The sequence below is a fragment of the Diceros bicornis genome, chromosome 29 (assembly GCF_020826845.1).
Source record: "Diceros bicornis minor isolate mBicDic1 chromosome 29, mDicBic1.mat.cur, whole genome shotgun sequence".
In the NCBI taxonomy this organism is placed as follows: Eukaryota; Metazoa; Chordata; class Mammalia; order Perissodactyla; family Rhinocerotidae; genus Diceros; species Diceros bicornis.
This window is the reverse complement of record NC_080768.1, coordinates 18,614,733-18,758,911: the sequence shown is the minus strand read 5'-3', so window position 1 is coordinate 18,758,911 and position 144,179 is coordinate 18,614,733. Positions and strand designations below refer to the sequence as shown.

Genomic DNA, 144,179 nt, shown 5'->3' with positions numbered 1-144,179 from the left:
TCAGTAATGACTTCTCTTTGCTCAATGAATCAATGCTACCCTTTTTCTGTCTCTGATAGCAATGCATAGGTGACGTGACCAGTCAGACAAGGGTTAGTGAGAATTAGCTTGCAATTTATCATTAATTAATTCACAATTAAAGATCCAGCAAAAGTATATTGGGAGAATTTTTTTTTTTTTTTTTGGTCCAGCTTAGGATCCAGGATCCAGGATCTACGAGTCAGCTATGTCAAGATCTAGTATTAGCAAAATGTATACAGAGTGAGTCTGATACATGGCACAAAAATTAAAGGATGTATTATACTTCCTGGGTCTCAGGAACTTGTGTCCAGGTACAGGTTGCTCTGGATCTAAATATACATGCTATATGCGCTGGTGGTAGAGAGACTTCAAGGTGAATCGGCATTCTGAATATTTGCATAAGAATAAGAATTGCAGGAAGAAAGTACAAAAAAATCTATGGTCAACCTTATTTTTATCAGTCACCAACATATATTTTCTTGTAAGTGGGATGGGTTCTTTCCTTAGTCCCCATAATAGTAAGCTTACCTTCTAGACTATATCTCTTTGAATGCTATAATTCTTCCTTCATATATCATCCACTTAGCCAAAGCTTTTTACCCTACTTTGTATTTTATTTCTAATGCTGCTGAGATGGAAGTGAGTTCCAATTCCATTTCATTCAAGAAGCCATCTCCAACGTCTTCATGTCATACTGACCTATCTCTTCTCAAAACTTCTTCACTAACAGTGAACAAAGTCCATATCACATAAGCTTAGTTTCTTAAGTGGAGAGTAGGGAACACGTCTTTAACATGTTTTCTGTCTTATATTCAGTCTAGTGTAGGGGAGGAAGACGAATCCTCTACCCTCTAGATCCTTCTGGCTGGGCTGCCTATTAAATTGACATGAGACAGAATAACAGGGGAAAATCAAACAAAGCCTTATAACATGTACACATGGGAGAAACCCAGGAAAACTAGGTGACTACCAGAATGGCCAAGGTTATCATCTTAGTTACCATCTTCAGCTAAAACAAAGGATGATGTTGGGGGTGGAGTGAGTCAATTATGGGAGATTACCAGAAAAGCACAGTAAACAAAAGTAAGGTTATTATGCAGATTTTAAGTCCTTGCCGTCTGCATTGATAAGAATTTCTAGAGATAAGGTCATGTGCCTCTTCCTGGCACAGAGAGGGAGGCTTCTTTACGAATGAAGATTTCCTTTACAAATGTAAATATCTCTTACAAAGGGTAATTTCTACTTGGTTTTCAGAGCTTCTCCGCTGCCTGTAGTTTCTTAAAAGTAACCAGCCCAAAATAATTCTCATGCCAAAGAGACACCTTTTGGGGTGGCAAATTCTGATCTGCTACACCAGCATAGTGCTAAGAGCAATAAATGACCTTTGGATGATTGTCTTACTCAAAGCTCAATTTTTCCAAAAAATTATTAAGATTTAGGGCTTATAAATCTTTTTTTAAAAAAGGAAAGAGATAAATAATACAATCATGAAACCACAGAATTTAAGACTTGAGAATGACGTTGGATATCATCTCATTTGACCTCCACAGTTAACGGAAGAGGAAATGATATGCAGAATAATTAAGTAATTTGCACAAATCTAAGCAGTAAACTAGTGACAGATTCAAGGCTAGAACTCAGTTCTCCAGCCTGTTCTACTGCCTTTGCTAACCTGGACTATAGTATATAGTACCTTCATGAAATGCAAGATTGAATGAAAATATTTTAACTATGCTTGTCTTTTGAGATTACATTCAGGCTTGCCTTCTTATAAGTTGCAAAATAAATTATTTGAATATGACTCTGGCTGACACTATTGATTGGCCATCCAACATCCATTCTCCTTTCTTCCTTTAGTACTTTAATATGTCTACACACATACAGAGGGATGGCTATGTGCCCAGCTAAAATTTAAAGTCTCTCAGTCTTCTTTGTGTTGAATGGCTATTTGGTATGCTTCTTCTCACTAATGAGATATAATTGAAAGTCAACTGGGAAGTGATTACTTTTCCAAATAAAAAAAAATCATTATGTGGAGAAGGTTTTTGGATTTTTATCACTGTGCCTTTTTTGTGTTTGGAATGCAGATGTGATTCTGGAAGTATAGTAGCCATGTTGTGATCATGAGGATAAAAGCTACAACCAAGAATTAGGAACAGTGTGATGGAATAAATCTGGGTCCTTTGATAACGTTCATGAACAGCTGCTCTGTTATAAGTCAACTCCAGACTTCTAAGTAAGAGCTATACATCTCTTACTTATCTAATCCATTAATTATTGTTTTCTATTATTTTTGTCTAAATAATACCCTCCCCCCACCAAAGATGGCATCACAAAATGTGTTAAAATGCAGTGGACCTAGTGACCATTCATTTATGTTATTTGACTAGCCACTTCTGCAGTGACTTTGCTGCAGTGTAATTTCTCAATACATAAAAGCATAACTCTTTTTTTTAAAGTGGCCTAAATATGCTAAACATTATTCTAAGTCCTTTAAATGTATTATCTTATTTAATCATCACAATAATTGTATGAGGGATGCATTGATATCTTCATTTGTACAGATAAAGAAGAAAGTTTAGAGAGGTTAATTATCTTGCTTATGGTCACATGGTAAGAAGCAGATGTCCCTGTGGTGTCAATGATCACATTCTATTCATCTGTCACACCATGTAATAAACCATGTGAAGTATAGCTCTGTGAGTCAAGGTATTGTTTTCAAATTTAAAATAGTTGAACAACAAGCTTGTTTTCTTCACCAGAAATGAAACACTAAAGCTATAATAAACGCACATAACCTTGATAATCTACGGGTAATTCAGACAGAGAATAAAGTTGTTCAATTCTGAAACTGTTAACTTAATAATTTCATGAAGAATCCATCATAGAACTGACTGTATTTTTTGCTCTGGCCCTTGAATTTGGCTTTACATTGTGCTGGTAATCATTCCAGGTAGATTGGCCTCAAACAAAGGAATAAAAATGCTACATTCCACAGCTTTTCAACATTTTAACACTAGCTCCACTTAAGGGGAATAACTTCTAGACTTCTTTCTTCCTACAAAAACGTCATTTAAGTTCAAGTTCCAGATGACATAAATCGCTAAATCTTTTGGGTAATCCATAATTTCTGATCCTATATTCTCTAGGGATTATTTTCTTCTTTGTTCCCTCAGAAAACAAAGGCAAGCATGAAAAATGAAATGGGATGTTCCTGGATAAAAGGATTACAGATATATTACGATAATAAAACAAGATAATTGAATACTCACATAGTTTTAAATTGCCACTAATTAGAACAATTTTTAAAAATGTAATTATAAATCTAGTTGTATCTACTTAACTGAGAAAAGCAATATTTTAAAGTCAACTGTAAGTATACTTCAAGATAAAAAATATCTCTCACTCTCATTAACACTAGATAATTGAGACAAAATATTTTTCTTGTTTGAACTTTTTGTGTATTTTCCACAATAAAATGGAGAAACTTTACCATGGCTATATAGATAATAGATTTAGATTCTTTACCCAATGCTCAGTGTTTTGGAAAGAGTCATAATAAAAATCTCCCAAATTTGTAGTTTTACAAGAGTACTTCTGGAAAACTTAAAGGCTATGAACCAAATCTAATACCAATTGTACTAACTAATGATAAGCTTCTTTTTAATGTGCTATAAGAATGGAGATTGAGATTCCTTCTGAAGGTACTTCACCACCTCACTTTCACTGAATTTTCATGTTCCCCATAATACAATTCCATTTGGCTGAACACACACTATATTTTGTGGAGGCTCCATGACCTCCAATGGGATTGTTTTAGAGATAATTCTTACAAAGAAGAAAATCCTGAGTCACTAAGAACCCTCGTCATTACAGCAATCCATTCTTCTCTGTTAGGGAGATGCAAGTTGTAAGACCTCAATGAGTTAACAGCTCAGTGGAGAGACAATATTTGCAAACAAGAAAAAAATAAGAGGAAAATGGGTAACAGGCTATATCCACAAGTTAAACTGAGTGACAAAATTGAGAAGTATGGTCAGACATTAATGAGAGAAAAAAGTCATTGCAATCATAAATCCTGCGGACTGTACATGCTGCCTTCTGAGTTTATTCACTCGTTCATTCAGTCCTTACTGGGTGACTACTGTTTGCTAGGTAAAGTGTTAGACTGTGACTTCAAGGAGTTTGCAATCTAGTGGAGATCAGAGGAGAAACAACGTACACGAGTAGTTATGATGCGCTACGATAAAGGCTGTACTAGAGAAACGTACAGCTTCCGTATGTTAAGGAGGAGGGAGTCTCTAATGCACTGACAATATGGTGAAGCAAGTGCTGAGATTAAAAGATAAGTAATTCATTTAATTAAAGAAATATTTCCTGATGATTAATGATGCTGAATACCTTTTCATGTACCTGTAGGCCATTTCTCTGTCTTCTTTGGAAAAATGTCTATTCAAGTATTCTGCCCATTTTTTAACCAGATTATTTGTTCTTTTGCTATTGAGTACTGTAAGAAAATGAAAACGGGATCTCAAAGAGGTATCTGCACTTCCATTCCAGCATTGTTCACAACAGCCAAGATGTGGAAACCACCTAAGTGTTTATCAGTGGATGAGTGAATAAAGAAGATGTGGTGTATATACACAAGGGAATATTATTTGGCCACGAGAAAGAAGGAAATCCTGCCATTTTCAACAACATGGATAGAACTTGATGGCATTGTGTAAATGAAATGTGAGACAGAGAAAGACTAATACCATAAGATATCACTTATATGTGGAATCTAAAAAAGCTAAACTCGTAGAAACAGAGAGCAGAATGGTGGTTACCAGGGGCTGGGGGGTGGGGGAAATGGGGGGATGTTGGTCAAAACGTACAAACTTCCAGTTATCAGATGAATAAGTTCTGGGGATCTAATGTCCAGCATGCTGATTATAGTTAATAATACTGTATTAGATACAAAGTTGCTAAAAGAGTAGATCTTAAATGTTCTCACTACAAAAAAGAAATGGTAATTATGCGATGGGATGGAAGTGTTAGCTAATGCTATGGTGGTAATGATTTTGCAATATAGAAGTGTTTCAAATCAACACATTGTACACCTTAAACTTACACAGTATTATATGTCAATTATATCTCAATAAAGCTGAAAAAAAATAAAGAAATAGTTATTGAGCATCTACTCTGTGTGAATTCTTGTATAATTTCAATGAAATATGCTAAATGCTAGAATAAAGTGCTTTGGGAGTTAAAAAAAAAATAAAGAAAGAAAAATTTACTCTGCTTTTAGGATAGAGGATTTCAAGTGAAGTCTCCATAAGGGAAAGAACTACTGAGCTGAGTGCATTGTTTGATAGAGAAATTAAAGATCATTAGAATTACAAGCCCAGCAATGTGAAAGAGCAGCGGTGTAGGGCACAGAGGGATTCCACTGTGCCAAGACCAAAGGATGCGGGAGTGAAGAGGGAAGGAAGGAGAGGAAGCAGATCAGGCTGGAACGTTAAACTGGGGTCGGATAGTTTAGGCTTTGTAGGCCAGCTAATGACAGAGCAAAAAGTCAGCCACCAAGAGGTTGATATGAAACCCATGAAAATGAATGATATCTTCAAAGAAGAAAGTATATATTAGCTAAAAGTAGAAAAAGACTAATCCACTTCCTTTCATAAATTTATTTAGGAAGGCCAGGAAGAATTGCCTATGTTAAGTGCTAATTTTACTAGTCTTCACCTATGACACAAAGATCATTGATGTACCATTAGAAGGTCCTAGCTTTAGTGGTTTTCCCAGCAGTGGGGATGAATTTGCACTAAATGTCAAGGCTGCCTTGTTATCACCTTTTCAAGAAGACTGGGAGTTATTACGAGTTGTAGGCTGGGGCTTAGACACAGACAAAATTCAGAAGTAGGCAAAATTGTTTTTTAGTTCCCACCAACTTTGCTAATTGGGAAAGAGAGAAAGAGAGAGAGGGAAAGGGAGAGAGAGATGTTGAGAAGAGAAAGGGCACAAAACAACTTTATTTTGGATTACAAATCTGTATATATTTCAAGGAAAATATACCTTATTTCTAATTAAAATAATTATAGCTCAGCAAAATTTGATTTTTCAAGAAATATTAGAACACTAATTCCTTACAACTTCTTTTCTAAACCCCCCTTAAACATCTTTCATTTGCAGTAAGAATTCATGGCTTGCCAGCTCTGAATCTTGAGAGACTTGAGTTTTGTTCCCGGCGTTGGAATGGCAAACTACATTCCACTACTCCTAGTTGTAAGAGAGAGAGAGTCTTGTCAGATCATTCTGAATATAAGGCAATTATGCATGAATGGTAATTTCTGAGAACACGAGTGCATGACCGTGAACCAATTTCATTCTTCTGAGATGTGTGTGTTTCAGAGGGAAACATAGAACATGGAGAGAGTTTGCTAAAATAATAATGAGCAAAGCCATGGAAAACAGCTGCTTTGATTCTTTCAGGATGGATGCATAGACAGTTTCAGAAGCAAAGAAAAAGAGATTTCAGCCAAAAGGTGGTGAAGGGGATGGGAAGAAAGAGAGGAAGTAGTTACGCATTTCCCAGGCAAAGTTGTGAACACTCTTCAGTGAACAAGAACTAGTTGCATATATTTATGTTTATTTAAATATGCAGGAGTGGAACAACTGCTAATAATAATATATGTATTTCAATTTAATTTTTATTTTCCATTGAGGATTTTAGCAATATAATGTTAATTTCACTCTTAGTAATACATTTGACATCTATCAGTTCTACCAATGAGAATAAAAATATTTTGACCCATATTCATCCCTAAATGAATTTATTTAAAAAGCTCTTGATATTTCTTGGATATACATTTCGGGGACAACTGATTTTAATTTGTCTTTTTCAAGTCTTCTCAGAACATTCATTAAGAAAGGCAGAAGCTGCAAGAATTTGTACATCAAGGATTTTATTCATGACAAGTTTCTTGAAAAGGACTCAAGTACTGCATGATTCTTGAAAACATTACAATTTGCTTACATTTGAAAAAAAATTCATGTACATTTGATTCAAATTTAAAATAATGTTGAAACCTTCAACTTACCAACCCATAAAGTCAGAAAGGTAATCTGTAAAAGAAAAAAAAAATCACTTTACAATGCAATGTTTATCACTTCAGGAAAAAAGCATATTCAATTTAATATAAATAAAAATATCTGTGCTGTGTAGATAGTGCTGATTATTTCCATTATCTCGTCAGTAGTAGAAAAAGAATTGGGCAAGTTGTAGTTTTCGGCAAATTTATAGTTCTATTGCATCTTAGCAGATGAAATTTAAATGAGAAGTTGTGTTGCTTACTTTGAAGTTTTTAAAAATAGATTCATTACAAATAATGCGATGGCTTGTCGGCTCCACATTGCATCCAACGCCTCTTCCCATTTCACTGCCAGGACCTTAATTTGGGCTCTTGTTCTTTCCTAAGGTGCACTGCAGATTCCCCTGTTCTACCAAGCCATGTCTTCCCAAAGCATTGCTCAACGCTGGATCCGCATTTCCTCACTTTCCCACTTCCAGTGTGTTATGAATTGAATTGTATCCCCCCAAACGGTGCTGAAGTTCTAATCCCCAGTACCTGTGAATGTGACCTTATTTGGAAATAGGATGTTTGCAGATGATCAAGTCAAGTTGAGGTCATCAGGGTGAACCCTAATCCAATACGATTGTGTTGATATAAAAAGGGGAAATTTGGACACAGAAACAGAGACAGGCACACAGAAAGAATGGCATATGAAGATTGGAGTTACACTGCCACGAGCCAAGGAACTATGAAAAGCTGGGAGAAAGGCCTGGAACAGCCCCCTAGTGCCTTCAGAGGAAGCATGGCTCTGCCGACACCTTGAGTTTGGACTTCCAGCCTCCAGAACTATGGCAGTAAATTCTGTTGTTTAAGCCACTTAGTTTATGGTATTTTGTTACAGCAGCCCTAGCAAACTAATATATAGTACCCATTCATTCTATTCCGTGGCATTCATTTCTAATATGTTGTCTGACGTCGTCACTTCCCCAGTGATGATGGGGCTACGTTGCCTTCCGTGCCTAGAGAGTGTCAGGCAAAGAATAGGTGCTCAGAATTATTTGTTGAAAAAAATGATAAATTACCAAATCAATTACCTATCATGTTAAAAAAAATTACCTTAGTCAAAACAACCTGCTTTTCCAGACTTATTTATTCCCATTCTCTTACATGTATCATACGTTACAATCAACTTGGCTGTTAGCTGTATTTTCAAAACACCGAGTTTATGCATTTAACCAAAATATTGTCATGTACTATGTGCCAGGTTCTGTGGTGTTCATTTTGCACTGTTCTCTTATCCTCTGCTAGCTTCTCCCTCAAATTTCAGCTGATCACAAATCTACAAATTATCTGAGGCCTGTTACTTCATGAACCACTTTATGATTCTGGGGATTGGGATTCAATGTTTTATCTTCTCTCTCTGAATCTCCAAGCACTTCTGTGACTTATATTAGGCCACTTATATTATATTCTTCCTTGAAATGTGGATATCTGGGAACTAATTTTATACCTACAATTAAATGATAAATTACTCGAGGGCTGGGATTGTGTTTTATTCAGATGAATGCCTCACATAGTGCGAGTGAAAGTAATATACAGAGTAGATGCTCAATACATATTTTGAATTAAATAAGATTATTATAAAATTAATGAGACGTATTTAAATGTGATTCTAGGACAATCTGCCGATTTTGCAGGGAAAAGGAGATGTGACAACAGAAGCAGAAGTTGGAGTGATGAGAGCCAAAGAATGAGGCCTTGAGAAACCAGAAAAGGGAAGGAAAGAATCTCCCCTGGAGCCTCCAGAAGGATCGCCGCCCTGCCACCACCTTGCGTTTAGTCCTGCAGAACTCATTTCAGAATTATGGCCTCCGGAACTATCACAAAATTAATTTGTGTTGTTTTAAGCCACTAGTTTTGCGATAATTTGTTAGAGCAGTAATGGGAAATTAATACAGAACTAAAAGTATGATGATTGGATCCACCAGTATTTCCCTGTGAAATGCTATGGGGAAAGAGCATTGTAGTCGAATACATTGGCAAATGTCTAATATCCCTCTTGTGGATTCAGACATGCCCCTCTACGAGATTCAAAAATCAAATCAGCATATTGGGCTCTGAGGAGATTTAAAGTAAAAAATCTGTTTAACTCAGTACTTAGCAAAAATATTTGGCCATATAATCACCCCCCACACAAACACACATATACACCACACATCACCTATTAACACTCCACAAGAAGGAATTGGGGAAATTCTGATGCAGGCTAATTAGATCATTAGGCAAGTGTTGCTCACTGCTGCAGTATCACAGAGGAATTTAATTAGGTTCCTTAGGATACACTCAAATACTACAATCTCAAATAGAAATTTCTAGTTCTCAAATTTGAGCTTCTCTGGATTCACTCATTGTGAACTTCCTACCAAAGAGTAATAAAGAGCATGTGATGTTCTAAATAATAAAAGTATTTTGGCATTCAAAACCTTAGTGCTTTAGACACTTAGGAATTTTAAGTAGTCAGATTTTAAATCTCCCCATTCTAGTGACAGCATCAAGAATTCCTTCTTTGATTTAAGGAGCTTCATAGATAATCATAAAGTGATTTCCTACACATGTCCTCCTTGTGACCTTTTGGTACATAGCGGGCACAGCCTAGTGGAGATTAGCTGAGAGAAAACGTGTGCCCCAAGCAAGGGAAGTTAAATACTCTAGACTTTATATTTAGCCTCACGACGTCCTTTTAGCCACTTGTGATGGATTCTCCCACTTTTTCCAAAGCTGAATTGTCTGATTCTAAATCATCACGAACCACATCATGAAGACAGAATTCTTTGGATTATCCAGTGAGGCTATTATCCTATTTTCCTTAAGACCTATTAGCAGGAAATGTATCATCTGAAATTCATGGTTCCTATATTGTGTGATTGTTGATTAATTAATTCATTTTATTCAACTGATATTTATTGATTGCTTATTATCTGCAAATTGCTGGGGCTGCAGTGGTGAGGAAAAAAACCCAAAATCCCCATCAAACCACTATGCCTGCCTTCATAAATCTTACAGTCTAGTGGGGTGGAGCGGCAGACATTAATCTCAAAATTAAATGAATAATCTATTGGGCAAGCCATAGAATAAACTGTTCCTGGTAATTTAATTACAGCAGCTTTCATTCAAGTATAGGCTTGTCTCTAGAAGTCAGATTATAATCAGGATCAAAAATGAGCAGCTTTCTGTTAGTGCAAGTTTATTTATAGACATAACCGTGCTAATTTCAAAACAGGGAACTCCTCGGATTTTATCCGAGAAAATATATTGAGTCTGCTCCCAGTTTTTCAGAACTTACATTTTAAAGCAATCATTCACAATGAATTCATGAAAGAAGCAAACATAAGAAAGCACGAGGTACATTCTGAGTAATCACCAAAAAGCAAAGCACAGAATGTTGATTATAATTAGCTGGGCTGAGATTAGGGTGACGAGAGTGAGCTTGGGTACAAAATTTAAGGAGTCACCAAAAAAATTCAGTAGTCAAGATAAATAAGTTTGTAACGCTATATTTTAAAAATAAAAATTAATGCAAAAATACATGATGAACAAAATATAAGAATTTTAAATAAAGACAGAATCATTATCACAGATGCTGTATGTCCTTCCTCAGACCTCATGGCTCAGCACGGCATTGGTCATTACCCTTCAGCAGGCCTGGTGTGCAGGATTATCTGTCTGTCCATCCAGATTCAGTCTCCACACTTCTCCAATTTGCTTTGTACCTCGGGAAGCTGATCTTTAGGGACTTGCAAAAACCGTCTCTCTTGCTCGCTGCCTTCTGATTGGGCTCAGCCAATGGAAAATTTGGGCAGGTTATCAGAGGACACAAGAATAATGAGACTGGGATATTTATTCCCTGGTTCCTTTCCTACTGAGTCGTGCAAATGGCTATGCTCCTTTGCCAAAACCCACAGGTCCTCTTCAGCATCTCTCCCTAGGGCTACAATTCCTCAGCTTTGCTCCTTTGAGCCCAGGAGTGATGATGGCTTTCTGTGGTTGCTAAGATGCTTCCACATCCTCGTTGGTTTATAGCGCTGCCCACATCTCTGTAAATAGATTCTTTATTAAACTCTCCTCCAATACCCTGTTTGTATAGGCTAAATGTTCCGTGCTGGGATTCAACAGCCTTGAACTAAGCCAGGTCTTATGCAATGCCAAAATACAAACCATGACTAAGCAGTTCTTAATCTGCACTCTGTGATTAAGAATTTAGTATGATTAGACTTTGTCCCCAAAGCAATTCCTCCCTATGATCCCTCCGTATTGGCCTGGCCACTTTGCCCTCACAGGACATGCCCCAGTACAAATCCAGCAACTTATTTATTTCATGTGTGGTGAGCAACTTTAATGATTGTTAAGACTACACAAAATATTTGCGTAATTAATGAAATTGAGAAAGTTTGGCTAATATATACTGAATTTAGATGATATGGAGCACTTATTTCATAATTCAGGTGCCCAATCAATATTTCTCTTAACTACTGGGTTGACTTGAACAAAAAATGTTTTTTTTAAACCTGACTGAGACAATTAGATCTATGATGTGATTCTAGAATGTGCCCTGGGCTGAGCTGAACTCAAAGGAATGTTTCATACGACTGCATGAGTTCTCGTCTTGCAAACCATGTATTTGTCACATTGATACCAACAAAAACAATATTCAAAACAGCTTATGTGGACTAACATTAAATACTTGTCTAATAGCATAATTCTTTCTCATGAGGATCATAAAATTTGATTAACTTAATTTCTTCATATGTCAGTTATGTAGTAATAATTCAGACATTATTACACTAATTTTTCTTGTTTCCTAAATTTTAGTGAATTTTTTTTAAATTTTTTTCAAGCTTCGGGTTTTTTTTTAAATTTTATTTATTTATTTTTTCCCCCAAAGCCCCAGTAGATAGTTGTATGTCATAGCTGCACATCCTTCTAGTTGCTGTATGTGGGACGCGGCCTCAGCATGGCTGGAGAAGCGGTGCGTCAGTGTGCACCTGGGATCCGAACCCGGGCCACCAGCAGTGGAGTGCACACACTTAACCGCTAAGCCACGGGACCGGCCCTTAGTGAATGTTTCAATTTTTAATTTTTAAGTATGTATTTATAATTGTAATCCTTTATCATAAGGAAATAGACTATTTTATTTTATAATAGACTGGTAATATGAAAGGGAGTAATAGAAGGCAGATATTTAGACATATTTATAAAAAGTATTAATTCTCATCAAAATATAAGATAAAATTGATAAGAATAATAACCTACACTTATTCTTTATGATAAAAGTTAATTAATATATACCTGCTTGTTTCAAGGCAGGACATACTATAACAACAATGTAATGTCTACTTTTAAAAGGCTGATTTGGCTTATGAATTAATATAAAGTTCTTTGAGATCTTCAGAAGAATAGTGCTATATAAATGGAAGTTAGTAGAAAATCTATGACAACCTAATTGTAAAATATGTTATACCCTACTTATTCATATCCAACCACACTTTCTTTCCCTTCCCTCCCTTCTCATCTAACACAGGTCACAGTATATTTGTGTTTATATTGGGGAGAAGGGAGATACATAACTTACTTATTGAAATCTTTTCTATAGTCTCCATTTCTTTTAACTATTGGAAACTTCAGAGCTTTGTGAAAGACCTCCATGTTGACCTTAATTTCTGTGTATTGTGCAAACATTCTTTATAAAATCAATTACTCGGGGTCTTCTAATTCGGTCAAAATTTTGTGTACTGACATTTATATTATTGCTCAAGTTTTGAAAAGTCGTAATATAAATTCACACTAAATTTGAGCACTGGGCCTTCAAAAGTGTTCAAATAATTCAAATTCCAAATTCTTCTCAAATAAAACCAGTGCGAGGGCACAGGCAAAAACGGAGCAAATTAGATTTTTCCTGTTGAGATGGATCAGTCAGGATGAGATGAAATCAATCCAGTTCTGGAGGCCACAGCAGCATTGCACGAAATGCAAACACTTTTTTTGCATGTTCCTGACCTTTCATCTGCAAAAGCAAAGGAGTTTAATTAAATCCGGATTGAGACTCCCATCCACTGAATCAAACCCGTGCGATGATAGACGTAAGTAGCTTTCTAGCTCTAAGACTACACACTTAATCCGTCCATATTTTTCAGCTGCCAGAAATTAAATAAATAAATAAATCCCTGCACTCAACATTTACTTGATGCCTTGCTTTTTAAAGATTGAAATGACAAGTCGGATGAAGGAAAACATAGCTAGATCTGTCACGGCTGGGAGGCCTCCAACTCTTCTGGGCCCCCTTGCTCACCCTTCCCTGAGAGATTAGCAAATACAGTGTACACATGTTCATACTCACCAGTATCAGGGTAATCGAGAGTCTCTCAGGGCTATTATTTCACTGCCCATATATTTTAAATGTAAATTAGAATACCTACCGAAATGGATTGAAAAGAATATTCATAAGATCAATTTCACAGGCCAAAGGAGAGTAAACTAATAATATGGATAGTCAAACAGTAGAGCACATAAAATAGCAAGGATGGTGGGCAATTTGCCCCCGAATTACATATTCTGGGTGACCTGAAATCCATTTGCATATGCCACTGTGCTGCCGTGTTATGGAGTGCTTTGTTTTTTCCTTCAGTGGTTTTAGGGCTCCGCTAAAATTTGTATCTGTGCAGTTTTTGGAAAGGCTTCTGTTTTCTGCCTTCATATAAAAATTGTGTTAGTATAATAACAAGTATAACAAGTCATCACCCGGATGTCATGCACTCATGGCAATTGTCGTCGAACTCTGTGGCTTCAAAGTCCCCATGCTCTACTACAGAGGGAGTTCCTGATTGTGTCTCTAGAGGAAACAGCAACATGCCTAATGAGAATGGTCAGGGCATTCTCAAAATATATCATCTTGTTTTGTTTTTATTTTTTATCCCCTCTGATCACATTCTCAGTAACACCCCCCCTTTTATTTTTGGTGAGGAAGATTGGCCCTGGGCTAACATCTGTGCCAATCTTCCTCTATTTTTGTATGTGGGTTGCTGCCACAGCATGGCTTGAAAAGTGGTATATGTCCGTGCCCGGGATTTGAACCTGTGAACCCCAGGCTGATGAAGTGGAGAACATGAATTCAACCGCTATGCCACTGGGCCAGACCCCAAATCCATTTTTTAGTGGTTCTTTGCATACAGTTTGGAGTTATATGCATCTGGGTTTGAATCTTGATTGTACCATTTGCCCATCTCATGTTTGGGCAAGTGAATTAATACCACTAAGCCCTTCTCATCTGTCAGTGGAGGTTCAAGACCATGGGAAGGGATTGGCTATACAAAAAAAGTTTACAAAACTTAAATTATTTTTATGTTATTGTATAAAAACAAAACAAAATGTATACACACAGAAAAGGAGAGCTTTCTTTCACCTCTCTTCTCCAGAAGAAGATTAAGATAGAAAGGGAGAATCAAAGCTTGTGACTGTGTATATTCCAATAGTTGTCCTCATTTTTAGGAGAATGAGACTACAAAAAGAGTGCTGCTGTTTCAGCCAGGCCACTGCATATTGTAAAATGAATGTTTTTAGAAGAGTCCTTTTTGTATGTACTTAGAATTAAAACTTATTTCCATCCTCAGGTGCTTTTGGAAACTTGTAGCTATAATCCGAGAGCTGCGGATGCCCGTGTCTGCCAGGAGCTCCCGGAACAAAGCCACAGAAGCTGGTGCCCCCTGCTTGTTTGTGTTCACGCTCTGCTCAGGCTGCTATTGTTTTTGGAAGGGATGACAATGCAATGAAATATTAATGCAATGAAATAAATCCATTTTGTGTGACACTAAAGGTTTTCATTTGCTGTGTAATCATATGTATAATCCCTATTCTGGATGAATCCTGAAGCAGGCTCATAAGGATGTCCACATTTATTGTACAGCAGGAAGACACAGCAATGTCGGTCCTCTAAAAGGCAAGTAAAAAAAAGCAGGTTTATGGATATTAATTAACACTTCACAGTGATCTGTAATTTCCTTAGTTTATTTTTCATATAGCTCATTTTCATTTTGGTGAATAATTTACCCATAATACATATGGCTAATACCTGTATCCAAAAATAAAATACTTGTAATCCATAATACTTACATCCAAAAATATAAAAGACATCGTTACTGCTGTTTCAACTTAATGTTTCATGACTTGTTGACTCTCAATATTAGATATTAGTCTACAATCCCATTACTAATATCTCTCTCACTTGTCTGAATTGGCTGGGTATCAGCTGATAGGAACTGAACTTGCCTGGGTGTGGCTCCAGGCTGTAGGTGAGGTCACTGTTGCTCCGCTGTCTCATCATCCTTGTGCCAATAGGATAATTGAGGCATGTTCCCAGGGACACTCAACGTTTCTTAAAGCCCAGGACTGGAATTTGCACACTGCAGTTCTCACCACCTTCCATTGACAGAAGCAAGTCACCTGGGCAAAGCTCAAAATCAAGGGGCCATCACTAGGTGGCCGAGAGTAAGGCTATATGGGTCTGGAGTTCATGGGAGCAGACGGGGCTGGAAATAGAAACTGAGGTACCATCAGTGTACAAATGATATTTAATGCTAAGAGATTAGACGAAATTCTCAAATGACAGTGTGTAGAGAAGAGGTTCAAGGTCTGAATATCTTGGAACTCAAAATGTATAAAGTCAGGATGATGAGGAAGAACTCAAAAGTGAGACTGAAAAGTTGCTGCAAAAGATGTCAGATGAAACCCTGGAAAGTGTTATGTCCTGAAAGCCAAGTGAAGAAAACATATGAAGGAGGAGAAAGTGATTGACTGTGGCAAATATTGCAAATTAGACGAGTAAGATAAGGGCTGAGAATGGACCATCGGACTTGGAAATTTGGGAGTCGTTGGTGACATTGATGAGAGTAACAAGACAAAGCCCTGACTGGAGTGAATTTAAGAGTGAATAGGAGAAGAGAGATTTGATACAATGAATACAAACATCTTCAAGGAATTTTATTATAAAGAAGAGCAAGGAAATTGAATGACTAGACAAAGGGTGTAGATATTTTGGGGGAAGAATAAAACAGGTTTGCATAGTGATGGGAATAATCTAATAAAGACGGAAAATTGCTGAAATCAGCGATACAGTAGAGTGAAGAGGGAAGATTTGTGGGAGCAATGACTTTGAGTAAAGGAGAAGGCCTGGAATGTAGTGTTCAACTTCAAGGCTTGACTCTAGGAACACACAGGTTTCATTTATAGCAGTGGTTCTAAACCCAGGGGAATCCCCCCCACCCCCTGCCCTGGAATATTTGGCAATGTCAGGAGACATTTTTTGGTTGTCACAATTGGGAGACACTGCTGAAATCTAGTAGGTAGAGGCCAAAGATGATGCTGAGCCTCCTATAATGCAGAACACAGCTTCCTCACAGTAAGAATTATTTGGTCCAACATGTCACTAGCGCTGATGTTGAGAAGTCCTGATCTTTAGTGACAGATGGAAAGAAAGTAAATGGACACTAATGCTGGTGGGAGGTTAGATGTTGTGGTGGAAGCTTGAGAAATGCTTTTCTCATCCTGTGGTGGTTAATTTTATGTCAACTTGGCTAGGCTATTATGGCCTGTTGTTTGGTCAAACACTAGTGTACATGTTTCTGGGAGATATTTTTTAGACGTAATTAACATTTAAATCAGTAGACTTTGAGTAGATTCTTCTACAAATGTAGGTGAGCTTCATCTAATCAGTTGAAGGCCATAAGAGCAAAGATTGTAGTTTCCTAAAGGAGAAGCAATACTACCTTAACACTGTTGAGGCAACATGGAAACCCTGTCTGAGTTTCCAGCCTGCAGATTTTGAACTCAAGATGCAACATCAACTCTTACCTTAATTTGCAGCCTGCAGATTAAGGACTTCCCGCAATCTCCTACAATTGCATGAACCAATTTCTTAAAATATTCTTCCTGGGGCTGGCCCCGTGCTTAGCGGTTAAGTACGTGTGCTCCGCTGTTGGCGGCCAGGGTTCGGATCCTGGGCACGCACTGATGCACTGCTTCTCTGGCCATGCTGAGGCCATGTCCCACATACAGCAACTAGAAAGATGTGCAGCTATGACGTACAACTATCTACTGGGGCTTTGGGGGAAATAAATAAATAAATAAATAAAATTATAAAAAAAAAATAAAATAAAATACTCTTCCTCTCTCTCACTATATATATATATATATATATATGCACACACACTATATGTATATACACATCACATACACATATATAGTATTATATATGTTTATACACTAGATACAAAATATACTATAGTATAATATATACTATTATACTACATATTATGTTATTTTATGTGTGTATGTGTGTGTATATACACACACTATTGATTCTAATTCTCTGGAAAACCCTGAATAATACTCTTTGTTTCTTTTTTTTCTTCAGAGAACTAGGAAGCAAAATCATCAGATGAAAGTGAGCATAATGTGTAAGTATCACAAGTTTGAGGCGAGAAGAATGCATTAAATGCCTAGCTGAATGACATGCCAACTTGAGTTAATGGCCGTATATTTTAAATAATTCCAGTCAACATGAAAGTGTGCTTTAATGTAGTCCTATTTGGCCAAGGGGAAACAGACATAGATAGTTCACTTGCATCTGTGCTGGGTGGGGTGAATGGAAGGATGGATATGATCAATGTTGGTTTTGCTAGGGAAGCAGGATGAGAAAAGGGGGAAAAGAGCTGACAGTGTGGATGAGGGTTTATGAAAGACTGACCATGTAATTTCAGCTGGGTCATAAGGTAAATCAGAACAAGGAGGAGTTAGAGACAGTGAAAAGGTGAATCGTTCAATGAAATACGCATCCTGGTGGGGTGGAAGGATTGTGCTTTAGAGGGAATATTCTAGAGCAATAAGAAGTCGTGGAGGGAGCATGTGATGCTTGAAATAAAGATTATGAAGAGTTTGTACTTATTAGTAATGACAAAGTCTAACATATGACAATGGAAGGGAAGAGCTAAATTAGGGGGGAGGACAAGAGTATGTGAGAGGGGGTCAAAGAACCAAGTAGCTCATTTTAGGAGGATTATGTATGTGGATACTGAAATCACTGGAATAATGAACATACAGTGCTAGAAAGAGGGTCAGTAAGCCAGGAAGTAAAGTCAGGGAGTGAGCTGAAGGTCAGTAGCTGCCTACAACTCAGAGTGGTAGTAGGTGGTCTGATGATGTTAGATTCCAAGCCAGGAGGTTTTATGGAGGAGAGAGGAAAAATAATCTAGAAATGGCAAGGAGGGGCAAGATCTGGTCCCCATCAGTAGGCCTATTAGTACGATATTTGAAGGTGAAAAACAGTCATCACTCAGAAGGGCTGCGGGAGGAGCAGAGACCCAAAATTCAATTGAACCATAGAGCAATTAAACTTTTCTGCCAGCTTCAGTTAGAAAAGTCTCAAAAAAGAATTTTAGGGGCCGGCCCGGTGGCGTAGCAGTTAAGTTCGTGCCCTTTGCTTCAGTGGCCCAGGGTTCGCAGGTTCGGATCCCGGGCGTGGACCTACGCATCGCTTATCAAGCCATGCTGTGGCAGCATCCCACATATAGAGGAAGATGGGCACAGATGTTAGTTCAGGGCTAATCTTCCTCACCAAAAAAAACAATTTTAAATTAGCCTAGCTTAGGTCACATGTCCATCCCTGGCCAATTATCGTGTCCAGGAGGGTAGGGTATTGAAACTGGCAATATTCACCAGCACCGTATTTCTCTTGAAAGAGTTAAACATTAAAACCATTAAAAAGAAAGGAAAGAGAATAAAATTAAAGCAGACCAAAGTCATGAGACACAAAAGAGCTTCTTTTCAAGAAAATATTTAAAATAATATAACGCAGACTATAGTACTATAACATAGGTAAAAATACTGGTTATGTCAAATTGGTAATAATACATCATTATGTTGCTTACGAGTTTGGGGACAAGAAAGAGAGAAAGAAGTGAGCCAACATACCAAGAATATTAAAAGCCCTGAATCTAAAATGCATAAATCCTAAGTGTTCCTTGAATTTCTTTCATTATTCTCTTCTCATTGACACACTGCTATACTCTCTTACTTTTAAATTGGTAGAGTTCATCGTTGTAGACATATTCTGAATGGTGGCTCTTTTTTGATTATAGAAGTTGTAAGTTCAGAGGAAGTATTTTTATAAAGTAGGCAGTTGCGGCTTGTTCCAAATCTATATTACTTAAGTGAAGCAGAGTTGAATAGCATAGCTCAGTGGATATTTTGAAAAAAAAATTGGTGGTCACATTAGGTTATTATCACTCTCCCAAAGGAACTGGAGTTCCAAATCCATTGCATAATTATTCAACTTTCACTTGAATATACACTCAGCTTTTAACGATCAGCTTGTGGACAGGAGAGGGGCAAATTGGAAGGGATAGAAAATCAAAGTGGATGTCTATTAATGCAATTCACAGTTCAAACACCTAGAGTGTAACAGGACAGAGATGGGAAAGAAGAAAAGTTAATAAAAGATGTCAGTCCCTTGACCTGGAACAGACATCTCATTGTTCATCAAAGGCAAGGAATTGTACCACAGGAATCTCTGGACATATTTTTAAATGCCTTTTCAGTAGAAGTCTTAAATTTGAGTCTAGTCTTGATTCTAATTTAACTAACTAGTTAACTTGGAGCAAACCACTTACCGTCTTTGAACCTTGGTGAATAAATTTCAAAAATTGTAAACTGGCGTGAAACATTAATTATTGCCCTTATTATGATGCTTTACTGTATACAGTTATATGCTATATATGTATATTAGATATATACATGTGACATGAGTTGGGGATATTTTGTTTCATTTTGTTTGGGGTTTATGCATTGCTTATTAACTGTATAACCTTAGGCAAAATGCTTGACCTAATTATAGTTTCTGTCACATGTAGGTATTTAAAACTAGAAATTATTGATATAATTTTTCTCATGTAGTTTCATATTTTTTAGCTTTTTAAATATCACACATTTTAAAGATTCTATCTAAACCTTCCATTCTTCATTTTTAGTTCTAAAACCAAAAGAAGAAGGATAACATATACATTTCTACTATCGGGCTCTGTATCATTATCCTTATACCACCAGCACTGGATGCAATAGAGAGTTTGAACTTATTGGGAAAAATTGTGACTCAGATGTAGAAATGAGTCATATCAAGTACTTCTCAGAAAAGTGTGCTATGAGAATGAATGGTCACACTTTCTACAGCAATAGATCACTAGGCATAAGGGAGCATGCTCTTGTAACATCAGTAATTTTTCTAAGTAGATCAGGATCTCCTGTCATCTGTGAAAGAGACCATCTTTAACTCTGTTTGCCATCATTTCTGGTAGAAAAATGTGGAAGGACTCTGATCTCATATTAGGTTCCTTTAAAAATTAAATGCTATTGGCAGAAATACAGAAATTGGATTGGTGAACAACTGCCAAGCTCGTGATTGTATATTTAAATAAATGATAATAGATTTAAAATAAATATTACTATATATAATTAAAGTGTTTTACTCTGATTTAATTTTAATATACCATTATGTGTTCATATTTTAATGTAATTTCCATTGCATTTTTGTGTAACTTTTTTAGCATCTTTTTTGTTATATTGACACACTATAAAATTAACCATTTGAAGTTTACAATTCCATAGTTTTAGTATATTCACAGAGTTGTACAAGCATCACCACAATCTAAGTTTGGAACATTTTTATCAACTGATAAATCAACCATATCCATTAGCATTCACTCCATAATCCTTCTTCCCCCACTCCCTCCAGCCCTAGGCACCAGGCCAATATACTTTCTGCCTGTGATGAACATTTTATATAAACAAAATCACACTATATGTGATCCTTTGTAACTGGCTTCTATCACATAACATAATGTTTTCAAAGTTCATCCATATTGTAGCATGTATTGGTACTTTAACCCTTTTTATTGTAAAATAACATTCTATTATATGGATATATCACATTTTATTTATCCATTCATTTGTTAAAGGGCATCTATGTTTCACTTTTTATTTTGGATAATGCTACTATGAACATTCACGTACAAGTTTTTGTTTGGACATATATGTTCATTTCTTTCGGGTGTATACCTAGTACGGAAGTGCTGGGTCATATGGCAACCAAAATATTTCCCAAGTGGCGGCACTGCTTTGTATTCTCACCAGCAATGAATGAGGATTCAAACTTTTCTATATCCCTGTCAACACATGTTATTGTCTGTTTCTTTGATTATGGTCATCCCAGTGGTTGTGAATTAGTATCTCATTGTAAGTTTGAGTTGCATTTCCCTAATAACTAATGATGTTGAGCCTCTTTTTATGTGCTTGTTGTCCATTTGTGTATTTTCTTTGGAGGAATGCCTGCTCAGGTTCTTTGCCCATTTTTACATCAAGTTGTCTTTTTATTATTGAGTTGTAAGGGCTCTTTATATATTGTAGATGTAAACAAGTCTGTTATCAGATATATGATTTTTTAAAATATTTTCTCCCATTCTCTGGGTTGTCTTTTCTTTTTCTTGTTGGTATCTTTTGCAGCATAAAATTTTTAATATTAATGAAGTCCAATTTATTTTTGTTGTTGTCATTGTTTGTGCTTTCGGTGTTACATCTAAGAAACCATTGCCTAAACCAAGGCACGAAGATTTACATCTATGTTTTCCTCTATGACTTTTATACTCTTGCTCTTACATTTAATGCTAAAATCCATTTTGAATTAATTTTTGTGAATGATGTGTGGTAGAGGGACCAAATTTATTCTTTTGCACGTAGAAATTCAGTTGTCCAAGCACCATTTCTTTAAGACTATTCTTTCCCCATTGATTGGTCTTGACACTCTTGTCAAAAATCAATGGACTATAAACGTATGGGTTATTTGTGAACTCACAGTTCTTTTCAATTGATCTATAAATTTATCTTTATGCCAGGATCACACAGTCTGGATTACCGTAGCTGTGTAGTAAGATTTGAATTCAGGATTTGTGAGTCCTCCTACTTTGTTCTTGATTTTGAAGATTGCTTTGATAATCCTAGGTTCCTAACATTTCCATATAAATTTTAGAATTAGCTTGTCAATTTCTGCAAAAAATCTTGAGGCCCTCTGGTGATTCACTGCAGCCCTTCCTCCCAAAGTGGCCACCTCTTCCTGCCCAAGCTGCCTCCGTGACTTGGGCAACTCTGGGAAAAACATGGTGCGCCCTCAATTTGTGAACAGTGTCAGACAGCTCTCAACTCAAATGACTCAGCTTTGTGAACTGATCAACAAGAGCAAGGAACTCCTTGTGAAGAACTTACCCCATCTGGGCACTGTGCTTGGGGCTCTGAATGTACCAGAACACTTCTTGGGGTCCTTGCTGTTTTGTTTGCAAAGTTTTCTATGCCTAGTATTCCTGACTTGGAAACATTATTCTTACAGCCATAGCTTTTCATCAGTACTTGTAATGGAGAGCATATTCAATATGCAACACGTACTTTTGCTGGGCTTTGCCATCAGTTAACAAATGCACCTGTGGAAAGCTAACAGTCCCTGGGAGGAATTGGCATCCTTAAAGTAGCCATAGACAAGCTGCAGATGAATACAAACCAGCTGATCTCAATACATGCTGATCTCTGCCAGCTTTGTGTGCCGGCAAAATGCTTTACATCTATCCTCCCATATCTTGACACTGATATGATGGATATCTGTAAAGAGAATGGAGCTGTATTAATCGTGTTTTTTATTTTCTGTATTTTGACAATCTTGGGACCTTGTGGACCCCAGGAGAGACTGCCCCTCCCAGGGTTAGCTAATTCCTAGAGATAGCTAACAACTTGCCTGTGAGCATGCCTTTAATATGCAAACCAATCATTCCCTCTGTCTGTACCCCCTTCTGTCTTGTTATCAGACTCCTGCAGTTGGGAACACTATCCTCCTGCCCTAAATCACTCCAGAGCCTGGTACAGGACAACTAGGGACCATCCCTACAGCCTGGAGCCTGCCAAAATCATTCAAACTATCTATTCCTAACCTGCTTAGCTTGCCTACTCCATCTTGCCTGTTTTTCCTTCAAAAACTGCAATAAAGGCTCTGGGCCATGCTTTTCCCATGCTCCTTCTGCCACCTGATTGACCCTAGTGCTTCTCTATGTGGCCCTGCGTCAAGTGGCATGCTTCCTTCTCTTGGGAATTATAAGCCACAGGCCACCTTTTAAATGGCAATCATCTGATCTGTTAGCTTCACCATACATGCATAAGAACAAATTCCCAGCTACATTGAAAAACAAGAGCCTATGATGCAAAGCAGTTGTCATATTATTCTTATTATGGAGGGGTGATCTACACCAAGTTGAAGAGCATTTTACTTTTCTAAACAGGCTAAACATACCCCTGCCATGGTGATCAGTCATAACGCTGTTGGAGTCAGGTAAGAAGTGTGTTCCAGGTTCTCTGATATTGGCAAAGTACAATAGCTACCAAAATATACTTCTCAAATTATGCGTAGATTCATTAAGACCCTTAGGATGTATACTACATATACATAATGTATACTATGAGTTAGTACAAATTTATTCAACCAATAATCTCTCAGAACTCTGAAACCTGACAACAATTATAGTGAAATGTTTACATGATAGCAGCACGGGCCTGGTGAAGCAGAACTTGTCATCTCTTTATAAGAAGAATAGTGAAAAGTTTGCAAAGACTTTTTAAACATTGTCTTTATGAGATATGACAAGTTGTATCCAGTTATCTGGACCTCAAGAGGCAGAAAAATATAAATTAAACGTGATAGAAGATAGTGAAACTTTTGCAAGTGTTAATCAAAAGGATGGTAGGATCAATTTTTATAATGACTCTGAAAAATGTAATAGGTAACCCAAGTAGGCTTCACAACATTCGGATCAGGAAAGGTTGAAATACAGAGAGCTTGATGAGCCACTGAAAACCATGGATCAAGAGATTGCAGTGAATTTCTAAAAAGAGTGTGGGATGACAACAAGCTAAATCAGTAAGCAAACCATGCAGTCACTCTTGCAATTCTTTGCACAAATTAGGGATTCACTGCCAGTGGCAAGTGTTAGTGTGGCAGAGAGGACCGAGACTCTTTCGCCTGGAAATTAGGAGATTACATATTGTTTTGACATCTTCAGTCTTATATACTTTCAGACACCCTTCTCTCCGCAAAGGAAGGAAAAAGATTCTCAAACTTCAAAGTATGTAATGTATTTATTTATGCTTAGATTCATATTATTGCATTGTCTACCTTTTTGTTTTAGATTTTTAGAAAACCTTAGATTTTTATAATAATTGCTTTGAATCTGTAGATGAATTTGAGGAATTTATTACTTTGCTATTGCTGCTGTAATAAATTACCATGAACATAGTGGTTGAATACAGCACAAATTTATTCTCTTACAGTCCTGAGGTCAGAAGTCCAAAATAACTTTCCATTAGCTAAAATCAAAGTGTCAGCAGGGCAGGTTCATTCTGGGAGCATTGGGGGGAAGAGTCTATTTCCTTGCCTTTTCAGCTTCTAGTAGTTGCCTCTATTCCTTGGCTTGTGGCCCATTCTTCAGTCTTCAAAGTTTATCACTCTGTTTCTGCTTTGGTAATCTCATTGGCTTTTGCTCTGACTGACTCCTCCTGTGAGCTTATATGGACCATTGTAATTACATCCAGATAATCCAAGATAACCTTTCCATGTCAAAAGCCTTAATTAGGGGGCTGGCCCCGTGGGATAGTGGTTAAGTGCGCACCCTCTGCTGTTGGCAGCCCAGGTTTGGATCCCGGGCGGGCATCGATGCACTGCTTGTCAGGCCATGCTGTGGCAGTGTCCCATATAAAGTAGAGGAAGATGGGCACGAACGTTAGCCCAGGGCCAGTCTTCCTCAGCAAAAAAAGAGGAGGATTGGCATGGATGTTAGCTCAGGGCTGATCTTCGTCTACCCTCCCCCCCAAAAAAATCCTTAATTAAATCACATCTGAAAAGTCCCTTTTGCCATATAAGGTAACATTCACTGGTTCCAGGGATTAGAATGTGGACATATTTGGGGACTTTATTGCCACACAAAGTATTGTCATCTTAATAATATGAAGTCTTCTGACTCGTGAACATGAGATGTTTTTTCATTTATTTAGATTTTCTTTAATTTTTTCCAACAATGCTTTGTCATTTTCAGTGTACAAATTTTTACTTCTGTCAAATTGATACCTAAGTATTTTATTGTTGGTGATATATTATAAATAGAATTCCTTACTTAACTTCATTTCCAAATGATTAATCTAGTGTCTAGAAATGCAACTGACTTTTGTATATTGATATTTTATCCTGAAATCTTGTTGACACATTTATTAGTTTTAATAGTTTTATAGTGGATTACTTAGGATATTCTATATACAAGACCATGTCATTTGCAAATAGAGATTATCTTAGGTCTGTCTTTCCAGTCTGGATGACTTTTATTTCATTTTCTTGCCTATTTGCACTGAATAAAACTTCCAATACAATGTTGAATAGAAATGGTGAGATCAGACATTGTTGTCTCCATTGCATATTTATTATAAATGAAATACTAAGTTCAGTTTAGAAAAATTAGAATTTACAGATAGATAAAACATCAGAAAATAAAATCATCTGTACTTCTGCATTTGGGCTGAATAGTTTGCAACAAATCAAGCTACTACTGAGAACAACCAAAAAAAACCAAATAAAATGTAAAAAATAATTTTTAATAGCATCAAAGAGCTGTGAAAGCAACATGTACTAGAGGGACTATGGTTTAGTAGAGAAGAGAACCTTGGAAAGATGATCTGATTATCTACAAGTACATTTTTTGGAGGGCATTTGCAATTTTGGATGCAGTCTAAAGTCTGAGAATTTGAGTTGGTCTGTGTTGAAAGCCTTAGAGGCAGGGGGCTACCATAAGAACAAGAATGAACCAGGCATAGACTGAGTCTTAATGAAATTGAAACCCTGGCTTCTCTCAGCTCAGTTTCCAGGGAATCGGCCTCCCCCTGTTTGTCTAGCAGAGGAATGTATAAATGCTCTCAAACACTACATCTTTTAATATACAATATTTTAGTTTTAAAAATATTGCTATGTTTGCCAATATAAAGAACTGAACACCAAGAGAAGGAATCGACAATAGAAACAGAACTATAAATAACTCAAATGTTAGAATCAGCTGACAAAGACAAAATAACTTTGATTAATATATTCAAGAAAAAAAGGAAAGGATGAGAAATAGATTAAAAGATGAAAAAATTACCATATAATTGAGTTCTATAAAATGAATAAATGGAAATACTAAGATGGAAAATTTTACACCAGATATTTAGAATTCTATGAATAAATTTAACCCAAGAATATAGAAATCAAAGGGCAAAATACACAATTAAAATTTTTCCACAGTCTTGGATATTAAATTACGTATTTCTAAAATTTCCATGGGTCAAAAGAAGACATAAAAATAGAAATTAAACAATATTTATACTTAATACCATTGAATACATAACTTATTAAACTTGTGAGATGCAGCCAATGGAGTTTAGAAAGAAATTTACTATTTAAGTACTTGTATTAGAAAATAAATACTGAAAAAAAATCAATGATCTAAACTTGATCTCAATAAGCTAGGAAAATAAATCTAACATATATAATGTAGAATGATGCAGATAAATAAGAGCAAAATTCAATGAAACAGAAAATAAATATACAATAGAGAAAAATTAACAAAGCCACACCTTGGTTCATTGAAAAAATTAACAAAAGTGATAAACTGCTACCAAGACAAATCAATGGAAAAACAAAGAAAATACAAGTTGCCAATATTAAAAGAGAAAAAAAGGACTTTTTTTTTCTTTTTTTTTTTGTTTATTGTGGTAACATCGGTTTATAACATTTGTATAAATTTCAGGTGTACATCATTATACTTCTATTTCTGCATAGATTACATCATGCTCACCACCCAAATACTAATTACGATCCATCACCACACACCCGTGCCTAATCCCTTTTGCCGCCCACCCTCCCCCCTTCCCTTCTGGTAACCACCAATCCAATCTCTGTCTCTATGTGTTTGTTTTTTGTTGTTTTTATCTTCTACTTATGAGTGAGATCATATGGTATTTGACTATCTTCCTCTGGCTTATTTCACTTAGCATAATACCCTCAATGTCCATCCATGTTGTCACAAGTGGCTGGATTTCATGGTTTCTTATGGTTGAGTAGTATTCCATTGTGAATATATACCACATCTTCTTTAGAAAAAGAAGACTTTAACATAGAAATTAGATTCAATAAAAAGAGAATGAAAGCATGTTTTGAAAGAAAATCAATGATCAAATTAGAATGTAAATTGAGTCTTGTCAGTTTTCTTTCCAAAAGTCTGTCACAATCTTCCCATTGTCCTGAGGATGAACAAGGGCAAGTGTGATCTGCTCCTTGTCTGTATATTCAGCTCACCTGCTGATACTGAACCTGCCTCTCCCTCTTTAATACTGGCTACTGGCTTCTTTCAGTTCTTCAGACATACAGAGCTCTAACCAGTATCAGGATTTTCACAAATGCTGTTGCCTCTGCCTTTAACTGGGTTAGACAAAGAACCTTTAATAGATCCTCTTACTTCTGAAAGTCCTTAAGAGCATATTTTGCTATCTTGGTTAACATGATATAATTTCCTGGGCTATGAAATAGTCCAGAGCATAATCTCCAAATAGATTAAGCAATGAACTCTGTAATTTATTTTCCTTGAATTATAAAACTATTATATAGTGATTAAAAGACAGGAAATGCATAAAAGTAGAAAAAAGCAATCTATAATCCAGTCTTCCAAAAGAAAAGTATTACTAAAATTGTTGAGTAGAGTTTTATACTGTATTTTTATATCATGTAATTTTAAGTAATTTTATACATTATATTTTTATGAGTCCATAATATTTTATCATATAGATATATCATGTAATCATTTCCTTTCTGATGGAAAATTGTCTTGATTCTTTTCTCTTGCAAATAATGCTTTGATAAGTATCTTTTTTCATATAGCATTTTATGAATTTAGGATTATTTCCTTAGATGATATTTCCTAATCATGTAACTATTAGGTCAAAATATATGCACAGTTTTGGAGTGACTACTACATTATGCCAAATTACTATTTAAAGGATAATGCTAGTGCCCACTTCATTAGAAGACTAGGACAATGCCGATTCCTTTGAGCACTTCCTAAGACAGATTTTTCTCAGTTTTTAAAATATTTTCTAATTGGGTAATAGAAACCATGTTTCATTTTAAAGAAAAATTTCTCTTTAATTTAATACAAGTGTTTTCTATAAAGGTTCGTGGTTGAGTTGCATTTTCTTTTGTGTACATGTTTTTGCTCATTTTTCTATTGCAAGAAAATTGTCTTTGGTTGATAACTTTTCAGACCACTCGAAATCATCAGTAGTTACATAGCCCATGTGCATTAATAGAAAACAGCGAATAGAGGTCTTTAAGGAAAGAAGAGGATATTAGATTTCTATGAAAAGTGTTTCAGTTGACCTTCAAAACATTCATCAAATAGTTTATGGAAACTAACAATCTCTTAATTTGTTGTTGTTTACTACTCTTTGCAAAGCACTATAGTAGACATAGCTAAAAGCACAAAGTTCCTAAGGCATACCTGCTCTGTATGGGAGAGAGGTTGCTGATAAAATTGTTAATTAGCAGCTTATCAAGATATCCATGTCATTGTGTATTGTAAAATGCCCATGGGCCAGATGTAAATTATTCATAAATTAACATAGGAAAAGTAAACGCTAGATCAGCAAGTTGAAGGTCAAATCTACCTGATAGACCAATGTGCTAATCAACCATAATTACTAAAGATGAATATAAATATAAATAAGCATTTCTGAATGAAAAATACATGTTATAATGTATGTTAATTAGCTTAATAAAACTTCCAAATTAAATTTATGAAATTGTTAGAGGCCGGTCACAATTCCTCTCTGATAAATCTAAATTTTTTTAGTGAAACCTCCACAATGCGGCTTAAATAAAAAGAATTCAGTTAGTTGAGAAAAATGCCATGGGGAAAATCAAGAAAAACAAAGATCATTGTCCTACACTTCTAATTCCTATGAACTCTTTCTAAATTTTGTTCTATTTGTATCATTTCTAAATACAATGACAATACTGAAAAAATTCATGTCAGACACATGGAGCACCATAAATAGCGTCACGGAATCCTCCCAGAATTTATTTTCCATCAGTAACAAACAGAACAAAGACACTGTTCTGATTCGTAAATGCTAACTTATACCTACTTGGCAAACAACTGAATACCTCTGTACAACAATATAGATGATCTGTCACTCTTGGTTAGCTACTTTCAGTTTCTGTTCAGAACTAATTTTATTCTTACAAGGTGAATACAATAATTGAATCTTAGGTTTCCTACTATGGTAAAAACATTATTATCAAGTATGTCAGATCATTTCAAGTTAGTAAATATCCATTGGGCCCTATACTGTTTCCAGCAGTTACTAGCTGCTAGCATTATCACAATGAAGACACCCAGGTCCTGCTCTCAATGCCATCGCAGTAATGGATATGTTGCTGATGGAATTGAGGATAGTAGTTCATCAAACATTCTGTTAATTAACAGCTTACCACCATCAGAACTGTCCACTCAGTTCTGCTCCAAGGAACCGACCAAGGTATCTACGAGAGTACAGAAGACACTCAAATGGGTCCAAACCAAGAAGTAACAAAAAATAGTATATTTTATTTATTGAGCATTTTTCATGTGATCTATCCAGTGGGAAGTCTATATATATTTAGATCCCACAACTAGTGGACAGGCGTTACTGAGCCAGGCTCAGAACCCATTGCCTGTGGTTTTTACCATCATACTATATCTACAGTGTTCAAGAGCATGATCTTCTTAAAGGCTAACGTGTTGATTCCAGGGCCACTTTACTCTTACAATGAAATCCAACATGTTTTGTAAATTGCTCTCTATATAAAGAGAATAAAGAAATAACTCGGGGGCCGGCCCCATGGCTTAGCAGTTAAGTGCGCGAGCTCCGCTGCTGGCGGCCCGGGGTTCGGATCCCGGGCGCGCACCGACGCACCGCTTCTCCGGCCATGCTGAGGCCGCGTCCAACATACAGCAACTAGAAGGATGTGCAACTACGACATACAACTATCTACTGGGGCTTTGGGGAAAAATAAATAAATAAATAAATAAAAAAAGAAAGAAAAAGAAATAACTTGGTCTCCTCCCAGAGCTTCCTGACTCCCATTTCGGATCTACAAAGCAGTAAGAATCTTTCCACTGTTTTACACTCTGATTTATATCTCCTTTCTGTTGCACAATCAACTTTGGTCCAGTGCCCATCAGAGAAAGAGGGAGAGGCTTTGTGTTGAATTTTTTAAATAATAATTTTGATGAATGCAAAGTAAAATGATCGAAACTGTGGAAAAATGAAATCCAAGGTAACGATTTCAGTGTAACACTTCCACACATAGCAGACACTCAGTTTTCAAAGATTTCAATAACCTGTTGATGACATTTTTTTGTATTTCTAAAGGAACAAGTCTGTGTTCTTGAGCATTTTTCTGGGTTTTAACGAGTGTTTACAATGTTAAAGCAATGTGCTTATTCCTCTGTAATTTCTTTGTATTGAATAGAGCTCATTCAGCCACCAGGAAATGTACTCAGCCTTGCGATAGCTAACACATAGAGAAAAGTTTGTGAACAATTTTGAGAAAAGGAAGAACACTGTGGAGAAAAAGCAGAAAGAAATCATGGGCTTTGAGCATATTACCAAGTAAGCAAGTCTGGTAACCAAGAAACACAGACAGAAAGAGGGTGTTGAGAGAAACCAGCCTTTCCAGAGAGACACTTGGCCTGGGACCATCAGGAGGGTCAGATGGGGAGAACACATCACTTCTGAGGCCTGTCGTATTGTCCAAAAGTCCTCTGGTCCAACAGTGCTGACCCATGCATTCACAATTGCTTTAAATAGACCAACTCTAACTGGACTTTTCACAGACAAGTCAACAAAGCCTTATGTTCTATTGTACACCTTCAGGTGTGCGCTGTCAAGAGAGTAACTGCTTCCTGGCAAGACTTGGGCAAGTCCAGAACCCAGTGCCTGCTCCCTCCATATCTCATCAGACCAAAGTGGGTGTCATAAAGGTGAAAAGTGAGAGATTATATTTTTAATGTTTTATAAAAATGTACCAATTATCCTTTGTCAAAGTGTTATAATTCTATCCTTTTTAAAGTTTTATGAATATGTAAACAATTATTCTAAAATGCTGCTCCTAAAGTTCATTGCTGTAAAAGGAAAAATGCGCTATCTCACTCTCAGACCACCAAATGAGCTGCTTTATATATGCAATTGACATGTCTTTGAAAAACCACTCTATCGTTTTTTCGGTAAAAATTTTGGTAATATTTTCAATTAATTTAAAAATGTTTGATCTTTCAGTAAGTTCTATAGTTAATTTTTATCAAAACCCAAAAATAGTTCTGGGATGGAGGTGATGTGTTGATATCTTTGGTGGTGATGGGCCAATGAGAGTTTCAAATGAGATTTTGAAAACTGTAGTGCATTGTGCAAAGTTAAGGTATTATTTTGATTTGGTAAAAATGAAAAGAGTAGCGACAAACAAATGTTTGTATTTTGGTCTTGTCTAAAGAAATACACAGCTGTATTGGGTTGTGTTGAATATGAAGAATAAAAAAATACCCAATCCCTACCTCTCACATGAGGAAAAATATGAAGCCAAGTTTAGTTTTCTTTCAATATCAAGTATATATCATGCTCTCCCTTGCTTGGAGGCTTTGCCACATGTAGTTTCCCCTGCTTGGAACCCCAACCCTCAACCTCTTTACTTGGTTAAGTTCTTCTTTAATCTCCGCTTAGGCATCACTTGGGAATCTGAGTTGATGAGATTCTTGTGGAACTTAACGAGGAAACTGTTTCAGGTCTGGTTTGTCATGTATACAGCATAAAGATAGTCCATGCGGGAAACTCTTAACAGGATAAACTAATTCAAATGAAACACTAGCCCAAGACAGAAGTGACCATGAAAACGCCCTCCTTGTCTCCTTGCTCAAATTCCCCTTCTCATCCTCAAATTTACAAACCTTTTGTGGAGGCCTGTTCATCTCTGGTATTTGGGATGGGGCTTGAGCCAATCTTATGTAGATTCCAGAGGCTGAGAAACTTCAGCTGATATCTGGAATATATGAGCACAAGCAGAAGAGAGGAGCCTGCTGTCAGGAAGTTACTTTGCAGAGAGGTGCGAGGGGGAGAAGAGAAGAGAAGAGAATGATCACTTTCATTTATGATACATTTCAATACAGTATGATACATTTCAGATACAGAGATGCCTGCACGCTGTCCAGGTGGTTCTCTGGTCTGTCCCATCCATCTACCTCTCTGGATCATAGATTCACCATGTTTTATGGTTGTCAGGTCGGCTGGCCTCCTAGCACAAGCCTCCTTGATAGATGAAAGAAAAATTTATAGACAAAAGGACAAATAGCATGCCTGAAGATACCATCTTATAGGGCTAGTAATCTTTCTGGAAAATTCAAATCTGTAAAAACCCTTTCACAATGTACCAACAATACAGAACCAACTATATATTACATCCAAATTGTTACAGGGCTCACATAGTAAAACTGTGGCACATGTAATCCAGGAAAAGTGTTTGGAGCTATCATTGTCCTCATCAGCTTTTGTTTTAGAAGAGATTCAACCAGTGTTTATGGAAATAAACTGTCAACAAATGAGTGCTTTTGGACATTGAGAGTTTTATGCTAAGCGAAATAAGTCAGAGGGAGAAGGTCAAATACCATATGATCTCACTCATAAGTAGAAGATAAAAACAACAAAAAAACAATCATATAGAGACAGAGATTGGATTGGTGGTTACCAGAGGGGAAGGGGGGAGGGAGGAGGGTGAAAAGGATGATTAGGCACACATGCGTGGTGATGGATTGTAATGAGTCTTTGGATGGTGAACATGATGTAATCTATGCAGAAATAGAAGTACAATGATGTACACCTGAAACTTATATAATGTTATAAACCAATGTTACTGCAATAAAAAAAAAAATGAGTGCATTTGGTAGTTTTGCTCTCTCTCTGACGATTTCTAAAGATGGCCTGTGCCTTTCCAAGTGATTTATTGGTCCATAAAAGCCTTTTTCTTCTTTTTGCTGATTTTAACTAATGTAATTTATTTAAACTACAATATTTGTCATAAAAGCTTGAATAAGGAAACTTGATGGAGAATGCAAAATATCACGATGTGTAGAAACTTCGACTGCATAGTTCAGAAAAGTACATTTTGCAAAATCTATTGAACTATCTGGTGGCACGTTCCAGTCGGACATCTCTCCTTCTGCTTAAGGGCAGTTGGAAAGGAGTGTGGGGGAAGGACTGTGACGAAAACCTGATGAGGATAATGCCCGTGGCTATTCAGTTATTAATGAGAGTCTTCAGTTGGCAAAATGGACAAGTACTATTGATTTTTATGAAATTTGAGATAGTTTCTAAAATTTAAGAAATTGCAACATTAAAAGTTGGCTAAGGATGCCCACTGTTGGTAAGTGGGGAGTGATCATGATCTAGACCATGGCGTTTGTTCCTTAAATCCCACAGCTAAGGGAGTTTTGGTAACTTGTGAAATTAACACATGGTATACTTAACGTTAACAGCCTTCAACTAGAGTCCTGAGAAATACCCTTTGTAACAAGCAGCAGTATTGACTTTTGCATATAATCCTCACAATAATCATTTTGTGTATGGGCTCTGAAGTCACAAGAGCAGTTTCAATCCCGGCTCCACTCCTGAGTAATTGAGTGACTCTGGGAGTCAATTAACCTCTCTGTGCCTCTGTTAATTCACCTATAACGTGGGGATAATTACAGCATCTACCTCATCTATATATGCAGGGATAATAATAGTGTCTACCTTATAGAATTGTAGTGAGACTTAAGATAATAAGTGTGAAGCATTTAGAACAGTATGTACTTAGCAAGATCTCCATAATATTCGCTATTAACATCTTTTCAATGTTCTAAGTTTACAAATAAGCAAAACCTGAAGCTCAGAGAGCCTATGTACATGCTACAAATTATGATCCCGGAAAGTGACAGGGCAAGGAATAAAATCCATCTACCCGATTACAAAGCACACATTCTTTTCCACATCATCATATTATAGGTTTGCACAGAGGTAAAAATTAAAGAATAAAAACAAACAGGTCGTTGGTTTGGTTAGGTAAGAGAGAAGGAGACAGGAGGGCTGATTACGGCAGAATGGTGAGTTTATAACTCAACAGTGAGCTTATTTGAGTTGGTGAGCTGGTCTAGGATATGACAGTGGGAATGACTTAAGAAAATGAAATAAAAGTGGTTACATTTTGAAGCTATGTGGAATTTCATCCTCTCTGGGTGTATGCCATATAGGATTGTAAACAAATCTTTGAATATTCTGTGACTTGACTTTGTAATGTGTGAAATAAAGAGAACACACCAAATCATCTGTTAGCCCCCTTTCACATTTAAATCTTTGACTCAGTTGTATACAACAAGGATTAGCTTTTTGTCTGATCGAAACTTCTGTCTTTCATATTTTAATTGAATCCTTGCTACTTTATTTGTGAATAAATACACACATGCAAACTATGACCACTATTATAAGAGTTAAAGAGATAAATTAGCGCTAATCCTACTCTCAAGAATGTCACATTTAGTAGGAAGAGCAGGGCATACAAAACATTCACTATGAGGTAGAAAGCAATTTCTCTTCTGAACATACAAGAAAAATGCTACTGAAATTCAAGCCTTGAAAGATGTGCGGTTCGAGCAGAGTCTAGAGTTTGAATGTGCAGAAATAGAGGAGAATAGAGAGATTTTGATCAAGTTTAGGGAACATGAAATATATGAACCAAAACAGCTTTGCTCGAGGGTAGGGGATGTGCATGGAGAAGTAGAAGATGAGGTGCAACTTCTCAATAGGTTCGTGCTAGATAATAAGAGCTGTGGGGTCAGGGTAAGTACTTGAGAGTAGCCTGGGGTCAATAGGGAGCCATTGAACGTTTAAGGACAGGATGATCAGACTAGAGCTATATTTTTAGAAGACTCTGACAGCAGATGGTTTGGCCAGGGGAAAGAAACTGAAGGAAGTTGGGCCAGTGAGGAATTGCCGTCATTCTTAATCTACATCATTGAATGGACAAATACGTGTCTTTGCTTGCTAGACTTAGCCTCAGCCCTTTGCTATCCCATTAATATGCTTATTGAATGAATAAATAATGGTTTAATATTAGAAAAAAATGAGAAAATGCTCTGCTGACCCATAAAAAAATCCAATAGATCTGAAATGACAAGGATTAAGGTAATGCTGACAGAAATATAATAGCATTACAGAAAGCAGATTAAAGAAAAGGAATGTTTTGGTCCACATGACCAAGAATATAATCTAATACATTCAAGTGTCCATGTTATTTGCAGAATGGCCCTGTTGAATATTTTATTTTCACTCCTTTCCATATATGCAATCAAAACTCCCAAATATTTCACATCTAAGCTTGTGCTGTGAAATACAATAGTCTCTTCAAACAGTATGGTAATTACACAGCCTCAAAAACTTACGCAAATTTTTTCAAAGAAAGTTTCCTCCACAATCTGTTGGAAAATCGGTAGATGAGTCCTTTCACAAAATTTCTCCCCTGCTTCAGTTCAGTTTGGGGTATGTGTGTGGAGGGCCCAAATTAAATAAAACTGGATGAAGTGACTCATTTAATCATTAATTAGCGCAAGTTTTCATTGATAGCTATTGTCGGGGGAAGAGGGAGAATCTCCCTCTGCCCTTTCCCTTAAGGTTCTTCTGGCTGGCCAAATAATCAACAAGACAGGTTAGCAGGAGAAAATAATACCAAGTTTAATAACATGTATACATGGGAGAAACTCAGAAATGAGCAACTCGTCCCTCTGTCTAAGCTGCTTGCTTAAGTATTGCAGCTAAAGGCGAAGGAACGTGTTGGGGGTGGGTAGTGGCCTGGGACTTCAGAGGGCAGAAGGACAATTCTTTTCAGGGTCATCTATTGATCATTTGGTCAGGGAGAGATAGAGTTTTTTGATAAAAGGGGCTTGGTGCCCCTCTCATTGTAACATCTATTTTACATTATCTTTATAGCCATCATGATAGAAGATCTGTTCCAGGAATGAGCTACCATGTCAGATTCTTTAGGCAGTTAGTGGGGGAGGTCAAATGTCCTTATTGTCTTCAGCTCGAAATAATCCGCAAACCAGAGTGGTGCTTCCTGGGGCAGCTTGCCCTGAGCACCATCACTATATAGGAGCCTGGTGAATATAAGGACTATATTTAATAAGCTTCCTCTCCTTAAACAGTTTATCTGATATTATTAACATGAGTAAAACATATTCTTTTCTATTTATCCTGAGAGACTTGGCAAACGATAACTTGCATACTTACACTAGAGCTTACAAAATCATCAGCTGTTATATAGTTAAATGCTATCGTAATTTTATTCTCTGCCTAGATGTCTTAGTAGTTTTCGTATCTTTTGTTATATGAGCAACTTTCCTGGAAAGAAGGGGGAAACACACGTCCCAGCCTCTCCCTTAGAACAAGAGACATTGCCTCTCTTAGAAAAATGCCTCTCTCATCCCATTTTTACCTGCCCTTTTATCCTGAGCCACAGCCCTTAAGCCAAGAAATGGAGAGTTATCTTGAGTGGTTACTACGGGATGTCTGCACAGTGAGGGTCTAGAAGTAAACGCTTCTGGTGTTGAACAGCTTGCCAGTTTCGCTTCTCTGTGGTCATTTAAACGCAGAGAGAGACCTGGAAGGGCCCCAATAAAAGTAAAAGAAGCCTATGTCCTCCTACCTGGTTCAATTAAATCTTCTTGCCAACTGGATATTTGAAAAAGCTAGTAAATGGGAGTCATAAAATACGATACTTACATACCTTAATATTTTATCCATCTATTTAATTGGTAATTTTTGATAGGAGGCCAGACTCATTTTTGAAAATAAGTTCACAGGTTGGGAATCCAATTTTTTTTTTTAATTTATGAAGATATATTTAATCTCTCTTAATTCTTTGAAAACAAAACCCTATTAGCTATATATAGTCCTTTAGAAATCACTGTAAAACACATTGGTTGTTTTAACTCTAGCCTTAACTTTTACAAATATGCTTACTAAATAATTACTTCAGATATCAAATAGGACTGCATTTGAAATTTCATGTAATACTACAAGAAAAAAGAAAAAACCAAGAAAGCAAAGCGCCAGGTACTTCAGGGAAACATTTGTAGAACCAGTTTTTGTGCATGTTTGGGGAGAGGGGCACTGAACACCATTTAAACTGAAATTCATAAACACAATACTTTCAAGAATATGCTATATAAATGTATATCTGTGGCATTTATTTCAAAGAAAGATGCTCTAGCAACAGCCAGTACATCCAAGATGGCTAACCCTGCCCTGTGGCAGATAAACTGGTTTGACTAGAGCAACGTTTGCGCATTACACCTGCGCAGTGTAATGCATCTGACCTCCTCCGACAGTACTATCAAAGGGGTTTTCCACCACCTGAAAAATGGGTCAGAATTTTAGGCAAGCTCATAAAAGAACTTAGAAAATAGAACTGGCATAGTTAAAAAATCAAATCATGGGGCCGGCCTGGTGGTGCAAGCGGTTAAGTGAGCGTGCTCTGCTGCAGCAGCCCAGGGTTTGCCGGTTCGGATCCCGGGTGCACACCAACGCACTTGCTTGGCAAGCCATGCTGTGGCGGCGTCCCATATAAAGTGGAGGAAGATGGGCACGGATGTTAGCCCAGGATCAATCTTCCTCAGCAGAAAAACAGGAGGATTGGCAGATGTCAGCACAGGGCTGAGCTCCTCACAAAAAAAAAAGAAATCAAATCATATTTAACTGGGCCCTATCAAATTTTTTTAATATAAAAATGCTTCTCTTGAAAATTAGGGGAAAACACTTTATATTCCAAAATTTAAAACTAATGAAAAACTCATCTACACAGCTATTTCTTCTTAAATCATCACTTATGACAGCATAAAATTTGGCAACTATTTAAACACCCTGCTTTTGGATAACGCATCAGAAGCTGCCTTCAGTTTGGTTTTGGCAGTAACACACATCTTTTGTTTTTCTTTTTCCCCATAAATCACACACACAATGCATCTTTACAATTTTAGAATTCTGGTTTCTTTAGAAAGAATTCGAACTTAATGACAGCCATGCAGCAACGTGAGTGCAGAATCCTACTGAACTTCCTCTTCCACACCAGTCTGTTTCAGTTGTCCTGCCCACATGCAATCAGTAGCATATCTTAATGGTGTATATTGATAAGCTTTCAAACAAACTTTTATTAGTTTTTCTAGAAATAACAATTCTTCCATTTTGCACTCATATTTCATCACTTTATTTATTAACTAATTAAAACATGTAACTATATAAAACACGTAACTAAATAAGTAGACCTGGCACAAGCAGGGTTAAGAAAAAATACGAGTAACACTTGCTACGCTTAGTACTCAACAAATGGGAGCAGAGTTGCACCTTGATGGTGGAGCGTAGCCCACCAGCCACACGGTTTCAGTGTGCTATGGCAGAATGTTTAACAGAGGAAATGGAGGACAGCAGTTAATCGTTGAGTTAGTTAAGTGGAGATTGATTAAATAAGCTTATTTCTCCCCAGCTTTGTCAGCACTCCTGTTCTTACTGAATCTCGAAGCCAGTTGCTTGTTTCAAGCACATGTAATATAGACGAAGTATCTCGATCCTGTGTAATTCCCCAAAATAAAGTTTCATTTGCCTTTAAATAATTGGTATATTTCATAGCAAACTGAGTTGTCACTGAGAACTACTAGTTATTATCAAGGCCTCAAAACCGAATAGGTACTGTGCTCTGTGTTTTTAATCAGTTACTTTATTTACTCTATGTAAACAACTCTATGAATTGATGCTAGTGTTATCAACATTAGCAGATGAGGAAACTGAGGCTCAAAAATGTAAAGTAACTTATCATGAATTTCACAGGTATTAGGCAAGTGCTGCGGATTAAAATTCATATCCCTCTGACCATAAAGCCTAAGCTTTTAACCATTATGGTATGGTTTACTATTGTCCCATTTGTTTATTCATTCTTTAAAAAAATCTGCACTTTAGGGATCCATTTAATGGGTTACCTAGATTTCTCAACCTTGATTACTTTGCTATTATTCTTTCCCTAAAGAGAGTAATCTTCAACTTCTCTGTCTAGTGTCAGTACTAATTTACGAATCTAAATGATCAAAACGTTCAAAGTTTTTATGACAATATTTTCACATCATACTTATCTTTAAGGATCTGAGGGTTCTTTAATTTTTATTCTTCTTTCCTCCCTCCCTCCCTCCCTTCTATCCTTCCTTCTTTCCTTCCTTCCTAAAAATATGCACATTATGACATTCATTGGTGTCCTAACCGGTCTCTCCTACTTCCACCCTTGTCCACCAACAGTCTATTCACAGCGTAGTAGAGTAATTCTACTAAAACGTAAGTCAGACCATATCACTGCTCTGCTCTGACCTTCCAGTGGCTTCCTGACTTACCAAGGATACAAACCAAAGTCCCTTAGGACAATCAAGGCCTTAAGGGATTTGCTCCTCCATCTCCTCACCTTCCTGACTTCATTTCCTTCTGTCCCTCCCTCCCCCTGTTCTAGCCACCAACCTCCTTGCTCTTTCTGAGCACATCGGGCACGCTCCTGCCCCAGAGTTTCCGCACTTGCTGTTCCCACTCCTGGGACCCACTTGTCTGCTCCCGGATGTCTACTCCCTCACTACATTCATTTTTGTGTGTGTCCGGATGTTACTCTTTCATTGAGACCTTTGGTTGACTATTCTACTTAATACTATAAATTCCAGCATTTTCTGTCTCTCTTTCCCACTTATTATACTTTTCTCTGTAGTACATATCACCTTTTTTTTTTTCACTTATTTTTTTTTTTTTGTAAGGAAGCTCAGCCCTGAGCTAACATCCATGCCAATCCTCGTCTTTTTGCTGAGGAAAACTGGCCCTGAGCTAATACCTGTGCCCTTCTTCCTCCACTTTATATGGGATGCCACACAGCACGGCCTGACAAGCGGTGCGTCGGTACGCGCCTGGGATCTGAACCTGGGCTGCCAGCAGCAGAGCACACGCACTTAACCACTATGCCACGGGGCCAGCCCCTCACCTTCTAATAGTAAATATATTTTACTCATTTATGTTGTGTTATGGTGTTTAGTGTCTGAATAAAATGTCTGCTTTGTTCCACTGCTGAATCCTCAGAGTCTAGACCAGTGTTCAGCACAGAGTAATACCGTTGGATGAATGACTGAAAGAATGATTGAGGATTTCAATAGAAATATTTTATAAAATCATGATGTATGTGGGTAGGAATGTGAACATGTTTTAAAGCATTTGTGAAACTGTAGGCAGTTTGAAGATCAGATATTCAGATTTAATATTTAAGATAAGAAGAGGAATAAATTCATAAAATACAATAGTATTTTACTTTGACAACTCAAAATTGTTACTTAATCATAGGTAAAATTTAAAAATGCTGAAATTTTGTCACCTAGTGTTAGCCTAAAGGAAAATGTGTCTGTATACATATACACATAAATGACATATATATTCATTCTACACACACACAAATGCCTACACACCCGCATCTCTCTATTAGAATCTTAGGAAGTATATTCTCAGATTTTATTCAGCAAAAAACACCACAGTACTCTGGCCTTGTAGTAGTTTTAAATCTGCCAAACCAACTTCATCTAAGTCTGTTACAATTAAGGGACAAAGAACAGCGACAAATGGACTCCATCGAGTAGTTTTTCAACTTAAAAGCTTGACCAGGAGGGAATTACATCAACCTGTTCTTAAGGTCTTGCGACGCTGAAGAGTCCAGGTTGATTAAATTACACAGCTGAAAGAAACATTTTCAAATCACGCTTGCTGTATGAGTTTCCACGAGAAATGCAGAGATAAAAAAATGAATCACCAAAGTCTTAACTTAGTCCAGAACAATATCCCATGCCTGCTAGATTAGTAGACATGGAAAATTATGCCCATTGTGGTTATTTAGAAGGAATATTCTGGTTTTCTGCCATAATAACTCCTATTCATTTGGCAGGACAGATACATCAAGTGTAATTATAAGATCAATGTTAAGGGGATGCATTTTCACTCACAGAACAATCCAGCTGTGTCCACATCTGTCATAATAATCCAAGGGTTGAACTAGAGAATCTGTATGTTTCTTTCTAATTCTATTGTGGGACCATGATAACAAACCTCAGAATTCACTATTTCACTAATATCATAAGTTTTTTCGAGGTCCAAACCATATCCTCTAACTCTAGCCACACTCTAGCCCTGTTCATAATTTTCCATGAACTTTAATTGCTCTGTACCATGACCTTTAGAAAACTACTAAGCTAATAGATAATATCAGCTATATCACATTTCTAGTGTACTAATTATATTCAGTAACTTGGCCAGATGCACTCCTTAAAAACCATTTCTCCAAGCAGACACGTGAACCAAAGAAGCTAGAGGATAAATCTCGAGCAGGTTTATCACAAAACAAAACTGAATTCAGTTAAAAACTTCACTTTTTGCATCTTTGATTCTGAGTTGACTTCTGGATAGGCAGAGAAAATAATCCAATATAGAGAAGAGAGTCTAGCTCACTCACGTTTTAAGTTAGCGGTAATATGGAGTAGGATTATACTGAATTGAGCATATTTCATTAGTTTGTGTCAGCTGCTAAAGCTTTAAGAACAATGATTGGAAAAAAGTCTTGGAAATGGGTCAACAAATTTAGTGTTTTTTTGAAAGATGTGAGAGATTTTTAAAAATGAAGTTTACTACTTCACTGGATCTGTTTCTGTTCCTGGAGTTAGCCCCACGTAGGGCTGCCCTAGGATGCTCTTGGAGTGGAAATCAGATTGCACTCTTTCCTTACCCTCCTCCTTTTGACTAGTTGAGGGTCTTGATTAACCATGCTGAGCTAATTAGTTCCCTGGCTACCATTTCCAATATCCATGTCTAGCTCCTTACTAAGTATATGCAAAAAAAAGACAAAGAATTCCAAGCAACTCAACTCAATTTATCTTTTATACTACACTTGATCTTAGCCAAAAGGCCGAGAAGTGATCAATTTATTTTTTATAAATCTCAATTATACAGAGTTGAGTTGGGGAGGGGGGCAATTAATGTTCCTCTTTTTAAAATCTCTTGCCTACCAGCACCATGTACAACCAAAGAGCTTTCAAGTTTAGATGCTTAAACGTTCCCCTGGACATTTTCTAGTCTTCATACAGACCTCCTCTCTTTTCTTCCTTATCACCACCTTTTTCTCCTCAGCTCTTTCTCCTCTGAAATTCCAATCTTTTTCCATGCACCAGACACATTATTGCATTTCTCAGTGTTCATAGAGTCACTACTCTATCCTTATATTTTGGAGACTGTTGCTGCTTCTATCATTGATTATAAGTCAAAATTATTCTACTTTCTCATTCCACCTGTAAGTGGTTTCATTTCTGAGTACGGAAGGGACAAGAATAAACATTCTAGTACTCTTCCAATCTCAAATTGGAATTTATTCAAATTTACTCTAATTTTCATTCATCACATCCTGCAAAAACAGCTAATGATTTACCTTGTCTAAAAAGCATTCTTTGCTCAGCTCCTTCAAATTACTTTAGATTCCATTAGCACTTCTCTGTAATACTTAAATATTTTTAATATTTTTACATATAAATATTGTGTTTCCCCATCCATAAGGTTAAATCAAGGAAAGAAACTTTGTCTCTCATTTAGAAATTTACATTTAGAATCATAGAGTAGTAGACCCACAATTCACCTTAGAGATCATCCAGTTCAATGGCCTCATTGTAATGATGAGTAAATGGAATCATTTTAAAGCCTCCCATTAACATATCACAAAATGTACAAGTAAATATGCACAAGCACTTGTTGAATAAATAGAGTTCAGCTGCTCATTTAACTGCTCTCATTCCCTTTACACGCTTGGCAGCATTTATTAAGTGCCCACTTCCATGTGAAACAATGGTGGATGCTAAACAAGTGGAATTGAAGTGAAGCAATTACAGTATGAGACAGATAACATTGAAGCAGGCAACTCTATTAAAGCTATAAACATGGCGGAGGGGTTGGAGTTGGTGTGACATGCCTGTAATGAGGTGGTTACTAAAGAGAGAATTTCTAGTGAGGAGTACAAGTTGCAGGGAATTTGCCAGTCCTCTGCAAATTAGTAAAGACTGATTTAATTGAAAGAGTAAGACTTTAGAAGTTGAATGACAGTCCAGAAGCATCTGGGAAGATGGAGTACAAATTCATTTTGTTGTATGCTCTGTTAATAATTGGTTGAGTGTAGGATCAATTCTCTTGAGAGAATGCATTGTAAATTATATTTACATTCCTAATTAGTTCTGTTCTTTCCTATAATATGATTCTTCCAGACAGTTCTTCTAATTGTTGAATATTTAACATGCATTCATGGTTGTTAGAGAAACCATCTTTATTTCAAGTTATGTGTCTCATGTTGGAATCATTTAATTTAAATATCTAAGTTAAAAATGCAGTTAATTGTTATGTGGCTTAACAGGGAGAATGCTTTAAGCTATGCTCAGGAGATGAGAATGATTGCCCAAATTTATTTAATCAGTTTCTTTCCTGGGAGAGGTAAACTTTACAGTTCAAAAAAGAGAAGAAATGCAGAATCAAAGTAGGAAGCTATTTCAGACAAAGAGCAATGAGTACATACAGGTAATATGTCTAAGTTGAAGAATAAATGATTGAATAAATACAAATATCTAAGAAATGAGATAGAATATTTGGGATGCAAAGAAAATGCTATAGAAACACATAAGTTTAAAAAAGTGTAATATACATTCATGAAAACATTCAGACACTATGTAAAGGTGTTTAGAGGAAAATAAAAGTCTCATTTGTCATATTTCATTTGAACTTCCCAGAAATAACATTTGTTATCAGTGTCTACTGATTCCTTCTTAAAAATTCCAAACATACCTTCATCTCTATTTCCCTATCTATCTGTCTATCTACCTACCTACCTACCTTCTTACCTATCGATGCACCTATCTATCTATCTTTTAATTTATCTATAGCTATCAAATCTATTTGTCTTTATGTTTCTCTGTCTATGGGTATATGGAGTTTTAACATAAATAAAATTATTACAGACTTTGTTTTGCAACTTTCCCATTTGTTTTAAAAGTTAACAACATATCTTGACTTTTCAAATCAGCAACCAAATTCTACATCCCTTTTTATCCCATTGCAAAATATTCTATTACATGAGCATATGATTTTTTAAATTTAACCGCTTCCATATTGATAGACATTTAGATTACTTCAAGGTTTGTTGCAATTAACTTCCCAGGGCACATATCTCTGAGATAGATTCAGAGAATTTTAAAGGCTCCTAAGAGGAGATGTGAGTAAAGTTTCCAGAAGGTTATATAGTTAGAGGAGAAATGAGTAAACATAGTTTTAACCAGATGGAATATTGAATGCAATCAGAGTCAGAAACATATCGTGTAGTAATAGACACATATGAAAATCCTCAACATGTTCAAAGTATTTTCAGTTAAAGCTAAGAAAGTTAGGGAAATTTTCCATATTTTAAAATCCACTTAGCACTGATTATATAATTTCAATCATTCTGGATATTGCTAGTTTTTATGTTTAAGTTTGAGTGAAAGGCATTTATATAAAATAGAAGCAGCATTTTCATCTTGGCAATATATTTTTTTTTTTCTTTCATCAGAGTCAGCAGTGAATCTGTCCAGGAACTGAACCTTATACTAAGTCATTCTCTACTTAATTGCTTGTCAGAGCTTCCCAAGCTCCCAATGATTCTTTTCCTTGAGTTTTATAATTCCTGCAGACTTTAGGACAGGAAAATAATTCCAGTTTGGAAAAGCTAATTTATAATACCTTCAAAATCCCTTTATAGTCCACTCCACATCTGTAAACTAGGATAAAGCTAATGATCTCTCTCACAAGGATGACATAAAGACAATGGTTAAATTGTTGTAATATTTTCAGAAACATTTCATATTAAAAATGTTTACTAGTGAATTTCAAGTATTTAGTTCTGTGCAAAATGATGAGGATTAAAATGGGGAGAGAGATAAAATCTATTTTTTTGTTGTTTAGATCTTGAAAGAATTCTTAAAAATTTTCAGTCTTGTGAGTGTGGTACACTTGCGGTAGGCATGTGGTACTGAGGTGAGTGTCTCTCTGTGGTTATGGGGGTATGTAACTGTACCTCTTTGCCTTACCCAGATAAGGGAGGGGTTTGAGCAGGGAAAAGAAACTGAAAAGATGTGAAAGTGGTCATTCAGCCAATAAATCGTTCACACAAGGCCAGACAAGTGCTTTACGACCACTAGAAAGAGAGCTAAGGATTGGGAAGAACACTGCTTTATTATTTAAGATGGTGGATGCATCTAGATCAGTGCTTCTCTATCTTCCATTAGCACTTGAATTACCTATGGATCTTACTAAAACGCAGGTTCTGATTCTGACTTTCTAACAAACTCCCAGGTGATGCCAATGCAACCATACAAGGCAGTCTAGGTGTCAACAGGAAGATTTGTTGTGGAAATAGGTGGCCAAGCTGATTGAAACTGGCAATTGATAGTGGGGGTAAACAATTTCATTTCCTTAGAAGGCGTAATGCTAATTCATGGCTTCAAAGAACTGCAAACATAGTTCTACAAATGCAATGAAATATTTAGCAATTTCTGTTATTGTTGGAAGGTTAATTTCAGTTGCTGAAGAAAATATTTCTGGCAACCAGTGTCAGAAATTGAATTATGGATGGGCATCCAGTTCTCAGAATGTTATTTCAGTCTGCAGATAGGATTTTACTTTACTAGCCTCCAGAGGATGGATGGAAAGTGAATTGGAGGGAATCAAGAGGAAAAGGGGCAAAAGAATGGAGAGAATTAAAAGAAAGTAACTCAAAACGTCTATAATCCACTGATCAATCAACAGAAATGTTAGTAGCTCTCCATGGGTAAAGATTAGTAACTCGTTAGCAAACAGATCTTCGCTGTGTCTGCGTACGCGAATCAATTTCATTGAATTAAAAAGAATTCTTTTGTTTATTCTTCTCAAGTGTAACGCCAAATTACTGATTTAATGCAATCTTTCATTTTTAAAGCAACTTTTCACCTCATTTTGGTAAAGCCATGTACTTTTAGATTGTTTCAAACAAGGAGAATGACAGAAATCATATCACATGGAGGTGTCATTCCTCCATATTTTGTCATGCATATATATATTTTGTCGGCTGTAGCACATCCTACTGGTGCTATAGCTAAATACGTCATGCAAAATGTGTCTGAACCTTCATTAATTTGACCATTTAGATCTGAATTTAAATGATCAATTTATTGCAAATAACTTGTAAACAAGTAGTATAAATAAATACAATCTATATGTTTCAGTCATATTAAAGCAAATTGTAATTAGAAGTATGAAAATCATTAGGAATTATAGAGGATCTTTTAAGTTCTGAAGATAGGGGTAAATCAAACTTGTAAAATATAATATAAACACATTTCCTGAGTATTTGCAGTTTTAAATGTGAATAGAGAAAGAAAATATTAACTTATAGGAAAAAATAGAATACAATATTTAAATACAGGATCAATAGTTACATGAGCTGCCTTCTTTTCCTTTTCTATTTACCAATACCATCATTTTCAAGAAGCATAGCCAAGGCCTGGTATTTTACAATTGTTGAGAAAGCATCTTTTTTAATCACCTGAATAATACTCAAGGAGTTTCAAAAATGATTGCATTTGTTGAAGAGAACACAAAAGTAATGTATTGACTTCAAAAGGTCCTATTTCAAAACTTTCCCATTTTATATTTCTTTTTTATTCATGTATATTTTACAATTAACTTTCATGTTTTGACCAAAAAACGGTCTATCCTTTAATCTAACCTCTACCGTTGTTACACATGATTACACTTGGTGCTTTCCACATGTAATCACATTTTAAAATTAGATTTAATGCCTTAAACTTGGGTCAAAGTGTTGAGAGAGAAACACCAGGCAATTTGACTGTAAAGTAGTGCCATTTTTCTTACTTTTTGCCCTATCCATAAATAAGTTTATTGTTCTCAGACTCTTTTGGTAACATGATTGAAATGGCTTACACCATTTTAAACTACTTTTAGCTCCTTTGAGAAGTTAAAATATTGAAGCTGGGAAATTACCAAAAGCATATTTAATCTTTCCCCCATTTTCGAACTAGATAGGAAACAGTCAGTCAACAACATTTATTGGGTTCTCACTGGGTGCTGTGAGCAGTGGAGTAGGTTATATGCAAAAGTGTTGAAAAACCCTGGGAAATGTATCCGGTCCAGAAAAGATTTGCCTCTCTCTAGCTACTAGTGTTCCTACAAAGGAAAGAATCCTTTTGATGTCAGTAACAATTCAGAGGAGATGATAGAGAGGTGAGAAACTGACTCAGAATCACTGCTAATAACAAAATTTAAATAGATAATACCAAGTACTCAATGATGATAAGGTTGAATAGTAAAACATTAAAAGTAAAAAAAATAAAATAAACTTTGCTCTCTATATCTGGAAATCCGAGTCAAGGAAGAAATAAAGATATAGCAACTATGTGAATTCCTGCAAATTTTCCCTAAGAGTTTTGTCTATCTAGCTATCTGTTTTACTTTGATTCAAAAATCGGAACTTAAAATGTTAACTTCCCCCTAACCTGATAACTCTTTTTTGGTTTATTTCAATATGGTTAACAATATAATCATAAATAAAATATTCTAATCCTCAGTGCCAGAGAAGGAACAGAACAAGACTATAAGGCTGTGTCACCACCACACTCAAATATTGGTATTTATTTGGGTCATGATATTGGCTTGGTAAAAAAAAAGAATGTTTATTTCCCTTTTGTGCATTATTCAAAGGTAAATTTCCACAGTTGTATTTGATTCTGTTTATTTTATTCAGTTAAAAACCAATAAATAAAAATACACTGAACAATGCAATATTTCTTGATTTAAAAACCACATTTAAAAAGTTGTTTATGCTATACGAAACCATACCAGGAAACGCACAAAGAATTAACACTCTATAAATATTCCACAATTCTTTATAATTGGCTTATTACCTTCTTTGACTACATAAATAGCATCATTGCAACATTAGAGAGCAAATATCATAATCCATTATCTTCCATCTTTAAAGTCTATGGCCCTTTCTAAATTTGTCACCACATTAACACTGAAAAACAACAATAACAGCAAATAGAGTTCATGGTAGTAGTGTCAATCACTAAATTGCTCTTCTACATTTTCAGATTCATATATAAAAGGTAACATTACTCATTACCTTTTACAAGAAGAAATTGCATCATCCTGTGCATGATGTCTGCATGATAACCAGAAACACCACTTTCTTTCTCTGAAGTGAGAAATACTCATCATAGGCAACGTTTATTGCAAAACCCCTGGAAAAAAACATCAAGGTAAAAAATACAGATAATTTCAAGCTCTATTCTGTTTGTTCTTTAGGTTTGTCTTTATTTGCTTAAAATATTATATACAAATACTTCAAATCTTTGAGGAATCAGTCTCCAGATTCTGATTTTGTCTACTTCTTATTCTTGAATTTATACCGTGGTATGTGTGAAAGGAACAAAACCTAATTGAAATATATCTTTCTTAATTTAATATCTGACTTGAAGAATTCTACTTCCAGGGTCATGTTACATTATTCATCTCACTTCTCTTTCTCTATCTCTGTTCTCATTTTTCTCCTTTTATGAATACATATTGAAAAGAGACTTCTTTTTCTCTGTTTAGAGATGAGCAAGGATTAAAACAAAAAGTTACAATGCAATTCTGCTTTATTTATTTACCTGCTTTGTCAAGGAAGGAGAGAAGACTCCAAGGTAGATCAACATTTTTTTCCTTTTAAATATGATGAACACAGCCATTTAGATTTATTATTTTCTTTCAAAGGACAGATGACATTTCCTGCAACACTGACTTTAGCTCACAATCCCCTTTTGGCAAGCCAAAAAGAATTACGATTGGAAAGATTTTCACAGTCAGACGATCCACTAGAATGAAATGCTATAGAGCGCTTCACTTCAGCCAAACCAGCAAAATCCTTCCTTTGCCAATTTTTCTGTTATATTTTAAAGTTGGCCTCTTAGCACAGATTTGATTCACACCATTTAAAAATAAATCTGGCGTCTGTAAAGCAGAAAATTCGGGCTGTGTTGTCATAGTATCAGTATTTCCATTTTTATGCCTGGAGACAACCTAGACTTCTAAAGAGAGCTACAATTCCTAATTCTACGGTAAAAGTAAAGACTAATTTTATTATAAGTGTACACATGATTTTTATATTTACTAAAGAATAAAAAAGCACCGTATTTACATTTGGTACATTGAACATTTTTATGAGTGATTTCGTTCTGTGAAAAATACATATCTGTGTTAAGATGTGATATCCTATGGCAACAATTGATTTTGGGATATATACCTTAAATAAAAATTTGAATTCAGTATTAATATACCATTTTGTTCTCACTTTATCTTAATGATTTCATCATTACGTGCTTAAAAATCTACTAAATAATCAATGGTATTTGCCTGGCATATGTATGGTGGCTCACCTCTAAAGATGACTCTGGGCAATTCTGCCCATGCTCCCCGCACACACATGCCGCTCTGCCCATCAAGAGGTGGAATTTTTTCCCCTCCCCTTGAATTCTGTGACTGCTTTGACCAAGAGGATGCAGAGGAAGTGATGCTCTGGGACTTCTGAGCCCAGGCCTCAGAGTGTGATAACTTCCACTTCCTCCACCTTAAAGCCTTGAGCCACTATGGATGAAATCTAAACTACTCTGTGTGTATGTATTTGTGTGTGTGTGTGTGTGTGTGTGTGTGTGTGAAAGAGATAGAGAGAGAGACTACATGGAGAGGGCCTGAAGGACAAGACGTTACACGAAAAGCAAGGCCACAGGTGTGACAACTAAGAGGAGTCCAAGGAGGCATGACAATTAAATGTAATATGATATCCTCGATGACTTCCTGGAACAGAAAAAGGACGTTAGGTGAAAACTAAGGAAATCTGGGAAAAAAAAAAAAAAAAAACCACAAAACTATGGATTTTAGTTAATAATTATGCATCGTTATTGGTTTATTAATTGCAACAAATGTACCATATTAATGTAAGATGTCAGTAATAGGAAAAACTGGATGTGGGCTGTGTGGAAACTCTCTGTACTATCTTCTCAAGTTTTCTGTAAATATAATATTGTTCTAACAAATAAACTCTGTTGGAAAAAAAATGAAGCCACTGAGAGGAACACTAAGGAGCTAGACATGGAGCCCCAGCTACTCCCAGCTGCCATTTGTCTGCAAGGGCACGAGAAATTACAAGTGAGGCAGCAGAAGAAGCACCCAGCTGAGCCCCAGCCAATCCACAGAATTATGAGCTAGGGAGACAGCTGTTTAAGCCTCTATGTTTTGAGGTTGTTTGTTATACTGCAACAGGTACAATAAACAACATGCTACTTTAAATTGGTTATATCAGTGATATATACCTATTTTAATATATTTAAATTTAAAAAAGGCATCATTAAGAATTTCATTCCATTGAAAGGCATAGAGGTTTCTGGAGAAGCAGTTGCTTTCTGGAAAAGATGCTAGTCTAGTTTCAAATGTGAACATACAGGGTCTGGGGTCAGAAACCTGGGTTCGTGTGTTCTGTTGATCTCCAACTAGCAGTACGTACCAGAAGTTGCTTCTCATTAACCAGGAGTTTTTTCTCCTCGACCATATGTGTTGTTATGCTTATGTTATAGAATTAATGTGATGATTAAAAGAGATAACGCATTTAGGCTCTTACAATTCCAAGCACAAAGAACTTATGCATTAAATGTTACTTGTTAGCAGATGCACTAAACAGAAGTTGTGTCTCTTCACCCTCTCCATGTGGCTGCACGAGACGCCCTCTTCTCCACTGCTTAGTTAGTTACAGATCTGGGTCTAGTCCTGTTTAAGCCATGTTGGAGCAAATATTAAATTCTCAGTTATTGAGTAATTAGTCTAAGTCAAGTATTTTATATATATGACCTCATTTAATCTTCATGATGACTATCCAAGATGGGTATTATTACTTTCTTTTATCTGACAAGATAACTCATGCTTTCAACTGCTTCAGTTACCTGCCCAAACTCAAGTGGGTCGTAAGTAGTAGAGCTGGGCTCCACACCCAGGCTGTCTGATTTCAAAGCCTGTGCACTCAAACGTGCTATTCTTTATTTCTTCATTCGGCATCATTTAGTCTTTCTTTGTTCCTGTTAATTAAATACTGCTCTAAAATATTTTACCTTGAGCTTGCAAATGTTAGGTTTATCTTGTGTTATGCTAAAGGAGGTACTTCCTGTCTTCAGGTTACTAAGTTAGCACTTCACAAGCTCTTAAAATTATTTTACTTGTATGATACTAACTAGATATTAACATTCTGATCTAGGTCAGAATTTTTTGTAATTGCTTTACTGTGAAACCCTATCAGAAAGGAAGAGATAGAAATATATATATATAGCTTAAATTGAGAAGGCCTAGAAGTAGAACACTCAACTAGTGGAAGGAAATATTTTTATACTTAAAAGAAAAATTCAGTATAGCTAGATAAAGGTCAAGAAAAAATCGCTCACAATTCTGCTATGATTGAACTGAAGAATAGATTTAGGTTGTGATGAAGGGCAGCAAATGATAATGATAGAGATATGAAAAGGAAAAAAATAAACAAGATAGGAGAAATACAATGTAGTCTGCTAATATTGGTAATGTTCCTGAGAATTCAGCCACAGGCAGGAGAACCAAAGTCACATAACTAACCTCTGATCGTAATCTTATAAGGGTAAATAAAGAAGGAATAGGAGAATTTTTATACACATATTCCACAAAATATCGTTCTTTAAAAAGCCTTAAAGTTGATTATCTGCAAAGTCCATCAGTTTAGAAGCTGTGTTTCTTGAGGATGGGAGATGGTTGTCTCCTGATAGAAATGGCCCTTTCATTTCATCTTTATGGCTCTGTAACTGCTGCAGGAATAAGAACAGAGGAGGCAAAAGGAGACCAGGGTAACAGAAAACAGTCCCTTATAAAGGAGAAAAGCATCCTTTTCAAAAAGCTTTCTATTCCTGAGCAAAGGAATAGTTATATTACTTCCTTTAATTAGATGTTCAATATTGAATATCATATTCGTAGTTTCAGATAGCAAGATGCACGTTCTGCCTTATGTGGCTGTTTATATACTTGTTTTATTTACTTACCTATATATAAAACAGTTTGAGGTTTATGGCAGGTAGAATAATGCCTCTCCCAAAGATGTCCATGCCCCAATCCCTAGAACCTGTGAATATGTTATGTCACAGGGCAAAAGGGACTTTGCAGATGTGGTTAAGGCTATAGTCCTTCAAATGGGGGGATTAGCCTGGATTATCCAGCTGGGTCCAATCTAATCTCATGAGTCCTTAAAAGCTGAGAACCTTTCCTGGTGGGTCAGAGAGACTCAGCCACAGCTGCTGGTTTTGAAGATGGAGGAAGAGGCCATGAGGCAAGGAATGTGGTGGCCTCTCTAGAAGCTGAGAACAGCCCTCAGCTTACAGCCAGCAAGAAAACGAGAACCTGAGTCCTACAAGCACTGAGCTCTGCCAACAATCTGAATGAGCAAGGAAACAGACTCCAGAAAGGAACTCAAGCATGCAAACCATGATTTTAGCCCCTTGGGATGAGCAGTGGACTTTTGACCTACAAAACTGTAAAATAATAAATTTGCGTTGTGTTAAGATGCTAAATTTGTGATAATTTATTACAACAGCAATAGAAAGCTTATACAAGGTTAATTATTATATTTTGTCCATCTTACATTTTTACAGAGCATAGAATAATGCCTTAATTATATATAATATATAGCTATACTATATATAAATATTATATAATTAATTTTATATACAATATACATAATTGCATATAATTGCTAAAATTTATTGATTTTCTTTCTTGTCAAAAACAAACACAAAGGCACATACCATTATCACTCCCATTTTACAGACAAGGAAACTAGGCTTAGAGAGAACAGAGGGTAATAACTAGGCATCTCATTTCTTTTCTAGATTTTCAAAACTATGGAAATAACTTGTGAATGTGTCCATTACGATGGACTTAATTTAAAGACCTTCCACATAATAGTGCAGCTAACCACCCACATCTATGTTAACTATAAAAACAATTATAAATATCAGTTAAACATTTTTTTCATTAATGTGAAATTTAAACAATAATTGATACAATTTATTTTAAAAGCTAAAAGCATTGATGTAGGTACTCAAGAGATCAAACTTAATGAATCAAACATTATATTGTTCATTCAGAATAGATATTTTGTGTGTGTGTGTGTGAGGAAGATCAGCCCTGTGCTAACATCTCCCAATCCTCCTCTTTTTTTTTTTGCTGAGAAAGACTGGCCCTGGGCTAACATCCATGCCCGTCTTCCTCCCCTGTCTATGGGATGCCACCACAGCATGGTTTTCCAAGCGGTGCGTCAGTGCGCACCTGGGGTTCCGAGCCGGTGAACCCTGGGCCGCCTCAGTGGAGCACCCAAACTTAATCGCTTGCGCCGCTGGGCTGGCCCCAGTATAGATCTTATTTATTAGCAAAAACACTCCCAACCCAATTAACATTTTACTTCAAATGAAAACAATATCCAATCTGAATAAATGGACTTTAATAAGCTCTTACCCTTTACTTCTTGTGCTTCATATCTCCCAGTACACAATGAATGTTATGAATATATTGTTTAAGTAAACAACCAAAGTCATGCAGGTTAATTACTTAGCAAAGAAGCTTCAGGATCCCTTACAGATATTATCTATATGTCAGAATCGGTGTTTACTCAAGGCTAAGAGATACTTAGAATAGGATGGAAACAAATGCAATTTTATCTAGCATGTAACTCTAATTTGCTTGTCTGGAACAAGCAGAGCAACATCAGCATAAGCTTCCTGGGATAACAATAATAATGAGAAGAAGGAGGAAGAATGCAGTAACCTCTAGGGATTGCATCTTACACTCAGGATCTCGTTGAATTCCCCACTAAGAACAGTGGGCATCTTCAGCAGGGTTTTATAAGGGTGGACATCTAGGCTTTGAGAGGTTGAGTATCTTGTACAAGGGCACAGCTAAAGCCCAATCTTTCGATATGAAGGTGTCTAAAATTAGCAAGCGCCTCTGTTGATACATTTCAACTTTTCATGGTTTCTCTCATTTTAAAAGATTCTATCCTGAAATTACTTCATGTCCCCGATCAGGGAGAAAACATTAATTAACCCAGTTAGTAAATATATAAATAATTTTTTGTTGTTGAGAAATAAGTGGCATTGCTATGATACTTAAGTAAATTTTGGCCTTAGAAATGTTTCCATTACTTCTTTGCTTTTAGCTGAGTCCTACACTTGCTGATCATGACTACTTTGGCAAAATAGCTAATGTGTCACAAAATTAAAAACCTGATACTTTACTTCTAATATTTCCAAATTAAGGTAATAATAAATAGGATGAAATAAGCACTATATCACGTGTGTATATATATGTATACATGTACATACACATATATGAAATATGTATCTGAAAAATATCTAAAAAATATATCTGAAATATATATGCATATCTCAGGGCTATATATATTTCAGATATATATATATCAGGGTTATATATATTTCAGATATGTATCAGAGCTATATATATTTCATTTATATATATATATTTATGATTGACGGATTGATGTATGGGATATTTGAGTTTCAAAAGTTAAGTTCTCCATCAATTCACATTTTCAAGGTCCTTTTTATTCCACCTTTCAGAAATAGGCCCTGAAATAATGATGGAGGGTGTAAATATAAATATATATACTTGTTCCCAAAGCTTTTACCCAAGAAATGTATGTTTAATTTTTCACTGTCTTAGAATCCAGGATCTCTACTGATCAATAATTTAATCATTTTGTTTACCCATTTTCCCCATTAATTTGTAGGATTAATTGTCTCAAAGATTTCTTTCTGAAAAACATGTTTTTAGGGATTGTTAGTATGATGTTCCAGCAAGAATAACCTCTTGGGAACCAAAGTGTACTTACAAAAACTACATTCAACTCAACTCTACCTCTCAATGATGTGATTTGATTTGAGAAAATAATCACATCCTCTTTAACATAAGTAAATCTGGATTCTAAGATGTATAAATCTGAATTCCAAGATGCCAGGTATTATTTTATTTCTTAATGATGAAGATTTTGAAACAGTTTCTTTATACTTTTCTGTCTATAAAGAAACAAAATTATTTATAAATAAAATCATAAAGCCATGATATGTAGATGATCCTATATTTTGTATAGGTATGAAAATATTCCAGAATCTTTGATAAAATAAATACAGCCAGAGTGATGTTCAATAACTTAGATATTTAAAGTGGATAAAAATGGTTTTATACAACATTTTAAGATATATAAATTTTTAAAAGGCATAAATTCTGCACATTTATAATATAGTGAAAAAACAGTGCTCATCTTTTATTTTTTCATTCATTAAAAAATCACATATTGACGACTAAAACTTGTTGATAGGGTATACTATACAAAGATAAGAAAATCTCGTCTTCAGGCAGCATTTTGTTGGTGAGATGAATTTTATTAAGAGATCTCCAGTGCTCCTTAGAGTTCTTTTATTCTGGGTCCTGCTCCAGCTTGCAGAATCTCTCCCACTATATTAGTTTCCTAAAACTGTCCTAGCAAGTAGCCACAAACTTGATGGCTTAAAACAACAAAAATTTATCTTTAATAGTTCAGGAGGACAGAAGTCCAAAATCAAAGTGTTAGTAAGGTTGGCTCCATTTGGAGGCTGTTCTATACCTCTCTCGTATCTTCTGGTGGTTGCTAACAATCTTCGGCATTCCTTGGCTTATAGATGCAATACTCCAATCTCAGCCTCCACATTCACATCACGTTTCCTGTGCCTCTGTGTCTTTTCCTCTTCTTATAAACTTATCATTGGATTTAGGGTTCATCCTAAATCCAGAATGATCTCAAGATTCTTAATTTAATTACATCTATAAAGACCTCTTTTCCAAATAATGTCACCTTCAGAGGTTCTGGGGATTAGGACTTGGACATATCTTTTGGGGGCCACTACTCAATCCACCACACTTTCATTTAAAATTGTATGACTCTTTGTTCTATATTGTACATCCAATCATTGGCCATCAATTTTATATTTATCCTGCCTTAAGGACATAACAGAACATCATGGTTCAAAGCATGGACTCCTGACCCAAACTGCCTTTGTTCAAATCCTGGCTCTGCTAGTTCACTAACAGTGTAACATTAAAGAAATTACTCAACGCCCTCTGCCTTGGTTTCTTTAAGTATAAAATGTGCATAATAATAGTACTTAAACCATAGAATTTTTGTGTTAAATAAGTTAATATATATAAGCACTTACACATATGAGTGTTGCCAATTACCATTATGAAACAATTGCTTTCTTTAACAAGAGATATTATTTTGAAATGTGGTCTTACTCACAAGAACAGTCAGTGGGATTGCTAGTTGTGCAGAACTGCATTTGGATGGGAGAGATGAAATATAGGATCTTAGGTCAATATCTTAACAAAATGGCAGGGATGGTTTAAGCATAGAACAGGCTCAGGGAATGAAGGTTTCTTATAGCAGCTCTGCCCCTAGATAGAACCTTCTGGCCTTTTGGGGCTACAGAGCAAGAGGAGTCAAGTCATGGGAGAGGATGGGGAGAAAATAGTTCTTTCTGTTTACGTATGTTGAGTTTGAAATAATCGTAGACATATTAAGCCAGCAATTAAAAGTAGAATGAAAGCTTGGGAGTGGAAATTTGTCAGTTACTCACAGAGGAGTAAATGAAAGGACAAAGAGAGAAAGCTTAGAAAGAGAAAAATAACCCCAGAGAGCAACACAACCTGAGAAAACATCCAACTGAGGAGGACAGAAGAGGAAGACTTCCCACTAAGAAAGATAAGAACAGGTGTTTAAGGATAAAGGTGAAAAGATAGAATATACAATCTCATAAAAACTAAAGGAAGAAATTTCATGAAGGAGATCAAAAACCATTTCAAATACTTTAACAAGGTCAAGGGTACTGAAAAGACAATGGCTTTTTTTCAGTTTGCAATTAGAAAGCCATTATTGAATTTTAGATGAGCAGTATTTGTAGAGATTTGGAAAATCCACTAAGATTGCAAAAGGTTACCCACTGTATGTGTCAAGGAATTGGAGCCAATAATTACTCCAGAAGCTTAGCAATAAAAGAAATGAATTTTAAAAGTTTGGTAGCAGGATTTATTTTAAAAGTAAGATTTTTGAGCACATTTGAAGATAGTGAAGATGAAGCTAACAGAGTGTGATAATTGAAAGGATCATTTTGTGAAGGTTTAGAGGATGTAGGAGGAGAGGGACTGAAGGAGAGGCATGGAGACCTCAGCACTGGAAATGATTTGGTTTAGTCACAGATAACAATTAAGGCCTAGAGAAAGCATATTCCCTCATTACTTCATCAAATATTTATTGAACACCTACTATGAGGTAAGCACTAAACAATAGACAAGGAACAATAAAAAAGACCAAACACTCCTTTATAAAGCCACATTCTAGTTTTTATGTGAGTTTAGATCTAATTTGTAGAATAATCAAATAGCGTATGACGTGTAACAGCACTGCTTACACACGAAGAAAGTTGAAGATCGTGTCACCTGCGGATCAACTGTTGATTACAATAGAAGGTCAAAGATTTTGAGTTGTTAATCTAGAGTTCCGGCTGGAGCAGGGTTCTCAACCTCAGTGCTGTTGACATTGGGGGTGTTTAATTCTTTGTGTGAGGGGCTGTCTTGTGCATTGTAGGATGTTTAGCAGCATCCCTGGTCTCTAGCACTAGATGCAAATAGCACCTCCTACCCCAAGTTGTGACAACCAAAAACGTCTCCAGACATTGTCAAATGTTCCCTGGAGGGCAAAATCACCCCAAGTAAGAAGCACTGAGCTAGAGAAATACCATGGGTACAACTGACAGAGGTCCAGCTGTGGAGGGAAGAAGCTGACTGGAATGATGTGGGAATAGAAAGGAATGGAAGGAGAAGAGGCCATAAGGATGGTGAACTCTAGATTCAGTGTGAGTGACGGGGTAGGAGAGCTGAAATAATAAGGAGATGTGATGGTTAATTTTGTGTGTGAACTTGACTGGGCTAAGGGATGCCCAGATAGTTGGTAAAATATTATTTCCGGGTGAGTTTGTAAGGGTATTTCCAGAAAGAAACTAGCATTTGAATCAGTAGACCGAGTAAAGAAGATCATCCTCACCAATGCAGGTGGGATCATCCCATCCATTGGTATTCTATTCTGAATAGAATACAAGTGTGTAGGAAGTGCGAATCTACTCTCTCTTCCTGAGCTAGGACACCCATCTTCTGTCCCTGGATATTAGCACTCCTGGTTCTTGGGCTTTCGGACTGGGACTGACTTACATCATTGGCTTTCCTGGTTCTCCAGCTTGCAGATGGCAGGACATGGACCAATTCTTATAATAAATCTCCTCTTATATATATCTATATCGATATCTCCTATTGGTTCTATTTCTCTGGAGAACCCTGACTAAGACAGGATATTGTCAATAGCACCAGACAGAACTTGGAAATCAGATGATCTGAGTTTGAATTTTGATACCCTATGCGTGACCTTGAGTAAAACATTCACCTGCTGAGTCTCAACCACTTCCTCTGTAAAATGGGGGTAATATTACAGATCATTTAGTTTTGTTGTAGCATTAAATGAAATGCTGCATATTAAATTATTTTACACAATGAAAAGTGCTCTACAAGAATAACACTTTTGTTAACTTTGAGAATATGAGAAGAAAAAAATAAGTCAAATGTAAAGCAAAGAACTTTAACTACTTCACATGAATGCTTTCGAACATATGCAACACTTCAAAGATGAGTAGTTTATAAAACCTCAACTTTTTTAGTTTGTTTCTGAAAAGTTTCTAATGCTTTCAATGCTCTCTCTGCATAATCATGATGGAAGACAGATTTTGGACAAAATCAGACTAGAGGGTTTGGATAGCAGCCTAAAATTATGTGTTCTTTTTGTGTTCTGTGAATTTAGAAATAGTCAGAACATTTCTGGTTTATTTTAATGTGCTTAAAAGTGTGTAAAGTACGGCTATATTTGGGCCTGAAAATTCTGTGTTCTTACCACCCCTGTAGTCTATATGGACTAAAAATATAACACTTTCCAAAAAGGTTTCAATGCCTCAATACTGCCTGACTTTTATAGTCAACTTAACAAATTCCAGATAATATAGGTTTATGATGGAAATGCTGACAGGCCCTTAGGTCCACCAGTTCGAACTTTCTGGCCCTGACTTGTAGCCCTGCATAATCCCAGTGTTAAAGGTTATTCAGTATGATCTTTCAAAAGAGAGAACTCTGAGAAGGTGAGTTTGGGTGAATTCACACCATCAAAAATAAAATGTTTTAACATTTAAATTAGTTTAATACAGTACTCTCTTGGTCCTAATTCTAGATGGATGTCAGACTTGTTTCTACTTTTAAATAAGTCACCTTCTCCAAATGGGTGTGAAGAAATGCTTAGGAAAATCCTCTTTAAAAATGTGTAGAAGGGGCCAGCCCGGTGGCGTAGTGGTTAAGTTCACTTGCTCTGCTTTGGCAGCCTGGGGTTCTGATGTTCAGATCCCAGGCGTGGACCTATGCACTACTTATCAAGCCATGCTGTGGCAGCGTCCCATATAAAGTAGAGGAAGATGGGCAGGGATTTTAGCCCAGGGCCAATCTTCCTCAGCCAAAAGTGGAGGATTGGCAACAGATGTTAGCTCAGGGCTAATCTTCCTCACCGCCCCCACCCAAAAAAAAGTGTATAAAATATTGCAACTATTCCTTTTGGGTAAACAGCCCTCGAGCACCTACATATTCCCGTTCCTAATGGTTCACTGGAGTCACGGTTGTCTTATTGTTTTCTTGATATATTTGTGTTTGTATTTCATGGGTAGAGAAAAAGCTCCATTTTAGCTTATACTTGGCATTATGGTTCATACTTGTTTATGTGTAATCGCCCTGAGCAGACCTCCATGTTTTAACAAAACCATCAGACTGGCAAGAGCAAGAACAACTAATTTCATAAATGCGTTAGAGAAACAATTTATGTTGCTTTCTTTTCTAGAGCTTTTTTTACATGAAAACTGATTATAAGTACATACTGAGGTTTAACAAATAAATTCAATAAATTCTCAGTTTCACTCCACTTCCACTAATATAAACATTTATTTGCTATTTAAATTTCAGGGCTGGCACTAGAATACAGTGGTTACCAATTTTGAATCTTTTGAGCTTTGTGTGCGTGGCAGAAATGAGCATTAGAAGATAATAAATCAATAAAGAATGCCTTGTGATGTAATTTCACAAACCACTTATTAAGATCTTTTTTATAAAATATAAAAGACATAATTTCTATATACCCATAAATGATGCTATAATCATTTTTCTAGTGTGTCTTTCTTGCCTGTAAAGTTGTAAAGTAATCCACTTGTCTATGAAATGACAGCAAAATATTTATTACTGTAAAATATTTTACTGAAAGATGCACAATAAAATAAACCAGAAACACTGAAACAATTTTTTTAGTTGAATTCATATTTCTGCCTTTTAAAAATGGTCACACGAAAGGAAAAAGATATTGAATATCCTTGGTGTGATATTTTTACTATTCAGAAGACACATCTTCCATGTACTAACTCTTCTCTTATCAAATAAAATTTGCTATAGCCTCAATGCAGAGGTTTCTTTTCAATTATTTTTTGAAGTCCTTATGTTAGGATTTTGGCGTTCTAAACACAAAGCCTTTTTATAGACTCTATTTCTTTTTAAAATCTGCTCTATTATTCTGAACATTGTATGTGTTACCCATTATTCGTTTGCAGACTTCTGGGCATTTTCCCCAGTACCATACAAATTGGATCCCAAGAGACTTTTCTATTGAGTACCTCTTTCATTACTGTTTCTTCTATTTATTTCTAAAAATGTGTTAATATTGGATAGTACCAAATATTGAGTGTATGCCATGATTACACTGCATGAATACATTCTCAAAAAAAAAAAGATTCATTGCACTTTTTAAGCCAACTGTATGCAAGCCAGGATTGGGGATGCAGTGGAAGTATGGAGAAAATGTACCATGACTTTAATTTTCATGGAAATTCTGTAAATTTTTTTTTACGTTATGCTTTGTTTGTTTGAGTGCACAGTCCTGCCATTGCCAGCCTTCCTTGGAAAGGATGAGCTCTATTTTAAGCTGTTGTTTCTGTTGGTGATTTCCAAGACTATTGCATGGGTGTGTGTGTCTGTGTGCATGTGTGTGTGTCTATGTCTATTTATTTATACACATATACACACAAAAAGAGAGAGAGAGAAAGTGAGCTCAGAGAGAGGACCAGAACTCTCCTCTATTTCATACAACCTTTTTCTACAACTTTTCATTGTCACTTTATCCCAAGAATTGTCATCCTTCTCTACAAGGGTCCTATGTTATTTTTATCACCAAAACTTCCAACATTTTAAGATGCTGCTGTTTATAATCTGCAACTTAGTATCTTTAACATAATTTATCTGTATCATGTAAATTCCAACACTACGAATCAGTTTAAGTCCATCACTACAATTAACATTAACAAGTCAAAGCATGGTTAAATATTGCATTGTATATTGCAAGCTTATAGTGCATTACATTGCTTCTAAAAATTTGACAATAATATAGTTTTTCAACAATTCTAACCCAACTCTTTCTTTTTAATGTTGCTTTTGGTTAAAAACTGTATTATTTTCCACTTGTATACTTGTCCCCACTATCCCGTGATTGGATTTATTCTCTCTTTTTACCCATATTTTCTCTCTCTTAATTGATTCTATTTTTTCTAATTTTCAGCATTCATATTTAATCCTCATTTATATTCCACTAGTGTTCAATGAATCATTTAAAGTTATTTTAGTGGGAAGTGACAGAAACTCAACTCGAAATGACTTATACAGAAAAGCAACTTCATTGGATCCTGCAAGTAGCATATCCTGCCATGGAACTGTCTTCAGGGGAGGGTTTATGCAGTGGCTCTAACTAGCAACATATTCATGGGGGATGAGGGCGTGTGGTCAGAGAGTTAGGTCTCTCTCTCAGGGAGGAATAATTGATCACTTACATTGTTTAGAATCATTGGCACATGATGCTAACAAAAAGCACAACTTGGTGTATTTTTTTCCCTTTTAGGGATTCTTTTTTTCTTGATATAATTCTCTTTTATTAATTACTTAAATATTTACATGGATTTAAAGTAAAGTATAAAACAAGATACATTCAGAGAAGGGGTACTTTCGTCACCGTCCTGAATACCCTGTTCCATCTGTCTCCCTTTAAGTAACCATTCTTTCTTTTTAAAAAAACAAGTGGGTGTATATATATATATATATATTAAATATATATATATTTTTAATACACACACAGACATATATCCTTCCATATATATACTCATATATCATGTATATATATATTTTATAGAATTTTTCATCTTTCCTATAACAAAGTGAGTATACTATGAGCACTGTTCTGCATCTTGTTTTTGTCACATTATATTCTGGTGATGTTACCATACCAGTTGGTAGGGAGCGTCTTCATTCCTTTTTCACAATTGCATTACTTTGTACTTTATTATTCAATGGTAACTTATATGGCTAGGCCATTTTCTTTTAACTAAATAAATAGGCACAGTTCCAAGAAAAATAAATTTTAATTACAAAGCAACTCTACTTTAAGTATTATAGTAACGTGTATAAATATATACCTTTAGTCCTACAATAATTTCCTCTATGTGAGTTTATATTTGGAGAATATTTCTACTCAACTGCACTCAGTATTAAGATTTTTTAAAGAAAGTCCCTTTTATGGAATTTCCAATCTAAACCCCAGAATGTAAAACAATTTGGGGAAGTTTTCCCTTTCTCCTATCAGCAAAGATTTTTCCCATTTATTAGTTTCTGTTCAAAAGAAATTATGCCACGTTTTTCTTTTTCAAAATCAAAAACTTTATGAAGGGTATATTTAGTTGTTTGACGACTTCTGATTTTGTTTAAGAATCTGATGAATTAGTGTCCAACTTCGTGGTTTCTTCTTCCCATATAAAACCATCTGTGGTCTCCTGAACCTGTTGTTACCCTCTGCCTAGAATATTCCACCCCACTGATTAATTCACCCTTTAATACCTACCTTAGGGGCTCTTCCTCTGAATAACCTACTCAGAGACAAGATTAGGGGCTTCTCTTTTACATTGTGTGCATATGTCACTCTCAACACTTATCGATCAAGTTATTTATCATCTGCTCCCCTCAATCTGATTGGGGTTCCCCCAAGACAGGACTGTGTCCCTCTTGTCAATATCTTCAACGCTTAACGCAGTACTCGGCAAGGTAGGTGTGTTAGAAAGCTGTATGTGAAGAATGTTAATTGTGTCACATTCTTTTTTACACTGGGATATGCCCAACACATCACCCAAATATAGATGAGTTGTAAGACGTCTTTCTTGAACTGCAAAGTTTATACATTAAAAGAGACATTAACATCTATTTAGGTTCATTTAGCGTTAACACCTCTATTTTTATTTAATGTTATAAAAAGAGACCTTACCAAAATTGTTCAATTATAAAAAATGGATATGGAACAGAGTCTGTGTGTTTGGAAATACAACAATAACAGCATATTACCCAGAGATAATGAGATTTTATCTCTTTTTTCTAGCCTGCAGTTACAGTATTCTTTCTAGGTCACTCCGCTATGCATTCTGAATCTTTCTCATTGAGTTGAGTAGAATGCAGAACTTTCCCTCTGATTATAGGAATAAAAATATTTCTAAAAATAATAGTTAAGAAGTCATAGAAGGGTGACCATGCTTTCAGATATTTAGAAAATAAAAACTGAGAAGATAAATACAAATTATTCTTGGTAGACTGAATAGGTCTGAATTTTGAACATTTTAAATGTGATTTCTTTGATCATTTTAATGAGATTTCCTTTATTCTTATTTTTTTGCCTAAATATTATATTACTCCAAGATACCTTCATGAAGTTTATAAAATTCTTGCATTGATTACTTGCACTTCAGAAAATAACATCTGGTCTGTAAACTATGAATAGTAGAAACACATTGTCAAGACTAAAATGTAGACTTTTTCCATCTTAAAATTGAATTGAATATGAAACGCTATAAAGAAAAAGTCTAATACACCGCATGATAACTTTGTGATTGAAGTGAGCTATATACTTTCTTTTAGAAGGACTGAGGTCAAGTCATTTGCCAGCAGATAACACAGGCAACATTTTTTCCCCAAAGAACCTCTGTCTTATTTTGTCTATACCTATACATTCTTCATAAATTTGCTATTAAAAATGACTAATGAAAGTAATAGTTCTTTGATATTGGGAAAATCAATCTGTTGAGTCTGATGTCTTCTTAGACTTTATAGGTAGTTAAAGAATAATCCTAACTTTTCACCTTGAATTAAGAAGAACTAGCATCAGAAAAACATTTTGTTGTTTGCTTATTTCTGAGACTGTTTCTAAGTTTTAGAGATAACTTATTTTCAGGAAATCCGAAAGAGGTGATATGCCATTATAATTACATTAGCTGCATATTTATAATACTATTGATGTAAAAACAATATTATTCAAATGACTACATATGGTATTTTAATATGCTGGTCTTTTGCTGAGGCTGCTTCAGATTTTCTTATAAACACGCTGGATATCTTCTGTTGCCTCTCCATACCCACCATCCACCCAGCTCTACCTGCTTTCCACCCTTAAGGGTCCAAGCAATACCAACTCAATCAGTAGGCCTGCTTTCTGACTTCTGGTTGAGCTTGGCCCATAGGAGCCAATCAATAGGAAATCATGGCAGAAGGAAAGTGAGGTCACGCTCCTCATTCTTCTGGCTTTCTCACTGCTAGGTACCTGTGGGCTGGCTTTGTATGTCCAGGAAAGACCATATCTCCTCTCAGGCAGCCCTCTCTGTACAAGAATCTCTCCAGATTTTGGTAACAACCTCCCTTCTTTGCCCCTTCAGCCCTAGCTCTGGAGACAACTCCCTGTTACTAGCCCCAGCTATTATAATACACTTTGTTGCTTTTTCTAAACCCTGCCTATGGCTATTTAAATAGTCCCTTATTAAACTCTCCTCAAAATACCCAATTTGAGGGAGCTGTCTATTTCCAGACACGACTCAGACTGATTTATACACTATTTTTGCATATTTTCCATTGATATTCAGTCCTTTAATTTCTATGGAGATTTATTAGTGTCCATATATATGATATCTGAATAGACACTTAATAGCAAATTTGCAGACACCATGACACAAGTAAAAATGAGAAATAGCCATACAAGACGGACTATCTGTTCACAGACTTTGTAGTCTATAAACTTGATTCAGAGTATCTCATTCAGAGTCACATTTCTCATTTTTAGAACACAATTATAATTAGCTTGTCTCTCTGTCTGCCCTAAGACATTTTATAAACTACAAATTGGAATGCAAGAGCTTAAAAGCCCACTAACAGCAAAATTAAGTGACAGATGACAGCCAAACAGCAAGAAAGGTGACAGAAAGTATAAATAGAAAACATAAGCCTTAAAAAACAGCTACCCAGAGCAAAAGGAGAAGTAAACATTTCTAGACACCTTGATAGGCCCTGGGAGCATCATTTCATTCCAACCCAAAGGATAAACTCACGTCCATATTGGGGTTATGTTGTACTGTGCCTAAGAACACAGGCAGGCATAACATAAGAGAGAAAAACCTGTCAACGATGATTGGATTTTATTAAACTTTTTTTTTTTAATTTAAGTGAATTATTTGGTTATCTGGGGAATGAGATTAATCTACTTAGAAATTTTATACAGGTATATGCACACATCACACAAAGACTGAACAGCGTGAATTTAACTATATGCTATTTTCATTTATTCTTCAATCTACTACTTCTAGCTATTTGTTCACTCTCTCTACTTCTATCTTAATTTTTTACCATTTCAGTTTACCTAAATATGATCTTTCCAACTGTTTGATTTCTCAGGTTCTTAACTTCCTCTTCTCTGTAATCTTGTCCTCCACTCTACATCAGCCATGTGCTAGACCTTGCAATTACCAATATGTCAAATATACCATTATTTCTACTTCATGAATTAGTATTCCATGACCATCATCTCCTACTTTTCCACCTCACTCAGTCTATGACAACAATGCTTAGAAGCTAAATTCCATGATCAATCATTATAATCTCTCTCTTGGATAGAGCTCAACTCCCTTTTCCTTTTCTCAGCGTAGTGGGCTGAATAATGGCTCTACAAACTACCCTAATCCCTGGACCTCTGAACGCTACTTCAAATGCCAAAAATAAAGGACATTGGAGATGTGATTAAATTAAGAATCTTGAGAATCTTAAGAGAGTATTCTGGCTTTTCCATATGACATCTGGATGCAATCACATGTATCCTTATAAGAGGGAGGCAAAGGGAGATTTGACACACAAAAGAGGAGAAGCAATGTGACCCCAATGGCAGAGCTTGAAGTGATGCAGCCACAACAAGCCAAAGAATGCGGGAAGCCATCAGAAGCTGGAAGAGGCAAAAAATGGTTTTGCCTCTAAAGGGAGTGCGGCCCTATTGACACACTGATTTCAGCCCAGTGATACTGGTTTGGACTTCTGGCCTCCAGAACTGTGAGAGAATAAATCCCTGTCGTTTTATGTCACCATGTTGGTGATAATTTGCCACAGTAGCTATAGGAAACTAATAATTCAGTTTTTAATACTTACGATGAAACCACAACCTTGGTTAAATCCAACCTCAGTTACTCCACATCTGCATCCTGCAACTAAATGTGACTGGGTAAAATTCACAACCATGTGGTCACACTTTAAATTCACACACATTCAGTTCATGACCACAATTATCGGCAGGTCCTTGATGTTTCTAACAATCATATTATACTTGTTAGCCTATTCAAACATCTAGATGACTACAGCATAGCTTCTCTTCTCTCCTCGGTCTTCAACATTTTGTCTCACATGTGCACCCTCAACTGATGGTTTTGCTTCTTTCTTCATTGAGAAAATTCAAGCAACCAGAAGAAAGTTTCTAGAGAATCCTGTTATGACATCTACTCACCCTCATCTACCCACAACTCTTCTACCTACCTGAAACCATAGAATATTGATGATCCTATCGAAGTAAGACCCCTCCACTTACGCATCAGAGCCCATTCCTGTTTGTCTGTTACAAAAAAGCAATTCTCTCTCTGACCTATATCATCAGCCTACCTTTCTCTACTTTATTACTTCTTTCTTTATTAATACTGTTATTTCACTAATCTTTAAGATTCTTTATACTCACTTATTATCCTTTGTAGTATAACTCGTCCAAAGAGTTGTCTATTTTCATCATCTCAAGTTCCTCTTTTCTTATTATCTCTTAACACATTCGGATCCAGCTCTCAACTCATCATTCCTCTAAAACTACTTTGCCAGAGGTCACCAGTGACCTCTACCTTGCTAAATCCGATAGTCTTCCTATAGTCTCAGTCTTCATATTTCTCGACTTATCAAAAGTATTTGATATAGTTGTCTATTCCTTTCTCCATAAAATTTTTTTCCCTGCTTGGCTTCTAGAATGTTACATTCTCTTCAGTTTTCCTCCAATCTCATTCATTTTTCTTTCTGCTTCTTAATGTTAGAATATTCTAATTTTACTCTTTGGTCCTCTATTCTTTATATACTTTCACTGTCTTGATAATCTTTTCAGGCTCATGCCTTTAAATACCATTTATAGGCCAACAACCCCAAAATTCACTTCCACCGTCAGGCCCACACTCCTGAACTCTGGTCTCACATATCCAGCTTTCTCTTTGATATCTCCATTTGGATTACTAATAGGCCTGCCAAACTCAACACTTCCTAAAACTAAATTTGTGATTCCACCTCCCTCAAACTTGATCAAATTACAGACTTCCTTATCTCAGCTGATGAAAATTCCATCCATCCACTTGTTCAAGTCAAGAACACTGGAATCATTTTCCATTTCTCTCTCTTTCATATCCCACATCTATTACATCAGGAAATCATTTTGGTTTCAGAATATATCCTGAATCTAGACCCTCGCGACCTCCTTGCTACCTTGTTTAAGCCATCATCATATTTCCTTGACTTCAATGGCCTCCTAATGTGTCTCTCTGTTTCTCCTCTTTTCCACATAGCATCTATTCAACACATAAGCCCGTGTTCCTTTTGAATGTAGGTCAGAGCATGCCACTCTGCTCTAAACTCTTAATTTCACTTGGAGTAAAAGCCCAAAACCTTACAGTGGTCTAAAGTTCCCACATGATGAAGTCCCTCTGTTACCTCTTTGAACACATCTCTTGAAACTTCCATTTCACACATTCTTCCAGACACACTGGCCCCTTGCTGTTCTTGTAATATGCCAGACACATTCCTGCCCTGAGGCCTATGCACTGGCCATTCATTCTGCATGTAACTCTCCCTAATTAACTCTCATGGCTAAATTCCTCACATCCTGACTGGTTTCACTTAAAATCCTTCTCAATAAGGCTTACCTTGACCACCTCATAAAAACTGCACCATCATTGAACTCCTAATTCTCCTTGCCCTGTTATACTTTTTCTTTCCCAAAGAATCCACCACCTTCAAACATACTACACAATTTGCTTATTTTTATGTGTATAATTTATTGTCTGTCTCCCTCCTCTGGAATGTAAACTCTTCAAAGGTAATGTCTTTGTTTTGTACAGTGATGTATTATAAGCAGTTAAAAACTGCTTGACGCATAGTAGGTGCTAAAATACTTATTACATTGTAAGAATCAGTTAAGAGTTGCTTAAGAGCTAAAAAATTTTTATCATGAGAGATATAATGAGTGTAAATTAATATTATAATTTTAATAATTCACATCAATCTATGAAGCTGGTATTAAGAATTCTCATCTCTTAAAATATTTTAATTTTGAACAAAAGCACATTATTATCATAGTCTGATATTTTATTATGTTGGTCTGGAAATTCACTAGTTTTATGTTGAAATTTCTGACTTAAAATTACACTGAAAAATGGAGTAAATTCTCCTCTACATCACAAAACATATAATTGCAATATTCAAAGGATTATGTATTACTAGTCAATTTGGTGCTATATATACTTGAATTCTCACAAATAACCTACACAATCTATAGCATTACAATGTTAAAGAAGCGGAATAAAGAATGTATACTGAGTATCCAGCTTCTATATTTAAGATATTGTTCATCTTTAATTCTACTATTAAAATCGATTTGTGTTTCTTAGCACTGTGCTAGTAATTTACATATGTTGTTTCAGTGAATTGTCTCCACAATTCCATCAAGTATAAAATTATATGCATTTTACATATTATGAGAACTGAAGTTATCTGCTTCAAGTGACAAATAGAAAATGTCAAAATACAGAGACTTACGAGTTCATGATCTCAAAGTCTGTGTGATACCACCATACTGTGAGAGGTTATGGTGCTAATTTATGTAGGAAGCTAGATTCAGATACCATTTTTAACCTAGAGGCACTCCTTCCCAAAAATACAAGTTCTCACAATGAATAAAATGCAGTCTCATTGTTATGCGCCTGGAGCGTGTTTTTGATATCCACTCCAGAAACGCATGCACTCTGAGCATAACTTGTTCTCAGCTTTTAAGACACATTGGGCTGCTCTTCATCCAGAACTTTGGCTTAACTTTTACCACATGACATAATAAAGTGCAAGTGTAAAAAGACATGCTCTTTACCAGTGGATGTGAGGGGACCAACCACTGATGCTGACCGTTCCAAGAGGATTCAAACGCACATACACAAAAAGCTTTTCATAAAGGAGAGAAAAATTCATTTATCCACATGAATATAAGGTTGAAATCAAAAGTCATGAAAAACAAAAAGTCCAGCCATATTCACAGAGTTGTTAGCCTACCCCTAGGAATAAAACGTTTAAATGATAGAAATCTATAATTTACCCTCACTATTGTGAAATGTCACTGAAGAGATATCCAAACAAATATGCTTTGTGGTGGGTGAATTGTTATAAAAAATATGAAGGGGGAATTCTTCAATTTTGAGATGCTGAGAACAGCAGAATATGTAACCACCAGATGCAGTTTCAATGCCTTGGAAGACCTACAGGATGACAATCTGGCTCTGCTCAAATATGGTTCCTGGATTTTATCTGCAGTTATTTAAATATGAGTAATTCCCTAATGCATATTTTCTCTCAAGTTAACCATGAAAGATTACATTTCAGAATAAAAAACCATTATTTTTTTCCCTAAAGAATCTGGGACCCTAAAAAATCTATCTAAAACTATGCTTCAGAATAAATTTCAGTGATTTCTCAGCAGTAAGTGAAAAGACAAATTAAAATTGAATAAGAAAGGGAATTAATAAGCTAAATAATAGTAAAAATGAGAAAGAAAAGAAAGTATTTGGGGGTCTATTTATAATATTCAAAACTAGCAAAACAATCCTCAGGCTTTTTGAAATATGTGTGAGTTTTGAGAATTTATATTCCCTAATTATTTTTTTAAAATCTGATGATCCATGAATTTCCAAATTTTTGAGATTTCTGTTGAGAGAATTATTTTCCCCAAGTATTGCTCTGATCTGTTTTTAAAACAGCTTTACTGAGATATTGTTCACATACCATAAAATACACCCATTTCAAGTGTACAGTTAACGGCTTTTAATCTGTTCACAGAGTTGGGCATCCATCACCAAGACCAATTGTAGAGCATTTCCATCACCTCTAAAAGAAACCTCATAGCCTTTAACTACCACACCTCCCCTCAGTCATTGCATCCCCTGCAGCCCTAAGCAGCCACTACTCTACTTTCTGTCCATAGATTTATCGATTCTGGATATTTTATATAGATGGAACCATACATTATATGGTCTTTTATGGCTGGCTTTTCACTTAGCACAATATTTTCAAGGTTCATCTATATTGTAACATATATCAGAATTCATTCTTTTTATTGCCAAATAATATTCCATTGTATGGATTTACTACATTTTGTTTATCCATTGATCAGTTAAAAGACATTTGGGTTATTCCCACTTTTTGCTGTGACAAATTTTGCCTACTATGAACATCGTGTACGCATTCTTGCATGGACACATTTTCATTTCTCTTGGATATAGACCTAAGATTGGGATTGCTGGGTCATACAGTAACTCTATATTTAGTCTTCTAAGGAACTGCTAGACTCTTTTCCTATGTGCCTGCACAATTTTACATTTCACAAGCAGTGTATGTGGGTTCCAATTGCTCCACATCCTTGTCAACACATTATTATCTGTCTTGTTTGTCATAGCCGTTCTAGTGGGTATAAATGGCATTTTATTGTGATTTTTTGACTTGCAATTCCCTGATACCTAATACTGTTGAGCATCTTTTTGTCTGCTTAATGGCCACTTGTGCCTCTTCTTTGGGGAAATTTTTATTCAAATTCCTTACCCATATTTTAATTGCACTAGCGTCCTTTTTGTTATTGAGTTGTTAGAGTTCTTTATATATTCTAGACACAAGTCCCTTAGATATAAAATTTGCAAATATTTTCTCCCATTCTGTTCACTGCCCTTTCACTTTCTTGATGGTGTCCGCTGAAGCACAAAAGTATTTAATTTTGATGAAGCCCAATTCCTTTTTTCTTTTGTCATTTGTGCTTTAAGAAGGCTTTGCCTAACTCAAAGTCATAAAGTTTACTTCTCTGCTCTCTTCTAGAGGTTTTATAGTTTTGGCTCTTATATTTATTTCCATAATCCATTTTGAATTAATTTTTCTTGTTTGAGGAAGCTTGGCCCTGCACTAACATCTGTTGTCAATCTTCTTCTTTTTCTTTTTTCTCCCCAAAGCCCCAGTACATAGTTGTGTATCGTAGTTATAGAGCTGTAGTTCTTCTCTGCAGGACGCCACCTCAGCATGGCTTGATGAGTGGTGAGTGGGTCCACGCCCGGGATCTGAACCGGTGAACCCCAGGCCTCTGAAGCAGAATGCGCAAACTTAACCATTACTCCACGGGGCCGGCCCCCTTGAGTTAATTTTTGTGTATGATGTTAGGGAGAAATCCAACTTCATCATTTTGCATGTGGATATCCAGATGCCCCAGCACTATTTGTTGAAAAGACAATTCTTCTGCCAGTTGTCTTGGTACTCTATGTGAAAATCAATTAATCGTAAATGTGAGAGTTTATTTCTGGATTCTCAGCACTGTTCCATTGATCTATATGTCTATCCTTATGCCAGTACCACAATATCTTGATTACTGTGGTTTTGTAGTAAATTTTGAAATAAGGAATTATAAGTCCTCCAGCTTTTTTCTTTTTGAAAATCGTTTTGGCTATTTTGTGTCCCTGCATTTCCATACGAATTTTAGGATCACTTTGTCAATGATTGCATTGAACATATAAATCAATCTAGGGACTGTGACCACAATAACAATATTAAGACTTCCAGTCCATGAACATGGGTTGTCTTTCCATTTATTTCGGTCTTCATTAATTTCTTTCAACTATGTTTTGTAGCTTCAGAGTATAAGTTTTGCACTTCTATTGTTAAATTTATTTCTAAGTATTTTATTTTTTTGACCCATTGTAAATGGGATTTTCTTAATTTCATTTCAAAATGTTTATTGTTAGTGTATGAAAATGTAATTAATTTTTCTATGTTGATCTTATATATCCAAACTTGCTGATCTTGTTAATTAGTTTTAATATTTTTCAGTGGATTTCTTGGGATTTTTCTATATGCAAGATAATGTCATCAGCAAATAGAAGTAGTTTTACTTCTTCCTTTCAATTTGGATATGTTTTTTGTTTCATTTCCTTGCTTAATTGCCCTGGTGAAAACCTTCAGTGCAATGTTTAACAGAAGGAGCAAGAACAGATTTCCTCATCTTTTTCCTGCTCTTAAAGGGAACACATTCAGTCTTTCACCATTTAGTAAGTTGTCAGCTGTAATATAATTATGATTTTAGTGATTTCAAGTAACTTCAATATATAAATTTATTTGTTCAGAAATTGTTGCTTGTGTTAAGTTATTCAGCCAGTCTTTTGAGAATATTTTATTTATCTCAATATGCATACATACAGATAGAAGTCTGTTAGAATGGGTGGATAAGCAATGAGAGAGAAAATATGTATAGTTTTAAAAACAGCCTAATCCTTTATCTCTCCCTGTGCCCAGGTCCTTTTGTGAGGTAACTTTGGGGTGTCCTCACCTCTGACTCTGGGCTCAGCCTTGTGACTTGCTTTAGCCAATTGAATGTGAGCAAATGTGACAAAAGGCTTGAAAAGTGTTTACTTGATTAGGCTTGCTTGCTTCGCTTTTCTGCAACCATCTCAAGAACAGGCTGTGATGGGCTGATGAAGAACAGAGCACACGGAACAGAATGGCGTTGCCCCAGTCATACCAGCTGAGACCATTCTATATTGGCAACAGTAAACCAGTCCCCAGACATGTGAAACCCAGCCAAAATCAGCCGATCTCTTAGCTAACCCACAGCTGACTGCAGAGTGAGCCACCGAGATCAGCTGAGCCCAGCTAAACCCGCAAACTCATAAGCTAAGTAAATCTGTTTTTTGTATACCACTGAGGTTTTATAGCTGTTTGTTACAGAAAATTGTTGCAATAGTAGTTGTTAGAAGACTCTCCCATACATGCTATTTTCAACTTAAAAAGTCTTAATGTTATTTTAACAGAATGAATACATCACTATATTTAAACAAGTATAAAAATTTTAAATAAAAATTTTCTAATTATAAGCAATATAACTATTGAAGATTCTTGTAAATTTCTGTGTAAACTTGCGAAAAATATTAAGAATAGAGTCATTTAAAATATTTTTGAATTTGATTCACTATGGATTGATAGAGACCTAGTCATAGAAAATAAGGAAGTCACTTTTTTTCAATTGCTCAATTTTGTTATTTATATCATAAATTCACTATATTCTGTTGAAAGTGTTCTTAGTTATCTAGTCCTAATTCTGCTTTTTTAATGGAAGCATTGCTTGCTTACCAGATTTTGTGATGGTATGTTTTTTCTTTAATTCTTTATTTTCATTTATCTTTTGGTCTCTTAAATGCTAAGTTCTTTCCTGTTTGAAAATGTCTGATATTGTCCTTATATCTGAAATACAATTTTAGAGAGCTATAATATTTGTAGTTATATGTCCTTACACTCAGGACGTTAGCTATGGCTCCATTATCTGTTGATTTTGAATATTTTTTCATATAGATCAGTAAAAAAATTTCTACCTATAGGTTGCTTACTTTTTCTACCTGGGTTTCTAAAAAGTTTTTTCTCAATTTCAACAAACTGACCAGAATTTACCTCAGTTTCTGTACTAATTTTTCTTAGAAAACTATGTAATTTTTTGTTCTTCAGATTCAATTGTTTCAAAGAAATGTATTCAGATGTACCTGAATAGTTTTTTTTATGTTTATGTGTTATGCTCTTCGCATTAGGGTTGCCAGTTCAACTTCTGTTTCAACGTCTGTGCCTCTGCTCTAAATATCTATTAAGTTCTCTCCAACTGATTTAATGTCTTTGTGTTTTTCTTTCGTATTCCCTGACAAATCCTTTTATTTGGTAATTTAGACATCTGTTTTGCTTTTCATCCTAATTTATTTCTTAAGGAATGGTTCTTTTCTTCTTTGTTTTATTATGATAGCTTCCCAATATTCCTCTTAATTTCATTGTAATTTTACCTTTGAGATTGTATTTGATTGAACTCATATTGGTATTATTTCCCTGAATCATTATACACTTGCAGAATGTTCTTCTGTTCCCTGGTTATTTACTCTTCCAGACAGGAGTATTCATTGCATTGCATACTCCGTTCTCTCTTCTTTTAAAATTTTTTTCTATAGTATATTTGAAAAATTGTCAATTTGTTATTTTTTTTTTTTCCACCTTGCCAATACTTAAGATTGGCAGCTTGGTCCAGAAATTCTATTTGCACTTATATAGTTTGGGTGGATTCTTATTAATACCCGTATATTCTTTTTAATTTAATCTTGGTTACCCTGGCCAAAGGTTTATGAAGTTTATTGATTGTTTCAAAGAACCAGCTTTTGGGTCATTGATTTTCTGTATTGTTTTCTTGTTTTAGATTTCATGATTTCTACTCTAATTTTTATTGTCTTTTCTTCTGCTTACTTTAGACTTATATTGCTCTGCTTTCTCTAGTTTGCTAATATGGAAGCTCAGATGATTAATGCTAGCTCTTTCTTCTTTCCTAATACATGCATTTAATACTATAAATTTTCCTCAAAGCACTGCTTTTCCTGCATGCCACAAATTTTGACAAGTTGTATTTTCGTTTTCATTTACTTCAAAATATATTAAATTTCTCTTGAAGTTTCTTCTTTGACCCAGTGGTAATTTAGAAATATGTTTTATAATACCCAAATATTTGGGGGGGGATTTCCCCTGCTATTTTCTGTTATTTATTTCTACTTTAACTCTGTTATGGTCTGAGAACATACTTTGCATGATTTCTAATTCTTTTAAACTTGTTAAAGTATGCTTTGTGGTGCAGAATATAGTCTATTACGGTGAACGTTCCATGTGAGCTTGAGAAGAATCTATATCCTGCTGCTGTTGGAGGTGGTACTCTATAATGTCAATTAGAAATGGTTGATTCAAGGTGCTGTTCATTTCAACAATATCTATACTGATTTTGTGCCTGCTGTATTTGTCAATTAATGATAGAGGGAAGTTGAAGTCTCCAATTATAATAGTGGATTTGTCTATATTTTCCTGCAGTTCTATCAGTTCTGGCCTCGTGTATTTTGACACTGTTGTTAGGTGCATACATATTAAAGATTATGTGTTCTTGAAAAACTGATACTCTTATTATTATGTGATGTCCCTCTTTATCTCTTATAATTTTCCTTCCTCTGGGAAGTCTCTTTTTCTGAAATTAATATAGTTACCTCAGCTTTCTTTTGATAAACGTTAGGCAAGTATATCTTTTTCCATCTCTTTTCCTTTAATCTATCTGTCGTTATATTTAAAGTGGGATTCTTCTAGAGACATAGTTGAGTCTTGTTATTTTATTCACTCTGACAGTCTCTGTGTTGTAATTGGTGTATTTAGATCATTCACATTTAAAGTGATTATTGATATAATTGCTTAAATATCTATCCTATATGTAGCTTTTTTCTAATTTCTTGCCCTTGTTCTTTGTTTTTTTCTTCTCATTAATACTCTTTTAATTGAGTATTTTATATAATTTCATTTTCTCTCCTCTCACAGCATACCAATTATACTTCTTTTAAAAATATTTTTTAGTAGTTGCCCTAGAGTTTGCAATATACATTTACAAAGAATCTGAGAATCGAATCTAAGTTCAAATAACACCACATTACTTCATGGTAATGCAGGTGCTTTACTAGATAGTACTTAAAATTCCCCCTTCCCATCACTTATAGCATTGCTGTCACTCATTTCACTTATCCATAAGCTATGATCACTGAATATATTGTTGCCATTATTATTTTGAACAAATTGTTGTCTGCCAAATCAATTAAGAATTAAAAAAACCTAAAAATGTTATATTACCTTCATTTATACCTTCTCCAACACTCTTCCTTTATTTCTGTAGATCTGAGTTTCTGACCTATATTATTTTCTTTTTCTCTGGAGAACTTCTTTTAATACTTCTTACAAAGAAGGTCCGCTGGTGACAAACTTCCCCAATGTTTGTTTGAGAAAGCCTTTTTTTCCCTTCACTTTTGAAGTATAGGTTACTCGATACAGAACTCTAATTTGGCAGGGTTTTTTTTTTTTTTTTTTTTTCTTTTAATGCTTTAAATATTTAGTTTGCTTTCTTCTTGCTTATGTGGTTTTGAAAGAGAAATCGGACGTAATTCTTATCCTTCTTCATCTCTAGGTAAGGTGTTTTATTCTCTGACTTCTTTCATTTTTTATTTTGTCTCCGATTTTATACAATTTGAATATGGTATGTCTAGCAGATTTAAAATATGCAGCCATTGTTACTTCAAATATTTCTTTCACTCGGTTCTCTCTTTCTTCTCTTTCCGGTATTTGAGCTATGAATATGTTATACATTTGAAATTGTCCCACAGCTTTTTTTTTTTAATCTTTGTTTCTCTTTACATTTCACTTTGCAAAATTTTTGTTGACATATCTTTGAGCTCATTGATTTCTCCTTGAGGGAGTCTAGTCTATTGATAATCCCATCAAAGGAATTCTTCATCTTTATTTACATTGTTTTTGATGTCTAACAGTCTCTTTTGATTCTTAGAGTTTCCATTTCTCTGCCTACATTTCGCATCTGTTTTTCATTTCATCTACTTTTTTTTTATTGGAGCCCTTAGCATGTTCATCATAGTTATTGAATTTTCTGTCTGATAATTCTAAAATGTGTGTCATATCTGAGTCTAGTCCTGATTTGATTTGTCTCTTCAGGCTGTGTGTTTTCCTGCCTCTTAGCAAGTCATGTAATTCTTTGTGGAAAATGGAAGATATTTTGTGATGCATTAAGTAATAGGAAATGAGGTAAATAGTCCTTTCACGTGAGTTTTATGTTGTTCTGCCTAGGAGGTTTTTATTGTTTTTTGTAGCTACAGGTTCCATAGGCTTCAGATATCTCTAGTGTTCTTATTTTTGTCTTTCCTGTTGTATTTGGGTTTCCCTAAGAACTCCTTCTTAAAGGGAGTCTGCACCTTGTGACTCTCTCAGTTGCAATCCGCTGTTATTCTACTCAAACCTTGTTGATGTCTTAGTAAGGTGTGGGGCAGGGGAAGCATTCTATAATCTTAAGATTAAATTTCAGTCTTTTGGTGGACCTGTGCCCTAGTCTCTGAGCTTTACAAGTGTTCCTTAGCTTTTTCACCAACCTTCCTTTAGGTGAGACAGGAAGGCTACAGGGGCTGGAGATACTTAATTGCCTTCTCCCAAGTCAGATAAGGCTCTGGTTAAGTCTTTTCCCCTATGGAGTAGGTCTTTGTTATGGAGAATGCTTTGGACGTATTTCCAAGTGGATACTTTCCCCTCCCCCAGTAAGGAACATAAGGGGAGTTTTCTTTGGCTCTTTACTCTGAGAAACTCGTAGGGTCAGAGGTAGTTCTTGGAGGTATAACCACAAAAATCACCTTGAGGTATAATCTCAGGGTCCCTGAGACTGTGGCCTCCTGGAGTTTCTCAATCTCGTGCTAGTCCACACGCAACATCCAGCAATTTGTCAAATTACAATTTGTGTGCATACCAGTTTATGGCTCCAATGGCTTCTGATCCAGGTAAATTGATCTTGTCTATGATTCTCTGTATTCACCTGTCCCTCCAGAGTTTGGAGTGGGAATTTGCCTTGCAACCTCAGTTTTCTGAGTGGTCCAGGAAAAGTCATTGATTTTCAGTTTGTTCAGCTTTTCTTCTTGTTGTAAGGACAGGGGTGACAACTTCCAAACTCTACATGTCCAAGCTGAAACTGGAAATCCTGTTGCCCTTATCTTCTTATCTGAGACCTGTTTATCTTTCCTTCTGAGCCATCAATATCTGTAAACTGAAGCTATGATAGGCAGAAGTAGAAAGGAGAAAATTAAGTTTAGCTAATCTAAGAGTAGAATTTGAGTGAACCTGAGTTTTCTCTTTTTTTAGATTGTGACAAATATACTCTACCAGGAATTACTCTCTTCCCTGGGAATAATTTGTCTTCAATTTGAAAAATGCTTAGTGTGGAGCGTTGAGTTTTTGTTTTTCTTAATTCTGTTGATATCTGTAGTACCACCTATCAAAAAGTGGAGACAAGGTTAGGAGATAAACCACAATGTTATACTTCTTTCCTTTTCCTTTCTTTTAAAAAATTTTTTTCCTTTTATTTTCTCTTTCTTCCATTCTCTCTCTGAAATTTATGGTCTGGAGTCGTCATATTATGTTTGTTTAATTCCTGCTAGTGGTTTGTTTTCAGATTTTTAAATTTTTTTTAATTAATTATTGATTGAAGTTGCGAAATTCTGTGTCTAACACCATGGTGACATCTATCTGGAAGTTTGAAGGCAAATTGTAAAGTAGAACATTTTAGCTAGCATTTGCAAAAATGTTTAGAATTTTTTTACATGGAAAGAAAAAAAATAGATTTTTTTTTTTTCTCCAAGTAAAAGACAACCTGGGAGGAAGAAGTCAGTAGCAGAACCCTTGGCTAGTGTTCAGTGGATACAGGAGTCATCTTGGTTTTGCCACTGACCCTACCACTACGTGGCTTTGGACAGAGGCATCCACATTCTTCAAATATTGTTTGAACATCTGTTATCTTCCCAACATTGTATAACTGGGGATTTATTTTTGAGTAAAACAAATTCCTACCCTCAAGGAGCTTGCAATTCAAAGAAGTAAACATCCCCATAAAATAGAAATTAAAATATAGAGTTTCATTGTTTCTTAATTTGCTTAAATCTCACTTTTCCATCTTAAGATCAGAGGCTTTCCTAAATGACTGAATGATATGGTACCTTTAGCTCCAATGTTCTTTGATTCTCAAGGACAAGGATCATAGAACTGACACGGTATGTGATGAGAAAAGAAAGGATTTCCATCACGGAGAACTCATCTAAAGAAAACAAAAAGCTGATAGGTTTGCGCTTAAAACACTTTAAAAGGAATGGTAAGCCCATCAGTATATTAAATGTCCATACTTTCCATAAATGTTAAATTCTTAAGTTACTGAATAAGACAGTGGAAAATCTAATGTCCTTGAGTTCTATCCCGTGCGGTTTCTTGGCAACCTAAATGAAGCAACTCTTCATTGCTTCATCCACGTAATAAATTTTTCAGTTTAAAAATTACCAAGCCTGATACTGTGTTCCATAATTCTCAGTTCTGTAATCATTGAGGGAAAATATTACAGTGGTTTAACATGACAGGTGGACTAATGGTAAAAGGGATTTTATTAAATCTCTTCCTAGTTCAGGGACAAAATAGCACATTAAGAATAATTGTTCCTGTTCCCAAATTTTCTTGTGCCCAAATGGCTGAGCATTGGGCCTTTTCCAAGAGGAGAAGGCATGGAGGATCTGATTGGGGTTCCCTTCTCTGCTTTGTGCAAAAGCTGCAGTTAAAAAAACAAAGAATATGTTAAGAGTATTTAACATTCAGTGATAATACCAGGCACCTGTTCAAACCTTGTTTCTGAAGCTTCTTCATCTTCAAATGATTTATTTATTCCACATAAGTTCATTAGAACTTCACTTAAAGATGAAGAGAAATAACAAATAACAGTAACTTTCACCTATAACCAGAAAATTCCAAGCCTTTTTGAAAAGTATTGCAAGAGAAATAAAGTACTAGCTACATAGGCCTCGCTCACCCTTGCCTGTGTCTCAAGTCCTACTCACTTAAGTAAAACCTCTAGATGCTTTCTACAAAAACTAATAACCAATTTATTCTTTTTTACATATATATAATTTATTCACTATAATATTGCTAGCAGAAGACTGGAAAGAACTCAGATATCAGTCAACAGAGAAATTGTTAAATTAGTTTAGCCATACAGTGAAAATCTAGGCACTGATTAAAAATTAAGGTTGAACCCTCTTATTCTTTGTGTGTATGTGTGTGTGTGCACGAGTGTGTGTAGTCAAGGGAAGTTTTCAGTTTGAATTTAAAGAATGTCTAAGACATTTGCTATCATATGAGCAAAAAAAAAAATGTTTTATAGATGTTGTAAAATAAAACAAACCAACCAACCCCCACTATGGCCGCTGAACTTTGGACTAATATTTAAGCTCTTCATTAGTATGCCCATCTCTTAGACACTAGATGGGTCTTTGTTCCAAATTTGTCTTTAGAGCTGACTGGAGGAGCACAGTAACCAGAGAAGTGATGTTCAGAGCTTCAGGAGACCACATTTAATTCAAGTGCAGCTTTTAGAAATAAAATGGGTTTAGAAAATTTGATCCACTGCTGGGAGTTCCCAAGTAGGTCCAGCTGACGCCGCAAACTTGGGACTGGCTCATGTCTGTTTGAAATGTCTGCCAAACCACCAGCACCATCATCACAGCTAATATTCATTGAGTTCTGACTCTGCACCAGTTGCCTTATACTTATTAATACATTTATTGTTCATAATAACCCCATGAGGTAGGTGCTGTTATTGTCCTCATTTTAATGATAAGATTTAGGGGAAGTAGGTGACTTATACCAGACTACACACCCAACAAAGTGTTGAGCCAGAACTGAAAAATAGGCAGTCTGAGCCTCGAAACCTTGCTTTTGTTCACAATCCTCAGGCTCTCTCCGAGGCTCAGTTTCAGTCTAGGATTCTACAAACACTATTCAAAGGTGCTTGTGGTTTAAAGAAAGCCAGGCTCATATTGGCCTAGATCCTCGCCCCAGAGTAGTGTGGTGATGCAGCAAACTGGCACAGGAATTCAGCTCAGGAATGCCTCTCACACTAGGTAGGATTATCTGGCTTACATTGAATGGTTTTGTGCTGGGCTACTTTGAAATGTTCACCGAAACATCGTGAGATGATGCCACACAGTCAAATACTCTGGACACCTAACAGCAACCAACACACCCACCTGCAAACATTCCAGAAGCTACATTATTGCTTTTCCTGCATCCTACCCACTAACCAAATGATTAATTTACTGTTCCCACAAAAGACTCAGGCTTTTCTTGACTCTCTACTAAGACTCATACCTGTGCCTGTCTAAATGTTGCCCATCCTTCATGGCTCAAAAGATATACAAGCAGGAGCTGGCCGGGTGGTGTAGTGGTTAAGTTCGTGTGCTCCACTTCCCAGCCCAGGGTTCACAGGTTCGGATCCTGGGCGCAGACCGCCACACGGCTCGTCAGGCCATGCTGTGGAGTGTCCCATATAAAGTGGAGGAAGATGGGCACAGATGTTAGCCAGGGCCAATCTTCCTCAGCAAAAAGAGGAGGATTGGCAACAGATGTTAGCTCAGGGCTGATCTTCCTCTCACACACACACACACACACACACACACACACACACACACGAAAAGATATGCAAGCTGTCTTAGTTTTCCTAAGTGGAAGTAACAATTTCTTCTGTATTTTCATTGTGACGTTTGTCATTCATTATCCTCCTCATCTAAGAGTTAATTTATTCCTTCCCTTTTTTTGTCCCCCAGCTATAAAGGCATGTTTCATACCGAAATCAGTCTTCTGTACCCCACAGAGCCTTGCCTATAATAGAAATTCAGCCAACATTATTTCTAAATAGATGAATGAAGAATGAATGAGGTTGTTGAGGTACCATGATACAGGCCAACGTCAACAAACTTTGAGGGAGAGATTGATAGAAGGAAACGTTCACGAAGCAATTGAATAATATGGCATTGCCTCCATAAAGCAAGTGCACTTACTCAAAGATCATGATGCTTATTTTCATGCAGCATTATCTAATGCAGATGATACTCATCTAACATATCTTTGTGGAGATCCAGCTATCATATTCCATTCCAATGTAGGTAGATGGAGACATGACTAGTAAGACAAAAATAAAATAAAATCAGCATGGAGTATTTAAGATAAAATAGCTGTTGTCACATGTGGACGTGTTTTGGGGAGTTGCACAAGAAAACTAACACTGAGAGTTGAGATTCCTCCAACTCATTTCACTTTTTATTTCCATAGAAGGTTGCCAGACTTCCTTTCCTATCAAAGGCAGGGGTAAATCCTATTTAGATAGAGCATATAATGGAATAATTTATCTAACAGTGACTTAAGGGGTACCACACTGTCTCCAAGCCTTCCTTGGATTCCTTCATGGTTGTGGGAGATGCAGACTGGGCTGTTGTTTAGGACATTGGCTTCTCAGGGTTCATTTGCCACTCTCCAGCATCTGAATCTCAGCCTCCTTTTTCTGGATGCTTGAACATTGTATGACATGGATGACAGCTCCTTTGGCATCGGCATCATGTAAAGGTATGTATAAAGCAGAATATAAATAAATGTGTCTATTTATAATAGGGGATGTCATCTTCTCAACGCCTATCCAGAGCATACGCTTCCTGATATTAAGGTACCAGAAGGCCAAATTTTCCATCAAAGACTACTAGTGACTTTCAAATCAGAGCAAAGGAAGATAAGTGATGTGTATGAACATCATTAAAGTGTTGGGAAGGTTGACTACAACATTCCCACTGCACTGAGACTACACTTTTCTCGTGAGGCCTCTGGATTCGCTTCTGTTTACACAGGGCCAGACTCACGTTGACAAACTTACTTCTGCTTGTCTAGGTGGACCGTTCTCTTCCAGCTGACACATTCTTTCAATAAATGGTATTGACACTGTTTCCATATCCCAGTTCCTGTGGACCTAGGAGATATCCTGTGTGGGGCGATAGCATCATGGACTGCTTTAAATAATCTAACCTTCATGGGCAAGAACACTGGCTCCTGCATTCTATGGAATTCACCCACTGTGGAGTGCCCAATTACCTCCCCCTTTTGCCTTTTCTAGAAACAATGTCACACTCAGCCAGGCAAGTCTGTTTTTACAACTCCCTTAATTCTCTCTTCTGAATTTTAACTCTTTTCCTTCCTTCATGTATTTCTTCAGGGCTGAAATGAATCACTATTCTTTGTTTGCTAAGAAGCTTCCTTTTCCTCCTTCAAAGAGCTCTCAGAATCTCCTTTCTTAAGCTTTCCCAATTAAATATAAGATAGCAATTTCTCTTTTCTCCATTGTCCTAGCAACCAATTCCCGTATTGCACATAGTCACTCAGTCTGAAATATACATGCAAAACTTTTCTATTCTGATTTGTGCCCTTGCTGAGATGTCCATATTTCTATATTAACTGGACAAGAGGTAATAAAAGATTTCAAATATACAAAATTTTTCTTAAAATTCTTAATAGCATTTTGGCTGGACACTCTGTGTTGGTTCACTCAACCTCCCTTACACCTTTCCTCTATTTGGTAAGGTTGGAAAGCTAAAAGCTACACTTGCCAGACTCGTTTGGTGCTAGGATTCTGGATCCTCTCATGAGAAATTCAGAAGGCAGGAGTGAGCAGAGTCCAACTTCCTGACGGTTTGGTATGGTGCTGCTGTCAAGCAAGTTCATGGATATATGAAGTTCCTCCAGCAGCCAGCCAGCGTCCACGATGTGGAATCCTAGACATTAAGAGGCAGTGGTAGCAAAGGAGCCAGTTATAGCTTCTTGTTTCCAGCAAAGCTCCAGTGTGGTGGCCTCAGAGATAGCTCTATTATTCTGTTCTGTGTTGTTTTGAGTGTAATTCCAAGAGACTGAACCCAGACCTATTCCTTAGACCTTCTACAGATCTTGCAAATATCTAATGTACTGTATTAATTGCCTTTCTGCTTAAAATACCTGGAGTTGTTTCTGGTTCCTGCACCAAACTCTGATATATTTCCCCCATGCGTATATAGAAAATATGACCTCCAGGGACTCAAGACCAATCCTTCCTATAAGGCCTCCACCAGTCTTGGCAATCTCGGCTATCAGTACTCTTACCAGCCAGTGTGTGTTCTCATGACTCTATTATGCTCCTCCATATCTCTGTGCTTTGGACATGCCATTTACTCTTCATCATGTCCCATCCCCTTGTTCACACCTCCTCCTTGACTCCCTTTCTGGCACCCAAATCTTAAATATCTTTCTCAGCTTCCTTATGCCGTTAGAGCAAAGCTAACAACTTCTACTGTGTCTGGTATACAGTTTTATACTGAACTTGTCACCCTACATTGTAGGATACATTCAGATTTCTGTCTCCTCTCCTAGACTGTTAGTTCCTTGAGCTAGGACACCTTGTACATCATTTGCTCTCAAACATCTAAGAAATCAATAATAATTACTTGATAAAATGGAAATTATTCATGGCTGCTCATTGACTTATATTATTCCTGTCTCCTTTGTATTTGATACATTTTGCAGCTGCATATAAATAGCAGTGGCCTGTTGGATGGCGACGTTGTCCAGCAATGAATGAAGTGAAGCGTTAAAACTTTCCATCCTCATAAACAGTATTTACACATGTTTTATGGCTGTTTCATGCTGATTTACCCCACTCAAAGCGTATATATTTGAATATGGTCTGATTTACAACATAAATTCTCAGAGGGGAGAAATTGAATCTGTTTGGCCTGTTTGATATAGATGCTGTGCATCAGTCCTTCAAACATATAACTGGGGGATAATAATATGAATATTCGTGTTAAGTGGGACATTCTCATCAGAGGCTTTTTTAGTCTGTGCTTGAACCGAGAGGTAGCCATATTTGAACATACACATATATATGCATATATATGTATATATATATATACATGTACATATACATGTATATGTACATGTACATATACAAGAACATATACGTATATATGCACAAGAAGAACATATATGTAGATGAAGAACAAGCAGTAGAAACTGTCTCCCATGATGAGAGGCAAAATTACAGCAGATGGCTATTATATTGCTTCTGAAAACTGGTATTTCTTTTTATTGGGATTAATATTTGAATGTGACATGGGAATTTTATTACAGGACTTCTGTTAATACTGAAACGTGCAGCTAAATTTCTGTACAAAATTTTACTTTCTACTAACTTTCTCATTCTATCTGGTCATTTTTCTTTAAAAAATCAAATATGCATTTATGGGAATGCCAAAGCAAGGAATGTATAAAAGTTTATTTGTCTTTGCATAAAGGAATTTGAAAGAATTTAGTTTTTCCAACAGTATGTACTTTTAACTTTAAAAAAAAAAAATACGAACTTCTTGACTATTTCTTTTTATTAGGAGAGATGTTATTCCAAAGAAACATTAAAGTAATTTTTTTTAAACTAAAAATTGTAACCACCATTTCATGCTTTTATGTTTTCTTTATAGTATACCCAAAGTCAAAAGTCTGTAATGAGTGCAAAATATTTATTAGGAATGAAGGTAGAAAATAGGGCCGTAATGGAATTCTGACAGATTTTATATTGTTTTCATAACCATTGCTAAGCTCCCTAAAGAAATATATATTCCCTCCAGGAGAAAACACACACCAAATGTGTTTTTGTAAATGTGTTATTTTCACATGAAGTGCATTCCAACCTGCTTTTATGAACCAGAAATCTTTGCATCTTTGAGAAGGAAATTGAAATTTGCTTGGTTATTAGACAATATGGATACTGTTATCGTTAACATGCACAGTGAATTTTGTACATTTCTGTTAACTAAATATCCACTAACTGCAGGCTGCATTTTAGAGACAAATTGTATTCTATGGTTTTAATATTAAGTGAATTGAAAATACTGTTTTAAAATATATTTATTTAAATTTAAACATTTAAATGGTTCATCATTGTTGTGGCCACTCTGAAGGAATAAGATGAACCACCCACACAAAATTTAGTTTGAATGTCAAGACTGATGATACCATACATGCACCAAGAGGGTATGAAAGGTTTATTTCTCACATAATGAGACATTTTGAAGAGGGTCGGGAGAAATTGCCAAGTAGTCCCAAAAATGGCTTGAGAGAGCAAGAAAGGAGTCTGGCCAGGGGTTTTCATGGTTTGAGGGTTGCCTGGGGTGAGAGTTCTCTCATGTAGTATAAACTTCCTGTTGGTGCCAAAGGAGAGAGCACCCAGACTTTCTTATCAGCTCGCCCAGATGTGAGACACAAGAGGAGAAGGAAAAGGTAAGGCTTAAAAGCCGTCAGTAGTCGGATATCAAAAATCAAGTCAGAATCTGTAATACAATCCTGTTTGGATTTTTCTCCATTTACTTAGTATTGAACTCCCTTAGGAAATTAGCGATGGTTTGTATGATACAACCTGACAAGCGTAGCAGATTGAACAAGAGCCTTGGCTACAGACATGCTGAGTTCACATTCTAATGTTGTTGCTTGTTTGTTTTCTTTTCACAGGGCTGTAATGAGGAATGAACGAGAATAAATGAATGCAAAGTGTCTGGCGCATAATAGATGGTCAGTAATGGTAACTACTATTATATTTTGCTTGAGTTTTTCTTAACTGTTGAATCCTCTGGCATTTATGGCAAATTTGGATGACCTAGCCACAGAGCAAATAAAAATAAAATTTAACCTTTCCCAAAGATGAACAAGGCTCGACACTAATTAAAGTGGTGAGGATGGATTTTCATCGGCAATAGATATCGTAATAGAGAAAAGAGTCTAGAGTGAATTGAACTCAACTTCAGTTGTACAGAAGTGACTGGGCATTTTAAAGGGAAAATGACGGGAAAAGGAAGGGGGTGGTGATCAGGGGCTGGAGCAGAGTCAGGGAAGTGGTGGATTGGGTCATGTGAAAGCCACCTGGGTTTGCTAACTGGCTCTTCTAGAAGTTAGCCTCCCACCCTCCCGCGAAGGCTGGGACGCAGGGGCCCTGTCTTCAGATGTTGGCTGGAACAAACAGTAGATTCTTTTGGCAGCCTTGAGTTTTCTCAGGCAAACGCCTTAAGCGGGGTTTAGGGTTATCCTGGGGATGCGGCCTTGAGCTGTTAGAAACAACGTTAGTGTTTTGTCTCAAGTCTAGAGCAAGGTTGAGTCCTAGTCAAGAAGAGGGTTTAGAGGACCCTGGCTAGAGTTTGGTCAAGGAGAGAATCTTTGTCATCTTAAAAAGAAATATTAGAGAAATGGTTCTTGAAAATTTATACTAAATTTAAAAACTGCTAAAATTGTTTGCTAACATAAATTTGAAAATTCTTAGTCTTGTTTAGAAGCAAAAATCTCAGCATATGGAGTCATTCACATCATTATGAGGTTGAAAAAATATATGAGATTTATTCTTTTTTTGGAGAAGGGTTTATAAAGGCAATTAAAAAAACCAGTGTCTTGAAATAATTATAGATTTACAAGAAGTTGCAAAGAGATGTATAGCAGGTCCCATGTACTTACTCTCCACCCAGTGTCCCCCAATGGTGACATGTGACATAATTATAGCACAATATCAAAACCAAGAAATTGACATTGGTTCAATCCACAGAGCTTATTCTAATTTTATGACTTTTTAATTCTTATGTAGGAACGTTAGTATTCTAATTCTACAGTAATATGTTGCATCTAAAATGCAGAAAAAAAGGCCCATTGGTTGTGCCCAGCTTGGGCACGTACCCATGACTTGAGTTACACTGTTTCTGGTGCCATTAATTCTGCCATCACTGTACCCCAGGCTCAAATCTTTCTCTCATCCTTTTGTCTCATTTTCTTTACTTTTCATTTTGACATAATTTCATACTCATGTAAAAGTTACAAGAATTGTACAAAGAATTCCCATATACCATTCACCCAGATTCCTCAAATATTAACATTTTACCACCCATCTCTTCTTCTACCTCTTCCTCCACACACACACACACACACACACACACACACACATTTATGCATCAGTGTTTATTTCAAAGCAAGGATATCCTTTTTGCTAACCACAGTATAATTGTCAAAATCAGGAAATTAACATTGATACAATACTACTATATACTCTACAGACCTTATTCAAATTTTGCCAATTGTCTCGATAACATCCTATGTACAAATGCATTCAGTTGTCATGTTTCTTCAGTCTCCTTTAATCTGCAACAGTTCCTCAGTCTTCCTTTGTCTTTCATAACATTGACATTTTTGTAAGAGTACTGGCCAATTATTTTGTAGAATATCTGTCAGTTTAGGTTTTTCTTCTGTTTTCTTGTGATTAGATTCAGGTTATGCATTTTTAGCAAAAAATACCACATAAGTAATACTATATTCTTCTGAGTGCTTCATATGAGGAAGTGGAAGAAGTTTCTTTGTGCTGTTATTGATTATATTAACTTTGATCTTGGTTAAGTTTGTGTTGACAGCTTTATCTAGTCTAAACATTATTTTTGCTGTTTGTATTTATTAAGCTGGTGAGAACATAACCTTGTCGCCCCTCTCCTCCTCCCAATCCTTTAAGTCTCAATTCAAATATTGCTTTTTCCACCTGACATACTCTCCACTATATACCGATGTTGCTAAAAACTTAATTTCATTATAGTGTTCTTTATATTGAAAAGTAACTTTTTAAAAATATATTATCTAGTATATCAGAAGCCTATGTCTTCAGGGACTATCTCTTACTCTTTATCGTATATTCTAAAAAAGAGTAGGTTCTCAATAACTATTAATTAAATAAGCTAGTAAATGAACAAATGAGTTCCAAGAGGCAGCATTAAGAGGTGTCATCTTCTCCATCTTATAAAGAAGAATAGTGAAGGTCAGTACAATATGATTAAGTTATGACAGCAAGATCTTAACATTGCTGTTCATTATGTAATGATGAATATTATTGAGCTCATTTTCTTTGAGTCCAAGAAGCTACTTCAATTTACTGTATCCCAAGAACAGAGAAGGCAAAAGACTTTTTTACATCTAGGTTCACATCCTAGATGGATTAAAAAACGTTTTGTGACTGCTGATAGGACATAGGTTATCAGTTAGCTAGTGCAACAACAATACCACAAACAAACTGCCCACAACTTATGTGAATTAATTCTTCCATTTCTGTAATTCCAGGAAAGAACACCCGAAAATGTTCTGTTTGTCTGGTAATTCTTCAGCAATTAAAAAAGAGAAAGATGAAAAAAATTCCAAAGGTCCGGCATCTTTCCCTATAATTCCAATTTTCAACAGCTATTTGGTACCAAATTTTTAACATATATTTGCTGAGAGCTATTTGAAAAACAAATTATACCTCCAAACAAAATGCAATCAAGTGAAAAGCATAATGAATGTGAGAAAAGTTCACTAAAAGTCTTTACCTGCAAGAGAAAATTAAAAAATCTTTTCCTCAGATATGGTCACACTCCTTCCACTATTTGAGCCATAAATGCAAAAGTCATGGTCTGCTTTTGTGCTTCTATGGGTCTTTTTGGCAACAGAACACAAACATTTAAGTCTTTAATGTGAGAATGTGAAGTAACTGGTGTGTTCTGCCATCTAGTCATGAGAAGTCTTTACATCAAAACAAAAAAACACAACCAAACAATCATTTGCCAGGTTTCTTTTATCAGAAGAAAAAAAAGAACAACCATTGTTAGTTTTAAACAGAGAAAAGTGTAAGGAAACTATTTACTGTAACAGAGAAAAAGAAAAAAGTACAAAAAGTGAAAGAGATGCTCCTATAGATCAGGAACGCAAGAAAGGCATTTACTGTCTCCATAACCTCACTTACCCCAAAGTAAAAATGTGCACATTCATAGCCTTCAAATTAAAGATTTGCTTTCTGCGGTGCTATATTCTGGGTTCAATATTCTGGGCCGGCCCCGTGGCTTAGCGGTTAAGTGCGTGCGCTCCGCTGCTGTTGGCCCGGGTTTGGATCCCGGGCGCGCACGGACGCACCGCTTCTCCGGCCGTGCTGAGGCCGCGTCCCACATACAGCAACTAGAAGGATGTGCAACTATGACATACAACTATCTACTGGGGCCTTGGGGGGGAAATAAATAAATAAAATCTTTAAAAAAAGATTCCATATTCTGTATTATCAGCCATCTTTTTTCTTAGCCATTTTCCTTGCTCTCTTCTCAGTGGAAGGACTATGTAAAGAATAATAGTTTCAGAGTTTCTAAGCAGCTTCTGTGAATAGATTGGTCACTGGTAGAACTAAAAGTGCCTAAATTTGATATTTACAAACAGTATTCTTGGAGTAACTCTCATAATTCTCCTCTCATTCTCAAACTTAAATGTTCTCAACAGGTACTGTAAGCATATGTTCAAGATTGGCTTGAAATATTTTCCTAGATTTCGTTTTGATGATTTGCGTTTTGCAACAAACATATCTCACGCAAATGTGATGGCAAATATAATGCCTACAGTGTGTGAAGCATGCCAGTCTTTTCCTATTACAGCTCTAAACTTCTCACCTCTCTGCAAGTCGATGTTAATACCAATCATTTTAAGCATATAGTACAGTTCTCCTCCAGAGCCAAATAAATCTCTGGGGAAAAATGCAGAACGAATCAAGTCTGGTTCTCTTTTGTAGAGAATGAAATACCTGGGCTTCTAGAACTACATCTTAGATCTCAGAAAGTTTGTCTCTTAATCTTTTTAAGTTCCATGTCATATGCAATGTGAGTCTTTCAGATGACGGTCTCTGTAGGAATAACAAGAATGTCATAAGGCTTTCTTAAAGATTTAAGTTTTGCATTGAGGCTTTATTCTTGTCTGTCTTCCCTTCCCTCCCTCTTTCCTTCCTTCCGTCCTTCCTTCCTTCCGTCCTTCCTTCCCTCCGTCCTTCCTTCCCTCCTTCCTTCCCTCCTCCTTCCTTCCTTCCCTCCTTCTATCCTTCCTTCCTTCCTTCTTTCCTCCCTTCCTCTCTTCTTCCTTCCTCCCTCTTTTCTTTTCCCTCAAATTTAATTATGAAATCTAATTTACCAAATAACAGATTCACTATATTCCCTGGTGAATTTATATTTTGTTTATAAAGAGACTTCATATTTGTTATCATAAAATAAGCAAGAGAAAGGAAATCCTGAAAGTTCATCTAAGTCATTTTCCAGGTCAGTATTACATGATTATAGTCTGTTCACATTGCTTTTTTTGTGCATCACCTTTTTTTTTTTTTTTTGGTGAGGAAGATTGGCCCTGAGCTAATATCTGTTGCCAATCTTTCTGTTTTTGCTTGAGGAAGATTGTCCCTGAGCTAACATCCGTGCCAATCTTCCTCCATTTTGTATGTGGGTCGCTGCCACAGCATGGCTTGATGAACAGTGTGTAGGTCCACACCTGGAATCCGAACCAGTGAACCCTAGGCTGCCAAAGTGGAGCATGCGAACTTAACCACTACACTGCTGGGCCAGCCCCATCATCTTTTAAAATTGCCATGCATTGCTTGTTTGTTGGTATAATTCTCATAAAGTCAATCTACATATATTATGAATTTCACTAGTCAAGGTTTCTGATATTATAATGATGTTTCAAAATGTAAAAACAGTAGATTTACTATCTCTTTTTTTATTGTGGTAAAAAATACGTAAAGTTTACCATCTTAACCATTGTTAAGCATACATAGTCAATAGTGTTTAGTGTATTCACATGGTTGTGAAACAGATCTCCAGAACTTTTTCATCTTGCAAATATGAAACTATATCCATTAAACAATTCCTGTTTTCCCCTTCCCTGCAGCCCCTAGTAATCACCAATTTTCTGTTTCTGTGAATTTGATTACTTTAGATACTGCATATAAGTGGAATCATACAGTATTTTTCTTTTAGTGACTATCTTATTTCACTTAGCATAATGTCCTCAAGGTTGATCCATGTTGTAGCATGTGTCAGAATTTCTTTCCTTTTTAAAGCTGAATAATATGTCATTGTATGTATATACCACATTTTGTTTATCCATTCCTCTATTGATGGACATCTGAGTTGCTTCCACTTCTTGTCTATTGTAAATAATACTGCTATGAATAAGGGTGTACACACATTATCTCTTGCAAAGAACAGAATTATATTATAGAAACATCAAAATGTTGAATCATCTGAATTAAATCTAGGGTGTATCTTAGTTTCTGCAATTCATACTAGAGAAATATTTCAGATTAAGTACTCTGCCCTACAACTTGTAATGGAGAGCAACAGATATAATTAGATTAAAAATTTATAAATTAAAAATGTATTTTACTTAAGCTTTACTTACATGGCTCAAGGCCATTCTTATAACTTGAAAGGGAAATGTCTATAAGGAAGGTACATATGAAGGGTTGCCTGGGTGCCTTCCTCCCCTACAGAGGCCAAAGGCTGATCTTCACTTTCTAAACTCTCTCCATTCAGAGGAGGAGTCTGGTTGTTCTCGATGGCTTCCTGATAATGACTGTTACTGAGTATAGTGCTTTCCTGATCGCAGAATTGTTGAGTCATTTTAGGAATCTACTTCATTGTAGTGGCTCCTGAATCATCCATAAAAACTCCTTTTCCAGTGATATCTGTGACCAGTGACTAAACTTAAGGAGTTCCCAATAAAATGAGAGCGTACATAGAAAGTGTGGGCCTAAATATTATTCAAAGACGTACTCACACCTGCTTTGGTGATTTCATGATAAACGTTCATACAGTGATTATAATACTCGCCACATTATGTTGCAATGATCTGCTTTCTTGGTTTCCTCTTTTAGACTGTGAGCTCCTTGGGAACAGATTCTATGCTCTAGTGATAGATGTCCCACAAGTAATGTTACTACTATTTACCCACAAGTTGTACTAATAGCTACAAGATATAAACGTGGAACAAATATCAAAACCATTGAAGTTTTAAAGGGTAGGGGCCTGTAGTATGTGTTTATTTGATTATTGGTAGCAAACCACTCATGAGGGGGTTCTGATACACAATCTAGTCAGAAAATAGCAACAGATTCCATTGCAAATGAATTTGCCTTTGTAAGACCAGGGAAGCAAATGCTTGACACTGATGAAGAGAAAAATGTGCATCGTTAGTAAGAACGACTCAGGGACCCTTCAAATATTATTTTGACCCACAAAAGTAACATGCATACCTAATTATAACAAATCAGATAGCTTGTAAAGTGATTTAGATGCTATAGAAAAGTGATATTACCAGAAACATGTCTTTCTATGTCTCAGGACTCATTTTTTTCTATATATTGAACTATAAATCGTACAAATTAACTTATTAATTGAAAATTTTCATTGGTATGCACGGTTAATAGAAAAAATAAAAGTTATTTCTTTGACCCTGTCTTTGGTAATAATCCAGAACTATCAGAATCTCATTACTCTCCCGGAGCAGGATCACCAGGGAGCCACACTTTCTGACAGGAGAAAATCCTGTCTTTACCAGGAAGGCTACAACTACAGTGTCATAAATCAAGAAGCTCTAATGGGTTGGGGGAAGGAAAGCTGTTGTCAGGAAACATAATTAAACCACTCTTTAAAGGCAGCGTGTGAAGGTAACTAAATCCATTTATCCCTTCCATGAACCTCACTCTTCTGTGGGTTTGCCGTGGCGGTATCAGAAAACCAATTACAGATGGTGCTTATGCAGTGTGCTTGCTATCACTGAGGAGTAGCTAACGTCCTGTAAACACCACTCTGTTATCTCGTTAATTGAAGAAACCCAACTCAAAAGGGAAGTGTGTTTACTTTCAAGGTAATTAAAAGAAATAACTAAAAGGCTGGGGATTGCATATCAACCTGCGACCTTTCCAAAAAAGTGAATGACCTCTAATTTCCACTTAGCGTTCAGGTATATAAATTCTCACCAGGAAGCTCTCAGGGGATCGAGTTAAATATGTTAGATATAAGGTTTGTTCTGTAAAGATTTATAATTTAAGGAAACATTGTTTCAAACATAAAAGAGACGTTCACATCCTTAGATAAAGGAACTTCAAACCAGTAGCCAAGAAACATACAAGCAATCTAGCGTGTGTTTTTTGAAGGTAGAAGTGAAGCCTCATGAACAATTCAGAACAAACTCGATAAGAGGAAAGAGAACTACTCCTCACCTGCAGTTAGCTGGGAAAGGCTTTGTGACCAGGTGCAATTTCTAGAGCTTTTTAGGTGATGAGGGAATTTCGATTGGTAGCTTCAGTGCAATACATCATTTAGTCTAGAAAAATACAGAGATACTAAAATTTTAGACTGTATGCAGAGAGATTCTTGGAAAACAAAAACTGGAAAACACTCGACCAAATTTTCTCTGAGAATAAATTATGCCCTGAAGCAGTGCAGCAGTAATTTACGTGAATGGTCTGTAATAGTGAATGTGCCTCTAATGGTACCTAAACTTCGAGTGAAAAGAAAATGGGATTACTTACATCAAAGTGCTTTTGGTGTAAATTACCAACAGTCAAATGTTCAGTAAATTACCACAGCCAAAATATAGTATAGAATACAGTTGAGTATAACAATCTTTTCAGTGTCTGCGTTAGAATCCCAACGGTCTCCACATAAAGAACTTTCTGGGTCAATTTACTTTAAAGTTCCAATCTCATTAAGGACATTTTAAATGTGCAAGTCTATCTGAATTTTCTCAAATCATTTTTAACAATTTATTTACAAAAGCAAAGAACTAATGTATTTACCTGCTCCTCCCTCTCATTTCACACATACAAGAATATCAAAAGAGCAATAAAATCTGAGAACTTGAGAATGGATAATTTTGGGTGGGTGTTCACTCTATCTCTAACAAGGAATATCTTTAATGTTTTCTTCAAATACTTAAGAGAATTTGAAGTTTCATTCTCAGGCAATCAAAACACACGATAAGTAACTAGCAAGAATTTAAACACAAAGTTGTGGTAATAAAAATGGTCACATAGCATTCCTATAAATTTGGTGAGTACCATCAAAAATAAATCTAAATCTAAATGTTTTAGAATGTCATGACTTCACTGAGTGGTAATATGAACTACTTGGATAATTCTCTTCTTCTATGATACAATAACATTAGTCAACTCTTGGGGTTATGTAAAAATTAAGAAGGTAGGCAGCGATACAGGGACTTGCCTAATTTTCTGTTATTTAATCTTTCTTTCTTAGTTCCTTTGCCTTCTTTCAGGAAAATTTCAAGGAGAATAAATCTTAGATCCTTTTCAATTAAATCAGGTTTAGAGCCACGTAATAGAAAATATAGAAAATATCCCAACAAATCATGTACTGCATACTTTTATTTTTACAATTCATATCTCTAGTTATATAAGAAAAAAATAATTTAGAGGGGAAATTAAGTGCTTAAATGTAGAAGAAGACAGGGATCCAGCTGAGTTTCTGGAACAAAATCTTACCCTTTGATTTATTGCTCTATTGTGAATGCTTTGGCCTGTCACAAATTCCCCTTCTAAAATACAAATCCTCCTTGGATTGGGATATATGTTAGTATATGAAACTCTTTTATTCTGCACAACATTTCTATGAAGAAGGCCTTGCCTCCTTTCACAGTTTCAAACAGGGAGATCTAAACCCCAATTGAGTACTGAGATTTAAATCCTCCCTTCTGTCTCCCCAAACCGGATTTTTACCACTATACCTGCCATAGCGCTTTAATGGGAATTATTTAAGGAAATGGGAATTTTAATGGAAGGATTGACTTGATGGATTTGGACTTTCTGTTATCCTCATCTTCCGTGAAGGCAAAAACTATAGTCCCGTTCAATTCAATTAAAATTTAGAGGGCATATCCTATGCTCAGGGCAGTGTGCTCAGCGCTGAAAGCTACAGGCAGATGAGAAGATTCAGTCTCTGTCCTCAAATAATTTATATCTAACATGAAAAAAGAAAATGTGATTAAATTGAACCAATCTTTGATGGTCTGGGATGTGTAAGGCAAGCACTGTATCTTGTCCTATATATATGGCGTTAGAGAAACATAAAATGCTATGGGGCTGGGAGAAAGGAAAAACTCATATCCCAAGGAGGGAGGCCAGCTAGGAAGGAGCTGGATGAAGAGAGAGATGAGAAATATAAAAGAGAAGGAGGAAGGGAGTCACAAACAGATTTTCTTTGCTTTTACGACATTGCTTTAAAGAAACAGAACTCTTCTTTTGGTGTATCTGTTGCCTGCATCAGTAGGCTTTGGTCAAGTCTGGAGGTAAAGTCTTCTCCACCTAAAGACAATGTTAACAGTGATGACAAACAAAAGAAAGATTGGGGAGAGTGTGGGACAGTTGAATCAAGCTCCAGGTAACGGGTCAGAACTGAAAAAGCAGGAGTCCACCGATGTTTCATGCACACTGGGAGGTAAGAAGTCGCAGTCTGAGGAGTCGGTCCCGTGGCGTGGTGGTGAAGTTCACACGCTCCAATTTGGCGGCCTGGGGTTCGCAGGTTCCGATCCCGGGCGCAGACCTATGAACCACTTATCCAGGCATGCTGTGGCAGGCGGCCCACATATAAAGTAGAGGAAGATGGGCGTGGATGTTAGCCCAGGGCCAATCTTCCTCAGCACAAAGAGGAGGATTGGCAGCAGATGTTAGCTCAGGGCTGATCTTCCTCACACACACGCAAAAAAAGCAGCCACGGTCTGTTCCCGCCTCTCCCTGTCTACAGGCTTGTGCACTTCTGAACTCTCCCTGGCAAATCTTCCTTCTCTCCTGCCCCCTCCAGCAATGCTCATAAACCTGAAGTTCAACATATTTTAAAACTATTTGGATGGAGGATGGAGTTCATGGAAAACAAAAGAGAGTATTGTTCTTGGACTCCTTGGCCCCTATGAGTTGTGTTGAAAGGATTCCCTGAGGCATGAGGAGAAATAAGACAGGACAAGAAAACAACTCAAGGGAAAAGGGGAGAGAAGTTTAGAAAGGCAGAGATGCCCTAGGGGAAAAGAGTGCAGAGTGAACAGGTTTGGGGGAAAAAAAAGATAAAGTTGGTATCCTAGGGACAGTAAAATGAATTTCAACCTGTGAGCAACAAAGAATATTTCCAAGTTTGTAGTACTCTTTGAAATACACAGGAAATGACCATCAGTTTTTAGATCTGTCCTCCGGATTTCTTCTTTCTAACAGTTTCTTATACGTCGATTTTCTCATTTGAAAATTACTTTATCTTAGTAATGTTTACCACTTGCTAACTTTGTTTTCTCTTCCTCATTGTGCTTTGGAAAAACTGGAGATAATATTACCCCATGAAATCTCATATGCAGCATCACACTGTGTCTTTGAAATGTTATATATAGAGCGAGGAGATAGTCCCACTACAAAGCATGGGAGATAGGATGTCTTAGTCCATTCAGGCTGCTATAACAAAATACCTCAGACTGGGTAGCTTATAAACAACAGAAATTTATTTCTCACAGTTCTAGAGGCTGGACATAAGAGATCAGGGTGCCAGCATGGGCAAGGGAGAACTCTCTTCCGGGCTGTAGACTTCTCATTGTGTCCTCACGCGGTGGAAGGAGTGAGCTAGCTCTCTGCAACCTCTCTTATAAGGACACCAATCTCATTCATGATGGATCTGCACTGATGACCTAATCACCTCCCAAAGGTCCCACCTCCTAATACCATCACCTTGGGCATTAGGCTTTCAACATTTGAATTTTGGAGGGACGCAAACATTCAGACCGCAGCATAGCAGAACTCACAAAAGATGATGCTCCTCGAGAATGATTCTCTATGCTTTAAAATAAGTCATATAACTTCACAAAAGAATGGAATGAGGGATACAAAAAGAGAAAGGGCAGTGAATTTGTGGTTGAGAAAACAGAATAAGAAGTGAATTATTTGAAAATATCAAGGGATTCTAACTAAAGTCTTTCAGCTTAACATAGGATTTATTAATAATTATAAAAGCCTCTCGACCTTTTTGTTGCCTAAGTTTTGTGTCAAGGAAATAACTGCCCCAGTGTTTCATGTCTTGCCTTCTCTGAGTTGTTGGCAGAGCAAAGAGATGCATCAAGCAGTCTCAACTGCTTTTCTTTCTTTATTTTTTTTATTGAGGTCACATTGGTTTATAATATAACATAAACTTCACGTGTACATCATTATATTTTGACTCCTGTGTAGACTGCATCACGTTCACCACCAAAAGTCTAGTTGCTGTCTGTCACTGTACACATGTGCCCCTTTATCCTTTTTCCCTCCCCCCACCCCCTTCCCCTCTGGTAGCCACAAGTCTAGTCTCTGTATCTATGTGTTTGTTTGTTGTTGTTGTTGTTTAATCTTCCACATATGATTGAAATCATACAGTATTTGGCTTTCTCTGTCTAGCTTATTTCACTCAGCGTAATACCCTCAAGGTCCATCCATGAATCAAAAACCTCTCAAAAAACAAAGGTCTGGGACCAGACGGCTTCCCCAGTGAATTCTACCAAACACTCAAAGGAGATTTAATGTATATCCTTCTCAAATTCTTCCAGGTTCTTTTCATTGATCGTTTCTCTCTTCTCATGCCCGGACCCTGATGGAAGCCAGTGAAGGGTTCCTGGGTTAAGTCTGAACTTAGTGCCCCTGGGGTGTGGAGTGAATGGGTGTGGATGAGAGTGTGTGTGAATGCACAGGTGGTAAGGAGCTGTGTGTTTGTTGCTCATGTTCTGATTTTTGGCAATTTGACTCTGCACTTGGAGTTGGTCTGTACAGTTGCTTATGTTATTTTAATGATTTTACTCCTAAATGTGACATTTTTAACAAATGTGTGAATAAATATATACAGATTGGTTTAAAAAAATTATACTAAATACACTTGCTAGGTAAGGTACCATTTGAGTACCCAGTAAGTGACAAACATTTCTCAGTTTGAGGATTTTACTAAGTTTTCTCGAAACCTATATAAATGAGCAATATTATTCTCACATAACTGAAGAAATGAGTCTCTGAGAAGTTATACAGTAATTAGAAGAGTCAAGCTTTGAATCTAGCATTTTCCAATTGCTGAGTCTCTGCATTTTTATACTCCTAAGGTAGCTAATTCAGAGGTTTGCAAGACTCAGTCAGAAAATGGGAGGGGAAGTTGAGTTGAAAATCCTTGAGTTGGAAGGGAGTAGGACTTAACAGTGCTTTACCTACCTAAAAGTAATACAAAATTTTTTTAAACACTGTGTGCCCTAAAAAGCCAGTAGGGGACAGATTTGCCCTGAAGGTCACCAGCTTGTGACTGCATCAGAATATACTACTTCATTAGTTTAATTGCTCTAACATAGACGTGGCCTCAAAGTAATTTTCACTTGGGTTTCAAATTTATTTCTCAAATAAAAGTCTGTGTTTACCTCCTCTCTATGTTACAAAATAAATGCTTTTATCTTTAGCAGAAAAGCAGCCTTACGAACAAGCAAATATACCAATGGTGTTCAGCGTCTTTTCCCCACTAATATCCTTCCTATATGTCATAAGAAACAGTGGCTGCATTAGAGTTTGGCAGAATGCCACAGGAAATACAATACCAAGTGCCTGAAGCTTAAAATTTCTACATGGAACTTCTACTATCACCACCACACGGTCCTCTAAGCCGTGATCGACGTTACCAGACGCATAAGTTTGAAACCTTATATGTGTGTTGACATTGTCATTGCCCTGGGACACTCTGGATTTCACATAGAGAATAAAGAATTGCCACTGCATTAGAAATACACAAATGTTAGTTGAAAGGCAGGTGGGGGGAAAAGATGTGGATGAAAAGACAAATGCATGATAAGAAAAGTATACAGATTCTTTGCACACCAAATCAGCTTTTGAAGAACAGTTGTTCTTTATGCAAAACAAACCCCTTAAAGTAAGATTAAGACTTTATTTAAACATTTGGCAAGATTATTGAGTTTCTATAAAATATCTAATTTGGTGAACACTGGACTAGTGAGAATTATCCACTTGAGTCAGACATGTTGTTTTGTCCATGTCCTCTACCCACTTTTGATTTGTTCCTACATCTGCAATCAAATATAATTTCAGTTGACTGAAGCAAGATTATGTAGAAATATGATCAGTCCACACAATTTACTGCCTTAATTACACAAAGAAGGAGAAGACAATAGATTTTTCTGCCAACAATAATCCCAGAATGAAAAGGGAAAACACATCGAGGAAAATATACCTCTGTTTTTCATTATTATGATCACTAAAACATTTCCTCACTGTTTCCTTTTTAGAATTTTTTTTTAAATAATAAAGGATCCTGTAAGAGATTAATATCTAAAATATATAAGAAACTCATACAACTCAATAGCAAAAAGGCAAACCATCTGATTAAAATGTGGGCAGAAGATCTAAATAGACATTTCTCCAAAGAAGACATATAAACAGACAACAAGTACATTAAAAGATGCTCAACATCACTAACCAACAGGCACATGCAAATCAAAACCACCACGAGATATCACCTCACACCTGTTAGAATGGCTATTGTCAAAAAGACAAGAGATAAGTGTTGGTGGAGATGTGGAGAAAAGGGAACCCTTGTGCACTGTTGGTGGGAATGTAAATTGGTGCAGCCACTATGGAAAACAGTATGGAGCTTCATCAAAAAATTAAAAATAGAACTACCAAATGATCTAGCAATTCCATTTCTAGGTAAATCTCCCAAGAAAATGAAATTGCTATCTAGAAGAAATATCTGCAACCTCATATTCATTGCAGTATTATTCACAATAACCAAGACATGGAAACAACCTAAGAGTCCATTGACAGGTGAATGGATAAAAAGATGTGGTATATATATATATCCACACACACATATATACATACATATATATAATAATTCTGTGTGTATATAGAATTCAGCCATAAAAAAGAGAAGGAAATTCTGCCATTTGTGACAACATAGATAGACCTCGAGAGCATCATGTTAAGCAAAGTAAGACAGAGAAAGACAAATGCTGTATGATCTCACTTGTATGTGGAATCAAAAAAAAACCTGATCTCATAAATACAGAGAACAGACTGGTGGTTGTTAAAAATGGGAGGTAGGGAATGCGGGAATTGGACACAGGTGACCAAAAGGTACAAACTTCCAGTTATAAGGGGAGGTAATGTACAGCTTGAAAGTTGCTATGAGAGTAAAGCTTAATGTTCTCAACATAACAACAACAAAATGGTAATTATGTAAGTGAAGGATGTGTTAACTAACCTTATTATAGTAAACATATCACAGTATACACATGTATCAAATTATCACATTGTATACTTTAAACTTATGCAATTTTATATGTCAATTACATCTCAGATAAATAAATAATCTTCACAAGCACCTGAAACTTAACATTTCTATTCAAACTTTCATTATTTTTCTCTTAGAATACTGAAGTAAACTTCTAGGTGGTCTTGCCACCATTTTCGCCTCCAATACGTCCTCTATACTGATTCTAGAGTGTTCTTCCTAAAACAGAAAGCCAGACGTGTCACTCCAATATTCAAATTGACACAGATACCAAATCCTACCTAACTCCTTAATACGACATACAATTGTGTTCATAATCAGGCTCCCTCAATATCCTCCCAGCTCCTGCCATATATACCCCTTGTCTCATGGCCCTGCCCCTCTCTCTGGTCACATCATGTTACTCCAAAATGTAAACATAGCGTGCTCTATACACCTCCTTTTCTTTAACATGCACTGCCTCTATTGTCAAGATATCCCATCCCCTGCGTCTCTACTCTACCTCAACCCTGGGAACCTTTGTCTAACTGGTGAACTCCTACTCATCCTTCAAGATACAGTTCAAATATCATCTTCTTTCTAAAACCTTCCCTAGACAATTATCATTCTTCCTCTTGGGTTGCCATACAATCGTTACTAAAGCAATGATCCTGTAAAATGTCTTCCTGTTTCTCCCTACTAAGGTGAGAATACTATATCTAATTTATGTTTTATCTAGTGATCTGCTGGGGCTGGCTAATACCAACTTGTGAGAAATGATTATTAAATATTAGGTAATTTTGCAAACTGGTTGTTAAATTGTTAGTAGCTTCAAATTGACCATGGTAGGAGTATTTACACCACAAAATTGACAAACACCACATATAAGGACTCTTTTTTCCTCGAAGTGGTGGTTTGTGAGCATAGCTGGATTTATCCCTATAGTCAAGTAGAATCCCTACATATTCAGTAAAATTACTTGAGTTATTAACTGATTTCAATTAGCTGAAAATTACTTGGGCATAAATAAGACAAAGCCGACTATAGGAACAAGGATGGAATTTCATAATTTGTTAAAATTTGAATTACAATCAGATTACAGTAAACAAGTATAGATTTCAAGTTTATGAGTATTTGGAGATTTTATTCCAAGACAACAAGATCGGTTGGGCCAGGCAATGAGTGGCTCCAGTGACAGATGTTGGTTATTTATCTTCATGTCATAATACATCAAGCAGAATCTGGCATGTGGTTGATCTTCATTAAATTCTTATTAAGCAAATTTCCACATGAAAAACCATAGAGTATATTTCTGTATCAGAAGGGTTGGCTATTTTTATCTACTCATTTAGAATTACTACTCGAAACTGGCAGCACCCATATGGTAAAATTTTTGTTCAGACACAAAAAATTAAGGTAGTTTAAAACAAAAAAGAAGAAATTTTCTGAAAATAAAATCTGAAAAATACTTGCTATTTCTCCAGAGCTGTTGATTTTTAAGAATATTATATATTGAGCATTTTGTTTGTTCACTTATTTTTATAGCAACCATATAAGTATATATTTATGCATAGCAACAATATTATATATAATAATCATCTATATATTTTCTTATATTAGCTACTTACAATTTATATAATACTTAGAGTAAATATATATATGTCTTAGTAACTACAATATTATAAGTAACCACAGTTACTTATAGTATACTTGTATAATATACTTATAGTATATTGGAAAAAATTATTCATGTACCAGATAATCAAAATTTTTTCACTTATATTTGTGTTTAGGTTTTTATCCATTTCAAAAGTCATATATTAGTTGCATCACTGGTTGTCAGTTTTCACGTCAGTGTCACCAGAGGAGCTGTGTAAAACAGTGGATTTCACTGCATACATGATGAAACCCACAGAGCTATATGCAAACCAGCCCAGGGTTAAGACTACCATTTTAGAAAAACTTTGTCCAACATACTTGTTTTACAGATGGGGAAGTAATGTCAAGAGAGGTTGATTTTATTTGTTCAATTTCATACAACTGGCTAAGGCCATTGCCAGGATTTTAATTCTGGTCATTGGCTTTTAAGTTGGCATGTTTAATAGTACATAGGCTTTGGTGTGTGTGTGTGTGTGTGTGTGTGTGTGTGTTGGCTGTAGTGAAGCTAAGAATGCTATTTAGGAATTATTAAAGACTAAAGAACAAAAGAAGAAACATTTTAAACATTTGGGGATCTAATTAACAATCAAGTCGTGAACTGGGTGCCCACAGAAGTGTTATCACTGCTTGAATGATAAGCAAGTTGTAGACTCAAACCCACAGTTGTATTTGGGTGATTGAATATGCACTTTCCCAGATTTATTTTGGTGTGTGTGTTCTTTATTCACTATGTTCTTTATCCATCACTGTGTTGTTTTATTAAGTAACTTTGAACTTCCTGCCATAACATAACAAGATCACTTTCTGCATTATTTCTTTATTTCTGATTTCATATTTTGTGATTTTGTAAAGTAGAGGAAGACCATTAATAGACAATTTTATCAAACTACCTTTGATATATAGTGAGTGTTTGAAAAATAGTTCTCAACATACAGATGATTTTATCATACTTGATAATTGCTTCCTACTGGCTGTCCCATTTCCTCCATCTCTAACAGAAGAAATTTTGGAACTCCATTTCAACTAAATTTATTTGACCATTGAAAACTCTTAGATGAGTGTGTTTTTCACGTATCTTATTTTGGACAAAATGTTTCCTCCCAAATTTCCCCTTGATTTTTCAGGAATGTCAAGATATTCCTTACAACCTAGCTTAAATATGCCTCACAAATTAAATTTAAAATTTCCGGCAAAAGAATACAGCTTCTCACCCAAGTGACATCTGTAGTTTATCGTGGTGTTAACCAGTTCCAAACACTCGCAGTCACTTGTCTTAAACTTTTTGTAACAATTGTCTCAGTGGGATTAATTTCGTAATTGAAGAGGCAAGCTTGCTGGATTAAAGAAAAGTATTTTAAGTTCTCATTGAGGCCAGAGACCATATCATCTTTATCTCTTCAGCTCTTAGCACAATGCCATGTACAAATAAATTGTCAATAAACGTGTATCAAGTTGAATTAGCTAGAAAAAAATGTGATCCAAAACCAAAATGATCTCAGCTCTACCACAGGATACATATTTTTTTCAAAAAGTCTTTCAGTTTATACCCTGCATAGTTATATATATATATATATAATATATATATATATAAAAATATATATTGTGAGGAGGACTAGCCCTGAGCTAACATCTGATGCCAATCCTCCCCTTTTCTTTCTTGAGGAAGAGTGGCCCTGAGCTAACATCTGTGCCCATCTTCCTCTACTTTATATGGGACATTGCCACAGGATGGCTTACCAAGCGGTGTGTTGGTATGCGCCCGGGATCCGACCCTGAGAACCCCGGGCCACCAAAGCAGAGCATGCGCACTTAACCGCTTGCACCACCGGGCCAGCCCTGCATGGTTATATTTTAATGGATGTTTCTATAACATTCTTCATATTAGAAATGTATATCTACTTGCTAGCTTATGAGGTTATTTAAAATTAAAAATAAATGATGTAGGAAAATAATTTTTTTTTTTTAATGCAGAGATCATTTCAGAATCTTGTTGTAGCTACTTAACATTTATTGACCTGTGAAAATATTTTTTGCACTAAAAAAAAAAGTTCCAGGGCCTAAAATGCTCCAGGAAATTAAATTAAACACAATTACCCATTTATTACAAATTGTAGCTTACTGCTGTGAGAAAGCATATGTGTACTGTTGTCCAGTATCGAGAGAGAGGAAAGGCTTGGTGAGATTCTGACTTAATTTACTTCTTCCTCTAATTGCTACTCTTTTGAGATTCTTGTGAAATAATGAAAAGTGGAAATAAGCAGTCATCAAATGGCCGCCATGAAAAACTTGTATTTATTTTAACGGATTGTGAATTGTTTCTATACCTCAGTGATAACTAAATAAAGATTAGTGACTGAAAAAGTAAAAGATAGATATGGAAGACAATGAAAAGTAAAATTATACCAAAAAATCTCTTTAGATCATTAGTTAAATAAAATAAAATTTTATCAGATACATTGAGCTATTAACATCTTTAATTCTTAGAAAAGATTAAGAGATTTTATATAATTTTGTTAAATTATCATCCTTTATTAATTATGTAGTTTAATCAACATCTTCAGTAATAAGGAACATTTTAAAACTTGACTCTAGATATGTTCATATTAAAATGCTTTGAATACCCAATTATACAAATATGATATATACTTTTAATTATATTTATCTGCTAATTTTTCCTCTATTCTTCCATTAGATTTATTGCCATATTTGATATTACTTTGGGGTGTATTTTCAAGTTTCAAATGTTCAGATATAGGTTTATACTGATTTTCAGATACTAATGAATATTTAATTCCCAGATATTTAGGTGCATTATAATATCATGTAATTTGCAATGTAATAAGACAATGAAATGCAGTTAAATTGAACACCAGAATCAAATGTTTGCCTGTTTCCCAGACAGATGGTAAAAATTTTTTAAATGCTTATAAAGATGAACATTTTAAATATAGTCTAATGAAACAAAATTTTCTTATAGGAATATTATATACACCTAAGAAACAATTTATTTCACTACCTAAATAGGAAATGACTGTATATAAACTGATATAACTGTATCTGAAACTACCTATATGCAAATAGATAAATAGATAAATAAATAGATATATAGATAAGACAAAGAGTTTTGTTAATCAGGCTTATTCTATCAAATAAGAGGTAGAAATCTAGAAATTCATTCTACTTTCTGCTTCTTGCCAATTGTTTTTGTTTTGTTTTGATTTGTATTTATATTAATCATCCGTAATAAAAATACTAGTAAACTGGGGCCAGCCCCGTGGCATAGTGGTTAAGTTGGGTGCGCTCAGCTTCGGTGGCCCAGGTTCACAGGTTCGGATCCCAGGCATGGACCTACACTACTCATCAGCCATGCTGTGGCGACCCACATACAAAATAGAGGAAGATTGGCACAGATTTTAGCTCAGGGCTAATCTTCCTCACATGCACACACAAAAAAATACTAGTAAATTATGTATGTAGTAATGCTTTGGATCAATGATAATACCACATTCAACAAATATTTATTGAGCACCATGGTCAGGCACTAAACTAGACTTGGAGATACAGCCATGCACAAAATAGATAAAGTTCTCTTCCCTCATAAAATTATATTTATATGTGTGTGTTGAGGGACAGGTGTGGAGGAAGGAGGGCTGACAATAAAATAATTGACATATATGATATTTTATGTTATCCAGTATTATGATAAATGCTGTGGGGAATAGGGGAAAGGAATTGTCAGGAGTGGGTGTGGTAGTTTTCATTTATGTGGTCAAGGATGGCCTCACTGAGAAGTTGAGATATGGGTATCAACATCAAGGTGATGAGTCCTATGGATGTGAATGTATTGAAAAAGACTGTAACAGGTAGAGGGTAAGTCAGAGCCAAGTTCCCAAGGAATGTGCCCTCAGGATTAAAGAATGACTCCAGTATGATTGGGACTGAGAGAATGAGTGGGAGACAGAGGGAATAACATCAAACAAGTAACATGGGATCAGATCGTGTTTGCCTTGTACTCTGAGATGCAAAACACTCAATGAGGGCTGTGAGCAATGAAGTGACATGAACATGACCTATTCATTTCAACAGGGCCACTCTGGCTGTTGGTGATGAGAATAGACCATAGGCAGGCAAGAGTGGGTAGAAGTGGGAGAGTATTAAAATAATCCAATTAAGGGATCATGGTGTCTTTAGGCCAGGGTACTATCAGTGGACCCAAACAACTAGAAAGATGGAATTGCTGTCAACTGAGATGAGGAAGACTGTAGGTAAATTGGTTTTTTTCTTTGTTGTGGCAGGGGGAGAATAACGTTGGAGCTCATTTTTGGACATGTTGAACTTGAGATGTCCGTTAGTGGAGAGTTAAGAAATGTAGTTTTATATATATACGCATTTGGAGTCTCGGGAGAGGACCAAGTGGAAGACACAAATTTGGAAGTGGTCAATATAGATTGTTTTAAGGCTAGGAGACTGAATAAGATCTTCAGAGGAGAAAATATAGACAGTAAAGAAATTCAAGGATCCACATTTGCAAGAGTCCAATGATAAAACGTCTGGGAGACGCAGAGAAACCAGCTAAGGAGGCTGAGATAGAGTGGCTAATGAGGTAAAAAGAAAACCAGGAAAGGATGAGCTTTTGAAAGCTGAGTGAAGAAAGTGTCTTTTCAGGATGGAGGGCATGCTCACCTATGTCAAATGTTACTGATAGATCAAGTAAGATGCAGACTGCAAATTAACCATAAGATATAGAAAGGCATGGTGGTGGGTGAGCTTGAGAAAAACAGTTTTGTGGAGTCGTGGGGGTAAATTGGACTCCGTAATTGGACTGGATTGAAGAGAGAGGGAAGTAGAAATTGGAAAATCAGAGAATATACAATGCCTAAGGATTGTTGCTATTAAAAGAGGCGGATAAATAGGACCAAGAAAAGAAAACGGGGTCAAGAAAGGGTTTTGTTTTTAGATGGGAGAAATAACAACATGTTTGAAAAATAAGTAGCACGGTTAAGTAAACAGCCAGGTTATAAAAATTTCAGAGTTTTGAGGAAAATAATGGACACTCTAGATGCTTTTAAAATTTTGTCCAAGGAGTCAAGGAAAATTTAATGAAAAGTGAAAGAGTGAATTAATCTCTAGCTATTTATGATAACATAAAAAAACAGATTTTCAAGAACTAAAATGAAGTATAATAGAACGGATAATTTTAATAAAAATTTACATAATATTCTCTAGTGGAAGATTTCCTTTTATTTCATGCTGAAATTACTTATGATTATAGATTATTAAATTTGTCCATAACTCCAATTTATAAACTCTGTAAGTCTTCTGTCTGTGGTTTATGTCGTCTTTGTATCTGTTCACACAAACGCTGATCTGTCCTGTTTAACCTAAAGATGGAGTGAAAATGTTTACTGTACTCTTAAAGACTATGAAGATTTTAACATTGTTATAGGACAGATTGCGGAGTGGTGTTATCTGCAGGTTTCACATTATGAAGGTTTTCATCCCATTCATCAAGTAGTGGGCTGCTTGGAGGCCAGTGTTAGATCCCTGACACCAGATATTAGAGCTAGTGTGATGATGAGCCAGAGTCCTTATTTGGAGGGCTATGATGCTTAGTCTCAAATTGCACTGAAGAATAAAATAGAAGCCCTCCTTGAAACCTAAGTTATGGCAGACTTCTCAAATACCAGCCAGTAGTTGCGCCACCAACTGCCAGATGATTTCTGCTACTTGGTTTTGCTAAGGTACTGCAGGTGCACCTCTTCAGCACTGATTTGCCTGACTCAGCTCAAAGATCTTCACAGCATCCCTCTCTGACAGGATGAAAGGGCAGGGGCACCTTTCGCAGGGAGATAGAAGAGCCAAAGATGACTCTAAATGCCCTTCATCTCAACCTGCAGGCTATTTGTCACTACTTCTACAAGACTGAACAGAGACACAGGCCACCTGGGCACAGGAGTAACGAAAAAATCTTTCACGATGACAAAAATGAAATAAAATATCTCCCCATGAGGGACAGTCAACAACACAGCAACGTGTTTCACTTTTGGCATAAAATTATTGAAATCTTATAGTGTTGTTTTACCCAGCTCATCCTGAAATCTCTTTGGGTAGCCACAAATCTGTCATCCCTGTTCTTTTCTGCTTACTTTGGTTGTACTGATTATTCTGAAGGTTGGGCTTTGCCTGTGGTGACAGTGGGGATAGAGGGAGGCTGTGGATGGAATACTAACAATAGTAAAGGCACAGTTTTGTACATATTACTAAACCAAAATCAGGACACATCATTTAATACAGAATTCTCCTGCCATTTCTAAGTAGGAAAATAAGTTTTGGCAGATGAGGCTTGAGTGTCAAAATATTGGGATTTCCTGAACCATATTAAGGTATATGGGACCAATAATATAAGAAAGTGCTTCAGAAAACCCAGGGTCATATCAGAATATTTTAGAGCAGGCAGTCACCATGGATATAGTAAATAGTGCAACAGTTTATTAGAGAACTGCTGTGGGATTTGCTCTTTAGAGCACAAAGAACAGGGAGTCAGACTACATCCAAAGACTCTCCTGTGATTGTTCCAATGGACAAGGCCCACAGAGCTTCCTTTATACACACTGGCGATATAAAACTAGCCGGTGTGACTTGCTCAAGAAATTTGTGGTTCAAAACCAAAGCAGCAAACATTCTTTTGTATTATAGTCCATGAAAATTAAATAAATAAAATCATAGTGTACCCGTAATTTGCATTTTTTCTGTACTCTCGGTATTATCCCCAGGTTGTGGAGTTTGAATGGCATGGAAGAGAAGGTTCGAAAGAGTTCCACGACCTAAAACAACACACTCAAGGGCCTCAAGCCTTCCTAAGTGATTGGAGTGCTCACTTCTCATCATATCCAGGGCGACGAAGGACACCTCTTAGGTAATAAATTTCTGCTTTTGATTTTAAGGTCCTACAGGGCAGGATAATTCTCTTTGTATGGTTCCTAGAACAGCACTCTGCACATTTGAACTTTTAATCAGTGCTGCTTGATAATGAATAGAGGATTTTACAGCACAGAATCAATGGGTCCTGAGAGAAAAATATCTAACTCTCGGAGCTAAGCGCTTTCTTCTTCGTTGCTGAGTAGCATCCTCCCTGGTTCATCCTTGTGAAACAGCCTCAAGGAAAAAGCCACTTCCACTTCCCTTGAACCTCCCCAAGGTCAGGCCCAGGGGTGACTAAAAATAGAATACAGATTACTTGGTCCACTTCCCTTCAAAACCAAGGAAACTAACAGTGATGAAGGGTCATCCATACTTAAGGCCGTTTTGCAGGAAAGTCAAGCTGCCCCCAAACTGCCGCAAATCGAGAAGCACTCAAGGCCCAGAGGCCCTTAACATGTCTTGAGAGACTATTGAAAAGATCATTCACGTCTAATATCTAGGACACAATTCCTTTCACTACGTGAGAGAATACAGGAAGGACTACACATCCGCTCATTAGACTCACCTTTCCAAGAGCAGTCAAGAGTCCTGACAAAGGTGTCAGGGTCCGAGGGCAGTGACACAGTGCCAGTGCAGGGGAGTGTGTGAGAGACAATTCCTGAGGCTCATTTTAACCTAGTCTTCATCTTCTTTAGTTCCTGCCTACACCTGTTTTGAAATTTGACTAATTCTATAAGCTACCCAATACCCTTCCAGTATTTTCCTTTTCTCTGTAAATTAACCAGAGTGAGTTTCTATTTGGTCGGTTTTCTTTTTTAATTCAAGAATTTTAGTAAAAATGGATGCTTAATAAATGTCTTCATTAACAAGGTGTACTGATAAATAAAGGGAAAAAAATTGGAACTATGTTTATGATATATACCACTTTTGTTTAAGATATATGTGCAGGAAGTGGAAAAACATATACTAAACATTTAATAGGGTATGGTACCTTTGGATAGTAAATCTATAGATATCTTTCACTTATCTTCTATGTTTCTGTGTTGTTTTTCATGTTTTAATCAAAATCTATAAAATAAGATATAAAAACACTCATTACTAGAAAAGTTCATCGAAGAACCAGTATTTTCACAATCCTCCTAATTTACAGACACTTGCAGCTCCTACCATTAAATATGCTTGTGGTTACATGGAGAACAATAGTGTAATAACACTAATGTCCAGTGGTGGAGGGAGAGGCACCGGACTAAGACCTGTTATAATAAGAGGCATCAGAGGTAACAATATAAGTTGTGCATGGCTGTTTACTAAAGAGAATTAAAATTAAAATTTTAGCATGTTTTGTATGTGTGTGTGAGTGTGTGTGGGGGTGTGTGTGTGTGTGTGTTTGAGAGAGAGAGAGACAAGACTAGTTAATAGATAACTTGCCCCTGAAATTCAGGAGGAAGAGGATGGAATGAATAAAATCTTATTAATGAAGCTTAGATACAAACATTCCACCGATAATTCCAAGATCGCTGAAATAAACTTTACTAGCACAGAGGCCCTGATCCATTTAGAGTATGCAGTATAAGATGGATGATAACATCTTAGTTATTTTGTAAACAAAAGTCTGAGACCATATGATCTTCTCAAAAGGAAAAAAAAATTTTAAATCTATTGAGATTTTAATAAGTGAAAAAATAGAAAAGAATAATATCAATAAAAGTTATGTTGCAGGAACAATCTCAAAAGCCCAGTGGCTTACAATAGCAGTGGCTTATTTCTAGTTTCTTATATGTCCGCTGTGACTTTATGGTTTCTTCCCATGTTGTCTTCATTCCTAGGCTCAGAATGATGGGATTGTCTCTATCTGGAAAATTTATGATCTTATGGCAGAGAGAAAAAAATTGGCAAAATATTCACTGGATCCTATGGCTTCTTCTCAGACGTGACATGTATCACTTTGCTAATTTTCCATTGGCCAAAATAAGTCATATGACCGAGCCTAAGTTTAATCCCTACCCAGGGAGAGGCAGCAAGTGTTTTAAAACAAGAACACCTTTAATCACAAGAATTTATGTCATTTTACATAATTATGAAATACACTAGGAAAGAAAAACGGTGAGGTAAACTAATAGATTATTCCTGTTCTTATGCTTTGCAAATTATTAAAACTATTTTTAAAAACAGACATGAAAAGTCAAGGCATTTAATGTAACCATATCTTTAAAAATGTTTATTGTTTGTATCATAAAATGATAGCATAATTAATGCTGGAGAGACATTATATAGTTTCTGGAACTGTTTTAATTTTCATAATCAAATAAATCTTGATGTGTAAATTTTAAGTCTGTGCTTGACTTAAAATTATAGGCTAGTCAAGTTGAATAAATAACTTGGGAGAGGATAAAGCTAGGGCAAGAAAAAAAAATGTAGTTCTATAGTTGAGAATTCAAATTCACCTAAATAACTAGCAAACTGAGTTCTAATAGATGTCAGATATGGCAACAGGTAATTTTACTTTTTCATTAACTTTTTTCATAACATTTTTTTCATTAACTTGTCCTTAAAAATTCTTTGGTTGGTTAATTAATTCAGTAATTTTGCCAGTGAGAAAATATGTTGAATTCCCCAGCTCTTAAGTGGCAGAACTGAGACTTAAGCCCATGATATCTGATGCCGAGTTCATTGCTTTTTTTCTATCAATTCACACATTTAAGGATCTAAAGGGTTGTATATGATATTTATAAGGGAATACCAAGGCTTGGTATCAAACACAGAGAAATTCTCTAACATCTGGACTGCAGTGTTCAGGAGAGATTTTGGCAGTAATTTGGCAGCAGCCAGAGGGCTGCCATCTTCAGCTCAAGCAACTCACAGCTCTTTGCTCAGTGCCACCTGGCCTGTCCAACCATGTGAGGTTGCATGCTGCAACAGACAAACAAGTTCTCCCATTATCCAAATGCTCCAGGAGAGAGGGGCTCACGGTTTGATTGAAAGAAGTTGCTCAAACAGGGCTTCAAACACATCCATAGAATTCAGGCTCTGAGATTCCTCCATATTATTGGCATCCTTCCATATTAGGGAGAAGCCTCAGCTTAAGGTGTATTACAGTAGGTGAAATAATGGTGGTTGGTTAAATAGACCTACTATTAGTAGGGCATGTGACTTGGGAATTGTGTATTTGATGTTTTGTTTTCAAGTTCAGTGATAGATGGGCATTTCCATTCCTATCTAGTCCCATTTATGCCCAGCAGAACCCATTTACAAGATGACTAGGTGAAGCTGGAAACACGTTTGTCACTGAACAGAACTAACCAGAGCCCGTGGAGTAATTTCACTACCTGAACTAAGCATATATATACTGTATAAGCATAATTTTTTAGGTGACCAGTGATGATATTTATTTTTCATATTTTCCTTAAAATAAAAGGAGTCACCTTATGTTTGGGATCTAACAAGGTCTCTCACATGCTAAGTCCTCTGTTGCAGGTTGGGTTTTCTGGGAAATAGACCTTAGATGGAGTTTAGAATGCAGGTTGTTTTTTGTGTCTTTGGTGTCAACACCAGTGGCAAAGAAGGAAAGGGAAGGAAGCAGGGAGAAATTGAGCTCCGGAGCTAAAATGACCTATCAGAATCTTCCCATGTTGAGACAAAATGGCCAGGCATTTATATTATCATCTTCATTAGGCAGTAGATGCGGGCCATCCTAGGAGGACTGTGACTTTGGGTGAGGTGGCTTTTTGAAGTTGAAGCAATACCTGGGAGAGGTAACAAATGGAGGCTGTCTCTGATGGTGCTCTTAGCATCTAGGGCAGCAATTCCTATCTTGAAGAGATGTCTGTGCAGTGGATCTTCTCATCCATTACAGTCAACCCCTGGTGCCACTCAGATCCCTTTCTCCATATACATTTGGAGAGCAGCAACTAACATTACTCATGGGCCACTCTGCCTAAAGGAAACTTAGCAGAGACTGGTTAATGTCCCTGCCTCTACAACTGATACTCGTCATCACCCTCCTCTACTGCACATTCTAGATTCTCCTCATCTTTGTTGGCACCTCTGCTTGTCTTAATGGCTTACTTGGCAGTATGATTATACTCTCAGCCCTGGGGGACAAAAAGAGAACACAAGTGGATCACCTTGTTCCTTACATATTCCTCCATGCCCTGTTGAGTAACAGCAGTCCTACTTCCACTTGATGGTCAAGTCAATTACCTTGCCAAGTTGGTTTCTCCTTTTCTTAACTGCTGGTCTCTGGACACAAGAAATCCAAAGTAACCAGGCAGCAGTCATAGCTCATAGTTGAATAGGAATCTCATTATGTTCTCTGATGAAAGTGTTATCCTTTGGGGACTAGGCTCCCTGACCCTACAGAGTCCAGAGTTTCCAAGGTGGAAGCCCAACATCTCCTAGTGGATTACTGAGAATGACGGTAAGCAGGGTCACTCTTGCTTCCACCTCTTGGTTTCTCGACCTATGAATTTTTCCTCTTTGGGACACAATCCTATTTAAAATCTTTGATTCAAGGTGGATACTGCATCCTGGAGGATTGTGATCCATCCTCAGAAAGTAACACCATTGAGCTGATGCTTCAGCTGTATCTTCAGCAGGCCATTCTCATGCTCTATCGTATCTGCAGCTCCTGGGTGGGACATTATGCAATATGACTAGTGGATCCCATGGTATCCTATTTCAGATCTCCTTTGCTGTAAAGTAAGCCCACTTATCTGATACAATGCTATGCAGAATCTCATGCTAGTAGATCAGTCTGTAAACCCTTGGAGTAGGACAGGTAAGCCTAAATCTGGACTATATGTCTATTTCTGTGATAATGAATTATTTGCCCTTCCAGGGTGGAAGGGATCCAATGTATTCAACTTGCCACCAAGTGGCCAGTTTGTTTTCTTGAGAGATGGTGCTGTAATTGGGGCTCAGTGTTGGTCTCTGCTGCTGGCAAGTCGGATATCCGGTGGCAGAAATAGTTTAATCAGCCTTGGTAAGTAGCAGCCAATACACAGCCTCCATTTCTTCCACTGTGAACATTTAAATTGTGTCCTTTGTGCCAGGACTGCAGTGGCTACTGTAGAAGCTGGCTGATGCCAACTAAACAAGTTATTTTGTATACTTGGTTGTTTCGTGTCTCTTCTAGGGCGGATTTCTCTTGTAGGTGTTAGTATGTGATATATAAAGGTCTTCATACTTTGTTTCCACTCCCATAGGACCATCTACATACCTCTATTTCAGACGTCCTTATCCATGATATTTGTCTTTCTTATTCCAGATTCCTGAATGCCGTGGCCAAGCCATTTGCCACTGCCATTGAATGTACATATATTCTAGCCTTGGGCCACTTTTCTGCCTGCCTAAAGCTCTGCTCACTGCGGGGATTTTTCCTCATCACTGTCTTTCAAAGCCACCCCTGAGTAAAGCTGTAGTATAGCTACCGTTCAATTCTGAATTGTATCCACATTCCAAGCCAACCCATATATGAACCAATATTGGATATTTTTCCCCCTTCCTCTGTGAGATATTTACAGGAAATATTCTCTCCATAGGGCCATAGGTGTGACATGAGAGAGGGGTGCTACTCCATGATAACGGATGACATGGGGATCTGGGCTACCTGATTGTGCAATTTACTTGTATCCTCTGGTTCTGCTCATGATAGACCCTGAATATACCACTTCTATCTTATGATGAATTGTTTCTGGGTCCACTTGACCCAGTTCACAAAGGACAGTTCCAGACACGTAAGCATTTGATGTATCATGATCAGGTGCTCTGTCTGTATCAAAGCTGAGTAATATGCCAGGAGTTGTTTTTCAAAAGGTATTTACTTCTCCACTGCAGATAGTTTGGCCATGCTCCAGACCCTCTGGAGGCCTGAGCTGTGATTCTGTCACTGGGGCTTGCCATATATTCCACATTGCTTCTTTTCCTACCCTAGAAACCTCTAATATCATAGGGTTTGCTGAGTTGTATGGCCCAAGTGGCAGGGCTGCTTGCTTCAGAGTCTGACATGATGTAGAATTATTTCTTGCTTTGGGCCCTACTCTAAACTGGCAGCTGTTTTTGTCACTAAGTACATGGGCCACATCGGTATTTCCAGGTGTGGAATATGCAGCCTCCAAAACCCAAAACAGTTTACCAGGCATTGCATTTTCTAAATTCGTGGTGGGAGGTGCAAGATACCATAATTGATCTTTTGCTTTGGCTAGTATGTCTTGGCATGCCCATGACCACTGGCTGCCTAAAAATTTTAGTGATGTGGAAGAATTCTGAATATTCATAAGATTTATCTCCCACCCTCTGGCACCCATATATCTAAACAAGGCCTGTAAACATGCTGTCCACTTCTTGCACATCCTACTTGATTAGTGTGATACAGTGGATCAATGTGATATTCCACAGGATATCAAGACAGTTCAGAACACTGTAGATTATACTATAACAAAGGGAAGGAGAGTTAACATAGCCCCAGGCCAAAAAGGTAAATCTAGACTTTTGTATATTACATGTGAATGCAAACTGCTTCTGATTCTCTTCTCAGATAGAGATAGGAAAAAACTCATTCACCAAATCAAAGGCCACATGCCATGTGCCTTATGTCCTATTAATCAAAGACGGAGTATCTGGCATGGATGCTACAACTGGGGCTACAACTTGAGGTCTACTGTCATCCTCTATATCCTCTGTTTCTGGAGGAGTCAGACCATCAAATTAAATGGAGACATGATGAGAACCATCCTTTAGATCTTGGGGGAGGAGAACTAATTTCTGCCCCCTCCCTCCTCACCCTGGGTACAATAGTAATTTTAATTTACTATTTTGGCAGGGTAGGGGACAACATTCAGGGGCTTTCATCTGGCCTTCCCACTGCCATAACTCTTACTCTATAGGCAAAGGACCCAGTGTAGAACTGTACCAAACCAAATATATTTACCACAATTTTAATTTGAGGATGAGGACCACGACCCCCGAGCAGGTTAGCATGCCATGCAAATCCACTATGAGCTTGGTCTTGGACAGAACATCATTTGTTACCTGCCCCCCATATTCCCCACACTAACACAGGGACTATAATGATGCTTCAAGCCTCCAGGTATCAATATCAACTCAGGCCTAGTTTCTAGCATTCCTCAAGTTCAATATTCCCCTTTCTCCATTGTGAGGTAACCTGAGTAAATGGCCAGAGGTCCTTCTGGGGAAGGACTAGGAGACAGTAATGACTGTAAACAGTTGCCACGTTGTTGCAGGACCCATCCTTCTGGAGACCCAGTTCTTTCTCAATTTAAGAGATTCTAAGTCTGAAAACTGGCTCAGGTCCAGAAATTAGATACAGAAAGCTGAGCCTATCCCCTTAGATGGGAGAGAGCTGAAGACTTTCTGACATCAGCACCCCAACAGGGGAAGCATCAAGGCCTTCCTTGAAGGGAGACCTGAGTGGTGGATTGCCGTGTCCATTATACCCTCTCACAGTTATTTCTTTTAAAATAAAATTTTCTTTGAGAAAAACACATGAGTCTAAAGCAACCTCAATCAATACTACTTTTGGATAACTACACGAGGCATCTGCCAGATTTAGCGAAAAAGGAGGCAGAGATTGAACATGGACTCAGTGATTATTTCTGAGGGTATGACCTCACTATTACAAGTGTTAGACGCCATTATCAAAATCCCTTTAAAGATCACCATTAAAAGTAATGGAGAAAGTGGTTACATTGTGAGATCAAAAGTATACCCATACAAAAATAAAGCAAAAAAAAAAAAAACTAAAGCAGTTTTACTGTTCTTTACTGTTCTAGGCATTGATAATCAAGGATTGTGACCAAAGTATCTCAAGCAACTCAAGCAAAAGTGATGACCTTGGGCTGTGGAAAAATGTGAATTGATTCAAGAAGTGACACTTGTAATGACCAGGACCCTGATGTTACAGAGGCACCTGAAGAAAATGGCGAGATGGCTTCTCCCTCCCCCGCACTGTGTGGGTCCTATGGTATGGTCCTGTCCTGACCACACGATGCATGGAAAGACTTCATGACATTTTTCATGAGATCCTTTTCCATCCCTAAGTTCAGAACCACATGGCAGCTTTCCTCAAAATCGCCAGTGCAATCCTTCACTGTAACTAATGCAATCGATGCAGAAGCAAATTTTAACTCACATAAGGCAAGGAGTAACGGAGAAAATTCAGTACCAGAGAAATACTCAGAGACGTGGAGGAAACAAAGAGGAGAAAAGAAAGAGCACATAACTTAAATTCAGAATAAAGGAAAAGATAGAAGAATGCAAATTCAGTAAGTGTGCATGTATATAACGTGGCTCAGAGATGAATGCATTTTGTTATTTTAGGCATTTCATTTTATTTTATGCTTTGAGCTTTTGTAGACACCTTTAGGAAATTTCATTTGGTGGACAGTTGGCCTATTTCCTAAACTTTATCAGAATCCTATTATACTTTAATCCTCTCCTAAAGCATTTATTCTTGGCTCTGGATTGTCCACAAATCCAATTAGCACACTCTCAACTCAATTTACCAAGTATGTAATAGCAAGACTGAGAAGAATGAGATTGAAAAGGGATTCCTATGACACGCAGGTTTTCATTAGGCTACTAAGAATAACGACAATTCATATTCTAAAATTTTCCCCTTAAGATTGCAATGAAACAAAAACTATTCCTGTAACAACAATAACAATAACCGACATTCATATACTACACGTATTTTTACAAAACTGGTTCACAAACATCATTTTAGTTATTCTTTTCAATAACCCTTGGAGGGCAGCTAAGCATTACCAAATAAATTGTTGATACAATATTGATCTGACTTGGGAAAAAGTGAAAATAGTCATTTATCTTTGTAATACTGATAAGAAAACTTAAATGGTTTAGGCAGCTTGGAATACATGGTTTAAAGTTTTGCTCAATATCTTAGCACTGCCTATTAACCCTATCCCATAATATCAAACCATGTTTTTCTTGTTTCAAAATATTCATTCTTATCTATCATCTAACAAAAATTGGCTACTCTTTTCACAAATATGGAGGAAGAAAAGAGTCATTGTCATTTAAATTTTCTGATAGTCAACTTCTATCTACGCAGGCAACAAAACTATACTGAATCAGTATTCTAGAACATGCTGGCTTTGGCCACTGCTTTAGAAGGTTGTTACATCTCATCACCCTATTAGATGGCTTCTCTCCTCCACTTTCCTGAGGAAACTACTGCAATGGACCTCTGCTGACCACATGATGAATGAAGAGGTTACATGGAAATTTTCATTTGAGCTTCCTTTGAATCTCTAGAAGTTGGAAGTATCAAACAGTTTTCTTTGGAAAACACAGACCATCACTGTAATAACTAAGCCTGCTCCGGACCCTTGGCACACTTACACGCACTCCCAGGAGCAAAGAGTCACAAGGAATTATTTTAGAAGCAATTGACTCCAATAGTCTCTAACTACAATCAGATGTTTTCAAGTTACCATGATCCTAACACAAATTTATACTGCTTTTCCTAGAAGGAACACTGTAGTGTCTCTCTCTCTAAAGACATTGCTAGGATCGTTAAATTCTAGCCATTGTTTACCGAGATATCCATGGTGGATGCAGTGATGGCTTTTATAATAAATGCCACACAAGTCAACAGAGCATCTGATGTGTGAGCTGCCTGGCTAAAGCCACTCCTGGTGTTAGAGCGTTCTTCTTTGCCTTGCTGGTCGCTCTCCTCTTAAACAGAAGTCCGCTGACTGAGAAAGTGAAGGCTCCCCTTTCACACGTTTCTGAGACAGCCCTGGATGTGCGTGGAGCTTTTTCCAAAGCCCCCAGAGCAGCATTACATAGTTAGAGGTTACTGGTCTGCCCCAGAATTTGCACCTCTCTTCTAAAGAGGCTGAAGACTCTTGAGGAATCTGCTCTGAGTCTGTAAAAATGAGTTTATATTTTTAAAGGACTTTCTTAAAATCCTCGATATTTTTAATGATACTGAGTTTGTATGAGAATATTATTTCTTAATCAATCTCTTCCCTTTTTCTTTTTCAAAATTTCCTGTCATCTTCTGTGACTCTCTAAGGAGATTTTATTCCCTTTTGCAACCAAGAGTGGGAAAGCTGCCAGGCAAAAGTAATAAATGTCCCCATCTGTGTAGGAACATGTATTCAGTTTTCACATGACCCAGATAAGAAATTTTTCAATATGAAAGAGAAGACTTTGTCCTCACACCAAGCGTTTATGCAAAATTTGGCGATGCTTATTTTGATTCACTTTGACTATGGACCAAAGAGCAAAGTACAAAATAAATTTTATTATCAATGTCTTAACTTGGGTCGTCCAAAAGCAAAGGCTGTGGTGGCATACGCTACTCTTTTATTAGGGAGAGTGATCCCAGGGACACAGGAGAGGGTGGAAAGGGGTCGTGAGCGTGAACAGAGGGGGAGAAAGGAGGGAGAGCTGGCTCCTCTCATCAGTCCCTGGTCATCGCTCAGCCTCCCACATAGGCCTGTTTCCACAGCCACCCGTGATCACCTAGGGTAAGTATCAATGAAAGATATGTTTGTATTTTCCAAAATATAAATTCGTATCACTTTGTAAATTCTATTCTGAAATAGACTTAATATTCAAACAATGCAGTCATAATTTTGGTAATAACATGGCATACCTTTTTTAATGCATTGAAAGCTGTGAAATAACTTTTTCAGGCTTGATGAAATCAATAGACTTGAATTAACACAAGATTTAAGGCCAAATAGATAACCTCTCCTCTTCTTCTCCCTTGGGCCATAAACACTCATAAGTACTAGAAAAAGCTCCCTAGAAAATAGAAAGTATTTATAGTTATAGAAAACAAATTGGAACAGGAAGGGACACATGCCGTGTTTCTAGGGGCAATGTAGGATCTCTTGTTTGCAATGACCTTAAAGAGGAACAGGGGCACCTTCTGATGTCTTGTATGCATACACCAAAGAACTGATTTAACTGATGGGCTCAATACATTTCTGAATATAATACTTTAATTAGAGTCAGCTAAACGGTTCCAACTAAATTCTACAGAAATCTCATGCTTTTCTCACGCTGTGCTTATCTCAGTTTAGAAATTCTGACTAGTTATTTTACTATTCACACATAACATAGAATATAGTTATTTTATATATAAACTCAGTGGTTAACATTTGACCTCTTTTGTTGTGTTTATTTTTCAAATAATGGAGCATCTGTGAGCCATACATCATCACCACTTTTCTTGATTTGCAAAAATCACTTCTATCCTTGTAAAGATGAGATACCCTTGAGCTAGATCAAATTTAATGAGATGACCTCTCTTGCATAATCCCTTCAAAGATGTACAGAGAGAGAGTCTTTTACTACATTTGTAATTATAGACCAATTTTATAGAATCCTCAGCAACATGCCTGGAAGATAACTCACACATATTGATATATGTGATGAGAAATTATTCCCACAATTTTCTATTCTCACTCAATATGCTTGTGGCAATGGAAAGCATTAATATGGAGAAGTGTATTTTAAAACAGTAGCAACTGGATGAATGGATCATTTGCCTGAAATGAACAAAACAGTAAGATTTTTGGTTCCACCATAATATCTGCAGGAGGGTGGTGTGCTAAGTGACCTTGGGCTAGGTGAGAGGCAAGAGGATCCCTCAGACCAGGTGGGTCTGAGACCTGCATTTATTCAGGTGTGTCCTTCACACACACACCTCTGTCCCGTTCATGTTCGTCTCTTCTCTATTTACTATTACTTAGAAAGAGGAGGGGAGTGGGTGGTGTTGGATGAGAGACATGGCTATGTGGATGGGGACGGGGAACAGCAGCGTAATATGGCAAAGTTCAAGGGCAATTACTTTGAAGGCAGATGGGACTCACAATGTGGTCCTCATGAAGAAACAATGGTTCCACTGTGTTCTATAATATGTGCTTATTGGCTGATAGCCTAAGGGAATGACCCTTGAAATTTTTGATTTACAAACTCAGCATCTCTACCTGAGAAAATTCCTGGGGGGTAGGGAGGGGGGAAATCAACACAAAATCAATGTGTGAAATGTTTCAAAGAGAACAAGTTACCAGATAATAAGCAGAATGCTTTATGAAGGCAGAGAAGAGTTGGCTCCTAAAAGACTGCTATGATCTTGTCTCATCTATTTCAGTGAAATCTTTGTTCAAAGGAATAGATAAAAGAAAGTTAAGTACGATTTTGAATGTGGGAAATACTTTATATTTGATAGCATTAGCATGTTATTACCCAACATATCTCCCACATATCTGGATAGTTGTGGGGTTTTTTTGAAGGCTATCAGAAGTAAAAAATAAGTACTCATTTTTGTATTAATGTAGAATATCTGAGTTGCTAAGTCCCGTTTGGCATGCTTTGAAAAGGAGTATCTTCTCAACTTCTACTAAAATCTAAAATGGATTAGAGAACTGATTCCTTTGAGTATTATATTTTAATGCTATACTAGTCATTCAATTTTTCCCCCCAGAGGAGCTCGATATATAACTAATTTTAGAATTTAAAAGTGATTAAATACCTAATTAAATTGAACAATGAAAAGTGTAATGGAACAAAATTAACAATGTATGAAGGATAATATTTTGGAAGTTTTTGATGATTTTTGTTTGATTATTTTTAACACATAAAGCACTTTGCCGTATTATAAGTACAGGATTATTTCTCAACTTTACTGAAACTCTCTGAACAGCAATGTGATGTCAGGGATAGTTTCTATGGATTAAGCTCCCCTATCAGAAGACCTGGCAGATTAAATGTGTGTATATATAGTTTATTTTCAGAATAAATGCATATATATACATATATATATATACACACACACGTAATCAGAAGACCAGACAGATTAAATGCACATATATAATAGAAAATGTATTATATACGTGGATGTATGTATAATACATAATGCTTATTATATAATATATTATATATATTGCATTTTATACCCATCACCTATGTTTTCTCAGGCTATACATCTAAAAAAAGTAAAAATATCCCCATAATTCAACATTTCCTAGCTGTTGCTTATATGTCCAGGGTTTCTAACAAAACTGAAGAAGAGGGCAATGTAGCCACAGAAGTCTCTTTCACGGATTGTATGAATGACAAAAATAACAACTTTTCCTCATTTGTTTCTGAGGTGGCTGATGTTCCTCACCACCCAGGAGTCCCACTCTTGTGCCAGGTGTTGGCCTCGTGGTTTCTTTGATTACAGGTTATAGTTTTACCAGACCCGATCCCTGGACCACATTCGGTTATACAGCATGGCACTGGCTACCCTGTACAGGCTGCCCTGAGCTTGTAAAGTCTCACAGGACTTTAGTGAAATAGTTTTTCCATATATTTGGTGGCTGTCTCCCCTTTTAAGAGCTCTAACACAAGATACTGATGTGGGTAAGGTGGTGAGAAAGTGGAGAGGGCAAACCCACACAAGCAAGACTTCTCACCGTGACTCATTGTCCTGGGACCTGATGTGCACCTAGAAACTCTCCCTACTATGGTCAACTTTTTTATCAGTCTCTAGACTGATCTAGTCTCTAGAACATCACCAAGCATGTCTGAATTTTCTGAGCAACAAAGCTTGGGCTCAGAACTTGAGATACTCTCACCTCTCACGTATTTTTTAATGTACTTTTCTAATAGATGATAATGAGAAAGGGAGCTATGTCTACATTAATTCAAATTTACAACCCAGACAATGTATTCTACTCAAGATTCATGTATAAACCATAATGGCAAATGCCAAACCCAGCTGATTAAGGAAAGTAATGAACATGATGTGAAATAATCCTTTATTTCTTCACAGTCATGTAGTCAAGAGAGGTGATGTATCACTTTGCAAATATCTTCATGTTCTGTAGAAGGGCGTTATCGTTAGTTTATGCCTCTGTGTATATCTACTTCTATCAAAATACGTCCTGTTTTACGCCTCTTGTGTTGTGCTTTAAAATTCTAGTACTCATTCAATTCAGTCTTTTATTTCCTCCTACATTCATTTAAAGAGCTTTTTTTATATGCCTACTATGGAGTAGGCACTTTGTGCTAAGCTAGTTTCTCCAGAAATATGAATGATTGTCATGCATTATCTTTAGCACATTTTAATTTGTCAATTTGTAGTCTCCTCATAGAGAGCGAGGTCCTATGGCAAGGAGTACGTTTCGATGTGACTGTTGGAAACAGGGCTATTACTAAACACTGATTGCTTCCTAAGAAGGATGCCACGCTGAGAGATTTTGGTTAAAAGAATACCAAAAACATAAGAGAGGTGGTCTGTGTCAGGAAGAAGGTAGCAAGTGGGAAGAAAAGGTGTCCTTAAGATAAATTTGCGGGCTGGCCCCGTGGCTTAGCGGTTAAGTGCGTGCACTCTGCTACTGGCGGCCCGGGTTCGGATCCCGGGCGTGCACCGACTCACCGCTTCTCCGGCCATGCTGAGGCCACGTCCCACATACAGCAGCTAGAAGGATGTGCAACTATGACATACAACTATCTACTGGGGCTTTGGGGGACAAAAAAAAAGGAGGAGGATTGGCAATAGATGTTAGTTCAGAGCCAGTCTTCCTCAGCAAAAAGAAGAGGATTAGCACAGATGTTAGCTCAGGGCTGATCTTCCTCAAAAAAAAAAAAAAAGATAAATTTGCCAAGCCTACAGTAGATGAAGCATAGAGTTGAATGTTTCTGAGGCCAGGTTTGGGTGACCAACCATCTAGATTTGTCTGACACTGAAACTTTCCTTGGAAGTGAGACTTTTAATACTAAAACCAGGACAGGTGCTCATCCTAACTCTAAACCAACTGGAAACCACAGAATCCTAGTTGAAGTCGCTACACTCAATCAGTACAAAGAAATTACACGATATTGCAAAGCAAGGACAACAGAGTGTCTCTGGATATCAATTTTATTTCTACTTTTTTATTAAGATGATCAAAAAAAGTCACTTAGCTCTTAGAACTCTTTGTACTGCTTGAAAACAATTCATCACCTACATTCACTTAACACTTCTAAAAATGATTCTTTAAGGAAAAATATCATGGCTCATCAACTCACAAAATTAGTTGAAAGAGTTCTAGACATCCCGATAATGCAGGGAAATTTGATTTTTTCTATTATTCAAATTATTGCCGTTTAGTTCAAAGAGATAAAACTTTGTATATTATTGTGATTTATCAAAAAGTACTCATATTAAACTACTAAAATGGAATAAAATATATTCTAAAACCACTCATTTACTTTTGCTCACATATCACTTCAAGTATTAATAAATGTAGTTAACATTTATCTAGGGCCATGCAGTTTAAAAATATGTTAAGATATTTCATTTAATACCCATATCAAAAAAAGTGTTTTTCAGGAAAAACTTAATTTAATATTATCCAAATAAATCTCAATGTGTCTTTACCAAATAGTTCACATTCAGCTTGAATTTTTTTATCCATATCTGGACTGGGAGTTGCTTCATATTTATAAAAAACTATTCTCTTCTAAATACAAATTATCCCATTTCACAAATTGATTAATTTTAGCAAGGTCATTTAGTGAATTAAATATTTCTAAGTATAGATATTGTTGACTTAGTTTAAAGATATCTGACAAATATAAGCAGCACCTGAAGTTTGGAGAACAGATAAAAATGAGTTGTCATGCAAATAACATAGTCATTGTGTAACAACAGGAGTAAAGACAAATGCTTGTCTGAGACCCTCAGCTGATAAGATGATAGCCTAAAGCATGAGATCTGCCCATTTTCAGTATCTCCTCTTATATATGTTCATTGTTATGGAATGCTCCAACAGCTATGGAATATAAATTCATGGCTTTCTATGATGATAAATAATTCGTAATGGTTTAAGACATGAGATTTACTTCTAAAAACATATTCTCTTTTTATTTATCATTAATAATTGTGATTATCCAGTTTTCACATAAACAAATATCCTGAAATAGAAAGGGAAACTGATGCACTGAATCTGAAAGATAAAATCCATCAAGCCTTCCAAAATTGTTTTCAGATTTTTATTTGTACTTGCTGTGATTCAGAAGCCTTTTTAAATTTTTTGGTTTTTTTAGATGCAATCATTTGACTTTCACTTACTGAGTAACTTGGTCTAAAGCAAAGCTAAGTTATTTGGTCAAAAAAAGTCAGAAAGAAAGAGGTTACTTTGTTATGGTGTCTTTGTTACTGTATATATTCAAGGTGAATTCTTATTGATCACTGGGAGTCAAAACAAATTTTTTAAAAATAGAGTGGATATGTGGATGAACTTTCTGGATCAGGAAAAGACAATGACCTCTCTCTGTCTACCACTAAATAATGTCTGATCTTTGATTAATTGTTGATAATACCCATCCTGAAGCTAGATTGTAAGCCTGTGAAAAATGCATTTGCTAGTCCAGTTTTATCTACCACAAGAGTAAGTTTCAGTTTAGGTTAACAAACTTTTCTTCAACAAAGAAAAAATAGAAGTATATGTAATATATGTTATCAAAAACCTCAGCTATCTGTTGCCTGATCCAACTTGCTCTGTTTTGTAATTTTCATTCTTTTGTGAATAATATTCATTTTAATAATTTGCCTCATTTTGAGCAGGTTCTCCAAATGAGGAGCCTAATCATAGCTCACATATTGTGAGAAGGCAACCATGAAGCAGGAAAACCTGAGGAAGTTAAAGATAGAAAGTGTTTACTCACTGATGAATTTAATAAATATTTATTGAGGATTTATACACTCCAAGCACTGTTGGCTGTCTGGGGATACACTGGTAAACAAGAAGAAGAAGGTTCCTGACCTCAAGTGGCTTACATTTTAGTAGCTGTATTGGTGATAAACTTGAAAGCAATAAGCTAAGAAAATAACTTCAGTTTGTGGTAAGCACTAATAAAGACAGTAAATCCAGTAGTAAGATAAAAAGTGTTAGGAAAAAAGATACTTTAGATAAAGTGATGTAGAAAAACAATCCAGAGACGGTAAATACCTCAGAAAGAGAGAGAACCAAAGACACGAATATACAAAGAATGAGGAAGAAGACCATCCTTCTTTCTGAGGCAGTCGGACTGGGCGCATGGAGAGATTGAAAGGAAGCTGGTGTGGCTTGAGCAGTGTGAGCTGGGAACTTGATTGATAAAAATGAATTTGGAGGAGTTTGCCAATGTGCCACAGCAGGCAACAAAGTCAGTAGCATCTTTCAGGTTGTGCTCACCCTGAAAGTCCCGAAGAGCCAATGCTGTCTATAAAGTCATTCCTGGTGACACCAAGGAGCAAAGATGCTCAGAGCAGAGGACTGAGTACAGCAGACTCTTCCAGGGTAAGCAAGAAAGACATCACTTCCAGGGTAACCAGCCATAGCCCATATTTGCAGGTGCATATTGAAGTAAAGACTTCTTTATGGTGCTTTGTAGGCTGGATCAGCAGTGGTTACTAGAAACAGCAATAGAGATATAGTTGATGCATCTGCGTTTAACTTTGGGTCTCTACAGATGCAGGCATGAGAAAGGCCCTGAAATAAGTGTGATGTGAGGTCAGTTATGTGGATGGCCCCTTCTCAAACTCCACCTTCCACAGTCACAGAATCTTTCTTTCTTTCACTCCTCCTTGCTGGATCATCTCCCTCTAGGACTTGAAAATAAGATTGGTTTTCTTCCATCTGCTTGAGAGTCTGTCCGCCTCAGCCTGCTTTTCCACTCTCGCCTGGGCCATGACCATTGCTCTAAACTCAGCCTTGGGCCCCTGCTGGCTTTGCTGTTGATTACAGTCTGCACTCAAGGAGTCTTGCCTCGTTCCTGCATTCCCCAAAGCGCCACCAACATCAGACAAGTGTGTTTCTTTGTATGTGTTACCGGGAATGTTTAGAAAAAATAGAAGGTTACTTTTCCTAGAAATGTACTAACCGTTCTCTGCTCAAGGAAATTTTATAGTCCTTGTCTCTCCAGCGGTTAGGGAATCGTGCCATCTTGCCAAATCTCTTTCCTTTCTCCTACCTGCTGTTCCAAAGTCCTCCCTCCCACCATACAGTCACACCTCCGGGCACCATTAGCAAACTCCAAAATTACTATTACTTTATTCGGCAGCACAAGATCCTTCTTTATCTAAAATATTCCCACTTAGGTCATCCCAGGAGCTATTACACAAAAGCAAGTCCTCACACTGATGTGTTGTCATGATCCACATTTAAGCCATTCAAAGAATAAAGTGTATATCTATGAAATGTTCTAATTTTAAGAAATACTTTTCATAGGCCATATTTGGTGATCTAATGCAACCTTCTTAACCTTAGGGCCTAAATTTAATGGACTATAAAAGAAAATCAATATTTGAAAAGCATTTTTGTTTTGTTATTTTCAAATGTCTTCAAACACATCATCACATCAACTCTGGAAAGCACACAGAGATTGCTGCTCAGTGCTGGAGAACACTGAAGATCCAAGAAGTTAAGTTTGTAAGATAGCCTGAGATCCCCCCATGGAGTTAAAGATGAAGAGAAATGAACAGGTTAGTGCACACTCCTATACCCCCAAGATCAGTTAGCTCAATGAGAGGGCTCTCTATTCCCCAAAGAGATTCTAGTCCCCAAGCAAGCAGACCATTAGGACTATGTGCTGGAGAAAGCGGGCAATGTGAAGTCTGTTCTCTTGCTGCCCCTCATATTCTCTTAGGGGAAGAGTTCTTTCCCTGTACTCAAAAATACATGGCATTGGGGTTTGTGATATCATGATTTATAATAAAAAATACGTATTTGGTCTTCATCTGCATTTCTGACACAGAGGTCCTAAAACCCTTGGAATTTCCTAATGATGAGAGCATGAAAGTGTCTTTTGTTATATTAATGAAGTGACTTTTGGACACACCTAAGGATGGGGGCTGGTTCCCAGGAGAACCAACCATATGATTGGAGGGTTGGAACTTTCAATCCCACCCCCCTGACCTCTGGGAAGGGGAGAGGGGCTGGAGGTTGGATCAATCACAAAAGGCCAATGTGTTTAATCAGTCATGCTTGTGCATAAAAACCCAAAGAGGATGGGATTCAAAGAGCTTCAGGATTGGTGAAGATGTGAAGAGTTTTAGAGAGTGGTGCACCTGGAGAGGGCTTGGAAGCTCCACACTCTTTGCCCACACCTTCCCCTATGCAATTCTTCCAGCTGGCTGTTCCTGAGTTATAGCCTTTTATAATCAACTGGTAACCTACTAAGTGAAATGTTTCTCTGCGTTCTGTGTGCTGCTCTAGCAAATTAATTGAACCCAAGGAGGGGAGTGTTGGAACCTCCAATCTATAGCCCATGGGTCAGAAACACAGGTAACAACCTGGATTTGCTATTGGCATTTGAAGGGGAGGAGAGCAGTCTTGTAGAACTGAGCCCTTAACCTGTAGGATCTGACACTATCTCCAGATAGGTATTATCAGAATTGAGTTGAATTGTTGGACACACAGCTGGTGTTGGAGAACTGCTTGGTATGGGGAAAAACCCACACATTGGAATTGGGTACAAAATCTTGGACTTCTTTCTGCACTATCATTATATAACTGTGCTCTCAAGGACATTCTCATCTTCAGCTGAAAATAAGCTGAAAGATAAGGCTTATTTTTTCTGGGAGGCAAAATAGAATAGTGATTAAAGGCTTTAGCTTTGCAGTCAGAATGTCCAGGTGTGAAGTTTGGATCTGCCAAAATTCTATGACTTTTGGAATTTAAACCCTCTAAACTTTAGTCCTCTCCTCAGAAAATGGTGATAAGAATTGTATTTACCTCATAGGATTGCTGTGAAGATTAAATAAAATGATGCATGCAAAGAATTTGGCACAATGAAGGATATAGAATAAGCATAAATAAATATTGGTAATTATGTATAAGGATCTTATCTACCACTTTTCAAGTTTCTAAGTTTCTTAGGGAAGTATGAGTTGTTTCTGTTCCACTTTATTAAAAAGGAGACAATTTTCTTCTAACAAACTGAATTAATGACTTTAAGCAGAAAAACAAATCGGTTTTAACTAAAAGTTTCCAACAGTTGGAACATATTTCCTGTCTTCAGAGTGTAGACTTTATAAAGGTAACAGGAGATGTTTTAACTACAGGATTCCGAGTCAGTTCCCATTTTTCCTGCCAAACACACAATTGTCCTTTAAGATTTTTAGAAATGCCATAGCCAAAGTTATGTCATCTTGAAGAGATAAAGAGCTCTTCTCTTAGACTGTTTTTTTTTTGCATAAAATAAATGATTCTAAAAGTTAACTCTCATAGTTATGTGGGTAGAATTATTAATGGACTCTTGAGGATATAAGGAAAAATAAGCCCATGTTCATATTTCTCATCTGGCCTCAAAGAGAGATCATTTGGTCACAGCTTGGAGTCAGCCATCAGCTGCACCATGGAAAGAAATGACCCATTTCACTTTGGTATTTCTCACAGGTGATTAAGCTATATAAAAGTTTAAAGGATGGTGTTCTGGATAGACCTATGCAAAGAAATCTGTATAAATATAAAGGTGTATCTATATCTATATCTATATATGCTTAACTTTATAAAACTGGATGAAAAATTATTATAAATGCATTTCAAATCCATGCATTTTACTTACAATTTAATATATTAAAATCCTATACACATTTTATTATAGCTTTTGCTCTGCTATTTCCAGAAAAAAAATATATAATTGAAAAATAGTCATTTTAGGTGTGTATTTCACATGTGTTTCACTTCTTTTTTTTTCCATCTGGATTGAAATAAGGGCCAGACTTAGTTCCATTCAACTATACTTTAAAAATAACTCCTCAAGTAATGAGATTATAACAATGGAAAGTCCTAAATTGATTGTAGACTGTTGTTCATCTCTTTACTTCCTCAGCCCTGACTTCCCAGGACCCAGCCAGGGCAGCAAGATGTTAGCAGCAGAAGCTATCTCTTGGGAGGGTGGGTCTTGAATATCTGTAGGATGGTACTGTTGCTAAGAGGAGAAGTAGCTATTGCCATCCTTGCTGGAAATCAGCTGGTCCTGGAGCTGGCTTCTACTTCCAGTCATCCCAATCGACTTGGCATCTGACCCAAGAAATGGCATTGTTAACATTTTGATTGTTTCTGAGCTTCATACTTAGCCCTTCGTTGTTTACTTGTTTAGTGTTTCCAGAACAGTTGAGGGAAATAGAGTGACACATAGAAGAAAATTAAAGGTTAGCATCTTACTACAAATTGATGTAACATATACCTAAGTACCAAAGTAAAAGTGCTAAATTAGGGAGTTGAGTGTGTAAGGACTGAGGTGTTTGCAAGAATGTTTGATCTTTGAATTGAGAGAGTTGCCTGAAGTTTGGTTAAGGTTAGCATAGGCGAAGAGGGGGAGGGCTTAACTAGAGTGTGCTCATTGGGGACTTAAAGATTACGTTGTTTGGTGAATAGAGTGGAACCTGATTACAGAGGGGACTGACAACTAGACAGAGGAGTCTGGATTGATAATGTCAAAAATAGGGAAAACGCAAGTGTTTTTGAGAAGAGGAAAAGCCTGATGAAAAGCCACATGCCAACATTAACACTGAAACCTCGATTTTCCAATGTGTAAACATTGAAATGTTTGTGCATTCATATATTACAATATATCATGGAAGGAAAAACTGGAGGGCGAGAGGAAATCAACAAAGGTGTTATTGACATTCTTAAGGGAGAAACTCATAATCTCTCAATTTGCATTAACATTAACAGCATAGACCCCTCTTCAATTTGCCTATAATCCTTCAGGTCACTTGTTAATTCTGGCAATGGCAATGACAGCTCCATCTGCAACATGAAAATAACAAAGCTAAACATCACAGCACGTCCTGTATCTGTGGGCATTTAAGAAAGATTGCCTCTGGTACAACTTTATTTTTGGTTTGAAATTATATCCTTATTTCTGAGGTCCTAAGACACATAATCTAAAAAACCTAAAGGAGACTACAATCTAATGGAGTCTGATAGGAAGCTTCAGAAAACTTGCCGTTCATGTAAGCTGTGGCTGGGGGCTGGCTCCCAGAGGGCATCGTGGGTCAGAGCACACATGTTGATGCTGGACCAAATTCAGGACTGTGACAAGCGGAGGAATATGAGTCACCAAATTCTTTGTGGGCCAAAAGGCATCATCATCACATTGTAAGGTCTGGCTCATCCTTAAATTTGCTGAAACAGGGCCTCTGACCAAAAATACAAAATGGTAAGTGACTTCTGGAATTTCTCAGGGTTTCAAAAATGTTTAATAAATTAATTTTTTCTGAATGAATACTTAAAAAAAACTATAAATGGATGCCATATTATAAAAACATCCTGCCTCATATGTATATATATTCTTAATTACTTTTACACAGTTGTCAAAATTCAAATATTGTAGTTTAATTGCTTAATGTGCCTAAGATTAATATTTCTTTGAACAGGACAAATGTTGACAGGCATCCTCTACTTAGAATGCTCTCTGTTATTCCCACATTAGAGGGAACAACTGGAATTTATATTCTTCAATCAAGGCAAAAATACCTTTGAGACAGTAGTGATTATTACGTAGGTTTTCCCTTTTTATGCTCTTTTTAAAAGGCACTGCAGTTCATCTTTAAAAATTAAAGGCCACTTACAAGCAGAATGATAATAAAATACATGTTTCATTGTCAGTGTGGAAAGTGTCTGTAATTGGGTTTTAATTAAGTTATTTTAAATGGATATTTCAAACCCTGGGTGGGTGTTTTAATAATGTGCTAATATATGCAGCTGATAATGTCTTTTCTCCTATTGGATCATCAATGAATGTAAACTTTTATCAGGATTTGCCCCTGTCACTTCTTCCTTGACACCCTCCTTTTCTTCCCTGCACAGGCATTCTGGTCGCAACCTTGAAAATACTAATAACCAGGAAATAAAACTGTGAAACCCCACTGTATGGCCTCAAATCAAAACTTCCACTGTACATCTTTACATATTATGTCCACACTGCTTAGGATGCCAGACAGCACTTATGGTTCAAAAGGAAGCCTACTGTATGTCATCTGAAGGTCAGGCACAAGAGAAATTGCTCTGAACATGGATCCTCCTGTTTCAGATACAATCTACCTTGCTTGACATATTGGAGAAGAACGAACTGCTGAATACAGAGTAGTTTGCTGTCTAGCAAAAAGTCCCTCAATCATTTAATTCTGTTCTTATTACTAGGAACTCAGAGTTCTAAGAGGTATCATACCAACTCTCAGTGGGATCCACTCCAGATCTCTGAAGATGAGATTTGGACCAACAAAGAAGACTCTCCTAGCACTGCTGCAACCAGTAATTTGATAATACTGTCCCCTCCCAAGAATGCCCACATGGCTGGTCCACAAACCCAACCTTCTGACTCCAAACTGTGTTTGTAGTTCATTAACAGGCATGACAGATTTCAATTCTAATAGCCACCATCTTGTAATGTCTAATGGCTGCAGCGAGCTCCCACCCCAGATGTCTCCTTTCACCCCAGGCTTCGTCTTCTTGGTGTACATCTCGTGTACATGTCAGCCTTCTCACGCTTCTAGCCCTCTTGTCCTTATGGTTTGCCTGCAACACCACCTTGCTCATGTGCATTCTAGCCAAGGTTGTGGCGTTGGAGAGCACTCAAGGAAAAGTAAAACATCTGTGAGTTAGATTTACACCAACATTGATATCTTCTACCTTAAAGTTCTGTGCTAGAGCCTCACAGAGGAAAAGAAGTAGCTATACTACTCTCCAACCCACTCGCCAAATTTGGTTGGTTCAAGGAAATACATTCTGTTTTTATGCTTAGATGCTACATTGACATTATGATAGAAATACATTGATCTGCAGGAATGGCTTAGATGACTAAAACTTTAGAATATAAGGAAAAAATGTGGTATCCTGAATTTAAGTTGCAAACTCTAGAATACCATGTATAGTTTCAATAAAACAATGTGCAATGATACTCAGTTTGATAAAGTAGTTAAGAGGAGGAGACCTGGAGCTGGACTACCCATCATCAAATCCTGGTTCTACTGTTTTTACTCCTTGTATGTGATGTTGGTCAAGTTCCTGAACTTCTCTAAGCCTCAGTGTCCCCAGCGGTGAAATGGTAATGTTGACTCTCCCCTATGATTGCTGCAAGGATTTAGTGAATTGTTATGTGATTAGAAAAGCACTCAAGAAGTCCTACCTATTACTGTTATTGGATCAAACAATAACATTTCAATGGATCAGCATGAATCACTGCTAGAAAAATTACTGACTCAATAAAAGACAAGTAAAATGCATGTTGAAGAAAAGCGCATTCACTCTATCTTTATAACGGGCAAGAATCTGGCAAATATGCTCAATATACAAATCACAAATGGAAAATACAAATTCAGTAAATTCCAAATAAATGTATTCAGTATATTTTGTTCTACCCAGCTTCTAGTATTGGAATGCTTTAAATATCTCCTTTAAACTCCTTCATTACTAAACCTCCAAAGCTGGTTTTACAAACTTTTTCTTTTGTTTCTTATTCTCCAACTTCCCACATGTACCGTGTCTGCAATGCTTACCAACCTTCCTTTAATCTGCCAGTGATGTACCCACTTTCTTCCTATGTCTTTCCTAAGATGGGGGCTTGGAAACTAATATCTCCAAAAATTTCGAAACAAATATTTCACTCTCCTCAGAAAAATGCCTTCATTATTTGTATTAAAATAGCATTTGCTTGGCCCCAGCACAGAGCCAGAATGGACAAAAGAATTGAAAAGTTTACTGTGTAAGGTAGGCTTGTAATTTAGCAGGAAGCAAGAACACATAAACAACCACTGCAAAATTAGATTAAGTTTCTGATTTATTTAACCAAAGATGTAAACATGGTTCATGCCAGGTAGGGTCTTGCTGGAACAGAGCATCTCAGTTTCGCACTGTTTCACAGCCTTTTCATACCCATTCGGGAAAAACATGCTGAAAAATTACACATGTATGGGCAGACACCAGGGCCCCTCTTGATTCTTGACGGAAACCAATGATCAACAAGGTATATCTTCATTTAGGAGGGTAAGGAAGAGCTGTTAGCGTGGTGTTCCTGATCTGTATCACCCCCTCTCCAACATCCTCATCTTCCAATCTCTAGCCTCTTTTTTATCTCTTCCTCTGCTTTATCTTGGCAGTTCGGTTCTGAATTTTGTCTGATCAAAAACCCAATTACCCACAAAATGCTACACCCATCCAAAAAGAAAATTACAGTAGGTGATATCTTTATTCTAAATATGAGCATTATGTGAGAGTAATTTCATAGCATAAAGAAAAAAATATGTAAACATATGTTACACATGTATTCAATTATGATTATGGTTATGTGTATTAGTCTTCATGTGCTGCTATAACAAAAGACCATTGACTGGGTGGGTTAAACAACAGAAATTTATTTTCTCATAGTTCTGGAGGCTGGAAGTCCCAGTTCAAGGTCCCAACAGGGTCAGTTTCTGGTGAGAGCTATCTTCCTGACATGCAGATGGCCGCCTTCTCACTGTGTCTTCCCGTGGCCTCCCTTGGTGACTGTACATGGAGAGAGTGAAAGAGATCGGGGGTCGGGGGGAGGGAGGAGAGAGAGAAAGAGAGAGAAGATGTCTTCCTTTTCTTATAAAACCAGCAATCCTATCAGATTAGGGCTCCACTCTTATGATCTCATTTAACCTTAATTACTTCCTAAAAACACTGTCTCCAAATATAGTCAGTTTGGAGGTTAGAGCTTCAACATATGAATTTGGGGAAGTGGCACAATTCATTCCACACTATATAACAACCATATTAACACCACTCTTATATAAATTTATTCAGGAAATTAGTATAATCTATTATAACTAAATGCCAGGTCATCTTATTTACTCTATAGCCCTCACTTGACACTTTCTCTTTCACTTCTAGGCCTATCTCAATAACAAGATCACTTTTCCTATCATATTTTTCTCCTGGTGAGTTCAGTTAACACATACAGCATTATTTCAGCAGTTGGTATACGAAATCAACAGCCCCGCTCTTCCCACACCAGCCAGTTTCTTACCTTGCACGTGCCAGTTCTATTTTATGAGATTTGAACCTGTGACGCTTTTCCTATTCAGCTTCTCCAATACCACCTGAATTTCACACCAAGATTCCTAAAGTTGTTTGTCCTCCCACCCTTCTGAGATCTGGAAGCTGTACCATGAGTGCCGGCCATCTCACATCCATATGTGTTTGTCTTTCATGTCTGAAATTCGAGCTTCACACACTTCTGGAAAACTCACTGATTTATCAAGGGAAAGGAGAACTTCTTTTGCTTAATTATGGTCTTCATATTTTACTCTGTCTCCCCAAGACTTTTCAGTTTCCAACCAGTATATCACTTCTGATTTTCCTCTCTTACCCTGAAATTTTCTGAGTACTTCTCTTCCTGTCATGCGGATTGACACATACACTACCCTGACCACCATCTCGCCTCCAAGCACATGTACACCCTTCTTTCCAGTGTATGTTCCTCCATTACTGCCATGTAGTGACCTCTTTTCAGAAGAAAGAGATCACCTCTCACAGGCCCCATAGACCACTTCCCCAACTATATTCAGAAAATTTCACATGGGGATCAAAGGAGCCTTCAGGCCAAAGCCCAGTGTGTTATCCTAATTGCAGGCAATACAGCTTGGAGTTTTCTTAAGGATTTTCAAGGAAAGTCATTGCTACCTTGACAGTCCTCATAGGCTCTCACTATGATGGTAGGACACTAAAATTGATAGTTAAATTATGATGCAGGTCATAGGTGTGTGGTAAATCTTAATCTAGAAACGATTTTAGATGGCTTTGAGTTATTTGGGGAATAGTTTTAAAAACTTAAATGGTTTCTCAATCAACATTGGAAAGAGTAGTAAAACCTCTTATTTATCATTAATCTTCAGGTTATTGCAACTTTCTTTAATACCTTTCCCTTCCTGGACTTCACTTACCTGACCACTCTCCCAGCTGTAGCTGTAGGGACTCGTCACAGAGGCTCGATCTAAAGTGGCTCATGAGATTATTTTTTTTAGGAATCTAGAATTGGGACAGAGAGGTTAGTCATTCTCTGTGGGCCTCTTGAGCTAAAGGCATACAAGTCTAAGATCTGCAGGGTCCCCTTCTGGCATGAGGAGAGCCAGGCTATAGTGAAAAATGATTGAAGCTGATGTGCAAAGAGATGCAGAGAAAGGATCCGGGCAGCCCTAGAGAGAGAGGGTGACTGAGACAATGAACTTGGTTTCCAAGGGGTTTCCCAATTGTTATTTCCAGTGGCTTCTGAGGCCTGGCTGCTATTTCTTCACTTGAGTTCCAGGAACTTTCCCCATGTAGTAGGTAGAATGGTGCTAGGAACTGAATGTTTGTGCCTCTCCCCAAATTCATATGTTGAAAGCCTAATCCTCAAGGTGATGGTATTTCGAGGTGGGGCCTGTGGTGAGTAATTAGGTCATGAGGATGGAGCCCTTATGAATGGGATTAGTGCCATATAAGAAGAGATATTAGAAAGCCTGCTTCCTCTTTCTGCTCTCCACTATGTGAAGACACAGTAGGAAGACAGCCATCTGCAAACCAGGAAGCAGACCCTCATCAGACATTGAATCTACTGACACCCTGATCTAGGATTTCCCAGCCTCCAAAACTGTGAGAAATAAATGTTTGTTGTTTAAGCCATCCAGTCTGTGGTAACTTGTTATAGCAGCCCAAACTGACTAAGATAAATGGTAACTCTCAAAAGATTTTATGTCCACACAGAACCTCAGAATGTGACCTCATTTGGAATAAGTGTCTTCGAAGACATGAGTAAGGTAAAGATGTTGAGATGAGATCATCCTGGATTAGGGTGGGCTTAAATCCAATGAGAAGTTCCCTAAGAGACTGAAGAGGAGAATACAGACAGACACACAGAGAAGATGATGGCAGAGATTGGAGAGGCTAAGAGAAGCCAAGAAACATCAAGGATTGCTGGGCAGCCACCAGAACTAGATAAGAGTCAAGCAAGGATTCTCCCCTAGAGTCTTCAGAGGCAGTGTGGCCCTGCTGACACTTAATTTCGGACTTCCCGCCTCCATAACTGTGAAAGAATAAATTTCTATTGTTTTCAGCCACCTTGTTTGTGGTAATTTTTCACAGCAGTCCTAGGAAACTAATATACCCCATAAGTCTTGTAATTCATTCTGCTTCAACTAACATGAGTAATATTTAGTTGTACTAGTAAACAAAAGTTATTTCACTAAGACAGAGGTTATTTATAAATAACAGTTATTTTGCAAACAAAATTAAAAAATTGTTATTGTAGAACAATTAAAAATATTATTAAAAATAATGTTAAAAATATTCAATAAACTATGAATCATAACAAGGAGATAATATATAACCAGGACAATAACCTCCCCATAAGTGTATGTTTGGCCATTTGTCATAAGCTCAACATCCAATATGAATATTTTCCCTAATATTCTAAGATGGGAAGATTCTTGCATGAATTTAATTTTTCAAAGTTTTGTTTTCTAATTGTCCATGGAAAGGATAATTGCTTTTTCTTTATATACCAAAGTACAGTACAAATCTTTACAATACTAAACTGAAAACAGGAAAAACCATCTAAGGAGAAAGGGAAAAAGAGGCATTCGATTCTGAGGACTCTACAGAATCGCCATCCACAATCAATGGGAAGGCTCTCTGGCTGCAGCCCATTAACTAGCTGATTCTCTAGTATTTTGGGCTATAGTAAGAGATTCCATCTCTCCACAGGTGGACATACAAACAATAAACTCACATAGACCTGGAACATAGATCAAAATACTGGAGTAGGAAATGATTTAGTCACATTCTCTCAGTTTACAGAGAAAAAGCAAAGGCCCAGAGAGGTAATGTGAATTCCCCACAGCTGCATAGCTAGTTATGCATCCTTACTGCTAGTAAGCGCAGGACTAAGGAGGCAGCAGGACTGGGTTACTTAGAAATGCACAAGCCTGCCAAGGAAAAGAAAAAAAAAATCAAAATGACAGCAAAAATAAAACACTACAAGATTTTAAAATGCTTTTTTGTGGTCACTGGAGGAAACTCTGAATTCTGCCTTCAATTCAATCTCTCCATCTCTGAAGTGAATAAGAAAGAGAAGTTCATGTTTCTTTTGAAAGCTATGTCGTCCGTTCAATAAAGTCTGAATAGTTAGAAAATTAGATTCTGCCCAGCCCTTGTCTATATTTTTCAGCTGGGTGTATATTCCCAAGCTATGTCACACATCTACAAGTAAATTAATACAGAAGAAAAGAAAAAGGTGTTTATTTAAAGTTCAAGACATTTCTTAAACATGAGCATTTGGTCCGATGGGTCACCGATTCCATTTTCAGCACACTGATAACAAAATCCATATATTTAAACATGAAAAAAATAATAATCAGGAAAACCTTTTACTTGTTTTTGTTTCTTCTCCATGACATTTCTTGAGGGTTTAGGCATTTGGCCCCTAATTTTATTTGCACTTTGCTGCTCTGACAGCCGAGCTGCAAAGCTTGGCATTAAAAAGAAAAATCAGTAAGAGTGGTTGAAATATATAATTTCCTTAGTTTGGGAAGGCCTGCAATGTCTGGTCACTTATTTGCCAGCCATCTTTGTTGGTTTCACTGACAGGATGGGTCATACAGCTTTGAGATTAAAGATAAATTGAAGAGAAAAGATGAAATATCATTATCTGGTCTCAGAGTCCAGTGGAGTGGAGATGTACTGAATAGCTTGGCACTAACTCGAATCCCTGTCCTCGTCCCACCCCAGGACAGGAATGTCAATTGGTTGACACTCCTGATTTAATATTCTTGTCATTACTTATGAAAAAGAAGTTTTTTTTTAAAAAAAAGATAGGAAAAGTAATTTTAAAAAAACAAACTGGAAAGTAGTTTTAAAAAATTGCTATCCTGTTTTTTGTAATCTTTCTAATCATTTACTTCTTTTTTAATTTTTTTATTTTTATTTTTTATTTATTTTTAATTTTTTTTTATTGTGGTAACATTGGTTTATAACTGCATAAATTTCAGGTGCACATCATTGTACTTCTACTTCTGCATAGGTTACATCATGTTCATCACCCAAATACTAATTACGATCCATCACCCACACATGTGCCTAATCATCCCTTTCGCCCCCCTCCCTACCCGCTTCCCCTCCGGTAAACACCATTTACTTCTAATCTCCTCCCAAATCCTGGAAATTCATCTTCAGATTTACCAATAAGATCTTCAACCTTATCAGACAGATTATTTTAGGCTTTCCCAACTGACTTTTGCTACCTTGGCAGCGTTGCTTCCTTAGGCCATTCACAAATCAATCCTCACCTCGGTTCCAACCCATTTGTGAACAACCTTCAAGTGAGATTTTTAGATTCCAAGGAAATCGGAGGCTCCATCCTGCCTTCCTTTAGCTGTATCTAGGCTTGCTAGTCTTTCTTACAGGGAAATGGCAACTTGAGCTGAAAACACTCACTTCTTGGGAGAGAATGTTGAATAGTCGCAGAATCTTTAGTTATGCTGTTTGGGGACAGAGGAAAGATCCTGCTGCTTTTCAAGCCCCAACAGAAGCCATACAAAGCCATTTTCTTAACCAGATTTGAAAATAAAAGTCTAGGCAATGCCCAGAAGTGCCTTCGTCTGCTGAGTTTATAAATTGTGAATGAATTGCATGTGTTTTGCATTGTCATGGAAAAGAAAAATCTAAAATTTAAATATCTCCTCCTCAAAAATAAGCAAGAAAAAGGATAATCAAGAGAAAAATGAAAAGGAAGTTGAAATAACTTTTTTTGTTTTCTACGTGGCCTAGTATTGGCCTGCACATAAAGCTCTGCCGGCTGTGAGCAAAAGGTGCCCTTCATATAGACATAGGCCGAGATGGGAGTGGTTCTCCTTGGAGTTGTTCAATGCAGCAGCCCCAACTCTGGGGCAGGGCTGGGGAGAGCTGCCAGAGGAGTAGGCAGGTAGGGGACAGATACCTTCTCGCCTTAAACTTTCCTGAATGACAATTAATAAAAGGGCCTTGCTAGAACACCCTCAAAGCAGCCTCAGGACTGGGAAAGACCCCGCGACCCCCCCTATTGAATTGGAGGGCTGGAGGCTGACACGTATTTTTCTCCAGTCACCCAGTGTTTGCTTGGAATTGGATTTACCCAGCATTTAACGCCCCCTCGCCCTTTTAATGTAACATATATATGTTATTTATCTCTTTTCTCCATTCTTGTATATTCCAGCCTTTCCAGCTTCTTGCCATTATTTATGGCTCTACTAAAATGTAAAACTGGCTTCAGAAATGTCAAACAGAATAATGGGAATGGAGAAATCAGAGACAGAAGTCAGCTATAATCAGTCCCTGTAGCTCCTACTCCTACATGGCAACTATGAATTATTTTCTTATATAGAGTGCTTTTGTGGCAATGTGAAAATGCCGTTTTTTAAAATGCACACACACACACACACACACACACACACAGGCGCACACATGCACCAACTTGTCCACAGAGGTATAAAGACCATTTGTTGAGATGTCAGTATACTGAATTAAGTCTATATTTAGTATTACCTCAATGACATATGAAAGAGGCTTCCATGCTCTTCAGTACAATCCTATGTAAGCTCATTTTGATGGGCTATATTTAAATCAAAAAGGAAAATGGAAATGAAAAAGAAAGAAAACAAAACTGAATTTTCAAAATGGAAAGAATGGAATACATTTTATAAAACAATGAATACCCGCAGGTAAGGATTACAAATCAAAAATAATTTGACCAAATTCCTATTATCCCTATAAATTAAAAATTAGTAGAGGGGCCGGCCCTGTGGTGTAGTGGTTGAATTCGGCACGCTCTGCTTCAGCGGCCTGGGTTCGTGGTTTGAATCCCAGACGTGGACCTACACCACACGTCAGCCATGCTGTGGTGGTGACCCACACACAAAATAAAGGAGGATTGGCACAGATGTTAGATGAGGGCAAATCTTCTTCAAGTCAAAAAAAACAAAAAAGAAGAGGAAGATTGGCAATAGATGTTAGCTCAGGGAGACTCTTCCTTAGCAAAAAAAAAAAAAAATTAGTAGAGAAATGGGGAGCCCTAGGTTCTAGTTATGAATCTTTTTCTAACTAGTCATATAATAATAGGCAAATTCTTTAACATTGTGGTACCTCATTTCCTTATGTGGGAGAAGGAGAATTAGAATAGACAATGTCTAAAATCTTTGGACACTCTAAAATTACACACTTTTAAGTCACTTATACAAATTCAGATTGAAAAAAAAATCAGAGAGGGTTAAAAAGGGTACAGCTGTGAAAAATTCACTGATTATCTTTAATAATGATATTTTTCTTTTCAAAATATAATTGTGTTTATAAATAATAACCTATTTCTAATTTACAAATTCGTTTTATGTGTCTAATCTCATTTGAAACACCATCAGAAATCCACAGAATAACTGCCGTTAAACTGACTCTTAAGTGTAGACACTGAGGCAAAGAAAGGTTAAAAGACTAAAAAGTGTAAGGCCCACACTCAAAATCCAAATGTTCTGAGTCTTACTACTATGCTTATTCTTTTAAGCCAAGCTACTTTTCCAAAAGTACAAGAAACATAAATAACTTTTTAAAGAAACATTGAAGACATCCCTAAAATACTGAGATTAATTCCAGTAAATTTGAGGGAGATGATAGGAGAAAACAGAAAAGAAACTGAGCTCTGAAACGTTCAAAGTATCATGCATACAAATCTCTCCCGTATGCAGGAGCGAGAGTAATAGCAGGCTGTTATTAATGCCTGTTATGAATATATGCTGTCTTAGCTTGGTTCCCTGGAAACAGACTCTAAATTGGAGATCTGTGTGCTGGAGATTTTTTGGGGATTGGTCTTGGGAATTATATATGTAAGGGAGTGAAAGAAGCAGGATCGAGCATTGGGCAAGGCTGAACCATGATGTAGTTGCAACAGAATTTAAATGATTCTTCAGGGAGCTCTAGACCTGAGATCCCCTACAGAGCTGTCCCTTTTCTGAGGCAAAGGGGACAGTCCTTTGTATCCCCATGATGATCAGTGTTGGATGCAGGCTTCCCCTGGGATAGAGACATAACATTGGACCCAGTGATTTCCTTCTGCCAAGGGAGATTTTCCCACAAGGACTCAGCTTTAAGACGTCAGCATGCAATAGCCCCAGTAGCTAAGGTACTCAGTTCTCTCCACCCTCAAGCAGGGATCTGGGTGGCACACCACAGCATCCACTAAACCTTCCATCTCTTGGTTAAGTGGGCTCCCTTTTTACCTAGCCACTAGGAGCTCAATACAAAAAAAATGTATCTGGAAAAACTGAAGGGAGGAAGAAAGAGACATCTCCTGAAAGTCTATCATCTATCTATGATTGCTAAGCCAGTAAATCCCCAAATGAAATTCTCCTTATGTATATGACACACGTTAGGAGATCTTTGTGTTTGTAAAACATCAGGGACTGACTAGGAAATCTTTACTCATTAAAGCATTTGAGGAAAAAAATGGAATCTAGGAGGTGGCTGGTGACACTACTCTTTTGGTGAGAGTCAGTGTGGAATGGTACAAAAGATGTGAGTTTTGA

At 36.7% G+C, this 144,179-nt stretch overlaps 1 long non-coding RNA gene and 2 pseudogenes across 1 annotated transcript; 2 read left to right on the top strand and 1 right to left on the bottom strand.

The window, feature by feature from the left end:
- Positions 1-22,345: 22,345 nt before the first annotated feature.
- On the top strand, positions 22,346-24,339 carry LOC131393876 (COP9 signalosome complex subunit 3-like; annotated as a pseudogene).
- Positions 24,340-42,250: 17,911 nt separating this feature from the next.
- LOC131394152 (U2 spliceosomal RNA) lies at positions 42,251-42,369 on the bottom strand (annotated as a pseudogene).
- Positions 42,370-48,618: 6,249 nt separating this feature from the next.
- On the top strand, positions 48,619-110,514 carry LOC131394127 (uncharacterized). The gene is made up of 3 exons (XR_009216071.1): positions 48,619-48,772; positions 87,414-87,473; positions 110,467-110,514. It is a non-coding gene; the product is annotated as an uncharacterized LOC131394127 (long non-coding RNA).
- Positions 110,515-144,179: the final 33,665 nt, after the last annotated feature.